The sequence below is a fragment of the Suricata suricatta genome, chromosome 16 (assembly GCF_006229205.1).
Source record: "Suricata suricatta isolate VVHF042 chromosome 16, meerkat_22Aug2017_6uvM2_HiC, whole genome shotgun sequence".
NCBI classification, from domain to species: domain Eukaryota; kingdom Metazoa; phylum Chordata; class Mammalia; order Carnivora; family Herpestidae; genus Suricata; species Suricata suricatta.
The window spans coordinates 16,696,935-16,841,113 of NC_043715.1; the positions used below are offsets into that span (position 1 = coordinate 16,696,935).

At 45.0% G+C, this 144,179-nt stretch overlaps 2 protein-coding genes, 2 long non-coding RNA genes and 1 pseudogene across 5 annotated transcripts in view; 1 reads left to right on the forward strand and 4 right to left on the reverse strand.

Annotated features, from left to right (window-relative positions):
- The window catches only part of CDH1 (cadherin 1), an 81,725-nt gene extending 78,648 nt beyond the window's left edge, over window positions 1-3,077 (reverse strand). Inside the window, exons 1-2 of the mRNA XM_029926164.1 lie at window positions 2,928-3,077; window positions 1,954-2,068 (exon numbers count right to left, since the gene is read on the reverse strand). Coding sequence (XP_029782024.1) covers window positions 1,954-2,068; window positions 2,928-2,975 — 163 coding nt within the window. The 5' untranslated portion in view covers window positions 2,976-3,077. The remainder of the gene's footprint in view (window positions 1-1,953; window positions 2,069-2,927) is intronic.
- A 9,058-nt stretch (window positions 3,078-12,135) lies between these two features.
- LOC115279711 lies at window positions 12,136-28,964 on the forward strand (annotated as a pseudogene).
- Window positions 28,965-34,578: 5,614 nt separating this feature from the next.
- On the reverse strand, window positions 34,579-79,098 carry CDH3 (cadherin 3). 2 transcript variants are annotated; one of them, XM_029925112.1, is made up of 16 exons: window positions 78,985-79,098; window positions 78,660-78,780; window positions 53,312-53,397; window positions 52,105-52,230; window positions 51,746-51,901; window positions 51,509-51,653; window positions 49,525-49,700; window positions 48,733-48,861; window positions 47,023-47,208; window positions 45,421-45,662; window positions 44,894-45,039; window positions 43,950-44,174; window positions 40,717-40,923; window positions 38,280-38,410; window positions 37,764-37,910; window positions 34,579-35,473 (listed from the first exon to the last, which is right to left on the reverse strand). In XM_029925112.1, the coding sequence occupies exons 1-16, from the start codon at window positions 79,042-79,044 to the stop codon at window positions 35,264-35,266; spliced, it is 2,493 nt and encodes an 830-aa protein (XP_029780972.1). In that variant the 5' UTR covers window positions 79,045-79,098; the 3' UTR covers window positions 34,579-35,263. The 2 variants fall into 2 exon arrangements, with proteins under 2 accessions (XP_029780972.1, XP_029780973.1); XM_029925113.1 differs by having other exon boundaries at window positions 35,392-35,473; window positions 37,700-37,910.
- A 1,141-nt stretch (window positions 79,099-80,239) lies between these two features.
- LOC115280755 lies at window positions 80,240-95,752 on the reverse strand. The gene is made up of 3 exons (XR_003903914.1): window positions 95,568-95,752; window positions 94,462-94,666; window positions 80,240-81,323 (listed from the first exon to the last, which is right to left on the reverse strand). It is a non-coding gene; the product is annotated as an uncharacterized LOC115280755 (long non-coding RNA).
- Window positions 95,753-137,805: 42,053 nt separating this feature from the next.
- Window positions 137,806-142,637, reverse strand: LOC115280557. The gene is made up of 2 exons (XR_003903838.1): window positions 142,294-142,637; window positions 137,806-140,162 (listed from the first exon to the last, which is right to left on the reverse strand). It is a non-coding gene; the product is annotated as an uncharacterized LOC115280557 (long non-coding RNA).
- Between the last annotated feature and the right edge of the window lie 1,542 nt (window positions 142,638-144,179).

A 144,179-nucleotide genomic window follows, 5' to 3' on the forward strand; every position in this document is an offset into this window, starting at 1 on the left:
CACCAACAGCAGAGAGCTGGATGGGAGGCTAGAACCCAAAAACTGGGGGCTCATGACCTGAGTCAAAGTCGGACGCCTAACGGACTGAGCCACCCAGGTGCCCCAGTTCTTGGGAATATTAAATGGGATAAAATGAAGCACTTGCCCCAGAGTCTGGTTCAAAAAGAATAGGCTACTATTAATAATAATGGTGTAAGGGCGCCTGGGTGGCTCACTCGGTTCAGTGTCTGACTTTGACTCAGGTCATGATCTCACTGTTCCTGAGTTCAAGCCCTGCATCAGTCTCTGTGCTGACAGCTTAGAGCATGGAGCCTGCTTCAATTCTGTGTCTCCCTCTCTGCCCCTTTTCCAGCTCACACTCTGTCTCAAAAATAAATAATCATTAAAAAATTGTTTTAAATAATAATGGTAATATTTATATTATTATACAACAGTATTTTTGGTCAGACCAAGAGCTTGGCTGGGGAAGGAAGGGTGCAGGAATGATAAAAGCCAGACTAACTCACACCGGGACTTACCAAATGCCTCAGTACAGGGAAACCAAGTGACCAGCGCTGGTCTTAGAACACCCCCATATACACAGGCACTCACACCCCCAATTTCTAACCCCTGCCCCAATCTTCAAGGCAGGATCAGCTTTGCCTCCTCCAAGAAGCCAGCCCTCACTGCCAACTGATACTCATCAAAACATCCCACACCACCCACATTCTTTGGCCCCTGAATGCCCATGTCCCACAGTGCCCTCTCAGTGCGTCCTGGGCATTCTCCATAATCTGCTGGAACGTGAAATACCAACAGCAGGCTGGAGTGCCCTCCCAGCTCTTCAATTCCTTCCTGAGTTGTCCAGCACAGAGCTGACCAGAACATCAACCATCAACTAATGGTGGACCCACTGCAAAATCGGACAAACACTTCCTTTTTCACTTCATAGAAAGCTCCACACAACACAGGCCTCAGAAAAGCAAGTATGTTTAATCAATGAAGCTGTAGTTTCTCTGTTTGGGGGGAAAAATTGCCTCCCACTATTGGAACAACTTCCAAAATTCAAACAATTTTCACACAACAGCGTGATTGCTTAAGTTTTCATGCGGCCAAAGACTGGAAGAATAAACGCAGTGAATTTCCTCAGGGGGATTGTGGGTGATTTCTCATTTTAAAAAGTGTTTCTTTTATAGTTATGATACTTGCCCAATCAACTAAAATCAACAGGAAGAAGTCGTTTGGTAGGAAATAAGCATCTGGGAATCAATGAAACCAGAAGAGAAACCAAGCTTCCATTGCGCTCTCACTTCTGGGCAACAGTGAAGTGAAATAAAGCAAACTCTAGAATCCTGATTATCACAGTGATAAGGCCCAGAAGGACATTGTGTGCGTTTTCATTCCTGGAGTCACAGCTACTGAGATTTTTGTGTTTTGGTTTTTTTTTTTTTTTTTTTTAATATTATTCCTTGGGGGGAATAGTAACTCTATCAGAATGCTTTCATCTCTGAGCAAATGCCACAACCCCCACACCACAGTCCTCCCAGAGATAGTGCTGAATGGGGCCTGGGAATCAACCTAGTTCAAATTCCTGCTACACCCAACCTAGGGCAAGTGGACTCCACCCTCTGAGCCTCCGCTTGCTCATCTGCAAAACGGGAACTACTGCCGCCCCTCCTACCCTTCATATGAGGTTTTAGCAGCCTGAAATGACAGACTCTCAAGTGGTCAGGGCAATTTGAGACACATTAAATGCCTCTAAATAAATGTCCCCCCCCCCACTCTAATTACCATACCATAGCCCTCTCAACCACAGTAAAAGTTTAGATCGTTACATCTGTGTAAATTGCAAAGGGGTGCCATTTGAGCCAAGAGAAGGGCCTGCGTAGTCCAGCCCACAGCCGCGGGAGCAATTTGTCGGACCCTTCCCACACCCAACGCACCCAGCTCAGGACCCCGGCGGTACGCCCTCACCTCTGCCCAGGACTCGGCCTCTCTCCAAATGTCGCCGGGGCACCGTGAACGTGTAGCTGTCGGCACCAAAGCCAGGACGGCAGGGCTCCGGCTCCTGGCAGAGCCCTGATGTGACCTGGAGTAGGGGAAAGGTATGGAACCAGGGTGACCTGGGGGGGGTCCCCTCCTGCCCCCACCGAAACCAGCCGCGCCGCCCCTCCCTTGCTCCCAGCGTCGGCCTGTAGGAGGGATCCACCCTCACCCCCGAACCCCCAGGGCAGGCAGCCACGCCAAACTCTTTCATTCCGAAACTTGCTGCCGCCAAGCCTCCAGGTACTCCTCCAGGTACTCCCGGGAGAGGGGGGCTGCTGGGTCAACCTCCTCCCGACCAACTACCCCTTTCTTCTAATCTTCTTTTTAATTTCACTGGAGGCATCTTTACACTTCGCTTACCTTATACCGCGGTCACCCACACTCCTAAGTCTAGTTCCTCACACCGAGGGGCGCTCCGACCCCTTTTGAACCCTTTATTAACCCACGGCGCCCCCATACCCGTTTACTACCCTTTCTTTACAGGCAGGTGCCTTTATTTCGATTGATTTCCCTTTCCTTACCTCAGAGGTCGTCTCCACTGCTCCTGGGTACCCCCGGACTTGCAGCAGGACACCTCATTTCTATACCCCGGCCCCCACCCTGCTGCACGCCCCCCACAGTCCGCCCCTAGCCTGTACCGCCGCCAGCGCGGAGTCCCCAGCGCCCGCAGCGAGGCTCGCCCCCCACCTCTGGTATTTGCGCCGGGGAGTGGGTAAAGCCACTCTCTGCACCCGCTCCCTCTCCCTCCTCCGTGGAGCCCAGAGCGCGGCGCAGCTTCCAGGCGATTCCTGGACCTAAACTTTCTTGGAAGAAGAATGGACGGGAGGAGAGAGGAAGGGGGCCGGGGCTCGTAATGGTGGGGCCGGAAGGCGTCCCCCGCAAAACCCAGGGACGCGACGTACCTGTAGCAGCAGCAGGAGCGCAGAGACATTACGGGACGGAGGGCCCATGGCGGGCCAGGCAGAAGTCGGGTCGAGTTGGGTTGGGTTGGGTCCTGCGGCGCTTGGCCGGGCTAGAGGACTGCAGGACTTCCGCGAACTCACAGGTGCTCCGCAGTTCCCGATGCCACTGAGCCCGGCACCGTCGCGGCCGCCAGGTGAGCCTGGAAGGCACCGCCCCCGGCACCGCTGATTGGCTAAGGGCACACCTGCGAGCCGCAGCCAATGAGCGGCAGGCCTCGGTCTCAGCTTCTTCCGCGGGCTGGGGGCGGTCGGCCCGCCCCTGACCCCGCCTCGCAGCCTCCAGCCGACTGGCAGACTGGCTGGCCGGCGATTCCTCGTCTGGGTAGAGAATAGGGGTTCCCGGAGTCCTATTCCCAAGTTCCCGCCCAGCTGCACGGTGGCTCACTAACACCTGGGGGCAGAAAGGACTTTTCTCTTTATCTGGTCCTGTCTTAACTGCAGGGCTCCACAGGTTCTTGAGTGTACAAATCAATCCATTGGTCAGGACCCACCTTTGAAGTCTCAGTTTCTCCACCCTCTAAATGGGAATAATAATGATAAAATCCTCTCTATGTTGTTGTGAAGTCGCCAACCAATTAATAAGACCAATGTTTTGGGGCACCTGGCTGGCTCCCTCGGTAGAACATTTTGATCTCAAGGGTGTGAGCCTTGGGCATGGAGCCTACTTAAAAAAAAATAAATGAATGAAAATAAATAACGGGCGCCTGGGTAGCTCAGTCGGTTAAGCGACCGACTCTTGTTTTGGGCTCAGATCATGATCTCACAGTTTTGTGAATTTCAGCTCCACGTGGGGCTCTGCACTGACTGTGCAGACACTGGTTGGGATTTTCTCTATCTCCCTCTCTCTCCCCCTGCCCAACTCGAGCTATCTCTGTCTCTCTCAACTAACTAAACAAACAAATAAAACCAATGCTTCCTGTGCCATAAAAGCTCTATACAGATGTGAAGGACAAAGATAATAATAGCAACACTAGGTGCAGAGCATTGAAAAGTACTGTGCCAGGCTCTATGCTAAGCATTTAACATTGACCCTCTCACTTAATCTCATCTCCAAAACAACCTGAGAGCTTTTATTATTCTCATTTGTTAGGCAACCGAGACATAAAGATTTGGAGGCCAGTAGGAAGTGAGGGAGGTCCTCTAATTCCATGACCCTTCTTTCTTTAGCTTTCTTTCTATTAGCTTCACTGCATGTAGACCCCAGATTGTCTTGGAGCTGGAGCTGTAGTTTTCAATCTGTCCTTTTTTAAAAAATGTTTATTTATTTTGAAAGAGGTAGAGAAAGAGAGAGTGTAAGCGGGAGAAGGGGCAGAAAGAGAGAGAGAATCCTAAGCAGGCTCTGAACTGTCAGCATATAGCCCTATGTGCTCTCACAAAGCTGGGGCTCATGACCTAAACCCAAATCAAGAGTCGGACACCTAACCAAGTGAGCCACTCAGGTGCCCCTCAATCTATCTTTTAATGTTGACCTGGAAAAGACCCTTTAAAGATCATCCAAACCTGTTATTTGCAAATAACTTTTTTTTAATGTTTATTTTTGAGAGAGAGACAGAGGAACTGGAGAGGGGAGACACAGAATCCAAAGCAGGCTCCAGGCTCAGAGCTGTCAGCACAAAGCCCGACACGGAACTCCAGCTCGTGAACTGCAAGATCATGACTTGAGCCCGAGTCTGACACTTAACCGACTGAGCTACCCAGGCGCCTCTGCAAATAACTTTCAATGTCCCATAGCAAGTCAACATCAAAGCCAAGACTAGAACCTGAGATCTCTTGATTCCCAGACTAGGGCTTTTAACACCACACTCTTGCCACCACTGCCTTCTCTATAGAGAATTCTGTCCTTAGTGAAATTATTTTAGAGTAAAAAAAGGAACAGACATGCAAATGTTAGGTCAGATAGCTTCCCTGTCTGACTGCCAGAGGCCAGCCGCATCTGTGTGTGTCCCCTGTTGGGTACCCTGACAAGGACACTGTTTCTCTTCACCCTCCTAAGCATGGTCAGAACTACAAAACTGTGGAGTCAGCCACTCACCAGCTGTAGGACCTTGGGCAACTCTATGCTCTCATCTCTATAAATGGGTTGATGGAAGCTATGCAGGAAAATCACAAAACAGAATACTTGGCACCAGGTAGCAACTGCTCAGTCAATGTTTAGTGTGGTGGTTGTTCTTTAGAAAGAATCACCCCCTGTCCCCCTTCCTCTTGGGGAGGCCCTGTTTACAATACCTCACCCAGACCTAAAGGTGAATCTGAGCTCACTGAGGCTACTCTCTCAACCCAGAGGAGAGGTGTTGTTGCAAACCACGATGCTGTTTGGAATCAGCCCAGCCCCCTCCCCCACCTGTCCCCTCAGATGTAATGGGTTTCCCCACCTGTCCCCTCAGTTGTAATGTGTTTCTGAGCACACGCCCAGGCCATTTGGATTTCTGCATCTTGGCTCTCTCTGCCTCTTAACCCACCAGGAGGCTCCTAGGAAAAGGCTCCAGTATTTCCTTTCCCACTGAGGCTCCTGCCCGACTGTGCATTAAACAAGATAATGGAAATACGGAAAGAGGCGTTTTCCCCATGGGGCAGCTTGTCCGTTTATTTTTTTTCTCCCAGTTATGTAAAAATACATATTTTATATCATTGCTCAGCCCAGGGAGGCTTTGGGGCTTTGCTTTTCTCCACCCAGAAGGCCCTGGCCTTGTAACTCTGAAGCGACTCTCATCGACTCTTCCATTACACTCTGATAATTCAATAAAAAGGATTTTAGAAAACAATTAGGGGCAGTGAAGACAGGTCAGCATGATGCTGTCTTCAGACCTCTCAGCAAGTCCTTCCAGCTTCAGGGAACAGTAGTGAAGGCTGCCTGCTCTCAACTTTCCGGAGTGACGAGGGATCACTGAGGGGCTGTGGCCCTCAGTGAATTGCCTGTTTCCTCTTCCATCAGAAACAGGGCACCTCATTGTGAGGATGTTGGGCTATGCTGATGGCCTTTGATCTCAGGGTGATAGAGACCTCAAACTCCCCCTCTGTCACTAGCTACGTCGGAGCATGTCACCTGATCTTTCCCAGGCTCAGTTTCCTTATCCATAAAATGGGGATGCTGATAGCACTTAATTCACAAGTGAATTAATTCACATTCTTGTAAGTGCTCTATAAAGTTAGCTATTAGCACTCGTGGCTTACTACATTCCCTTCCCAGTTCGAGGCAAAATTGAGAGCCCCTAAGCAGCCTCCCCACCCCACCATTAAAATCTCTTATGCTATCTCTGCCTAAACTTGGAAAAACTTTTCAAACAGGCAGGTCATTTCAACCATCCCAGAGGTCATTTGCATTTTAAAGAGGGCTCTTGGGTGAGCGTCTTTCAAAGGAATGAGAACTTTGGACGCAGTAAACTCTGTCCAGGGTTCTTAAACTGATGTCTGTGGATGGGCTTCTGGGAGGTCCATGTACCCTCTGAGATTATATCCAACCTTGTCAGTGCAGGTGGTAGGGTCCACTGCATTCATTAGCATCTCAACTCAGGGGAAGAAAAATCAAAACCTTGCAGTTAGATCTCTCTGAAAGCCAGTCCACTGTTAATAGTAGAATTTCAGATACCTACAGTGAAAAGAAAGGTTGGCCAGAGGCCTTGCTGGAGCCACTCTGGGTGGATGACAGACCCTACTGCTGGTCCTTCCTGGGCATCCATCACTGGAATGCCAACTTCCGGTTTCCTCATTGCAGGGTGTGACTCTGATAAACTGTCATTTCCTGGGCATCCTTGCCAATGATCAGCCAGGAGGCTAATGATTAATTCCTCAGGCAGTCCAGTCCTAGTCCCTTTCTCTCCTGGCAAAGAGGTGGTAATACTGGTACTGGTACTCAGACTGAGAGGGGCACTCCCTCCCCAAGCCTGACTGGAGAGAGATCCCAGGGAAAGTGAAATTGCTGGGAATTGCAGCCACATCAAGCGTCCAACGCTGTGGGGAGGGGAGGCTTTGTCCTGGGGGCTCCTGGACCCGCCAGCAGCCAGCACACAGAAGGAGGGAGGATGGTGGGTGAGGGGGGGACTGATATCCAGTTATCAGCCTCCTGTTAAAATAATGGTAACTGGTAGAGGTGTCATCCTTTGCAGTTCAACCACTCATGTCTGCAAAAATCATTTTTATTTCAAACACAAAGAAGGTAGTATACTGCATACCCTGTAGAGTATAATGAAACACCATATAACTATCATCTAGCTTCAATAATTATTTTTTGCAATTTTCATAATAGTCCAATTTTCTAATATTCTAATAATATTCCAAAACCAAATCTTCTTTCATCTTTCACTGCTGCTTTGTTTTAAAAATTAGCCTATATTTTATAGCAATTTTTTAAATAATTTTTTAAAAATTTTAATATTTGTTTATTTTTGAGAGAGAGAATGAACACGAAAAGGGAGAAGGGGAGGACCCGAGAGAAAGGGATAGAGGACCTGAAGTGGGCTCCATACTGACAGCAGAGAGCTCCATATGGGGCTTGAACTCACAAACCGTAAAATCATAACCTGAGCGGAAGTCAGATGCTTAACTAACTGAGCCACTGAGGTGCCCCTACAGCAGTGTTATGTTTACAGAAGGAACAGAGGAAGGTACAGAGCTTTCCCAAATATCCCTTGACTCCACACATCCATAGCCTCTCCAACAGCCCCGCACCAGAGTGGTACATTTGTTACAGCTGATGAGCCTACATTGACACTTATAATCACTCAAACGTTACAATTCTGAGTTTGAACAAGTGTCTAATGACATGTATCCTCCATTATAGTGTCACAAAGAGTCACTTCCCTGCCCTAAAAATCCCCTGTGCTCAAAACCAACCAACCAAACAAAATCCTCTGTGTTCTGCCTGCCTGTTCATCCTGCCTCCCTGCTAACTCCTGTCAACCACTGATCTTTTTACTGTCTCCATAATTTTGCCTTTTCCAGAGTATCATAAAAGTGTTTGGGGGCACAAGTCAGCTCCCTCCCCGAATATGCCATTTTGACATATTGATTATTTTGAATTATTTAAGAAATAGCCAGTGCAAAAAAGACACTCTGACCCACCTTGGTCTGCCTGAAAGTAGGAGATCAATCTCCCATGTGGAAGGTACCCTCTCCGTACCAGGAGGTAGACAGACACCCATATGGGAAGACACGGAGAAGTGAGGGCCCAGGAAGCTTATGTAGATAAACCTTGTTAGTTGTACTCATTTACTGCCCCAGCCCAAATTCTGTTTAGAATTCCTTACTAAATGGAGCTCCAACCTACATTTTCTGTATCCTGTCAATTCCTCACAGATTATATTTCTTCATCTAAAATGTATAAAAGCTCCATGGGGGATGATTGGCTGGATCAGTCAGAAGAGTTTGATAAGCATTAAAAATTAAAAATTAAAAAAAATAAGTAAAGGGGCACCTGGGTGGCTCAATTGGTTAAGTGGCCGACATCAGCTAAGATCTCATGATCTGTGAGTTCGAGCCCCACATCAGGCTCTGTGCTGACAGCTCAGAGCCTGGAGTTTGCTTCAGATTCTGTGTCTCCTCTCTCTGCCCCTTCCCTGCTCACTCTGTCTCTCAAAAATAAATAAACATTAAAAATAAAAAATTTAAAAAGAAGAGCTTGAACTCTGGAAGTTCAAGCTCCATGTTGGTTGTAAAGATTGCCTAAAATAAATAAATAAAAATTTAAAAGGGGCACCTACGTGACTCAGTGGGTTAAGCGTTCAACTTTGGCTCAGGTCACAATCTCATGGTTTACAAGTTTGAGCCCTACCTCGGGTTCTCTGCTGTCAGCACAGAGTCTGCTTCTGATCTTCTCTCACCCTCTCTCTCCACCCCTCCCCACCCCTCTGTGCTCTCTCTCAAAAAAAATTTTTTTAATTAAAAAAAACCTTAGAACATAAAGTATGGAAGTTCCTCAAAAGATTGAAAATAGAATCTGGGCTCCTGGGTGACTCAATTAAGCATCTGACTCTTGATTTCACCGCAGGTCATGACTTCCTGGTCTCCTGATTGTGAGGTCAAGCTCCATATCAGACTCAGAGCTGAGCATGGAGCCTGTTTGGGATTTTCTCTCTCCCTCTCTCTCTCTCTCTCTGTCAAAATAAATAAGTAAACATTTTAAAAAGTAAAAATAAAAATAGAATCACCATATGATGCAGCAATTCCAGTACGGGGTATTTACCCAAAGAAATAGATATATGCTCTGCTATGTTTATTGCAGCATTGTCTACAATAACCAAATTATGGAAGCATTCCAAGTGTCCATTGGTGGATAAGTGGATAAAGAAGATGTGGTGTATATATACAATAGAATATTACCCAGCCATTAAAAAAATGAAATATTTTCATTTGCAACAACATAGATGGATCTAGAGGGTATAATGCTAAATGGAATAAATCAGAGAAAGACAAATACCTTATAATTTCACTCATAAGTGAAATTTAAGAAACAAGACATATGAACAAAGGAAAAAAAGACACAAACAAAAAACCAGACTCTTAACTACAGAGAACAAACTAGTGGTTGCCAGAGGGGAAGGAGGAGGGAAGATGCATGAAATACGTGAAGGGGATTAAGAGTACACTTACTATGATGAGCACTGAGTAACGTATAGAATTGTTGAGTCACCATCTTGTACACCTGAAAACTAATATAACATTGTATGTTAATTATATTGGAATTAAAAAATTTAAATCCATAAAAGCTGCATGCCTTGATCATTTCTTTGGGTCTCAATTTTATGATTGGGCCTCTGTGTGCATGTAATTAAGCTTTTTTTCCTTTTGTTCATCAGACTCATGTCAATTTTACTCTTAAACCACCTAGAAGAATTTTGAAGGATAGAGAAAAAGCTTCTCTCCCCAACTGCTAGAATCATAAGATCTATAGACTTTTCAGATTGGCTTCTTTAATTTTTATTATATTTTGGCTTCTTTTATTAATATACATTTAAGATTTCTCCATGGCTTTTTCTGGCATTAAATATATATATATATATATATATATATATATATATATATATACACACATATATATGTGTGTGTGTGTGTGTTTGTATATATATGTATATATATATAAGCACTGAATAATATCCTACTGTCTGGATGTACCATAATCTATCTACCCACTCGCCCTGAAGGACATTTAAGTTGCTTCCAAGTTTTGGCAATTATGAATAAAACTGCTATAACCATTCATGCACAGGTTTCTGTGTAGATATAAGTTTTCAAGCCCTTTGGGTAAATACCAAGGAGCCTAGTTCCTGGAATGTATGGTAAGAGTATGTTTAGTTTTGTAAGAAGTTGCCAAACTGGCTTTCAAAGTGGCCTATCATTCTGCATCCCTCCAGCGCGGAGCATCTCCTGCTCCAAGGTGTCACCAGCATGTGGTGTTGTCATTTGGCCATTCTAACAGAAATGTACCTCTGCATTTTATTAATTTTATAAGTTTATTTATTTACTTTGAGAGAGAGAGCAGGGAGAGAGAGCATCCTAAGCAGGCTCTTATGTTGTCAGCGTGGATCCCTGTGCGGGGCTCAAAGTCATGACCTATGAGATCATGACCTGAGCCAAAACCAAGAGTCATACACTTAACTAATGGAGCCCCCCAGGTGCCCCTACTTTTGCATTTAAATTTTTATTTTTGCAAAATATTTTTTAAAATCCCAGATAACATGTCATTTCTTCTATAAATATTTCAGTCTATATCTCAAAGAAAGACATTTTAAAAACACGACCATCATCCCATTATGTAATGGTGCCTAATAAAATTCACAATTCCTCTATATCGTGATAGGCTAGGCCATATTTTTAAAAATATCATTTTTACACAGGGCACCTGGGTGGCTCAGTTAGTTAGGCATCCACCTTCGGCTCAGGTCATGATCTTGCGGTCCATGAGTTTGAGCCCTACATCAGGCTCTGAGCTGCCAGCACAGATTCTGTGGAGCCTTTTCCAGATTCTGTGTTTCCCTCTCTCTCTCGGCCTCTCCCCTGTCTCTCTCTCAAAAATAAACAATATTAAAAATAAATATCTTTTTACAATTAGTTTATGCAGTCAGGATCCTGGCAAGAATCACAGTTCACACTGGGCTGTTATGTTCCATAAGTCTCTGTAACACTCTCCCCACCTCTTTCTGTTTAGCTTTTTGAAATATAACTGCACATATTTAAAGTATACAATTTGATGAGTTCTGGCATATGCATATCCTGTGAAACCATCAACACAATCAAGATAATGAGCAGATCTTTTTTCTAATTTGATATAATCCCATTCTGTTTTAATTTTTTAAAGTTTTTTTCTTTTTCTTTTACTTTTCTTTTTTTAATTTTTTTAATGTTTTTTATTTTTGAGAGACAGAGAGAGGCAGCGCGAACAGGGGAGGGTCAGAGAGAGAGGGAGACACAGAATCTGAAGCAGGCTCCAGGTCCTGAGTTAGCTGTCAGCACAGAGCCTGATGTGGGGCTTGAACCCATGAACCGTGAGATCATGACTTGAGCGGAAGCCAGATGCTTAACAGACTGAGCCACCCAGGCACCGTTTTTTTTCTTTTTAAAGACATTGGATTTTTTTATCCTATTGGATGTCCTATGTTTTGTATTTGGTCAAATGCATCCTCACCGTGCCATGTAATGTGTCCCTCTATCCTATATGTCACACAAACTGGTCCTCAGATCTAGAAGCTTGATTTGATTCAGATTCAATTTTTTAGGCAAAATATTTCATACGTGATACTGAGTATTTCCCACAACATCATATCTGGAAGCAAGAGATTGTCTGGTCAGCTCTATTAGAACACTAAGATTCAGCTAGTGTAGGTGATCCCTCATTATCAAATTCCCCATCAGCCTCTCACTTTGTGGTTTTAGCACCATAGGTGATGGCTGTCTGAATCCATAGCAAATGACAAACATTTATTAAGCACTCCCATGTGCCAGACACTCTGCTTAGCACTGGGGACACAGAAATAAACAAAATATGTTTCCTGCCCTCGGGGTGCCCGGCTGGCTCAGTTGGTAGAGCACGCAACTCTTGATCTTGGGGTTGTGAGTTGAAGCCCCATGTGTGGGGTAGAGATTACTTAAAAAAATCAAGGTGTCTTTTTCCTGACTGGCCTTTGGTGTGTTCTGTCTCACAGCTGCTGACAGCAAGATGTCTTGAGGAAATGCCAAAATTGGGCATCCTGCTCCAACTTCAAAGCCATGACTGTTATGCCAGATGGCCACTTCAAAGACATCAGTCTATCCGACTACAAAGGAAAATACATTGCATTCTTTTACCCTCTTGAATTCACCTTTGTGTGCCCCATGGAAATCACTGCTTTCAGTGACAGGGCGGGAGAATGTAAGACACCTGATTGCCAAGTGATTGGTGCTTCTGTGGACTCTCATTTCTGTGAGCTGAAGTGGGTCCACGTACCCAGGGAACAAGGAGGACTGGGACCCACGAAATTCCCTTGGAATCAGACCCCAGGTGCACCATCGCTCAGGACTATGGAGTCTTAAAGGCTGATGAAGGCATCTCGTTTAGGGGCCTCTTTATCACTGATGTTGAAGGTTTCCTCGGGCAGATCACTGTGAATGACCTTCAGCCGTTCTGTGACGAGACTCTGAGAGCAGTTCCAGCCTCCAGTCTCTGGACAAGCATGAGGAGGTACGCCCAGCTGGCTCAGAGCCTGGCAGTGATACCATCAAGCCTGATGTCCAGAAAAGCAAAAATATTTCTCTAAGCAGAAGTCAGCACTGGGCCATTTGAGTGCCGGTTGCAGTGAGTGGCCATGAAAACAGAATCTCTTTTGTATTATTGTCATGCTTAAAACACAAGACTTCAGATTCAGAGCAGATGTCGTATGAAACAGGCCAGGCCTTTCCTGCAGGGGCCGAGGGGCCTAGCCTTTCTTCCTGCGGAGAGAATGGCCTGAGCTCTGCTTCAAGGGCAGCCCAGCTGATCTGCACGGTAGTGGGACATCACTTTTGATCTTCTGTCATTTCTATTAAACTTGAGCTGAGATGATGATAACAATAATAATTTTTTTAAACATGTCCTGCCCTTAAGAAGCTCAGAGGTAGTGAGGGATGCAGACAGGTAAACATGACCCATTTATTTATTAAATATTTACAATGCTGACTAGGTACCAGGCATTGTGCTAACTGCCCATAATTGCAATATAAGGTATTGATAAAAAAAATAGCTGCCATGGTTTAGAGCTCAGATACTCTATAGGCTTTCCCTCACTGGTCCTCACATATCCCATTGGCTACTACCACTCTATTCATTTCGCCGATTTGGAAGCAGAAGCCCAGAGTAGTGACAAGATTTGTCCAGGCTCACAGGGTAGAAGTAACAGAACTGGAATTTGAACCCAGGGCCACTGGCCTCCAACGTCTCTGTGACTGCTAAGGTCAGGGCAGGCTTTTATTTATAGGTACCATTTTAACTGAGAGGCAAACCTTGCTTACTTGAACAAGGATTGATCTGTCAAAGTGACCTGAAAGCCAGAACCCTGGGGCAGCCCAGAGAAGGTGGGAAGGGCATAGCTTGAGCTGGGGACTGCTCAGCCAGGCTGGAGCTTTAGTACATCAAGGGGTGGGATGGGGGTAATGATGAGAGCTGAAACCAGAGGGGCGGGCCCTGGGGGGGGGTGACATGTGATTCTCCAACCTGCCTACAGAACATCTTATACCCATTTTCCAGATGAGGTGACTGAGGCCCAGAAAGAGGAACAGCCAGGTCATAGCAGAGGTAGGCTGGTGCTCCAGCTCCAACACCAGTACAACAAAATGGTTCCCAGCATGGAACTGGCATGGATAGGTGCTCACTACCTGGGCCCGAATCCTGCTCTTCTTCCGGCTAGTTAGAAGCCTTTGAAGGAGTCCGTTAAACTCTTTGGTCCGCAATTTTCTCATCTGTACAAACGGGGATACCAGCAGCAACTACCGGGTTGGGTGGTCATGAGAATTGGGTGAAATAAACTAAGTAAATGTGGCCGATACGGAAGTGCTAAAAGAATGTTAACTATTACAATTTCCACCTTTCACGATGCTCAGGGTTTCCCGCAGTGCAGCCTATGGGCAGCAGGCTCCCTCCAGCCTCTCACTCTCTCCCACGGCCTGTTGAAAGAGGGGGAGCTTCATAGCTGGCTGGGAGCCCTGTCTTTGCACAGACGTCTTTGTACCCGGTAACTCAGGAATCACAGATAAGGTGCTGCAGAATTGTTGTCCAGGCCGGGCCCCACAGACCTGTGCTTCCTGTCTCCCACCTTCCCGCAGAAAAGGCCTCACGCCTCCTCTCAGAGCCAAGGACACTATCCACAGTATCCACTTTTTTTTTTTTTAATTCTTAATGTCTATTTATTGTTGAAAGAGAGAGAGAATGAGTGGGGAAGGAGCAGAGAGAGGGAGACACAGAATCGGAAGCAGGCTCCAGGCTCTGAGCGGTCAGCACAGAGCCGGAGGCGGGGCTCTAGCTCACAGACGGTGAGATCAGGACCTGAGCCAAAGTCAGACGCTTAACTGACTGAGCCACCCAGGTGCCCTAAGCCACTCCTACTCTTACCTTCACTTTCAACAAGGCCACCTTCCAGGCTCTGCCAATGAAATCTTGTCTCTAAAATGACTCAGTTGGCCTGGAAGGATTCTTTCATTTTCTTCTGCCTCTAAAAACTATGACTTTGGCGCACCTGGGTGCCTCAGTCGGTTTAGCATCTAACTTCAGCTCAGGTCATGATCTCATGGTTTATGAGTTTGAGCCCCACATCAGGCTCTGTGCTAATAGAGCCCAGAGCCTGCAGCATGCTTCAGATTCTGTATCTCCCTCTCTCTGTGCCCCTTCCCTGCTTGTGTTTTGTCTCTCTCTCTCTCTCAAAAATAAACAAACATTAAAACAATTACAAATATTAAAAAATAAAATAAAATCTGAGCAGGGCATGCCTGGGTGGTTCAGTCAGTTAAACAACCAACTCTTGGTTTCAGCTCAGGTTATGATCTCACGGTTTGTGAGTCTGAGCCTCACCGCGGGCTCTCCACTGATGGCACAGAGCCTGCTTGGAATTCTCTGTCTCCCTCTCCCTCTACCCTTCCCTCTTTCTTTCAAAACTAAATTTTAAAAGTTCTTAAAAGAATAGGTAAAATAAAAAAATTTTAAAGCAATAAGGGCAAAGGAAAATTTAAGATATAATGATTAAGAGAAAAGGACTACATATAGCAAAAATACAAAATTATTTGGTCTCTGCCTCCATGAGCTCAAACCTGTTCTGACGAGCCGAGTGTCTAACCCTTTCTAGATACATCTGAAATGGACTGAAGGAGGGGGTGGGGAGGCGGCAACGAAAAGGAACGAAGGTCTGATACACACTACAACATGGATGAAACATGGCGCTCCGAGAAAGCAGCCACATATTTTATGGTTCCACTTTTATGAAATGTCCAGAATAGGCCACGCTATGGAGACAGAGAATAGATGAGTAGTTGCCTGGGCAGGACTGGGGGCAGGAGAGAATTGGGAGCGACTGCTGATGGGTATGGGGCTTCTTTCAGAGAGGGAAGTGTATGTTCTAAACTTAGGTGTGGTAATGATGGCACAACCTTGTGAACACACTAAAAACCACTGAACTGAGTGCTTGAAATGGGTGAATTGTGTGGTTTATGAATTTTATCAGAATAAAGCTGCTTTCTTTTTTAAGTGGGGAGGAGAATCTTGCTAAGAGCAAGCTTAGTAGAGGGGTGACTTTTGTAGCCCTATACCTCCAGTGTTTTTTGTTTCACAAATGGAAAAATCCAGAAACCTTTCATCCATGTACATATATAATTGCAACAACAATAATAATGGCCCTCGTTTACGTAATTCCAGCACCAGGCACCTTCAGTATTACTGACACATGCCTGTCTCTGAGGAAGATACTATGCTGTCCCCTCTTGAGGAGGCCAAGAGGTGAAGCAATTTTCCGTGGTTCGTAAGTGGCAAACCCACCATCTGCCTGGTCCTGGGCAACACAGAAGTCCATCCTAAAGGCCATCACCCCTCCATTGTCCATGAAGAATGACTCAACCAACCCAGTGCTAGAGAGATCAATCATCCCTGTTTGCCACGGATAGTGGACGTTCCTCTGTGTTAAAACCAGAGAAGTCCAGCAGCACCTGGGTAGCTCAGTTGGTTGAGTGCCCAACTCTTTGGTTTTTTTTTTTAACATTTATTTATTTTTTAGAGAGAGAGAGAGAGAGCAGGGAAGGGGCAGAGAGACAGGGGGACAGAGGATCCAAAGCAGGCTCAAATTCACAAACCATGAGATCATGACCTGAGCCAAAGTCAGACGCTTAACCAACTGAGTTACTGAAGCACCCAAAGTGCCCAACTCTTGATTTGGGCTCAGGTCATAATCCCAGGGTCATGGAATTGAGCCCTGCATCAAGCTCCATGCTCAGCATGGAGCCTGCTTAAGATTCTCTCTCCCTCTGCCCATGCGTTCTCTCTCTCTCTCTCTCTCTCTCGCACTCTGCCTCAAAAATCATAAAACAAGGGGTGCCTGGGTGGCTCAGTCGGTTAAGCATCCGGCTTTGGCTCAGGTTATGATATCACAGTTGGTAAGTTTGAACCTCACGTCAGGCTCTGTGCTGACAGCTCAGAGCCTGGAGCCTGCTTCAGATTCTGTGTCTCCCTCTCTCTGACCTTCCCCTGCTCGCACTGTCTCTCTCTGTCTCTCAAAAATAAATAAAAAACGGGGTGCCTGGGTGACTCAGTTGGCTAAGACTCCGATTTCGGCTCAGGTCAGATCTCACGTTCGTGGGTTTGAGCCCCGCATCAGGCTCTGTGCTGACAGCTAGCTCAGAGCCTGGAGCCTGCTTCGGATTCTGTGTCTCCTTCTCTCTCTCTGTCCCTCTCCCTCTCATGCTCTGTCTCTCTCTGTATCAAAAATAAATAAAACATTAAAAATTTAAAAAAAATAAAATTATAAAAAAATAAATAAAAATAAATAAAAAACATTTAAAAATTTTTTAAAAAGAAAAAAACATAAAATGAGGAAGATCTGGGATAAACCAGGCCCAGTTAGTCACCTTACCACAGTCAGCCAGCTTGTTGACTGTCCCCGCCTGTCCATGTGTGTGTTTGCCTGTGTATATGGACACATGTGTGCTTGTCTACTCATGGGCTCACGAAAAAAAGGGATCCATCTTGGCCAGCAGTTCTTAGTGAACGTCCGTGTTTTGTACACGGAACGGAAGGTGAAGCTGAGAAAGACTGTGGCGGGTGGAGAGAGCCTCCTGCAGGGGCGGAGACCAGACCAGCACAGCGATAAAACCTGGGCAAAGAGCAAGGTCTCCACGGCAGGAAGGAACTCCAGAGTCCAGACAGAAGATGAGGGGCCTGCAATTTTCCAGCGTGACTCTCCAACTTTTCAGGCTGCATTCATTCACTCACTCATCCATCCCTTCATTTGGTAAGCACACATCAGGCACTTAGCAGGTGCCACGAGTTTTGCTGGTGAGGGGGATGGCTTCCTGCCTTCAAGGAGCTTTTGGTCTGGTGGAATAAACAGACGACTTAAATAGGTATTTACAATCCAGGCCAGTAAGCAAGAATAACATTAGTAATATTTAACAACCGGTAAACCTGGGCACCACTCAAAATAATAAACACAAGCCCTTAACACCAGAGCAGGGGCCCCAGGCCCTTTACCCTTTTGATTACTGGGTGGTAGGGAGGTTTGGGGGCCACCAGGGCAGGCAGCAGGGGTGGGGAGGACTTGAGGGCCTCAGGGAAGCAGCTAATTACGAACTGATAGAAAAATTTCAATAGAGTATCTTAGCAACTAGAATAGCCATATCAGTGACCCTAGTGGGAGCATGTGACTCTTGATCTTGTGGTCTGGAGTCTAAGCCTCATGTTGGATGTAGAGAATACAAAAGACAAACACACACACTTTAAATATATCTATAATTAAAAAGTAACTTTTTGAGATGCCTGGTTGGCTGTCAGTAGAGCATGAAACTCTTGATCTCAGGGTTGTGAGTCTGAGCCCCACGTCGGGTGTACAGATTACTTAAGGTTACTTTTTAAGTAAAAAAATCTTAAAAAAATAAGTAACTCTTCCTCTCTGGTCCCCTAGCCACTCTGTTCCTCTCCCCAGGGGCAAGACTGTTCTAATTTTTAATGTATCCTTCAGGAATAAACTACCTAATTCTACCTGTTCATAAAGTACCGTGTGTCTTACTCAACAGCAGTTCATGAGCAGCCTATCACATCAACAAATACAGATTCCAAGTAGCATTTTAATGGCTGTATAATTTTTCACTGTTAGATGCCTATAATTTCTTTTTTAATATTTATTTTGAGAGAGAGAGAACACATGTGCAAGTGTGTGAGTGGAGGAGGGGCTGAGAGAGAGACAGAAAGAGAGAGAGAGAGAAGGAATCCCAAGTAGGCTCCCTGCCATCAGCTCAGATCCCAATACAGGGCTCAATCTCATGTACAGTGAGATCATGACCTGAGCCAAAATCAAGAGTCAGACACTTAACGACAGAGCCACCCAGATGCCCCGATGTTTATAATTCATTAAACTAATTCCTTTTCTGGTAGACCTGGGGGTTTTTCCAGTGTTCATTCTTATAAACAATGTTATGAGGAACTCCTTTATATATACACCTTTGATGAATCGTATGGATAGGTCTTTAAGATAAATTTTCCAAGGGGAGTTACTGAGTCAAAGACAATGTGCATATTTCAGGGGATTGAACCATATGTTGTGCCCAGCAGCAAGGAGAGGGTATTGTCTTTAAGAGGTCTGGCAGCGACCTGGTATTGCAAGGTCTTTTGTTACTACAGCTGCTTTAGAGGTTATTCATCAGTAAAGCAATGTTAACCATTCCCAGGACCTCCCTGTGGGGTAGCAGGAAATGGGGTGGCTTCTCTGGCAGAGGAAAACAACGTCTTTATTAAAATTCTATTCACCAAGAACGCTTCATCAGTACGGATCTTGGCCTTGCATTTGGGCAACTCCCTGGAGTCTGGAATGGGACTATGTCTCCCGGGAGAAGATGAGCAGGCGTTCAGAGTGTGCCAGGCTCCTTACCGGCAACCCTACTTCCATCCATCACTACGTAGTTAATATCGTGTGGTATCATGCACTGGAGCCAGAACGCCTGGATTAAAATCCTTGTTCCTCCACTTTCTGGCTGTGTGACTTTGGGCAAGTTTAGAATCTCTCTAGCTTCAGTTTGCCTTTCTGGAAAATGAGGCTAATGATACCCACATCTTGGGGTTGTTCTGGCATTTAAGTGAGTTAGTATACAGGGTCCCAGGCTGGCTCAGTCAGTAGAACAAGTGACTCTTAATCTTGGGGTGGTGAGTTTGAGCCTGACATTGGGAGTAGAATGTAATTTATTTAAAAAAAATTTTTTTAGGGGTGCCTGGTTGGCTCAGTCAGCTAAGCATCCAACTTCAGCTCAGGTCATGATCTCATGGTTGGTGGGTTCTGAGCTGTCAGCACAGAGCCTGGAGCCTCTCTTTGGATTCTGTATCTCCCTCTCTTTCTGACCCTCCTCTGCTCGTGTTGTCTCTTTCTCTCAAAAATAAATATTTTAATTTTTAATGTTTATTTATTTTTGAGAGAGCGAGTGCACGTACAAGCCAGGGAGGGGCAGAGAGAAAGAGGGAGACACAGAATCTGAAGCAGTCTCAAGGCTCTGAGTTGTCAGCATAGAGCCCAACATGGGACTTGAATTCAGGAACTGAGAGATACATGAGCCCAAGTGAGATGATCAACCAACTGAGCCACTTAGATGCCCTGGGGTAGAGAATACTTTAAAATAATTGTTTTGAGTATGTGTATAGTGTGTACATAAAGTGCTCAGGACACACTGGGCATGCTGAAAATGCTCTGTAATTATGAACTATCACCAGGTACCTGCCCTGGGCTAGACCCTAGTCCCTACCCTCAAGGTGTCCTCAGACTAGTGGAAGAGAGTCAGGTGAAGAGGCATTTATAGTTCAGGGTGATAAGTGCCAGTGCAGGTGCTAAGGAAACACTCATGTTAGGGAGACTTCAAATTCGGAAGACTTCCTGGAAGAAGTGGACATTATGGCAGGAACCAAGTCACTTGTAGGCTAAAGGGGGGACAAAATGGTATTGAGAGTTGAGAGGCCAGCCATTAATTAACTCCCTTTACTGGAAACATGAAGATGGGATTCAGAGAAGGTTTTCAGTCTTGGATTCAGTTCAGCATTTCTTAGCGCCTACCTAAGTCCCAGACACAGTGTGGGTGCTGCAGTACGAGTGCGGGCTGGAGGGATGCCTGGCGGGCTCCGTCAGTGGAGCGGGCTACTCTCTACATCAGGGTTTTAAGTCTGAGCCCTGTGTTGGGTATTGAGGTTACTAAAACATAAGTAAAAATCTTATTTAAGAAAAAGGATGTGGTCTGGGAATATTAAGGCAGAGAGCCCAAGACATAAAGGAGGAAATAGACACAAAACACATAAGAGTTAGACTCTCATGGGGTGCCTGGGTGGTTAAGCCTCAGACTCTTGGCTTCAGCTCAGGGCATGATCTCACTGTTTGTGAATTTGAGCCCCACGTTGGGCTCTGCACTGACAGTGCAGAGCTTGCTTGGGATTCTCTTTCTCTTCCCCTCTCTCTGCCCTTCCCGTTTTCTCTCTCCCTTTCTCTCTCAAAATAAATAAATTTTTAAAAACTTAAAGGGGCACATGGGTGGCTCAGTCAGTTAAGTGTCTGACTTCAGCTCAGGTCATGATCCCATGGTCTGTGGGTTCGAGCCCTGCATGGGGCTCTGTGCTGACAGCTCAGAGCCTGGAGCCTGCTTCAGATTCTGTGTCTCCCTCTCTTGCTCACACTCTGTGTGTGTCTCTCTCAGAGACAAATAAACATTAAAAAAATTAAAATAAAATAAAATAAGACAAAAAACTTAAAAAAAAAAAAAACAAGAGACTCTCATGAGCTCTACTAGGGTAAGGAACAAAATGTCAAGGGAGTACCTGATTCTGACTCTCCTGGGATTATATGGAAGGCTTTGCTTGTAGGAGTTTATCAGATTCAGGGACGATGTGGTGAGAAGGAAAGACTCTCAGGTAGGGGACAGCACAAAGGAAAAGCCATAGGAAAGCTTATGTTCCAGAAGAGTGAGTTGCCCAGTGTGGCTTGTGGGGCCTGTACCTGGGGAGAGGTGATGAGTGGGCAGGACTTAGGGCTGTAAGGTCAGTTTAGGCCAGAGTTTTGAGAGGACTTCATATGACATGCTACTTGTACTTCATCTAGTAGGTCATGGGAACGGAACCGAAGTGATTAAGCAAAGAAGAGACATGATGAGATCGATGTTCTGAGAAGGTCACTCTGGCACATTCCTGGGGAGGCAGTGAAACTGAAAAGCCACAGTATTTGTTTTAGGCAAGAAGCCTGGTGGGCACAGAGGACGGGTACAGTGTTTGTAAGCAGCCCTCTGAAACACTTGAAATGAAAAACCTGAAGTTATTCCCTGGTGGCTCATGAGTCAAGATGTCTAATATCCCTGGAAAAATAAACTTGCTCCTGACCCCAGCCAGCGGGAGCAAGAGCAACCTGATATACTTGTTGATTAGCATTAGGGAAACTTTCCCTCTTTAATTGCGGGTCAACTGAATTACTAGGGGAAATAAAAAAGAGTGACGTATAAGAATGAAATGACTTGATTTTATTGCTTTTTCCTTAATGGAAACAATATATGAGATCCACATTTAAAATATTCCTCAAGGATCATAAAGTACATTCCACCAAAAACAATCTTGACTTCATTTCCATTGAGACATAGAGAAGGAGGGAGGAGAGGGGCGGAAGGGTGGAGAGGTATTGGAGGGGGAACACTGGCCAAAGGCCATCATCAGAGGGAGGGAGAAAATGCCAGGCAAGGGAGGATGATGCGTTGGGCCTAGAAGTGGACTCAGCTTAAGCAAATGAGTTAGGAAATCCTGAGTTCAGATCTTAGCTGTTTCCCTACCTACTTATCCCCATTTTCTTTTTATTTTTTACCTATTTTTTTGAAGATTTTTATTTTCATTTTTTTAGATGTGTTTCTTTTTTAATTTTTATTTACAGTAAAGCCTTGGTTTGGGAGCATAATTTGTTCTGGAAACATGCTTGTAATCCAAAACACTTGTATATCAGTTAACTGACTGAGCCACCCAGGCACCCTAAAGCACTTGTATATCAAAGCAAATTTCCCCCATAAGAAGTAATGGAAACTCAGATGATTCATTCTACAACCCAAAAATATTCATATAAAAATGATTACAATACTGTAATATAATACTAAATAATAAAGAAAATACAAGATATAAAGAAAAATAAACAAATGAACCTGCACTTACCTTTGAACCCCTTCGTGGCTGGTGAGCGAGGAGGGTTACTGGGTAGGACAGACTTTCACTATCACCAACGGAATCACTGCTGCCCAGTGGCTCAATGGAATCTTCTTCTGCATGGGGAGCACTGTATATGCTCACATATATGTTGACTACAGCACAGTATTAATAAACTCTTGTCATAGACTGTATTTAGCGTAACTGCCAACAGGGCACAGAGGAAAGTGTCTCTATCTGCAGGCAGCCTGACGTAGAAGGAAGCACAGCATTCCTAAGCTTACTCTTGTTTGGAAAAGCAAAGGACTGTCCCGAGGTGCGCTGAAGTGACAAAAAATACACTAGTGTCAGTTGTGGACACCTCCCAATGTTCTGAAAAATCACTGATTTCTGCCAAACACTACGGCTGAGGTGGAGCATCCGAGCATGGGAGACAACCACCCACAATCTCACAGAGAAAGAGAAGAACCATCGGCTCAGTTGTGATCCTGTGACGTTCGGTATCACACACTACTCCTACTGCAAGATATCGCCATTTATCAAGTTAAAATTAATTAGAAATATTTGCTGGTCTTGCAGAACCAGCAGAACCAGCAGAACAAGCTACTCCCAATCCAAGGTTTTACTGTATTTACTTTTTTATATTTATTTACTTACTTATTTAAATGTTTACTTATTTTTGAGAGAGAGCATAAGCAAGGGAGGGGCAGAGAGAGGAGGGCAGAGGATCTGAAGCAGGCGCTGTGCTGACAGTAGCAAGCCTGAGGTGGGGCTTGAATTCACAAACTGTGAGAGATCGTGACCTAAGCTGAAGCCGGAAGCTCAACCGACTGATCCACCCAGGCACCCCTGTATTTACTTTTTTAGAGAGAGCATGAGTGAGGGAGGGGCAAAGGGAGGGAGAGAGATGGGGAGAGAGAGAAAGAAAGAGAGTCTTAAGCAGGCCTCATACATAACGCAGAGCCCGACAAGGGGCTTGATCTTATGACCCTGGGATCATGACCTGAGCAAAAATCAAGAGTCAGATATTCAACCAACCGAGCCGGCCAGGTGCCCCTCACCATTTTCTTACTTGTCAAATGGGGGTCATAATATCCAGCTCATATAGCACAATGAATGTTATTAGATCTATATCTTAAAAAGATTAGATTGCTCTGGCCACCTGACTGGAACATGTTAAAGGAAAAAAAGTACTGTACAGACTGCTTGGCTTTTTTTTTTTTTTTTTACAAGTTTTCTTAAGCTCTTGAGACAAGGAGGTTATTATTATTATCACAGCTTTACTTATTATCATTTCCTTTTGAAGTTCTCATTGGCTACTTGTTATTCAGCTTTTCAGCTGCTCTGGTTGAAACTTTCATAGACTCATTGATTCATGGGATCATCCAGGATGGGGGTGCTCTCTTAGATTTTCAGTACTGGGGTTGGCCCAGTGACCTCCCCCTTCCCCCCTCCCCAGGCTTTCTCACTGCCAGGCCTGCCAGGAAGCACAGGGTAGACTGTTCCTCTTACTGTTCCTCTTATTGCCCCTGCCTCCCAGCTGCAGGGTCCCTGAAGCTGTCTCTCCTTCATGCCCTGTACTTGGGTCCTGTCCCCCCCCTTGCCTCTATCCCCAGGAAACCACTCTACAGAAATGAGAATTATGACATAAAGGACTCGAAGGGATTCCCCACTTCTCCTTTACTCTTCTTCTTCCTTCCTCTCTAATGGTGGCCACTTCCTTCATCCATCTCTAGTGGGAAGCAGGATGGACGCTGTGGGAAGCTAGCACCAACGAGCCGCCCTCCCCAGGTCCCCTGCCCGTGTGCAGCCCAGGCCTCTCTCTGCAGCCTGATTTTCACACAACTGTACTGCATCGGAGCATTTGCACTGACCCATCCTGCAGGCATCCCAGATTGTTCAAAAGACAGGCATGTCCCAAACCAAATTCATCATTGCCCTTTTCCAACCTGTTCCTGTAATTTTCTTTTTCATTTCAGAAAACGGCACCATTGTCAGCCAGTTGCCTAGACCAGAAACTTGAACAGCTAATCTGTAGAACCTTTCTTTTTACTTTTTTCTTTTCCTTTTTTTTTTAAATTTATAGTGTTTTATTTATTTTTGATAGAGAGACAGAGCATGAGAGGGGGAGGGGCAGAGAGAGGAGACACAGAACCAGAAGCAGGCTCCAGGCTCTGAGCTAGCGGTCAGCACAGAACCTGACGCGGGGCTTGAACCCACAAATGTGAGATCTGACCTGAGCCGAAGTCGGAGGCCCAACCAACTGAGCCACCCAGGCGCCCCTCTTTTCTTTTTTTTCAACATTTTAATTTATTTTTGAGAGACAAAGAGAGACAGAGCACAAACAGGGGAGGGGCAGAGAGAGAGGGGGACACAGAATCCGAAGCAGGCTCCAGGCTCTGAGCTGTCAGCATAGCTTGAACCCACCAATTGTGAGATCATGACCTGAGCTGAAGTCGGATGCTTAACTGACTGAGCCACATAGGCATGCCTCCTTTTTGGTTTTTGTTTTTTTGTTTTTTTTGTTTTTTTTGAGTAGAATCTACCTCCCATGCGGGGCTCCAACTCACAGCCCCAAGACTGAGAATCACATGCTCTACTGACTGAGCCAAACTGGTGCCCCTGTAACTCCATCCTTGATCAGTCCATACATGATCAGCTATCCAATATTCTCAAATATCCCTAAATCCACCCACGCTGTCTACTCCCAACACCACTCTTGTCCCGCCCGTCATCACCCCTACTTGGATCACAGCAATGTTTCCTGTGTGGGTGAATTCCCCTTTCCACATGTGGCTATTTAAAGTTTATTTATAAAGTTTATTTATTTTCTTATTTTCAAGTAATCTCTACACCAATGTGGGGCTTGAATTCACGACCCCACGATCAAGAGTTGCATGCTCTTCTGACTGAGCCAGCCAGGCATCCCTCCGCACATGGCCATTTAGATTTAAATTTAATAACTAGGTAAATTAAATGAAAAAACATTCAGTTCCTCAGTCACACTGGCTACATTTCAAGTGCCATGTGTGGCTAGCGGCTACAGTGTTGGTCAGCACAAATAGAAAACATTTCCATCATCATAAAAAAATTCTATTGGATGGCTATTCTATTCTATCCTAGAGTTTCTCTTTGCATGTTTGAGTAGAAAAAATAATAAAAACAAAATTCAGACTCTCATTTTCCTTTTTTTTTTTTTTTTTTTTTTTACAAAAAGTAGCACACCTTACACATTGTGCTCTAACTTGCTTCTCACCTGGCAGATACCTTAGAGCTCTTTCAACGTCAGTAATAAAGAGCTTCCTCCTTCTTTGCTTTCAGTTGCAGAATATCCATCCCAAGCCAAGAATGTGGCAGTCTATTTAAGCAGGCCCCACGGATAGACTAAGTGTTGTTACCAATCTTGTGTTCTTATAGACAATGCAACAACCACGTTGAATGGTGTTGTCCATGTGGAATTTGCATATATGCTAGTGTATCTGGGATGCGTGCTAGAGGAATCATTCTAGAGCACCAGTTCAGTCATGCCCCTCTCCCTGCTGAGCACACGCTGTTTTTCCTGATCCTCTCTAGCTCCTGACAAACTTCCACACAGCCCTCAGGCTCAGCTCAGGGTCTTCTTTTCTGGGCAGCCCTCCCCGGCTCCACACCAGGTCAGGCTAGGTTCCTCCCTGTCTCCTCCCTCAGTCTGGAGCTTTAGGAGGGAGGCATGGGGTGGGGCTTTCTTGTTTTTCCATGTATCCCCAGGGCCTGGCACTTGGTAGGGGCTCAATAAATATTTGCTGAATGATGAGGCAAATACCAGGCACCAGATACCAGGTTCTAGCGGCTGTTCTTTCCAGTATTCCATGGGCTTCCACACCTCATGGAGCTGGAAAGGAGAAGCCCCGGAGAGCAGGTGATTCAGATGGGAAACTGAGGCACAGAAGTGGCAGCCTTTTCATCAGCATCCTTTTTTTAAAAATACATTTTAAGGTGTTTGTTTGGGGAGCCTGGGTGGCTCAGTTGGTTAAGTGTCCGGCTTCACCTCAGGTCATGATCTCACAGTTCGTGGGTTCGAGCCCCGCATCGGGCTCTGTGCTGATCTCTAGCTCAGAGCCTGGAGCCTGCCTCAGATTCTGTGTCTCTCTCTCTCTCTCTAACCCTCCCCTGCTTCCTGCTTGCATTGTCTCTCTCTGTCTCTCAAAAATAAATTTAAAAACATTTAAAAAAATTTAAATAATAAAAAAAATACAGTGTTTGTTTATTTTCGAAAGGGAGGGGAGACGGAGAGAGAGAATGAGTAGGGGAGGGGCAGAGAGAGAGGGAGACAGAGGATCCAAACTGGGCTCTGTGCTCACCACAGAGAGACTAACACGGGGCTCAGACTCACAAACCGTGAGATCATGACCTGAGCCGAAGTCAGATGCTCAACTGACCGAGCCACCCAGGTGCCCCAATACATTTTTTTAAAGTTTATTTATTTAAGAGAAAGTGAGAGCAAGGGAGGGAAAGAGAGAGACAGAGAGAGAGAGAGAGAGAATCCCAGGCAGGCTCCACACTGTCAGCTCAGACCCAATGTGAGGCCTAAACTCACGAACTGATAGATCATGACATGAGCCGAAATCAAGAGCCAGACACTCAACTGACTGAGCCACCCATGTGCCCCTAGGCCTGCGTTCTGTTGTTAGGAGAGAGAACCATAAGTCTTAAGTCATTAGACTTGCATAGCACAAAAAAGGGGGACTCTTTCCTTGATGCAATCAGGATTGCAAGAAAATTGAAAATAGAGTAACGTTCCCTCTCTGTGAGTTGGTATCATTTAATACTTTCATACCTGCCTGGTATATTGGTCAACATCACCTCAAATCCACCACAGACAGGAAGCTCTCATTCCACAAAATGATGGCTTGGTCAGGACAGAACTAGCTTCATCTCTCACCTGTGCCACTCTCCAGTCTCCGTTTGCTCCTCTGTAAAATGGGATGATCATAACTGCTCCTGGGACCACTGTCAGGATTAAATGAGATGCCACACGTGCTGCTCCTGGATGCTCTTAGCTCTGCTGCTTGTCATCTGTACATGACCCTAGGTGACTTGCCCTGCCTCCCTGGGCCTCAGTTTCCTCATTTCTGAAAAGGAATTTATAAAACCTGCCTTGAGAGTTGCAAAGCACCTTTATTCGACAAATATTTTCTGAATGCCTGCTATGTACCTATCACTATTTTGTGGGTTGAGGATGTAACAGCGGAGAAAGGGGATAAAAATCCCTGCCCCCACAGAGTTAACCTTCAAAGGGTATGGGGAGGAGAAAAACTAAATAGGACAATAAAATATACAGGGAAACAAGAAACGCTACAAAAAAATAAGCTATGGTGAGGGGCAGTGTTGCCAGATCTAAACTGGGTAATCCAGGGATTGAGTCTCTGACAGGTCGACATCTGGGTGATGTCTGAAGGCGATGGGAAAGTACTGAGCTATCTGTGGGATGGCATACCAGGCAGAGGGCACAGCAAATGCAAAAGCCCAGAGGTGGGAGCCAGCTTAGAATTTTTCAAGACAAATAGGAGGCTGATGTAGTCATAACAACAGAGTGAGTGAAGAAAAGGAGCAGTAGGAGGTGAGGCCCCACAGACAAAGGGGTCAGATCCTAGAGACATTGTCCAACCCTGTGAAACTTTAGCATATCGCCTGGTGCATGGTCAGTGCCCAATGCAGAGGAGCTTTAGTGATAATAATTCTTGTAATCACTTAGCACTGTCTCCCCACAATACCTTGGTTGTCAGGTTCCAGGGTGACCCACAGAGGCCTGCCCTGCCCTATCAGTGGCCCTGGTTTACTGGAAGGCAGGGGGCACAGAGTGGATGGAACCCAGCCCAAGCATTCCTGACCCACCCATCCCCTCTCAGATTCCTCCCGGCCCGCCACACCCCTGCAGCTTGCTGGGCAGTGGGCACAGGAATGCTGAGGCAGCTGAGGGTTGGGCCTAACTTGGAGGAGGCCGGATAACAAGCAGCAGCAACAATAACAGCAGTGACCACTTGCTGAACGCTAACTGCACATGAGGCGGAGCGCTGAGGGCTTCTCAAGTGTTACCTCCCGGCAGCCTCTTCTCAGCCCTTTGAGAGAGGGGCGGTCTTAGGAACCCGAGTCACACCCTCAGGTGACTCTCACCCATTCTGTGCCCTCTAGGGGCTCCAGTCTTCCCCAGGACTCTGCCCCACCGGACTTCGGGGACCCCTTCGGACAGGCGGCCACCGCCCCGCCCCCCTTAAGAATCTTGCAGCTCCTGCCCGCCAGCTCCGCAGCTGCCCGCAGGCCTGGACAGGTCCCCGCTGCTGCCTCCTCAGTGGCTGCGGATGGAGCAGAGGAGGAATCAGGTTACGCCAGCTCTGGGAGAGAACGCAGGTTGCTGAGTCAGGCCTTTTTCCAGGGCTTCTTAGGCTCCGCCTCCAGCCCTCACATACTGGACACGCCCTCTCGCTCTTGCTCTGCTCCAGGCACACTGCCTCCCTGCTGAATCCCACCCAGCACACTCCTGCCTCAGGGCTATTACACTCGTTCCTTTTGTCCAAACACATCTGCATACTTGCTCCCCAGTATCTTCCACTCTGCTCAAGTGCTCCCTTCTCAGTGAGTCCTTCCCTGAGTACGAGAACTGAGCCCCGTCCCCAGCCCCACCCTTCCTGCACCCCATCCCAGCTTTATCTTCTATAGCTTCACCTTTCACTGTGCCATGTATTTTACTGACTTATCTTCTTTATGGTCTGTGTCCCACTGAATGTTAGCAGGATTGCCCTTACACTGGGCAGGAAGGGCCTCTGTATTGTGCTCTAGAAGGCCCTGCTCTGGCCCTCCTGCTGCTCCCAGGAGGCCAAGGAGTTGTGACTGTTAGCACCTGGGTCCACCTCCCTGCCATCTGGACCTTTCCCTGCCCTAATGACCACAGGCCCTCCCCAGGTCTGATCATCAGCCAGCATAGCCCAGGGGATGGAAGGCTGTCTGAGGGGATCAGTGGACAATGCTTGGATGTGTGGGCTTGGGTGTACACACAGGAATGTCACGGTGTGGATGGAGCATGAGGTGGGTATAAAGTGGATTGGCCTTCGCTGCTGGGCTGGGGGCTAACTGCCTGTGCAGCCACATTCTGGGCCAGGACTCTGGATGTCTGAGGATCCAGGAAGCCTGGCCTTCCAGATAGCTGTGAAGACACCCTTGTTCCAGCAGGAAGATAGAATATCTTATATTTAACAGTTCAGTCAACTCATACGGTATGTAGGCCCTACACATAATTTTGCCCAGAGTCCCCAGGATATTAGGGCTGGGATTGTGAATATTTTCTGCATTTCTGTATCCTGTGCCTGGCACAGAACACATGCTTAATAAATAGTTGTTAAGTGAATGAATGAAAAAGCCCTGGGGTGATGCCCCACATAATCATACTCAAGGGGACCCCAGAAGTGGTTGGAAATGCTGTGGCTTTTCAGTGTCAGGGCCTCAGAGCCTCAGGGTTAGGTAGGACCAACTCTGCCTTGCATGGCGGACCCTAGGCCATATATGAAGACCCTCTCCCACCACCCGTCTGCACCCACACCCCCATTACAGCTGGAATTTTTATTCCCTTTTTTTTTAAAATTAAGATTTTAAGGGCACCTGAGTGGCTCAGTCAGTTACACATTGGACTCTTCATTTCCGCTCAGGTCATGATCTCACGGTTCTTGAGATTAAGCCTTGCTTTGGGCTCTGTGCTTGACAGCATGCAGCCTGCTTGGGAGTTTCTTTCCTTCTTGTTCTGCTCCTTCCCAGCTTGCATCTGAGCTCTCTCTCAAAATAAATCAACATTAAAAAAAAAGATTTTATTTTTCAGTAATCTCTACATCCAACATAGGGCCTGAACTTACAACCCCAATATCAAAACTTGCAAGCATCAGGGGCGCCTGGGTGGCTCAGTCGGTTGAGTGTCCAGGTTCGGCTCAGGTCATGATCTCATGATTCGTGAGTTCGAGCCCCGCATTGGGCTCTGTGCTGACAGCTAGCTCAGAGCCTGGAGCCTGCTTCAGATTCTATGTCTTCCTCTCTCTTGGACCTTTCTCTGCTCACACTGTTTCTGTCTCACCAAAAAAAAAAAAAAAAAAACCATAAAAAAATTTTTTAACGTCTGATTTCATCTCATGTCATGTTCTCCCAGTTCCCGAGTTAGGGCCCACATTGGGCTCGGGGCAGACAGCTCTGAGCCTGGAGCCTGCTTCTGATTCTGGGTCTCCCTTTCCTCTGCCCTACCCCTTCTCATTCTCTGATTCTCTTAAAAATAAAGACATCTAAAAAATAAAAAAAATGCTTTTGAAAGTTGCAAGCTCCACCAACTGAGCCAGACAGGTGCCCCTGGAGTTTTTATTCTTAATAATAAAAAGAGCTCATCAAGGAATCAAGGAAATCTGTACCCCAAAACTGTCTCTGTCATTTACTGTATGTGGCCTTTACCCTCTTTACTCTCAATTTCCTCCTAAAAAGGAAAGCATAAAACTTGTCATGGCCGTTGATGGAAGAATATAGGTAACTGACTCCACCCACGTGAAGGGTACAGCCAGTATTGCCCAATATTGGCTGCCGACGCCACCGCCTCTACTGCCGTCACCAAAATGTTCAAGGCAGTTCCTGGCACACAGCAGACTCCCGTGCAAGGTGCATGCCAGCCAGGGATAATGTTCAGCCCCCAGATTCCCTTCCAGTAGACCTTGCCCTCAGTCGCCAGAGTGGAAGGCGCACAGGACACTCTGCGGCTCTGAATAGTGCCCTCTGCTGGGCATGTGAGGAAGGGCTTGCGGGGAAATCACGGCTTCGTTCACTATATGCAGACAGAGAATATCTCTCTCCAGATGGAAGTGCAGTTTCCACTGGGCCTGTGGGTGTGGAGATAAAGGAGCAGGAACTGGCTCTGTCAGTCTGGCAACAATCTCCACAGTAGAGATAACACTTATGCAGCTTTGTAGGCAAGGCACCCTTGTAAACACTTTACAGATACTCAGTTACTAGGACCATTTTACAGATGAGAAAAGTGAAGCACAGACAGGTTAAATGATTTGTCTAAGGCACATACGCTGGAAGTGCTGGGATTTTTGAATCTGTGCCCTGAACCAGGCCTTCTTAGTGGAAGGTGGGAAGTAGGTCTACCTTTAGCCAAAGACTTGGCCCTGTGGAGTTCCCAAGTGAGTTTGGAACTGGACATACAGGGTGTGGGCTGAAAAAGGGGCTTTCCAGGGACTGCCCCACCCACTCAATGGCAGGCCACCGAGCTGACCTCAGGGCCCCCTCCAGACTGGCCATCCCTCAGCATTTCCTTGCCTGGACCTTACTGCAGTACCCTTGTGTGGGCCTGTGGTTCAGGAAGGCCCATGTCTTGCAATGGGGGCCATGAATTTGAGGCCTCAGCTACTTGCCCACCTTCCAGGGATGATAGTTATTTTCCTCAGGCCCCCCTCAAAGGCCTGGACAAGCTCACCGGGGGAGATGGGTCCTATCTGCAACCTCTCAAGTCAGGTCAGCAGCAAAGGAAAATGCACCATGTGGAGTGAGGCCTGGCGCTGCCCATCTCGGCCCTGCTGGACGATCTTCAGGGAAGTGCTTGCTTTTGGAACCTCTATCTTTTCCCATCTGAAAAATGACAGGGGTGGAATAGGGGCAACTTTCAAAGTACTCTGCATCTGGGGGGTTTTAAGGAGAAACACTGGGAAGATGAGCCCAAACAGGCAGGTCTCATGGCCATCTAAACTCTATTTCCAACAATTTAATTTTGGGAAGATTTTGTTTTAAACAATTGCTATACACAACACAGGGCTTTAACTTATAACGTGGAGATCAGGAGTCCCATGCTCCAACAACCGAGCCAGCCAGGGGCCCCTCCAACAATTTCATATTTTTTTGGATTAGGGATCTAGGACTTTGGCTTTTAAGTCTGGATAAGGGTGGAGGGGGAATCACTTAAAAGAATGAGCCCAAGGTCATTCTTGACAGCACCAAGCTGTCATCCTTGACCGAACCCTCCACTTCAAAACAAGCAGCCTTGATCCCAAACAGGGCAATAGGCCCCTCTCACCCTAGACTCATCCCTAGTCACGGGACGGCTGGCTTTGAAGTTATCTGCAGAGATGGGTGCTCCAGGGCATCTATTTCATTATTAAGGGCAAAAAACTAGACTCATTCATGTCCACGGATGGTGGGGAGATATTGTAAATGCTGACATCCAAACTGGGTATGTCGTACACAGTAAGGCAGCCTCCTAGGCCCCGTTATGAAAAGGTAGAATGCAAAATGTGAGTGTAATGCATGGTGGGAAAAGATCAGAAAGACATGTACCAGGCTGTTGCACCACAAAACATGAAAGATTAACATTTAGGTGGTCCCCACTCGTATGACCAAGCACACGGGTTATGCTAAGTTCTGGAGTAGTTAGCACTGGGACCTTACCATATTTGGACTCCTAAAGACCAGAGTCCTAAAATCCATTTTGCAGATGAGAAGCAGGCCCAGAGTGAGAAAGGGATGTTACATATCCATCCCCAGCCCAGAGCCCAGCCTTGTTTTCTCCAACTCACTCAGAGGCTGGGGACTATTTCCATTGTCAGGGGAATCTAGATCCATCCACAAAGACCAGGCTTGGCTAGAAAAGGCCACTTTTTCTCATCAACACCCTCCAGAAATCCCAGGGGAGGAAGGCCAGGCTGCAGAGTGGCTGTTTGGTTTTATTATTAGTTTCAGCTGAAGATAGGGTTTCAGGCTTTATTTAGGCTTTTCAGAGAGGAGTTTAAGATAAGGGGCAGCAGGTGTTTGCTGGCTGAGACACCGAATCTTCTCACCTTATCGGCACAAGCAGCAGGGCCCTGGTAGAGGGAAATCTGAGGCCACAGGAGCCAGAGGCTGCAGCCTGAGGGAGAGCCAGCAGGTGGCCCTGACCGGCGGGTGAAGGAGCTGTGGAACAAGGATGGATGAGAAGGTTTCCCGCACAACTTTGTTCCCCTTTGATTTCCTATCCACGATCTGGGGTGTCAGGACACCCTCAGTCACATCCTTCAGAGCCTTGGTGGCAAACTTGACTGGACATCAGAATTGCCTGAAGGCCCGTGAAAGCAGATTGCAGGGTCCCACCTAGAGTTTCGAATTCGGCAGCTGATGCAGGTGCTGGCAGTCCAGGAATGGCACTCTGAGTCCCACCGCTTTAAAGAACTCGTCCCTCTTGTGTAAAGAAAGCTGTTAATTCAACTTCAGCAATCCCTACGGCTTCACTTGGGATTCTTTTCTCTTGGTTCATCATAAAGAAAATCTTGAACTTTGCTTTAACAAAGGAACACACAGACTAGTTCTTTCCCTGCTGTCTCTTCATCCTTATTCCTGCATCCACGTATTGTTAGGAATGCTCCAATTTCACGCACATCCTGGCTGAGTTCTCTAATTTTCTGTCTGGCTTGATTTTGATGATGATCAGGTGTCATTTAAAAAAAAGGTACAATGAAGCCATTCTTTCAAGGAGGAAAATCCCCTCAGAGAGTGATTGTGAGGATTTGTTTAAAGGAAATAGTGGAAGTGTTATTTGGCCCTAAAATGTATTAAATAAATGGTAGCTATTACCAGTGAACACAAATTGCAGTACAATGTGCCAGATATTAAGTCATCCAGTCTCCATAAAAATTCCCTCAAAAATCCATAAAAATGTGAGGCAAACAGAGGTTAAATTAACTTGCTAGGAAGAAGCAGTATCAGATCCTCCCCATCCCCTCCTGCTTTCTGATATAGAGTCTACCAAACAGAAGAGAAAATGCTTGCCCTCCTTGGCAGCAGTCGCTGTTCCAGAAAAGACATTGCCTGTAGTCCTGGCAGGGCTCAGCCTGGGGTTAAGGGAGCTAATGGTTCTGTCACACAGAAGAGCAGCTCAGAATTTGTAGAGAGAGGGGCACCTGGCCGGCCTCATTGATGAGCATGTGACTCTTGATCTCAGGGTCCTGAGTGTGAGCACCACATTGGGTGTACAGTTTACTCAAAGAATGTAGAGAGAGAGGACAGGCCCCCCTCGTCAGGCCTACCTGGACATGTATACAAATACTGAGCATCCTCTCTCATCAGGACAAAGCTGGGTGAAGCCAAGAAGGTTAGAAGTGCTCACTCCCCTTATACAACTCTGAACATTCTAAAAACCACTGAATTGGACACCAAGGTGGGTGAATGGTATGGTATGGGACTCACAGGACTATACAAAGGCAATTAAAAAAAGCTCACTCCCCAGGCACCTCTGCGAAAAATTCCTTTAATAAAAAAAAGTTGTAGTACATTTACACGATTGTCATTACCCTTTATCTACAGCACTCAATAGGGAAAATAAAAAATAAAGGACAACCTAGTCGCGCTCAATATAAAAACGCAGTGATTCTTTCCAACAGGAGGCCTTGTTGCCTGGAGAAGAGACACAAATGCATGAGGACATATAAGCCAAGCAGCTGAGGTCTGGGCTTCTGATGGAATCCAGGGGACGGCTGAGGACCCGCCTTTAACGTTTTGAAGATAGTATTTAAAAAAAAAAAAAATCCAGGTTGCAGTAAGAGGCCTCATTCTAAGAAGGGTCCATTCCAGAGAAAACATCCTCACTGGGGGACAGAGGGGATGGTCAGAGTCTGTCCAGCCTCAGGACACGGAGAAAGACATTTTATGGCAGGTTATAGACTCCTGGAAATTTAGCCTTAGAAGCACCCCTGGCCCAGTCTGAGAGGTTTTCAGAGGTGAAATCAAACTGCCCGTGGCCCTCTACTCTGAAAGGCTTAGAAACCAACCCTTAATGTCAGACTTGATGCTTCTCTCCTCCAAGTTGCTAAGGCCACTCTTGACAAGCTCCCAAGTTCTTGGCTGAAGAGAGGACTCCGGCTCCTTGGAGATGCCACTGCGGCTGTCTTCAGCCCAGGTCCTGCTGGAAGGCGGCCTAGTCATCCTGGCCCCCACCATACATGTCCGCCAGCTTCTTGAAGCGACTGCCCCACTCGTTCAGATAGTCATAGTCTTGGTCCTGGCCAGAGGCTGAGGATGTGAGGGAGCTCAGGGATGCAGCCTCAGAGCCGCTGCCCTCGTAGTCAAACACCAGCAGGGAGTCGTAGGGCGGGGCCGTGGGGTCTGTGTTCGCCGCCTTCAGGTTCTGTGGCGACAAGAGCAGGTGGTTAGGAGCAGCGGTCACACACTCAGCACCTGTGGGAGCTCGGGCAGGGTTCACCCTGCGGAGCCCGCGCTTCCTCATCTGTGAAGACATCTCTCTCCTCCATTCAGGTTTGAAGGGTGAATTGAAATAATGCGCATAGATACTTAGCACTGAGCCCAGCATACAGCAAGTGCTCAGTGTGGCAGGTCAAGAGCAGGGAGGAACTCTGAAACCAGACAGCTTGAGTGAGAACTCAGACTTCCAGTACTAGTTTTGTGACCTTGGGCGAACTAACCCTTAATTTCTATGTGTTGTTTTGACTGGTCTTGGCAACGGGAGACTTCAAATAGTTTTAGAGGAGTACACTAATACATGCAAATATATGCAAAGTGCTTATTAGAATAGTACCTGGCACATAGGGGGACATGATTTTCCTCATTTGTAAAATGAGGATAACACTAGGATTCCTTCCCTGAAGTCAGTGTGGGGATTGAATGACTCGGTATTTGCAAACTATCTGACACAGAGAGATTCTGGAAATGGTCTTCATCTAATTGGTGGGGAAAGTTCCAGGTATTTAGCTCCAAGGCATCTTCTCAAACCATCTGCTCGGAGCAACTTTCCCCAGACGCTTTTGTTTTTTGCATAGCACTCTCAAATATGCTCAGGCTAAACAACAGAGTCTAACCGCCAGGCTACTTCTAGAAGGCAAGAAGGGGAAGCAGAAAGGTTCAGGCCAGGGTGAGGAATGAGGCCCTCTGGCCCATCACTGCTTCCTCACACTCCCTAAAACCTGTTCATCTGTCTTTCCTCCCTTCCTCCCATCCTTCCTTCCTTCTTCCCCGCCTCTTACTGAGTGCCTTTATTTTAAAATGGGGCATCGGACTGGCTCAATCAGTAGAGCATGCAACTCTTGATCTAGGGGTCGTGAGTTCAAGCCCCATGTTGGGTGCAGAGCTTACTTAAGAAAAAAAAAAAAGAAAAACCTTCATTTACTGTTAATGAGGTACCAGGCTTGCTAGGCTCCTATCATTTATCTCCTGTGTACCTAGTTCAGTGGTCTCACAAGCCTGCCTGTATATTTGATTTTAAGCTTGGGGAGCTTAAAAAAATCTTGAAGTCTAAAAAATAAACGAATCCCTGGATTCCAGGAATTGTTATTTATCAAAATCCCACAGATAATCAAATGTGTGATCAGAGTTAAGAACACTGGAGACACTCCGCTAATCAACAATAACTATTACTGCCTAATAAATACTGCATGCCAGGGGTGCCTGGGTGATTCAGTTGTTTAAATGTCTGACCTTGGCTCAGGTCATGATCTCACAGTTTGTGAGTTTGAGCCCCATGTCGGGCTTGTTGACAGCACAGAGCCTGGAGCCTGCTTCCAGTTCCGTTGTCTCCCTTTCTCTCTGCTCCTCCCCAGTTCACGTTCTGCCTTTCTCTCAAAAATGAATAAATATCAAAAAAATTTTTTTAATAAAATAAAAATAAATGCTACACACCAGGGCAGTGGTTCCTAGACACAAATGACTTGGGAACCTTTCTAAAATTCTGAAGCCTAGGCCATATCCAGATCAATTAAATCACAATCTCCATGGGGAGTCAGAAATGTCAGTAGCTTTTTAAGTTCCCCAGGAGATTTCAATGTTTGGGAACCATTGTTCTAGGTGCTTACTTATCTGACCCTTAAACTGACCTCTAACTCGGCTCCACACTGGGATCACCTGGGATCTTTATTTTTATTTATTTATTTTTTAAAAAGAAGCCAAGTTTTTCATCTATTTATTTATTTATTTATTCATTCATTCATTCTACACTTCTTTGTTTTAAGAGACAGAGCATAAACAGGGGAGGGGCAGAGAGAGAAGGAGACACAGAATCTGAAGCAGGCTCCAGGCTCTGAGCTAGCGGTCAGCACAGAGCCCAACGTGAGACTCAAACCCACAAACTGTGAGATCATGACCTGACCCAAAGCCACACGCTCAACCGACTGAGCCACCCAGGCGCCCCCACCTGGGACCTTTTAAAACTCAAACCCAGATTTTCAAGCAACTGTTACGTATGTTGAATAATTGAATAAATTATTCCCAACCTACTGTTAACCACTCTGCAACTTAGGGTTTTAGAGAGGAGAAAACAGAAGCCCAAAAGTTAGGTAAACCCCATAGCTGATTGGTGAGGGAGGCAAGATTTGAACCCAGTGCCAAGACAGCAAGCACATACTTTTTCTCCCCTGCTGCTGGTGCTTGAATCACAGGCTTCCCCTGGCTGGCCCCCTACACCTCACCTCGATGATGAAGTTCCCAATCTCATCTGGGTTCGCTGGACGTGGACGGTACATGGGTGTGGGGATAAAGGATGGCGCCACATCATTGCGGAGAACCACCTCTGGACGGGCTTCCAGACCCCGGTGGAGTTGGGTGATGTCATAGTCCTTCATGAAAGTCAAGGAGAGCATGGGATTGAAAAGTGAACTCCCCCACTATTTGTACTTCATCCCATTTCCCTGACACTTGCATGTTCTGGTTCATGGCTAGGTCTTAAAAGATATCTTTGTTAGATATTTCTGAAAGTCCTTATTCCCACAGCCCCTCCTCCAAAATTAAGCACAGGCTCAAGGTCAATTTACCTGGGGCCAAAGGGACCAGACACCCTCTCAGAAGAGAAGAGGTATCAATCTTACGTGAAGACTGCAAGAGTCTGGTCAATGTAGCTAACGTGGTTAGTTGGTTAACCCAACCATCCCCGCCAGTGGCTCTGGAGGCATCCATTTCCCAACCCTTAGACCTTCCCAGTTCCTCACCTGGTCCTCTTCACCACCTCCCTCTTCGCCGTAGTAGAAGACATTGTCACGGGTGTCGTCTTCTGGGAGCAGAAGGGGCTCCTTGACCTTCCTCTTCTTTCTCACCAACAAGAGGAGGACCAGCAGCAGGACTGGAAGAGTTAGGAAGTGTAAATATTCACCCCCCCACAACCACAGAGCTGGCCAATATCCCCAAACCCTTAGAGCTCCATCTAACTTTAGACCCCTCTACTCAGCAGCCAGAATTGAAAACACTTCAATGACTCCCCTGCAGCTAGGAAAACCCCAACTCCTTATCAAAGTATATTGGATCGGCCCCTGCCTTTCTGCACACATATACACCCCCATGCGGGTTTGGTCACATTTGTCTCCTTGGGGTTCCTCGAATAACAGCTAGCAGTTTACCACTTTAGGAGCTTCATGTGGGCTTTTCTCATCTGGAACATTCTGCACGCATGGCTCTCACCCTTCAGGCCTCAGTCTGTGACCCCCTCCTCCTAGTAGCAAAATGACTTCATTCCCCCACCAATAATTCTCTACCATTAATGGTCAGTCTTCCCTTATAGGTGAAACCAGTCCTCAAGGAAATCCTCCTCTGTGGGGATGGGAATCTCCTAGCAGATGTTAGTTTTCAACAAGACTATTTTTCAGTGACCCCTACATTAGCCATAGATTTTAAGTTAAAAAGTAAGACAGTGCAACTCTGATATGGTGCCAAAATTTGAGCTTCGGTGCAAATACTATTTTAGTATTTCAAGAGAGGAACTGGCTTTAGTAATATGGTTTGAAAGGTTGGCAGGTCTCCCTAATGCCAGGACTACCCCCAGTTAATCCCATATAAAGAAGGGACCCCAGGGCCCTCTCTGTGGCTGTCCAGTGTGAGAGGATACAGCCACAATTTAGCTTCAGCACTTTTTTTTTTTTGGTGGCCTGTTTACACAATTCTTGTCTATCTCTGGTCAAACAAAACAGACCTAGTGTTCTTGGGGAGTCTGTGGGTTATCAGCATGCGCACCCTATGTGGGCTATCCTGTGATCTTTGCCTCCCCTTTTCTGCCTGAGTCTGGGGAAAGGCAGGAAGGAGGTGAACTGGACTTCTCACCTGCATCAAAGCTTATGTGTCTGTCTACTGGTATCTCCATTTGGACTACCTAGCAATTCTCTTCCCATGATCCTTTCCAAACTGGTTAATGGAAACTCCAATTTCTATTTGTTTGGCTATTAGAATCATTGATGGTTCTTTTCCTCATACCACATATGAATCTGAATAGATTCTGCCTTGAAAAACGATCACCTCTCACCACCTCACTCCTAGAATATGGCAATAGCTTCTTAATGGTTTCCCTGTTTCCACCCTTACCCCTGCACAGCTGTTTAGTAGGAATCCTGTAAAATTCAAGCCAAATCACATCAATGCTTTGCTCTAAATCTTCTGATGACTTCTCATTTCATCAGATCCTCACAATAGCCTACAAGGCCCAACAGGATGCTCTGCCACACCCGTCACCTCTCTGACTTCATCTCCTTTTGTCCCTTTTGTTTTCACTTCAGCCATTTGTTGTTTCCACACACCAAGCACAGTGGTGCCTGTGGGCCTTTGCACTTGCTGGTCCTGAGATATCTGCATGATTTGCTTCCTCCCCTTTTTCAGGTCTTTAATTGAATATACCTTCTCAGCAAAGCCTTTCTTACCCATCCTACTTAGGACAGCAGACCTCCTCCCTCTGCTTCTTTTTCTCCACACCAACACCGACTTCTCTGCCAGATGACTTACGGTCTACTCTCTGCACCGCAAATAAACTCCATGAGGGCAGAGAGTGGTCTGTTTTATAAAATGCTACACCCACAGTGCTGGAAACAGTGCTAGATGCATGGTATGTGGATTTATTAAAGCTTGCCCTTGTTGAATTCGCACCTGATTGGATGTGTTTCTGTGTAAGGAGAGTGAAGAAACAAATATGATAGGTTCTACCTTTAGAGTAAAAAACTTAGCTTGCAACTAAACCCTTCTGCCCACTAAACTCCTGATTTTCAAACTCTAGCATACATCAGAACCCCGAGGGCGTGTCAAACACAGATTACTGGGTCTTACCCCTAAAGTTTCTGAACCAATGGATCAGGAGTGGGCCTGAGAACTGGTCTCTTTAACAAGTTCCTGGGGAATGCGAATGCCATTGGTCTGGAGACCACACTTTCAGAACCACTGCTCTAGCCTCTAGATGACAGGACAGCTGCACTGAGTCTGTTCACCACTGTATCCCCACAGCCTGGCACATTCCAGAAGCTCCATCAACATCTATCCACCAAATGACACTCCTAGAACTAAGTATCGGGAACAGACAGGCAATGTTGAGGATGTCTTATTCCCAGCAGTTCAGGGTAGAATTGGGTCTTGTAACTACCCCATTCTGTGAGGGGAGAGAGCACCGGTACTCACGCAGCAGAGCCAGGACAGCCCCCAGGACTGGGAGGAGGAAGCCCCCCTTCCAGGGTATGGGACAGGCCTCCACATGGCCGTGGCAGTCACACACAGTGGCACTGATCACCGTCAGCTGTTCCTTGTTGCCATGGTCAGACAGAGAAAGGTACACATTGTATGTGTCTTGCTTCAGGAACTTCTTCAGGGACAAGGCCACTGTGTTTCCTGCAGTGGACAGATAACATTCATCCTGTTAGATCAGAAGTGGAACCGAGTAGATCATGCTGGAGGTGTGAGGAGATAGCCTCTACATTTGGGCAAATATCCCCAAAGCACACTTATGCCAAGGGTTAAACACTAATGTTTGACCAAAGCCAAATATGCACCATCATGGAGAGGATCGTTGGGTTGGAAAAATATGTTCACTGGGGTACCTGGGTGCTTCAGTCAGTTAAGCATCTGACTCTCGATTTTAGCAAAAGTCATGAGCTCGCAGTCCGTGGTGTAAGCCCTGTGTCAGGCTCTGTGCTGACAGCATGGAGCCTGCTTGGGATTCTCCCTCTTTCTCTGCCCTTCCTCTCTCTCAAAATAAACCTGAAACAGTTTTTTTTTTTTAATGTTTTATTTATTTTTGATACAGAAGAGACAGAGCATGAGAGGGGGAGGGTCAGAGAGAGAAGGAGACACAGAATCTGAAACAGGCTCCAGGCTCTGAGCTAGCTGTCAGCACAGAGCCTGATGCGGGGCTCGAACCCACGAACACGAGATCTGACCTGAGCCGAAGTCGGAGGCTTAACCGACTGAGCCACCCAGGCGCCCCAGTTTTTTTTTTTTAATAAAGGAAAAGAAAGTAATCATTTTCCCCATTAAAATCAATAGTCACAGTATTTTTAAAATAATGAAGTTTTGAAAAAGTACTGTCATGCAAGGCCAATAATTAGCACCATTAGCTGCTAGACTGGCCTCTGCCTCAAAAAAGAATACACTGGATTACGTTCTTCCTGAGAGAGAACTAACTCGAGAACCACAAGATCATGACCTGAGCCGATGGAGGTTCCACCGACTCAGCCACCCAGGTGCCTCTCAAGCCACTTTTAGTTCAGAGTTTCTGCAGACTCTCTGGCCTCCTCTTAGCAAGATGGCCAGAGGGAGAATTCGCCCTGTTCCCATTCAGGCTGAATATGTAGCCCATCACGCAGAGGTCAATGTGGGGCGTTTCACCAAAACATCCCTACCACCACCCTGTCTCCATGCTGGATGGTGGTTTCTCACGTGCTGATGACAGCGGTGGTGCCACTGACTAAGTGGCATTGACAGGGTGCATGCCCTATTCTTCTCCACTACCACTTTAAGAGGCAGGTATTATTTGAAAGTTTGTTTATTTTTGAGAGAGCAAGCAGGGGAGGGGCAGAAAGAGAGGGACAGAGGATGATCCAAAATAGACATCACACTAACAGCAGAGAACCTGATTCGAGGCTCAGACTCATGGATCATGAGATAACAACCCGAACTGAAGTCTGACACTTAACCCACTGAACCACCCAGGCGCCCCAAGAGGCAGGTTTTCTTTTTTATTTTCTTTTTACAAATGCAAAATTGAAGCTCAGGGAGGTCAAGTAACTAACATGAGGTCATACTGGGGTAGGGGTTGAATTAACTCCTCTGATAACAAATGGGTCTTTTAAAAAAGATTTTTTTTTTTAATTTTTTTTAAAATTTATTTTTGAGAGACAGAGAGAGACAGCTGGAGCAGGGGAGGGTCAGAGAGAGAGGGAGACACAGAATCCGAAACAGGCTCCAGGCTCTGAGCTAGCTGTCAGCACAGAGCCTGATGTGGGGCTCGAACCCACGAACTGTGAGATCTGACCTGAGCCGAAGCCGGATGCCTAACCGACTGAGCCACCCAGGCGCCCCATAAAAAAGATTTTTTTTTTAATGTTTTATTTATTTTTGACACAGAGAGAGACAGAGCATGAGAGGGGGAGGGGCAGAGAGAGAAGGAGACACAGAACCAGAAACAGGCTCCAGGCTCTGAGCTGTCAGCACAGAGCCTGACGCGGGGCTCGAACCCACGAACGTGAGATCTGACCTGAGCCGAAGTCGGAGGCTTAACCGACTGAGCCACCCAGGCGCCCCAACAAATGGGTCTTAAATTAAGGCATTCTGGTTCCAGAGTCCATGCTCTATAAATGATAAGGTCAGGGATGGGGGGAAAAATGGTTTCTAGGCCACAGGGGATAATAGGAGACCAACCTGGGCTCCTCAAAGGAAAGGTGCTGGCCATCCATACCCAAATCACAGGAATCATAAAATTGAGACAGTGTGGGTGTCTGAAGCAGGCCTCCTGAGTCCTGTCAGGGCTGGGCTCAGCAGGAGTAATAGACACTGGACATTTGGATCATTTGGGGCAGGATCTATATATACTGGTACCCCATTTCCTTCTTGAGGGACCTAGCCCCAAGAGGAAGGGGGGAAACATTTTAAACCAAAGTGGACAGTGTCTCTCCAAGGCCTTCCTGGCACTTGGGGCTGGATCCACCTTTCTCATATATCCCTGGTCCATACCCACTTGATGCCAAGTCAGACCCCTTTTCAGTCCTGTGACAACTAAAATACCATGACAGACTGAGAACCTCTGGGTGGATGGGGAGAGAGGACAGGGAGGCAGATTGGAGTAGGGGTGTGGGAGAAAGGATTGTGGCTTCAACTTCTGCTCCGTAGTTACCCACTTTGTGCCCCTGGGCATGCTATTTAACCTCTCTGAGTTTTACTCTCATAAATAGGTATAAAACAGGGCGCCCGGGTGGCTCAGTCAGTTACGCATTCAGCTTCGGCTTAGGTCATGATCTCACAGTTCATGGGTTTGAGCCCCACATAGGGCTCTGTACGGACAGCTAGCTCAGAGCCTGGAGCCTGTCTTCGGATTCCGTATTTCCCTCTCTCTCTGACCCTCCCCTGCTGGCGCTGTCTCTCTCTGTTTCTCAAAAATAAATAAAAAACATTAAAAAAAAAAGTTAGATGTTTAGAGGCACATCTGAGTGGACTCGCCTTTCCCCGCTCTGTTTGCTCCCTGCCAAACGGTGCATTCTCTCTCTCTCTCTCTCTCAAACTTAAAAGAAGTATGATGCTTAACAACTGGCCACCCAGGGACCTCTTGGTTGATATTCTCAACTCAGTGACACATAAGATGCTGGGAAGAGGGGCCTATTATGGGGCAGAAACCCACCTACCACCCACCACCACTCAATTACCTTTCTCATTGACCTCTGCTGTCCAGTAGATATCCGAGTCATGTGTGAGCTGGGCCTGGAACGGGGAGGTGTGAGGGGACAGGTCCTTGTCTGTGATGTTCAGCACCTGGGGCACAGGGCTTTGGTTGCAGATAATGATCTGACGGGGCTCGGGGACCGGGCCATGGTCATTGATGTCCATAAGCGTTAGCAGGAGGGTCCCAGTGCCAGTGGTGGGAGGGCTCCCTGTTCATAATTACACATAGCATCCCTTTGAGTATCTGCCCTTGGTTGGGGTGATGCCTATGACCTACCCAATCAGCCCAGGGATGTTCCTATTTACTGCCCAGCTGTAACTTTCCAAGACCTTCCATGCCCTGCCCTGGTCTCATCACAGAGCAAACCTGTGATGGCAAATCCATGGCAGTCATGCCAACTTTCTCATAGCAGACATTCTCAGTGATCATAGCATCGTTACAGACACTGCATCCATATGGCCACTACCAGTCTATCACAGAGGAAACCCACTGGCCATCTCAAGACTGATGCAGTGTTTGCTGATGAGGTTTAGGGATGCTTCCCTTCACAGTCCTGCAGTGACCTCTCATCTGCTTCCAGGCTTGCTTCACTGTGTCAAGCAGAGATGTCAAATCACATCATAACCCCCAATCCTGTCATGGTATGACATTACTAACCAATCATGGCACTTTCAATCAATCACATGGCCAATTCTGGGCTTAGTGAACCACACACTTGGGCTGAAAGAAGTCATTCTCCTAACACTTGGGTCTTAGGGAAACCATAGCCAGCCAATCCTGGTCTCGGAAGACTCCTCTGAAAGTCCCCTTTGATCCCCCAGATTGGTTTGCTGACATCCTTTCCTGACACTGCACTCTGTGGAGGGGATGTGCTATGTCATGAGCTCCAAAGGTACCCAAGGGGAGGGACTGGGAGGAAGCTCTCACCATCATCTGTGGCCAAGACCATGACTTTATAGACGTTGTTTTTCACAAACTGTTCATCCTCACGGTCTAAGACCCCTGTAGCAGTGACCTGTCCGCTGTCTGGGTCCATTGCTAGCCACCCTGCTGGGTCTCTCAGGATGTGGTAGCTAGAGTAGAAAAGTTGAGAAGAGTCATATCCAGAATACTCAGAATCCCAAAGCCTACTCATTCCAACCAGCAGGTGTTGTTCCGGGTCTCGGGGCTCCTTAGCAGGGTCACATGAAGAATGCATCTCACCCCTAAATAGGAGCCTAAGCAGCAGATAGAGGGCACAGGAGGGACACATGAGAGAGAGTGGGAATACCTGTCCCTTAGTCCTCTGTTCAGAGACTTCAGCCTTGGGGAGGGGAGGAAGGGAAGGCCCCATGCAGCGGTGATATTCAAAATATTTAGCAATCTTTCTGGTGAGACCAAATGCCAGCCATAAAAAATAACCCGTCTAATACTACTAATGCTGTTGGATGCATCTGAGCCCAGCTCTTATGTACCTGATCTTCTGATTCCCCTTGTCAGGGTCCTGCGCAGTGTAGGTGCAGACATACTCCCCGACAGAGATGCCTTCCTGGACCTCGATGACTTTGGAGGGTGGGACAAACACAGGTGCCTCGTTCACATCCTCCACATGGACCACTATGGTGGCCGTGGAGGTTGGGAGCTTCACCACAAAGGGAGTCTCATTAGTCACTTCAATGTACAGCGTGTGCTGGCTTTTGGCCTCGAAGTCCAAGCCCTGAGAGAGAAGAGGAAGGAGAACCTGAGCCACGAATTTGTGAGAAGGCCTCATGCAGTGCTTTGAGGTCAGAAGGGAAGGGCCCACAGTGAGGGGCTCAAGATGTCCCAGGAACAACACCCCTACCCTTCCTATAAAGGCTCCTGCACTTTGAGTGGAGAGCCAGTGGGGTCTCTCAGACCACCCCTAGACCAGTAAGCCCCACAAGTGGTTCCCAATGGGGTGGTGGCCCCCAACGGGGTGTTGGAGAAACTTGGGGAGGCCTTCCTGTTATAGTAATGATAGGGGATGCCGCTGGCATTTATAGGCTGGGACAGGGATACAAAGAACTGTCCCATAGGCTGTGTGACTTGCCAGTATCCCCTTGGACATTTATGTATTCATGGGTGTGACAACTATTTATAATTATAGTCTAGAACACATTTTATATATAAATTAAGGGTTTGGTGTGGTTTTAATATATATGGACTTTTCTAGGAATGCAAGCTTCTGAGGGGAGCTTATAATTTGACTTGTTCAGACCCTTCCCAAAAGCTGTTTATATGCTGTCCTGTAAAGACACCAGTATGACTTGTGGCGTGTATGAGCCGCCAGAGTGACACACAATATCCACTACAGCTGGATGATTCTACAAAGAGATACAAGTAACTGACCACTTCATTATGTGTTCTGGTATGTGCAAAAGCTTACATACAGAAATAGCTTATTATCAGTAACTTTTCCTGTAAAATTCTTTATTTCAGTTGGGGCAATCTATTTTTCTAGAACTTATATAAGTTAGGTAAGTTTCATTATAAATGAAATTCATTTCACAATGTAAAAAGGGCATTACAAAGTTTCTGTTGAAAGAAGGGGATAGTTTTTAAAGTATTATATAAAACTCTCCTTCTCAAACTAGACTGTTCTAAAAGCACTGATTTTATTCAAAGCGTTTTGGAGAGGCAACCATATCTCTAAGTACTAAGTAACATAAAGCATTTTACTATGCAAAAACCTAGATGTGTGTTATGCAAAATTTGCAAGCATTCCAATACAGCAGAGCCCCTGTGTGTAAGAAGACTGACTGGGGACAGCCACTGGACACCAGGATCTGGGAGGAGGGGCGCCACTGCTCTGCCTTAATCACATCAGTGACTCTCACATGTTTTAGGAATGGAGCCCCTGGCTAGGATTTAGTTTACACAAAGCAATACACTGACACAAGAGGGATGGGAAAGGGCGAGAAGCTACCGGGCTGGTGCCCTCCCTTGATGAATGGTTCAAAGTAGGAATCCTGAGGCAGAGGGTACCTCCTCCACTCCAAGGCTGCAGGCCTGACTGCCCCAGGTGTGACCCTTGTTCAAAACCCAAACCGACTCACCTCCCTGGTTGTCAGAACACCCTGGTTGCTCTCGGGGTCAGTGGTGATGGTAAAATGGTCCCCATCATCACCTTCCAAGATGCGGTAGGTGGTGCGCCACGCCGATGAGTTGGGGGCATCCAGATCAGTCACCGTCAGCCTCTGCACCTCATGGCCCACCATGTTCTCAGGCACCTGGGCCTCGTACTGTTGGTGTGGGGAGCACAGCACATTTAGATCAGAGACTGACCACCCGAAGACTGTTCTACTCTTCCCCAGCTATGAATCTTCCATGCAGTTCCATGGGAGCTCCCTGCTGCTCACTCTTTCTGGGACACTCAACCCACACACCAGGGTTTCTGGGTACACACAGATGCAGAATGTCCTGAGGGTCAGCTTCCCAACTTCTGGGACAGACCACAGGGATGTTGGGCCTGCTTTTCCTACATCCAGGGGCCTAATGCTCCGGTAATCTCACTGGTCTGGGTGCCCTAAACCCTGCCAAGTGTAGCCACCCATCTAGCTGAGATCAGAAAGGTATGAAGAAGGTGGCAAGAAGGACTACCTGTCTGATTGCTTTACGGCACTGACCAGGAACTTTTTTGGAAGTTCTGGAATAAGTGGTAAATGCTGAGAACTTAGCTGCTCAGAACACATTTTTAGTCAAGCCTAAAATAATACTTAGTAGCCAGAGTTATCTAAAGATGGAAGGGGGGTGGTGTCATCTTGATTGGCAATGAGTCCTCTGTCACTGGAGGTGTACAAAGCATTCCCTGGGTGGAAGTGGACAGGTATAGTGTGAGGCAAATTACAAGTTTTCTTTTTTTTAATTAAAAAATTTTTTTTAACATTTTATTAATTTTTGAGAGACAGAGAGAGACAGTGTGATCAGGGGAGGGGCAGAGAGAGAGGGAGACACAGAATCTGAAGCAGGCTCCAGGTTCTGAGATGTCAGCACAGAGCCGGATGCGGGGTTCAAACCTACAAACTGTGAGATCATGACCTGAGCCGAAGCTGGACGCTTAACCGACTGAGCCACCAAGGCGCCCCTACAAGTTTTCATATCAACTGGATTTTCTTCTTTTCTTCCTGCCTTCCTTCCTCCATTCATTCTCTCTGCCCCTCCCTCTCTCTCTTACTTTGTAAAGCAACCTCACCTCTACTTCCAATGTGGGGCTCACACTCATGATGCTAAGACCAAGAGTCACATGCTCCCCCAACTGAGCCAGCCAGGGGCCCCTCAACAAGGATTTTCATATTGAGCACTTATGTACCAGGAATTGTGTTATGAACTGTACATAGATTATTTCATTCAAAACTCAGAACAATCAGCAGGTATTACTATTATCTCCATTTCACAGATTAGGAAATGGGGCACAAAGAGGTTAGGCAGTTTGTCTCTGGTCCCACATCTAGTAAGTGGTGGGACAGCCTGGAAACAATGTGGATGATTTCCAGAGTTTCATGAGAAAGGAAAACCTCAGGGTAGTCTGGATGGCTCAGTCAGTGAAGTGGCTGACTCTTGATTTTGGCTCAAGTCATGATCTCATAGTTCAGGAGTCTAAGCCCTGCATGGGGCTCTGAGCTGACAGTGTGGAGCCTGCTTAGGATTCTCTGCCCCTCCCCTGCTCGTGTGCACACACTCTTTCTCTCAAAATAAAAAAACTTAGAAAAGAAAGAAAATGTCAGTCCTTCATCATTGGATGAGGAAAGGACTGAAATGACATTTACCTTCTGAGGCTCGAACACGGGAGCATTGTCATTGGCATCGAGGATTTCCACCATGGCCACTGCTGTGGTGGCAGAACCATTCCCATCCATGTCTGTTGCCTGGATGGTCAGTGTGTACTCAGGGACCCTCTGGGGAGGAAAGCAAAGTTCAGGCTGAGGGGTCCCTCTGCCTGGGCTCGCAGAGGCACAGCCCTGGGTGTATGTGAAGGAAGGGGAATGTTTCCCCCTCTCCCAGGGCTCTCTTGAATCCCTGCCCCATTGCTCACCCACTGCAGAAAAGAACAGAAGCAAAGGGTGGACGGGGAGAGGAAACACAGAACCAAATGGTTCTCCTGGGCCAATTGCAGGGTGGAGACTGGGCATTACCCCCTGACCCTGGGCTGATACAGAGTGGGAGCTTTGCGTGGGGATTTGGGTGAAGGTATTAATTAGGAAATAGTAGGCGACTTTAATATCCATGGAGCTAATTCTACTTTGTAGCACACAAGGGACAAATCTGGGCAATGTGCATGCTAAGTAAGCCATTCCGAGAGGAAATGAGAAAAGCAACAGAAAATATCAACGCTTGCATTTTACAGCTGCCTCCTCAGCCTTAACGAGATCACTTGGCAGCATGCCACTGGCCCGAGAGAGCTGTGGGGCATCAACATGGGAACAGCAGCAGCCTTTCCCCGCTGACTTGGATTCTCACGGTGCTGCCTTGGGCTTTGGGGGCGCGGCTTCTGCTCTTGAGCATCAGGCCCCAGCCTGAGCAAGCCTGGGTAGGTGGCATTTTCCCTAAGGGCCACTCACCTCCCGGTCCAGGCCACTGGAGATGACACTGATGGTACCCGTGCTCCGGTGGACGGTGAACATGAGGTCATGCGGGTCCTTTGGCTCTTGGCTATGGATAGAGTAAGCAACCACCCCATTGTAGGTGCTGATAGCATCATCCTCATCTGTGGCTGTCACCTGCATCACAGAAGTGCCTAAAGGGGAGAAGGAATGAGTGAGCACCCTTCTCTGCCAGCTCTGATGCCAGCCTTGCCTACTTCTAAAACCCTGAGAGGGTCTCCACCCTGCTCATCAGCTTGGACCCATCCTCTGCTTTGTGGCCGATTGCAAGGCGGTGTCCATTTTCCTTTCTCTGCTTCCTTCTTAGAAACAAACTCATTATCATTTTAAGCTGACCACAAAGCCTACCTGGAACAAATACTATTTCCCATCCCTTCTTTAGCTAGCTGTGGCCTTGAGATTAAACTCTGACAAATGGGATATACGACTTTGGGGGAAGTGTTTTTCTCAATGTGGGGCTTGTTCTTCCCATCTCCTTCCAGGTGTAATGGTTGGAGGTCCAGCAGCAACCACAAGGTGATCTTGGAAATAAAGCCCAAAGAGCAGAGCAGTGTGAGAGAAGGAGCCTTGATCTCCAACACTGCAAAGCGCCATTATAGTTTTGACTGACTACCTCTGGACCTCCTGAATATAAGGAGAAAATAAGGTTCCATCTCATTTAAGGTACTCTTTTTCTTTGGGGGATTTCTGTATTGGCAGCTTAACCAATTCACACTTCTCGAATTCTCCACAACTCAGAGAGGAAGGAAGAGGAGAACCCACCAGCACTGGTCTTTGAGGTCATTATGTGCTATATCTAATCTTCACATTTCTTTATGAGCGATATAATTCCCATTTTTAGATGTGAAGAATGAGGCTCAGAGGTCAAGAACTTGCCCAAGGTCACAGCAAAAGAGGTCACAAGTCAAGAGGCAAATCAAGATTCAAATCTAGATCTTTGTAGCTTAAAGCTAGTGGTTCCCAAACCTGAAGCTTCTGGGAAACTTTTAAACATACAGATTGCAAAATTAAGATCATCCTTATTTAGGGATCTTGGGATGGAATAGGGGAATCTGAATTTTTAAAGATTTTTATTTTTGTTTTTAAATTTTATTTTTTGAGAGAGAATATGTGCAAGTGGGGGAGAGTGTCAGAGGGGAGGGGAGAGAGGGAGAGGAAGAGAGAGAGAGAGAGAGAAATATATATATATTTTTTACATTTCTTCAATTTTGAGAGACAGGGAGAGACAGAGCACGAGAGGGGGAGGGGCAGAGAGAGAGGGAGACACAGAACGTGAAGCAGGCTCCAGGCTCCGAGCTGTCAGCACAGAGCCCGACGCGGGGCTCGAACCCACGAACTACGAGATCATGACCCCAGCTGAAGTCGGACGCTTAACCGACTGAGCCACTCAGGTGCCCTGAGAGAGAGAGAATCTTAAGCAGGCTCCATGCTCAGTCAGAGACAGGGCTCAATCCCACAACCCTGGGATCATGACCTGCGCTGAAATCAGGAGTGGGAGGCCCAACTACTGAGCCTCCCAAGCACCCTGGGAATCTGAATTAAAAAAAAAATTTTTTTTTAACATTTATTTTATTTTTGAGAGACAGAGAGACATATCATGAGCAGAGGAGGGGCAGAGAGAGAGGGACACAGAATCAGAAGCTGGCTCCAGGCTCTGAGCTGCCAGCACCGATCCCTACATGGGGCTTGTACCCATGAACTGTGAAATCATGACCTGAGCTGAAGTCAGGCGCTTAACTGACTGAGCCACCCAGGTGCCCTGGGAATCTGAATTTTTAAGATTATCCCAGGTGATTTGATGTATAGCCAAGGAAATCAGGTATGAAGGGTTTTTTCAGACTTCAAGGGTCTGGGCTGACCTCTAGATGGTTCTAGAAGTTGTGCCAAGGCAATGTCTGGGCCCAGCACACCTCTCTTCCTGCCCCCTCTCCAGTCCTCTTACCGGGTAGTACCCCTTCCAAGACACTCCCTCTGAAAACATCCTGGGTGAACTTGGGCTTGTGGTCGTTCTGGTCGGTTACAATGATGGAGATGTTCATGGGGTCTTCCACAGAGGCACCGTTCTCTGATACAGCATGGCCGAAGAGCTGTGGGTGCACAGGTCCAGGGTCAGCCCGGCCCCACCCTCACCGCCTGGGCATGGGGCCCTGCTTCTTGTTGGGTGCTCCAGGTTACCTACCTCATACTTCGCAATCTTCTCCCGGTCCAGCGGCTTATTCAATAACAACCAGCCTGTTTCCTTCTCTATGGTGAAGACACCCTCAGGGGGGCTGTCTGCTCCAGGCCCTGTGATGCTGTAGAAAATCTTGGTGCCTCTGTCCTTACTAGATTTGAGCTGGAAGCACAAGAAAATAGCAGCTGACAAAGGGACAAATCCCTCACGACTGCAACAAAAGTGGGGAGGGGTGAAGAGATGCTGCCTTGTCAGAAACTGTTCCCAGTACAGAGGCTTTCAGAAGCAAGAAACCTTAGAGTCAGGGCTTTGGATGAGGGTCCCTGCAGCCACCAGTGCCTCCCTAGGAGAAAGCACAGTCACACCTGATTCAGCTTCTGGGGGAAGGGACCCTTGCCATTCTCAGGGATAGATATCGGTGGAACCACCCATTCTCTCTTGTGTCTTCGCAAGGTACGGTAGGACGGGGAGATCTTCGATGCTTTCTTCTCCTGCAAGGAGAGAAGACGCCTTAACCCAGACCCGCAAATAGCTGGAAGATACGCAATATCCTCTCACTTACAAAAGTTAAGGGTAGGAAGACCTAAATAGATTTATTGCAAAAGTCACACTGAAAAGAATCCTATTTATTTATAAAGAACCGGTTAAATACACTAGAATATAACTATCTAGTGGAATTACTATACAACTCTAAACATTAGGAATGAATAAAAAAGAACAAGGTATACTATACTACAGTATAGTTTAGTATTTAATAACTTACATAATTATTATGTACCAACTTTTGTGTAAAAGTGTAGGAAAATAAGGCCATGTATTCATAATGGCTTACATATAAACAAAACCTATTTTTAAATGCAGAAAGAAGGTAAATACATGTGAATAGTATATTCTTTTGCATCAAAGAGAGGAGAAAAAAAGTATTTTTATATCTGCAAATATATAAAATGCACAATATATAATATAAATAAATATAGAATATAGAAATAAACTTCAGAAGGAAAACAACTGATAACAGTGATTATCTGTGTATTCTCCTGGAAAGGACATTAGATGGTAGATGCAAAGACACAAAGGGAGTTTATTCACTGTGTAACTGTTTACTATTTTAAAATTGTTGAAACACGTGGTTATATTAGTTATTCAAAAAATTAAAAGAAACAAAGAAATGTGGCTGAGTGCCTCAGGTCTGTCTTCCCAGAGGCTCATGGGATTGGTAGCCCTGTGTTGGATTCACTTTCCCTTGGGGTTTAGCAAGATGATACGGGAAAGAAGAAAAGGGTGGCGGGAAAGGGAATGGGACCAGCAAAATGAACCAGGCCATTGCTCACAAGGCAGTTCTTTGCCCCACTGGCCTGACTCTCTGTCGCCCCTAGTGGAAGGGCGCAGGCATTACTCTGCTTAAACCAGCAGCCACGCCCATAGGTGTGGGCAAACTGAGGGCTAACACAGCATCTTCTGAAGGGGTAACATGGTTCATAACCCAGCAACCTCGAACTTCTGGCCAGCAGCAAGCTGGGCATGCATAGATAATATCTTTCTTCTGCGTGGCAGGTGCACAGGGTGTTTTACCTGGATTGTTCTATCATTCAGCACAGCAAAGTCACCGTCAGTGCTAAGCAGGGCTGACTCTTGCCCAGGGCAGTCGTCGAAAATCACTGTGGGGAAGAGAGAAGCAGAGTATCATGAATAAGGGGGCTTCTGCGACCCTAGTGAAGACAACAGCCTCCTAGATCAAAGATGGTTTCAAGCCACTGCAGGAGACCTGGCTTGGTCTCCACTGTAATCAAGTATGAGTTTCAGATAGGGCTTCCAAAGTTGATCTCAAGAGGGAGGACCACATTGTGGTTTGTTGGCCAAACTCCTTTCTTTGTTCATGAGACCAAAGAATCAAGATCATATGCGTTCAGCAACATCAGCCCCAGGTGGCCTCAGGAGACATAGGGTTGACAGAAGGTCATGGTTGGAGGCAAGAAATATTCAGCATTTCAGAAGACCATGAGTCTACCTACATGCAATACGCATCCTGCTACACTGCTGCCCACACAGATCATTCTGGACAATCTATAGCTGTTTCAGTTTGTGATGAATCCTCCCTGCTTAGCCACCTTTTAAGTAAGTACTCTGAGGTGATAACTACCACTCACTAAGCCAGAGATTGGGCCCATTTCATCCTTACAAATACTTAACTAAGGTAGGTATTAGCTCCTTTTCAAAGATAAGAAAACTGAGGTTCAAAAGTCATAAGAGCCCAACTCCAAAGCATTCACTAGAGAGTACTTAAAACCAATGTTCTTACCCACCCTTCCTTGTGGCCAAGGCATGAGAAGAGGGTACCTGCTGAGGGCACACCCGGGCCCATCAGCACCTGCTCCAGCCCAGACACGGGTCTGTATTGTTTTCCTAGGCTGCAGCACAAGGACCACAGGGACAGTGCCATGCCACAGAGATGTCCACCTGAGGCCTCCCAACTGTCCTTTTTTGAAAAGTTGTCCTTTAGTCTCAGATGATGATGATGATTGTTTTTTTCTCCTCCTGCCTCCACCACTCCCTCCTTTATTTTTAAAATTTATTTATTTGGAGAGAGAGCGAGAGCATGCATGAGTGGGGACTGGGGCACAGAGAGAGAGAAAGAGAGAGAAAGAGAGAGAGAATCCCAAGCAGGCTCTGTACTGTAAGCATGGAGCTCAGTGTGGGGCTCGAACTCACAAACTATTAGATCAAGTGTCAGTCATTAACCCACTGAGCCACCTATGATGACTGTTTAAAAAAAAAATCCATCCTTGTGATACCTGGGTGGCTTGGTCGATTAAGCCTTCAACTTTGGCTCAGGTCATGATCTCAGGTTCCTGAGCTTGAGGCTCTATGCTAACAGCTCAGAGTCGCCTTCAGATCCTCTGTCCCCTTCTCTCTCTCTGCCCCTCTTCTACCCATTCTCTCTCTCTCTTGATCTCTCTCTTCGTTGGGGGCCTGGCTCTGGCTGGCTTAGTCTGTAGCACATGAGACACTTCATCTCAGGGCTGTGATTTTGAGCCCCACATTGTTTGTTGAGAGTACTTAAAAAAATCTGGGGTGTCTGGCTGGTTCAGTCAGTAGAGCATGTGACTCTTGAACATTTGGCATAAAAATTACTACATTTGGGGTAGAGATTACTTAGATAAGATCTGTTTAAGAAACCTTCCATAAAATAAGAAAAGGTAACAGATGAGTTTAACTACAAAACTAATGTGAACATGACAGTGTATTTAAACAGTATATAATATAAAAAAGAATTCTAAATTACAAGTATCCAGAATATAAAAACTCTAAAACTCAACAACAAACATTCCAAATAAAAAAAAAAAAAAAGAAAGAAGAAAAGAAAAGAAAAATGGGGGACAAAACATAAGAGTTTTAAATACAGAGAACAAACCGAGGGTTGCTGGAGGGGTTGTGGGTAGGGGTGATCTGCTAAACGGGTAAGAGGCATTCGGAGAGACTCTTGTTGGGATGAGCACTGGGCGTTACACACATGGGATGAGTCACTGTAATATATTTGTGAAATCATTACAGCATTATATGCTAACTAACTTGGGAGGTAAATTAAAAAATAAATAAGTAAATAAATTAAAGAAAAAAAGAAAAAAAGCAAAGGACCTGAAAAGACATTGGTCTAAAGAAGATATACAAAGAGCCAATAAGCATATGAAAAGATGCTCGGTATCACTAGTCATTAGGGAAATGTAAATCAGAATCACATTGTGGTACCACTTCACACCTGCCAGGAAAACAATTTTATTTTATTAAAAAGTTTTTTTTCATGTTTTATTTTTGAGGGAGGGAGAGAGAGAGAGAGAGAGAGAGAGAGAGAGAGACAGGGAGCGCATGCACGCGCGTGCAAGCAAGCAGGGGAGATACAAGGAGGAGGGGGACAGAGGATCCAAAACAGGCTCTGGGCTGACAGTAGAGAGCCTGATACGGGGCTCGAACCCACCAATGGTGAGTTGATGACCTGAGCTGAAGTTGGATACCCAGACACCCCTAGGAAAACTTTTTTTTTTTTTTAAAGGAAAAATAACAAGTACTGGCAGGGTGGGAAGAAAATGGAACCCTCCTGGATTAGGAATATGAAATGGTGTGATAACATTTGGTGGTTCCTCACAAGGTAAACAGAATTCCCGCAGGGTCCAGCAGTTCTACTATAACTGAAAGCAGGAGCACACACAGAAACTGTACACTAATTTCACAGCATCATTTTTCACAATAGCTGAAAGGTGCAAACCACCCAAGACGCCATTAAAATATGAAGAGATAAACAAAATGTGTTATATATACATGCAATGGAATGCTATTCAGCTTTCAAAAGTAATACAGTTCTGACACACGTACAATATGGATGAACCTTGCCAACATTAACCTAGGTGAAATAAGCCAGTCCCCAAAGGACAAATACTGTAGGATTCCATGTATATGAGGTATCTAGAATAGTTAACAGAGATAGAAAATTGCCCCTGGAGAAAGAGGCAAATGGGGAGTTACTGTTCAATGGTACAGAGCTTCTGTTGGAGATAATGAAAAAGTTCCGGAGATGGATTATGATGCCGGTTGCACAACACTGTGAATGTGCTTTAACGCCATTGAATTGTTTACTTTAAAATGGTTAAAACGGCCAATTTTAGGTAATGGATATTTTACCTCAACAAGAAAAAACAGCTGAAGTCTGATGTGGGAGTGTAAAACGGAACAGTATTTTGGAGAACTGTTGGGTGGTATTTACCGACGCTAAACATACACATTCCCCAGACCTGGCAATTCCCTTTTGCGGTAGAGACCCAACAAAAACACAGTCATCGGAAGGCATGTGTTACAATGTTCACAGCAGCACTGTTTCTAATAGTGAAAAACTGGAAACAGCCCAAAGGTCCATCAAGGGAGAACGGACAGAAACACTATGGTATATTCACATAATGAAATCAACCACAAGGACAGACAACAACATGGGTGAATCTTATAATGCTGAATAACAGAGGCTAGATGCAAGAGTGGACATAGGTATGATCACATTGACATGAGGTTCAAAGACAGGCACAACCAACTGAGGTGAAAGAAGTTAAGACATTGGTCATCTTTTGGAGCGAGGAGTCAGTGAATGGAAGGGAGAAGAGGGGAGGCTTAGAGGCGTACTGAGGTGCCTCCAGCTCCCCAGAGCCCAGTGCGAGCTTCCTAGAACCCAAGAGTCCATAGAGAGAGGCAGGATTCAGTTGGGGAAGGCTGGAATGTGCCTGTGACACAGAGAGAGATATTTAAAAATCAGACTTTCCCATTGACAAGGTCCCCCCTGAGGAGTGGTGGGCTGTGTGTGATATGCTTGGCCAGTAGGAGGAGAAAGTGGCATCTAGGCCTGAGTCAGCTCCAGAGGGCCCTGGAAACCATGAGACTCTCAAATCACCTTTTAGGATGACCCTGACCTTTGCCTCCTACAAACAGGGTAGTAGTGTCATCATCTGAGGAATTTGCTCTAGGGCTAAAAGGACCAGGAATGAGATGTGGCAAAGGTTAAATCACCTTAATATAGAGTAACAGTTACTCCATGGATTATTTATCCAACTATGCAAAATGGTATTTATCGTACAGTTTTAAAGTTATCTAGGGAAGTTCTTATGCTATGAAGTGAAAATAAGTAAGCAGAATATAGAAAGACCAATATAATATATGCAACTATGCACATTTTAAAAGTTTCGAAAGGGACACCTGGGTGGCTCAGTCAATTAAGTCTCCAACTTTGGTTCAGGTCGTGATCTCACAGTTCACGAGTTTGAGCCCCATATCAGGCTCTCTGCTGTCAGCGCAGAACCCGCTTCAGATCCTGACTCCCTCTCTCTCTCTCTCTCTGCCCCTCCCCCACTCGCACTCTCACTTTCAAAACATTAATATTTTTTAAAATAATAAAATAAAATAAAATACTGGAAGGAGGGACACCTGGCTGGCTCATTCAGTAGAGCACGTGACTTTTTTTAAAATTTGTTTTTGAGAAAGAGACACACAGTGTGAGCAGGGGAGGGGCAGAGAGAGGGAGACACAGAATCTGAAGCAAACTCTAGGCTCAAAGTCACTAATCTCAGGATCATGACCTGAGCCAAAGCCCAACACTTAACCAACTGAGCCACCCACGTGCCCCAAGCATGTGACTCTTGATCTTGAGATTGTGAGTTCAAGACCCTTGTTGGGTATAGAGATTACTTAAAACCAGTATGACTACTGTCCTTATAGGAGAAGGGAATATGAACACAGATACAGAGAGAAGACCCTGTAAAGACAAAGAAGATAGCCATCTACAAGCTAAAGAGAGAGGCCTCAAACAAAACCGACCTGGCTGACACCTTGCTTTGTGTTGTTTAAGCCTCCCAACCTGGGTTACTTTGTTACAGCACCCATAGCAAATGAATACAATATACACCATTCTTAGGACTCAAAAATCCCTCTGTTCCTGAATTACTACTAAAAGTTGACATTTAAATCTTTTTAATTTAAAATTCTATTTTAAGTAATCTCTACATCCAACGTGGGGCTCAAACTCACAACCCTGAGATCAAGAATCGCATGCTCCACCAGCCAAGCCAGCCAGGCACCCCAACCACTCATATTTTTAAAAAAAAAATTTTTAAGAGGAAAAAAAAGTGCTAAGTGTGAAGCCTGACACAGGGTTTGATCCCACAACTCCGGGATCATTCACTACCAGAGCCAAAATCAAAAGTCGGATGCCCAACCAACTGAGCCACTCAGGCACACCTATTTAATCTTCACCAAGCACCCTATGAAGTAGATTTAATGTCCATCTTCTAGAATGGAAAACTGAGAGGTTAAATGAATTCACTAAAGTTACATAGCTAGGAAACAGAGAAGCTAAAGGTGGTGTCCACATCTGTCACAGCCCAAGTCATTTTCTTAACCTCTAAGGTTTATCCTTCTGATACACCTAAGACTTAGCATCTTTTCCCACCTCCCATTACCACTTCTCCTTCTCCAACTACTGAAATAGCAGCCTGATTTTTGGATGCCCAATGAGGCACTGTGAAGTTTGGAGAAAAGCACTACACTTGGAGGAAGTAATAATACTTCTCTTACAGGACTGATGTGAGGACTGAATGGGAATACAAGTAATGGTCTGACAGAATGGGTCAGGGTCTGCTGTTGATGTAGTTATTGGACACAGAGACCCTTGTAAGTACTGACATAACTTGCTTGGAGCTCCTGGGTAAGGCACTTGAATTCTCTGGGTCCCAGAATCAATTGTTTGCTGAAGCTTTGGGCCTGAGGCCAGGGTTCCCCTGGTTTGAAAGGAGAAATGCATATGCTACTAGAGAGTTATTCAAGAGGAGTACTGGGGTGGCTGGGTTGGTTAAGTATCTGACTCGACTATGGCTCAGGTCATGATCTCAGAGTATTGCAATCAAGCCCCATGTCTGGCTCTGCACTGACAGCATGGAGCATACTTAGGATTCTTTTTGTCTCTGTCTCTGTCTCTCTCTCACTCAAAATAAATAAACTTAAAAAAAAAAAAAAAAAAGAGCAGTAGGACCAAACACACTTGACCTTGATGTAATGAGAGTAAGAAAAGCTTAAAAGGAATACCTAAAACTCCTCTGGTGATTCAGCACTCCCGCCTGCCTGATGTGTTACAGATGCATACAAAGATCCCACAAAACTCTCAGTTGGAAACATCAAGATATTGATGCATCCGTTGAAACAACTTATTAGGAATTTAGGTTCTGTCATTTGGAAGATGGAAATTAGACTTTACAGAGCCATTTATAACACCAAACTTAGGGCACCTGGGTGGCTCAGTAGGTTAAGCAACTGACTTTGGCTCATGTCATCAAGGCTCATGAGTTTGAGACCCACACCATTCTCTCTGCTGTCAGCATGGAGCCTGCTTTGCATCCTCTGTCTCCCCCGCCCCCAAGTTTGCACTGTCTTAAATAAATGTTTTAAATAAACATTTAAGATAAAAGTCTAAACTACAAATTTGTGAACGCCAAGAGCTTACATGGATTCTTATACCACATGAGGAAACGGAGGTTCAGAGCGGAGGTGACAGCCCAAGGTTATGCAGCTAGTGAGCGGCAGTGGAGTTAGAATCCAGGAGAGTCCAATTCTAAAGCTAGGTCCCTCTTGTTCATTCAAGAGCTAGCTGAGTGCTTCCTATGTGCCCAATTTTCTTCTAGAAACTAGGGATGGGGGCACCTGGGTGGCTCAGCTGGTTAAGCCTCCAACTTCAGCTCAGGTCAGATCTCACGCTCGTGGGTTCGAGCCCCGCGTCAGGCTCTGTGCTGACAGCCAGCTCAGAGCCTGGAGCCAGCTTCCAGTTCTGTGTCTCCTTCTCTCTGCCCCTCCCCCTCTCATGCTTTGTCTCTCTCTGTATCAAAAATAAACAAAACATTAAAAAAATTAAAAAAAAGAAACTAGGAACGCATCGGGAAACAAGTTGTCCTCAAGTACCTTGATTTTTTAAAAAAATTTTTTACATGTCTATTTGAGAGAGCAAGAAAGCAAGCATGAGTGGGGGAAGGGGCAGAGAGAGAGAGAGACAGACGGACAGAAAATCCCAAGCAGGCTCTGTGCTATTAGTGCAGAGCTCGACTCAGGGCTCAATCAAACAAACGTGAGATCCTGGCCTGAGCTGAAATCAAGAGTTGGACACTTAATCGACTGAGCCACCCAGGCACCCCTCAAGTACCTTTAAGTATAGGATACTGCTTCCTGTCCAAAAATCACCTTTCTTCAGCTAAAGTAATCAACAATGTATTGATTATAATAGCAAACTCGATACAATCCAAATGTCCACCAATAAGAGATTAACTTTATGTTATCACAACTATACAAGAGAACACTATGCAGCAACAAAAAAGCTATATATGAGGAGGCATTTCCTACATATTGATATGGAAAGCTTTCTAAGACATATAATTAATTTTAAAAGAGAGATATACAGATCAATACAGTTTTTGCTAACATAAGTATTTTTAACTGTGTTTGGAAAAAAAAAAAACCTTTGGAAGGAGACCCCTAAACTGGGCTTACAGGGGGAAAAAACTAACAGATAGGGAAGAGGGATGAGACTTTTAACTGTACCCTCTTCTGAATTCTGACCTGCATGAATGCATTATTCACCGCTGATAGAAAAAAAAAAAAGAAAAATTAAGTCACTTTTCCTATACATTTTTCAAATATTTATTTTTGAGAGAGAGACAGAGTCGAGCATCAGTGGGGCGGGAAGGAGGGAGAGAGAGAGAGATCGAGATAGAGATCAAGATCGAGATCCAAAGCAGGCTCCAGGCTCTTGCGCTGTCATCACAGAGCCAGATGCAGGGCTTGAACTCATGGACTGTGAGATTATGACCTGAGGCAAAGTCAGACACTTAACTGACTGAGCCGCCCAGGTACCCCTTCTATTCATTTAAAAAAAATTTTTTTTTTTGAGAGAGTGCACGTGCTTGTACAAAAGGGATAGGGGCAGAGAGAGAGGAGGACAGAGGATCTAAAGTGGTCTATACTGACAGCAGGGAGCCTGATGTGGGGCTTGAACTCATGAATCGTGAGATCATAACCTGAGCCAAAGTCGGAGCTTAACCTACTGAGCCACCCAGGCGCCCTACACTTTTCCCATTCTTAAAACAGCCTTCTTCCTAAGGTTAGGTCTTCAGCTGGCAGAGGGCTGGCCAGGTACGTCTGCCAGCTGGTCCCCTTAACCACAGTCTAGGAGCTTTCCAATCCTCTCCTACCAGGTTACCCAGCCAGAGGCTAATGGATTCACTCCCCTATAAGAAGCCTTAATCCCCCAAACTCTACAAGGTGCCAGGAACACAGAAACCCTCTCCCTATTTTCTGCAAAATCTGCCCTGCCCCCAAAAATGTACAAAACACTTCAGTGTTTGCTGGCACATTTCCATTATCATATATTTCTGCTTATTTATAGTTGGGCTGTCCATCTATTCTTAGACAGGACAGTGACAACAATCAAGGAGAAGTCAGCAGCCATGCACTCAGAGCGTACGTGCCTCCCAGTCAGGCTGCATACTTCAGTTGCATCAGAGGGCCCGGCCCGATTGGCTCTAACCTGCATTCAGTTAGACACAGAGCACAACCAACGGGCAGGAGTCAGGCAAGCAGGAGCAAGCTTCAACCCACTCTGCCCGAGACACCCGGCTAAGTGTTTTCTTATCCAAATCCTCAGAAAATAACCTGCAAAGTGGCTATTACTGCCCCCATTCTGACAAGTCAGGAAACCAGAGGCTGCCTGGAATTGAAGGGCCTTAGGAAGAGGCTTCAGAAGTAAAGTATCCGAGGCCCCACAAGTAGGAAGCAGTAGGACCAGATTTCAAACCCTAAAGGCAAGTAAATGATGAAGAGCATGGGACTTCAAGTCCGAAAGACTTGGGCTCAAATTCATATTGTGAGTATATGGAACCGGTTTCTTCATCTAAAAATGGAAATACTACTACTTAACTTGTAAGGTTTGGGGGAGGATTAAGTAAGATAATGTTTGTAAAGCACTAAGCACGATGTCTGGCCCACAGGAAGCACTCAGTACACCTCTAACTTACTCACAGCTAATCTACATTTCTGATTCCAACTCTGGGCCTCTCCCCACACCAGACAGAAACCACTAGCTACAGCCAAATGCTATACCTGAGGAACGGAGCACCAAAGCAAGGAGGGGATACCAGGACCAGAGAGCCTCAGAGGGAGCTGGCTCAGTCTGCATTTGGAGAGGACTGTGTTGGAGGGGTGTCCATGATTTATTGGGGACCTCACAGACAAGCTCAACTGCCCAGTAAACTTGCGCAGGCACCTGTGGGAACACGAACAGTGTTTTTCTGCAAGTCATGAGTCACAGAGAGGCTGGTAAATGGTAAGCCCTAGGGTAAATCATTACAACTTCCTCCCAAATGTTTCCTGGCACCACTGGCTTGTATTACTGGTTTCAAAATGGAATTGATCTGAAACCAGGTCTCATCATCACTCATCCCCTTCTACCCCACCTTGTAACAGCTCGTGAAGTAAGCGGATTGCCATTCCTGACTGCAGCCTAGCTTCACAAGGCCACACGTCTTGGCCAAGTCATGGGGGCATGAACGGACTTGTGTCCGGCTCTCTCTGGGGCAAGCTGGTGAGCACTGAGGAGCACACGGGGCAACAGTTCAGATCCCAATACTGGAAAAGACACCTCAACACAGCTCTTCCGCACCCACCCGGGACCTTAAAGTCATTTGACCGTGTTAGACGCAAGGGCTTCTGAATCACAAAGTCAATGAACCTGATGGGGAGTTCAGTATTTCTACCAATATAAATTGATAGCTTTCAGCCCTGAGCTTAAGTACACAAATCCTAGAATATTGTTGGGGAAGGGAGTTACAAACTTGAGACTGCTTCCAGAGAAATAACTAAAAAATCAAGAGCTCTGTGTATCTACACTATATAGAAAGACATCCAAGGGAACCAGGAGTCCGTGGCCTGTGCTCAAAACTCCTCTCTCAAGACCATCCTGCCAAGCCCGGCCTCAGATTCTGAACTGGCACCTCTATACACATTGGGCAAGAAGAGTAGAGTCCCTTGGGGTAAAAGAATTGTTGAAAAGGTAAAGTTTTTTTTTTGTAATATTTATTTTTTAATGTAATTTTTTAAATGTTTATTTCTGAGAGAGAGAGAGAGACATAGTGCAAGCAAGGGAGGGGCAGAGAAAGAGGGAGACACAGAATCCAAAGGAGGCTCCAGCCTCTGAGCTGTCAGCACAGAGTCCAATGTGGGGCTTGAGCCCACGAACCACAAGAACATGACCTGAGCTGCAGTCGGACACTTAAAAGACTGAGCCACCCAGGTGAGCCAAAAGAAAGCCTTTTAAATAGACTTATAGGACCTGATGGATACAGGGCTAAGAATCCATTCCAGGCCAGCTTTCAGGTTGGAATTGCCTAGACACCTCCAAACTGCCAAGGGAACACCTGGAAGGGCAGAAGCTGGTCTTCTCGGCCATGACTTGCAGGCACTCTGCAGTCCCAAAGTCCGACCTTCCCGTGTGTCCACAAAATAAAACCACCCATCTCTCAGGGAATATGCCCTTCAGGTGATCAATCTTAACCAGTTTCCCTGCTGATCTTTGGGCATTTTGACTAGTTTTAAAGAATTGCAGCCCAAAGGAAGCTTGTGGGGGATGGAAGAGAGATAATCAAGTATCCACTCTGGCTTGGCTTAGGGACAGATTTAGTTCATAAAGCAAACAAACATGTGCTCATGGCTGTCACCGCTTTCTGAGGTTAAGTATGCAAAACTGCCTTGAAAAAAAGATTCTGGCATTTTCCTGAGTAAAATTACATATAGGAAAAAAGTTCACTAAGAAATACAAATAAAAAGAAGAGGTGCTGTGGAATACTTTGGAAACAAGTGCTGCTATATACTATGAGAGGGTAGGGGAGTGTAAATTGGCACAACCTTTTCGTCAATTAAGAAGCTTTAAACAAGCCTTTTGACCCAGGAATTGTGCCAAAAATCACCCCAGACAGGACAAAGCCATACCTGCAATTATGTCCATAACTGTTGCTCAAATTGTGTAAAAAAAAAAAATGGGGGCACCTGGGTGGCTCAGTTGGGTGTCAGACTTCAGCTCAGTTCATGATCTTGCAGTTCATGGGTTTGAGTCCTGGGGTCGGCTTTGTGTGGACAGCTCAGAGATTGCAGCCTGTTTCAGATTCTGTGTCTCCCTCTCTCTCTCTGCCCCTCCCCTGATCATGCTCTCTCTCTTTCTCCCTCTCAGAAATAAACATTTAAAAAAATTGTAAAAAAAAAAAGTCAGCCTCAACAACTTAACGTTAAACACAATTGTGTACCACTGTCACTCAAAGGTCTCATCTACAGCATTGAATGTCATAAAAGAAAACCTATGGTGGTGGTGGTGGGATGCCTGGTGGCTCAGTCAGTTAAACTTTGGACTCTGGCTGGGGTCATGATCTCACAGTTTATGAGTTCGAGCCCAGCAGAGGGCTCACTGCTGTCAGCACAGAGCCTGCTTCAGATCCTCTCCCTCCCCCCCAACCCCTGATCTGCAATCTCAGTCTCTCAAAGTAAATAAACATTTTTTTAAGTTAAAAAAAAAAAAGGGGGGGGTGCCTGGGTGGCTCTGTCAGTTAAGCATCCAACTTCGGCTCAGGTCATGATCTCACAGTTCATGAGTTCAAGCCCTGCGTTGGATTCTGTGCTGACAGCTCAGAGGCTGGAGACTGTCTTTGGATTCTGTGTCTCCCTCTCTCTCTGACCCTCCCCTGCTCACCCTGTCTCTCCAAAATAAATAAAAAACATTAAAAAAAAAAAAAAGAAAAAAGAAAACCTATAGGGTACCTGGCTGGCTCAGTAGGAAGCAGGTGTAACTCTTGACCTTGCGCTCTTGAGTTTGAGCCCCACACTGGGTGTAGAGATTACCCCAATGAATAAATAAATAAAAACTACAAAAAAAAAAAAAGAATATCTATTAAGGAAAAACACTGCTCTGCTCAAGAGAAAAAACCAAAAACCAGTCTCAAAACAGCTATCTATTTATTTATTTTTAGTAATCTCTACACCCAACACAGGGTCAAACTCACAACCCAGAGATTTAGAGTCCCAGGCTTTTCCAAATTGGCCAGCCAGGTACATACAAGCAGCCATTCATATTTTGACAATCATAACATAAAATATTAGTATTTTTATACTTGTAAAAGAGACAGGGAAATGGGGGAAGAAAAGACACAGGAAGAGAATGGGGCTGAGCCTTGGCACCAGCAAGGTGGCCTAGCCCTCCCCAGAACCAATGATCCCAGAAGCAAAAGAAACCAAGATGGTGGAGGGCCAAGATGGTGGACACGCCAAAAAGTCCAGCACTGTGCTAGAATGGAAGTGCTTGGTGAAAGGCATTTGAATGTGGTTGTGAGTGCAGCAGAGGCGTTACACGGCCAGCCAGTTCCTGGACGACAGCATGGCCCTGACAGAGTGTCGCCACATCTGGCAGAGAGCCCCCTCAATGCACCACTCATCCTGGACCTGGATCTTCCAGCAGATGGGGCTGATGGAGCTTTAAAGGCCTCAGCATGGAGCCCTTCCCCCACCCTCCCAAGAGGAAGAGGAAGAAGAAGAGGAAGCTGGATTGTTAGGGAAGCAGGGCTGGAGGGCAGCCAAGGAGTGGAACTCGGGCCCTCTCTCAGATCAGACATTAGTGAACACTGGGTTAGGAAAACCGACCTGGAAGATCTATTGACAATGTGCATTTGAAACAACAAAGGTCCTTTATGGATGTGGGGCTTCCATTTCCGTTATCTTACAGTTTTTCCATAGTTACACGTTTTTGATTTGCTATGAGAATGAGATGTCCTGATTGTCCCCTCCTCTGACTAGAAAAGCTGTATAATAACCCCATATTGTTGAGGAGAAAACATTTATTTCTAGGGAAGTTCCCTTTGCCTTTCTGTTGAAAAGTCTGCAAAGAGCTGCATTACTCAGGCTCCTCCTGACCCTTGGGAGTGGGGCGGGAGAGGGGCGTGCGGGGGTGGGGGTGTCCTCCCTTAAAATCTGCAGAGGGAAACTCAAGCTGGGCTGTACTCCACAGCACCCTGGAGATTGGAACAGGGCTGACTCAAAATTCAGCATGGGGTGTGCTGTCTGGCTTACTGATTCCCACCCTCAATGACCACACCAGAACAGAGATCCTGGTGATCACTTTGGGATATCTGGGATAGCAATGACGGGTCTGGTGGCTAAAAGCATTGGTTCCCAAACATAGCTGAATGGTTCCCCTGGAGAATTTTTTAAATATCCAGATCCCCGACTTCCAGTCCAGCCATTACTTCTTCTGAATCAGTTTCTGGAGGTAATCTTGGGAAGACAGGTTATTGGCTTTAAAAAGTTTCTGGACCACCTGGGTGGCTCAGTCAGTTAAACATCTGGCTTGGCTCAGGTCATGATCTCGCAGTCTGTGAGTTCAAGCCCTGTGTCAGGCTCTGTGCTGATAGCTCAATGCCTGGAGCCTGCTTCATAATCTGTGTCTCCCTCTCTCTCTGCCCGTACCCTGCTCTCACCTCTCTCACTCTCTCAAAGGCAAATAAACATTTTTAAAAAATTTTTAAAAGTTCCTAATTGTCTCATTTATTTCTCTGAAATAGGTCAATTGGAATGTCTTTTTGAGGGCATTTCAAAAGATGTGATCTAGATTTCAAATATCCAGATCCTTCCTCTTAACAACACATGTATCTGTTTATTCAGTATCTCCCCCTGGATGTTTTAAAGGTGTCTTGAAATCAATGTGTCAAAATGCAAATCCATGATTCTTACTCATGGCCCAAATATGGTTATTTTCCATGGTCTCCCAGAGAAATAACATATCATGCCTGTAAGCACTCAAATCCAAAATCTGGGTCTCAGAAGCAGCTCGGTCTGGGTCTAGAGTACCTGGGCTCAAATTTTGGCTCCACCACCAACTGTGGGCAAATTTGTTTCCTCATCTATAAAATTGGATGATGCTAACAATATCTATGTCAGTTACATGAGTTAATACTTAGCACAGTGCCTGGCATATGGTTAGCTGAATGATCGTCTTCCATGATCATTTCTCCTTCAGACTTTCCTTCCAAGTCAATCACCAAGACTCAGTATGCTCTTCATCTCTACTCATGCTATGTTAGTATAGACTGCATCATATTTAGCCTAAATGAGTGCAAAAATCTCCATTTTTAAAGAAAGGATCTTTTAAAAATGCAACAAATGATACATTTGGGAAAATGAAATAAGATCACTTCCTTGTTTGAAACTCATGAATGGTGTGCCATTGTTCTTAGGATAAAAAAAAATTTAGTGTGCTCACATTCTGTTTCCACTGTCTAGCCACATTAGTAGTCTCCTTAAATGCAGCATAACCCCCTTATCACAGGACCTTTGCACATGCTGCCCCCCCACTGCCTAGAACAGTGTCTCCCTACACTCTCACTCAAGTTTATTCAGTTAATTCCCAACATCTTTCAGATCCCAAAGCGGATTACTTTCTCAGGGAAGTTCTATGTAACTTTCTGCCATATAATTCATTACAACTGTAATTATATGTTTACTTGTTATCTAATTGCCTATCTCCCTTAATACTCTCAATATATGACCACAGGCAAATGACTATGTTAGAATTTGCTTATCTCTGTATCTCAACACTTAGCTCAGGGCCTGGTACAAAAGTAGGTGTTCAGTAATTGTGAAATGAACTATCAAAGTCCTTTGACCTAGCAATTTTGCTTCCAAGAATGCATTCTATTTTTTTTTAAATTAACGTTTACTTATTTTTGAGAAAGAGAGAGAGCATAAGCAGGGGAGGAGCAGAAAGAGAGGTGGGAAGAGGATCCAAAGCAGGCTTCGTGTGGTCAGCAGAGAGCCACCCAGGGGCCCCTAAGAATGTATTCTAACTACTGGAATATGTATCAACTGTTCCATAATACTGCTATTATTACCACTGCTAACACCTAGACATTTATTTACTAAATGTTTCTTCATATGCTAATTCATTTAATCCTTACTAGAGCCTTATCAAATCCTCATCATTATCCCTATTTTACAGGTAAGCAAACTGAGGCATAGACTAGTTAGTAGCTAGTATGTAGATTAACAGATTTAACCCAGGCACTGTACACTACACATTATAATACTGTTATATTTTATGCAAACTTCAACTGCAGAAATTTGAAATGATACCATAAATATCTGTCTGACTTTGTATGCAAAATTTGAAAAAATGCAAATCTCTCAAATTAAGAAACAGTATAGGGGCGTCTGGGTGGCTCAGTCGGTTAAGCCTCGGACTTCAGCTCAGGTCATGATCTCGTGGTTCATGAGTTTGAGCCCCGCTTTGGGCTCTGTGCTGACAGCTCAGAGCCTGGAGCCTGCTTCGGATCTGTGTCTTCCCCTCGCTCTGCCCCTCCCCTGCTCACACTCTGTCTCTCTCTCTCTCAAAAATAAACATTAAAAATTAAAAAACAAAACCAAAAACAAATAAACCAGTGTATAGTCACACAATTTCAGAACTGGAGAGACTAATGAACTCTAAGAACCCCCCGTAGGTCCCCTATCCCACACACATACACTTCACATATGTTCATATGAGAACCAAAGGCTTCAATCATGGGAGTTATGAATTACTTGAGGTTTTCAAGAATGCATCTTTTACAGCCTGCAACTGCCTGTTCGAGGGTGTTCATTGCACCAGTATTTAGGTTTAAGAAAAAACCCATAAGCACCTCTTGGGGGAAAATGAGGTCATAAATGAGTATCCTCTTTATTTTTTATTTATTCAAAACAATTCAAAAAATTTTAATGTTTATTTATTTTGAGAGAGAGAGAGAGCATGCAAGCAGGGGAGGGGCAGAGAGAGAGGGAGGGAGAGGGTGAGAGAGAGAGAATCCCAAGCAGGCTTTGTGCTGTCAGCATAGCATACACTTAACCCGACGAGCCACCCAGGCGTCCAAACATCCTCTTTAAGGAGAGAAATCAACTTTTACTCAGCAAAATGCTGGCTAACTAGATTTTGAAATCTAAAGGAAAACAAGAAAAATTTCATTTTTGTTTTGACTGAATGACGCATTAAAAATAATTTTTTTAATGTTTATTATTTATTTTTGAGAGACAGAGCATGAGCAGGGTTGGGGCAGAAAGAGGGGGAGACACAGAATCCGAAGCAGGCTCCAGGCTCTGAGCTGTCAGCACAGACACAGGGCTCAAACCCACAAGCCATGAGATCATGACCTGAGCCGAAGTCATATGTCCAACCGACTGAGCCACCCAGGGGGCTCTGAATGCCACATTTTCAAGCTCTCAACACCCAAGGAAAATAATGCAAGTGCTAAGAGATCTGACAGTTTACTTCTGAATTAAGCAGTTTACATTTTTTAAATTTTTGATGATTTGAAACATTCAGATAATTAAGTCATCAAACAATAGTGTGAAAACTAATGATTTTCAAATGGCATAGTAACCTTACTAAGCTTACTGTGAAGTCTGTCTTAAAGGTATTATTCAAACATAAAAGCTTAATTTATCTGAATGGGGTTAAGATGAACAATTCATGTGATCACCCTTCTATAGCAGTCTTTCCTAATAAGGTGATTCCTGAAAATCCAAACACTTTACAACTTTTATGTTAACTCCTCCCCACTTGCACATCTGCAAAAGATAAAACTGGGGGTTAGCTAAATAAATCATGGTATATCCACTACGTAGAAGACTACGGAGCTGTTAAAGACAAGATAAATGTGTATTTAACAGTCTGCAGAGATGCCTGTGATTAAGTTACAAAAGCAAGTTGCAGGGGCGCCTGGGTGGCTCAGTCAGTTAAGCCTCTGACTCCTGGTTTCGGCTCAGGTCATGATCTCATAGTTTGTGAGTTCAAGCCCTGAGTCAGACTCTGCCATTAAGCTGGCAGTGTGGAGACACTCAACTGAGTGAGCCACCCGGGAGCCTCTCCCTCCCAATTCTTGTTTTAAAAATTCCTGAATGCACACAGAAGTTTCCCCTCAAGAGGAAAGGTCTACAAGGATTCACATTAAACCATTGGATGTGCTCGTCCTTAGGCAGAAGAACTGAGGAAGCGAAGAACTTTCATGAGTTTATTTCTGATTCACTTCTATTGAGAGGCAATGGCATTCAGTTGTTAAAGCTTGGGCTGGTTATATTTGAATCCAAGCTCTGCTATTTATCACTTGCATGATCTTGGTTGCTCAACCTCTCTGGCCTCAGTTTCCTCATCTGTAAAATGGGGATAATAACACTACCTACTCCCAAAGATGTTATGGTGATTAAAGCTATACACACACACACACAATTATATAAGATGGTAAGAGCTGTACCTGTCACATACTAAGTGCTGCATATTTTATTGAAAAACATGGTCTTTACAGTAAACATACATTTCAGGTATTAATGTAAAATTCCAACCAACCAGCCCAACCCTAATAAACAATATGAAATGGCACATATGGAGGGGGATGTGATAAAAATAAAAAGATCCTGAGGCAATTCTGATACTCAGCCAAGCTTGCAAACTACTGACTCAGGGGCCAAAGACACACTGGTAAACCGGCTGGAGTGTGGTTGAGTCCCAGCTGGGGAATGCAGCAGAATTCTGGAAGCGGAAAAAGACCATAAAAGACAAGAAAAGAGCAGGTCAGGCAGCCTGGTGGGAAGCTCTGGCTGGGGCCGACTCCACAGAGAGAGGGCAGGGTGTGGGTCTGGCATCCTGTTCTGGCTTGTGAATGAGGAACCCACAGTAGCTGCCTTTTGTCTCTGCCTGAAGCTACAAGATGGGACTTGTTAGAAGGAGGCAGCCAGCCTGAAGAAGACACTCAGCACAGAAGCACAGCACTCCAGTCCTGGCCCCTCAGTGACCAGCCAGCAGCCCGCCTCCTCGTAGCTCCAGGGACGTGAAGGCACTTCTCACACACAGGACAGCTAGAGCCTCAAGGCCGAGGAGCTGGGACCAGAGTTACTTGCCTCAGACCACATAGCCTGGGATAGGAAACCAGGCTGAAAACCCCATTTTCCCCTGCCTGTGCCCAGACGCTCACCATCAGGTCTGTCCCCACCACCGGGTTTGACAAGACTCTGAAGAACTGAACAGACTGGGCTGGGGGCTTTTGTGGGGACAGTGCAGAATATGCTAGGTTTCCCAGATTTAGCGGGGGCGGTGGGGGATTCTTCTCAGAAAAATATACACACAGTCTTGGACAATGAATTTCAGGGGAGCAAAGACTTCCTAAAGCTAATGTGAGACCCTGAGGTCAGAACTCTGGGCAAGATCAACCTACTTCTAGCTCCCACGTGGGTTTAATGTTTCTTGGTAAGAGAGACAGAACACTGAACTAATCTTTCGTGCTCTTAAGCAAAAGTTAGGATCCTGAGACTGAGAGGGAAGAGGAAACCTTGGAATTGTGCCTCCTTGGCTCTATCTCCTCCTCCAGCCCTTGAGATGCCAGAGGGTCCCGAGGGGAGAACAGCTCTCTCCTCCCTGGAGTTCTGTGTAGCCTAGAGAGGCGCTGCTGAAGCCACCAACTCACCTACCTCTTGGCTGTGGGGCCCTGGCTCTGAGGCATCTCCTCAGATGTCAGGCAACAACAGAGTTGCACGTTCAAAGATAGGAAGGGGAGAAAGGAAGATGTCTGTCTGTCTTTCTTTCCAGAAGAAGGCAGTGTGGCTTACTACTGAAAGCGCAGCAGGCTGCCAGCACCCCAGACGTGGCTACTGTAGCCTGGAGGGGATTCTGTCAGCTCCAGGAATTTGCAGACCACTGATCCTCTAGTGACCCAGAACCGCCAGGGTGCCTAGATTTGGCTGGGGGAGGGGGAGAGAGGCAGAATGTATCAAGCTCCTCCACTCAGAGCAGGGTGGGGGGTGCCGGGGAGTGGGGGGAAATGTAGGGGTGGGGTGAGGAGAGGCAGAAGATAACCAGCCAGAAGCAGATTCTCTGCTGAGGACTGTCAGAGAAAGTGCTTGCTATCAGGCCTGGTATCTGAACCTGCCCTATCCTCTCACATCCTAGAGGAGGCCAGGGGTCCTGGCCAGAAGTACCCCCGCCCCCCAACTCCGGCTCCTGGTGATTAACAAGAGGCCTGTGGAGGGAAGAGGAATTCAAAGTCCTTGGGTCAGAAGTTAACTATTTCCAATCTTCCTTTAGCTTGGCGGAAGCCAGAGGACTCACAACCTCTTCCCTTCTCTCATGATTAGGGAGACGGAACAGGGTTCAAACCCTACCTCCACAACTCACTAGCGGGGGGACCTTGGATAGATTACAAAGTTACAAGCCTAGGTTTCCTATCCAGTTAAGTGGGGCCAATTCCACCCCTCCCCCAATGGGGCTTTTAGGAGGATTAAAAGGGCTTATTACATAAAGTACATAGTGTAGTTTCTGGAACTCAGTAAGCTCTTGGTAAATGGTATTTAGGCTGCGCTTTTTCTTTCTTTTTTTTTTTTTTTTTAATTTTGTTTTGTTTTGAAGCCCTTCCTTGACGGGTAGCCCTGCCTGGCAATGACAGGTAACTAAATGAAATGAGGAAGAAAATTTGACTGAGACTTACAACATCCTGAGGTCTGAGAAAAGCCAGGAAGGGGAGTCAGGAAAGGATGCTGGAAGTGGGGTCCATCCTGGTTCCAAAGGAGACTTCAGAGACCCTGGCCTCCGTGAGACATAATTGGGACTTCAGCCACACTGGCCTTTCCCAAACCCTTGCTGCCTCCCTGATGGGGTGGGTGACAGTCTAAACTGGACTGGGCCCTGCCTACTTCCCTCTTTAGCTTCTGCCCACCTGACAAGCCATGGTCCAGCCAGACTACGTGTATTTAAGTTCCTGGCCCCACTGCTATTCCCTTGCCAGGAACACTCCCTGCCACCTCTCAGGGCCCAACTCCCCTGCAGAATTCTTCCTCAGCCTTCAGTGTGGACATCACTTCCTGCAGGTCCCCCAAGAACATGTCAAGAGCCCTTCGTATCAGACATCTGACTCCATATTTTTTCTCCTTCACCTCCTGCTTAATCAGATGTATATACAACATATATATATACGTATATATATCCAAACATATATATGTGTGTGTGTGTGTATATACACATATATATATAGTGTATGCATGTATGTATAAACTTATTGTGTCTGTCTTCCTCCACTAGCAGGTAAATGGCCCCAAAAGCGTGGGTTTTGTGCATGTTTTGCTCACTAATAGAACCCTAGCACTTAAAACAGTAAAATCTGGTACTTAGTAGGTGCTCAATAAATACTTGTTGTAGGTCAGATTCATAATTAAAATTGCCTGGTGGCTGATCTGCTTCCTCCTCTAACTGGGGAGCTCATTGACGTCAAGGAGCTATGGGTCTTTTTCACTCTGTACATCTAACATTGGTTGGCTGAATGACCGCTCAGTTTGGCCTTGGGTCTCAGACATTTCACTGCCTCTTAATGAGGCAGGAGCTAGATTTAACCACCTCATCCATGTGAGGAAGCTGTTGCCCACTCAGACGCTGTCCAGGAAGCCCTCACCTAAAAAAACTCAGGGCCATTTCCAGATTCCATTTATATTTTGGGGGGAAATAACAGGCATTGGCTTAAGGACAAATAAAGGGAAGGACTTCTCCCTCAACACAAAGAATGTGACCGAAGATATAATAAAGACTTACTGTCTCTTGGCAGAGTGCTAAAGGAGAATCAAGAATCCAGAAAGGATGGGACTCCTGGGTGGCTCAGTCAGTTAAGCATTGGACTCTTGGTTTAGGCTCAGGTCATGATCTCACAGTTCGGGGTTTGAGCTCCGCGTTGACAGCGTGGAGCCTGGAGCCTGCCTCAGATTGTGTCTCCCTCTTTCTCTGCCCTTCTCCCACTCGTGCTCTGTATCTCTCTCTCCCTTTCAAAACTAAAAGCTGACTTCTGAGTATAACAGCTACAGCACGGAGATCCTCAGGTAATCCTCAGTTAACCTAGCAATTATGTGCCTTAAAGAGAGTGAACACGGAGACTGGCACAGTAATGTTCCCAACAGCACCAGTCTTAACAGCCCAAACCCAGAAACTCCAGTCAAAGTGTCAATTGTCCCATAATGGAATACTATAGGACAGTGAGAATCACCTACGACCACCTCCAGAACTATGGAATCATCTCACAAAATGTGCAATACCCAAGAGAATAGTCTGTATGGTTCTTTTACATAAAATTCAAATACAGGCAAGCTAACCTATTGTATTTGAAGTCAAGACTGTGATTTTCTTGGTGGGCAGGGTAGAGAACAGAAAGGAAGGGGAATCTGAGGTGCTGGCAATGCTGTTTCTTGATCTTGGTACACGGGCGTTTTAAATGTGACATTATTGAGCTGTACACTTATCATTTGGGCACTTTCCTCCATTTATGTTATTATTCAATAACAGTGATTATCTGAATGGAGACAGTTCAGCTTGAGAACCAAAGCCTCAGCTTATTTGGACAGGGGAGGCCCTTCTCTCCCTCCCCCTCCTCCAGCATCCTCCAAATGCTTTGCAGAACTATAGTTTCCAGCCTTAGAGCCCACTGCTTCATGTAAGCAATGCCTTCCTCATCACACAGCACGAAGGTGAGGGCACCCCGCACTGGGTAACCTAGGAACAGAGTGCCATGTGAGGAGGTGAAAAGGGAGATTAGAGGTTTGGGACCTGCTCCCCAGGCACAAACTAACAGTGATGTGCAACAGGCTTTAGCAACCTGCTGCTGAGCCAGGAAGGCGGCCAGCCAGGCTCAAAGCCCCATTTCCCAAATCATTCATTCCTGAGGCAGATTTATTTGGCCCTGTGAAATCCCACTGGATTTAAAATCCTGGACTTACTGCTGACTGCCCCAGTGACCTCACACCAAGTTGCTTACACTGCTTTTACAGCAAGTGAGTTACTACCACCTGCTTTGTAAGACAATCATAAGCATAAAAAAATATTAAACTATAAGCTCTTCAAGGGCAGGAGCCTGGTTTTGTTCATTGCTTTAGCTGTAGTTCTAGAATCCTACCTGATTCATGCAGATATTAAATATGTTTATTGAAAGAATAAAATATAAACAAAGGACATGGCCCAGGCTGGAGGCTCCAAAACAAAAGGCAATTTTTACACAAGTTCTAATAGCCAAACCATCTTGAAGTGAATTCATGCTCAGTCAGATTCATTACTGAACTTTGAAGTTTCCTACCAAGGCTAATGAGGGTTAGCTTTAATCTTACTCAAACACTGACTAAGGGTGAGTTGAACCTGCAGAGGGACCATAATGAAGTACTGGATTTCTTTCACTGTCATTAAGCTGCCTCTCTCAACTGTTTGCCATTAATGATGTATAGACCAGGGTTAGGTCAATCACTTTTAATTACTGTACTAATACCATGTAAATTCCTTCCTCCCACCTCTTCCCAGACCACACCTGAAGGCAGCCCCCCCAGACTGTGAGGCAGGGGTGGTAGGGGGGAACATTCTAGCTCTTCTTCCAGATTAACCTTTTGCTCTTGGTCTAGGCACCCAAGTCCCATTATTAGGACACTCAGAGACTGTCTCTAAGCCAGTTTCCCTATAGGAACATTTCTGGAAAAACCTTACGAGAAGACCAAACAAATGATTAATTGCTCTTAGGACAGGGGGGTTGTAATTGGTGTCTTTGAGATCTGGCACTCCAACATTCCACTTCATTTCATCCACCTCCCACTTTCTGGTAGTAAAAAATGGACTGAACTTAGGATTCAGAAACTTCCATGTGAGTCACTGCAGCAATGACTTTCGTTAAGCCACAACCACTTAGGTTTCATTTATAAAATAGGCAGACCTTCACCAGATCGTCATGATTCATGTGAACACCTACTGGGCATCCTGTGAAGTATTAGGTCCTAGGAATAAATCTAAAGGTAAAAGTCATGTTTGTGACCCTCAAGGAAGCTCATGAGCTGTCAGCCTAGCAAACTGAATCCATTAAGCTGTTCCTGTTTCTCCACCTTTAAACCCTCCAGCAGGGCTAGGCTACACAGGCTTTCTGAAGTACCAACTCTGAGATTAAGAGCTCAAGCTGTTTAATAGTTACTTTACCAGCTTCAAGAGAATGTCAGGAGGACAAAGCAAGCTCAGAGCTGTGGAAGTGCTTTGAAGAGGAAAGTGCACATGCAAACAAGGTATTAATTATATCAGATAATTTCTCTGAGCTTGACTTCATAGACACCTGTGATATTCATAACCCAGGGGCGAACAACAGAGACAATTGTTCCTTGGCAATAAGGAAACTCGTCTGCTTGGCCAAACTTGAGAGTTTGTATGTACCCTCAGGACAACCCTTTCAACGTGGCTGGATCCATCCTAAGCACTGAAGACAGAGAGCCTGGGGGAAGTGGTGGGGGTAGAAAGATGTCAGCAACTGAGGACTAAGGAAAGAAATACCCCTATTTTTTGTTGATGTGTCTCAATGAGTTGAGACCAACTGGACAGAGAAACTTGCTTTTACTGAAAATAAAAGGCAGCAGTCTATTTCACGGAAAACTACTCTAAGAACCAGTCATGTTGCAGGGAGGCTCAAGGTTAGCCAAACACATGAGCCCCTCCCCCCCTTTTTTATAACCCAGGTGTGCTCCTGGCATGAACCCACCATTTTCACAACCATAAATCAGACATCCACGAAAGCAGAATTGTTTCAAAAGGTTTAAAATGCCTGACGTCACAGGGAAACACTTGCCAGCCAACCGGACCATGAAATCGAAAACCTGATCACCGCTTCCCCTCAACAACCTCAAGCTTAGTCAAGTGACAGTTAATCTGATATTTCTTGCTTCACTAAGAAAGATAAGGCACAGTCAACACTCAAAAGCCACGAGATTGTAGTCAGAGAACTTGACAATGAGGGGGAGTACGGATCTGACAGAGGTCTGGTTAGCAATAAAGCTTCCTCAGGGAGCCGGAATTGGATTTGGGGCCCTGCCCAAGTTAACATTTTTACAGGTTGGCAGAGTTGCAGTTTGTTAGCCAGTCAGTAATAAACCCATGTGCAAGAATTTAAAGTTTATGAGGCATGGCCTCTTAATGCCTCTGCTTGGCTCCCTGCAGCCAAGAGTTTAAGGAGCCTGGCCTAGCCAGGGTGTTAATTGTTTTGTCGATCTGCAGGGTTATTTGGGAAAAGAAGGGGGAGAAAAAAGGCCCCCACAAACTCCAGACCCCAGTCCTCTTTTGAAGAAACAAAGGAAAGCCATCGCCTAGACACTGACACCCCAACATTCAAACTAGGGAAATTTGTATGTGGGATGAAGGGTATGCTGATGAGGGCATTAGAGAAATGCTAGGTGGCAACCGTTTTTAGTTGTTTTGACAGCCAGCTAAACTGTAGATCCCCTCTCAGGGAAAATGCATACACAAATTCTTAAACAATTTCTCAGGTTAGGGATCCTCTGGAACCCCACCCACCAAAGATTCTGGGTTATAGCTCTCTTTAAGAACTTGGGTTTGATCCGTGGAGAAACCCCCACTGTCCTGGATGGAGGGAGACAGGCCCGCTTCAGCGGGCTGCTCTCCGGGTCTCCTAACACCCTGGTTCTCCTAACACCAAAGTGACTCCCCACTCACAAGTTTTTGAACTTGGGGGAAGGAGAGGGAGACACAAGTAAACTGGGTGATCAAAAACGTGCTTTGATCTCCCATCCACCTCCCCCTCAGCTCAAGACCTTCCGGTTTGGGACCCCTCCACTCTCCTAAGTGCCCTAACATTCCAGTCTCAAGGAGGGGGGTAGGGTGGGGGTGGGGCGGGGTTTCTCCCAAGTGCGTGATGGCCCCAGCCCAGGTGTGCCAAGCCCAGTTTCCAGGCTGGCTGCAGGGGCTCCGGCCCTCCGGGAAGGGCAGGGTTAAGAGTGCATTCCAGCAGCCCGGGAAGAAGGGGGGCGGAGGAGGGGAGCGCGAAGAAGAGAAACAGACCCGGTCTGTCTGTCGGAGACACAAAGCATGGTACACAAAGGGGGCCCGAGAGGGGCGAAGGGGGCTGCCCGGGGCACGGCTCATCCCCACACCTGCGCGGGGGTTGGGGAGGAATGTGGACCGCGCATTCCTTTGCTGGGGCCAGTGGGGGAGAGCTTCCCACGTCCCGGCTGCGCGAGGCACGCAGGCGCCCCGCACCCCGAAGGAGATGAAGGTAAGCGGCCGCAGAGGGGCAAAGAGGGGTTGGATGTCCGAGGGCTCTAGGCGCTCGGTCCTCCTGGGTCCAACATCCACCCGCGCGCTACCCCCGAGAGGCTTCTTGGCCTTCTCCATACCTGAGGCGGAGCCAGAAGTCCCCCGCCCCAACCTGGACACCCCTCGCGCGGACCACACCGGAGCGGACCACGTGCGCGCCCCCCGCCCTGCGGTTCCGCGGGGCTGCCTCCCGGAGGGTCTTACCTCTCCTCAGCGCCTGGCGGGGCTCTAGCTCCGCGCCTCCCGACTCCAAAGTCACTTCAGCTTCCCCGAAGCCCGCCAGGCACGGCTCGGAGGCCACGCAAGGCAGCCAGCAAACCTGCGCCTGGGGGAAGAGGAGGGGGAAAAGGGAGGCTGGGTCACAGGCATGCCCGGTTCTGTACACCCATCCCGAGATTGCTTACGGGGCCGTCCGGGCCACCTTGACCCCAAAGAGCCCAGCGCCGCGCTCTCCCCGACGCCACCGCCGCGAGCGGACCCCAAGCAGTCAGAACTGCCCGGCCGGGGCTAGGGCAAGACAGAGGAGTACCTGAAGGAGGAGGACGAGGCGGAGGAGGAGGGACGCGAGAAGCCCGTTAGGGAGCCCCATGGCTGGAGAGAGAACGAAGAAGCTGCCGCGACAGCGGGCTGGCGTTCGGCTACGCTTTCAGCGCCCCTTTGAGAGCAGCAGCCCGCGGGAGCGAGAGGGAGGGGGCCAGGTGAGTGCAGGTGGTTGCTGATTGGTCCGGCGCCGCAGGGTCCCGCCCCCTCGCAGGTGGGGCCGTGGCTGGCGTGGTCAAGGCACCAGCGAACGCCCTCCAGTCCTCTTTGATGCTTTCTTGCCTTCCCTCGGCTTTTCTGGAGCTGCTCCCGGCAGGCACCCAGGCCCTGTCTCACAGATTCCGGGTTCGAGGTAAAAAAAAAAAAACAACAACAAAAAACAAACAAAAACCCACCCCGTTCCTCAGCCTCTGCAGCACGCGAAGAAAAATGTTTTGTGTCTTGCGGCTACAGTGGAAAAAACAGTGGAGATGCATCTGAACACGACTGGAAACAGGGGCACCCCATTCATACTCCCCCGAGGCATTCGGTTATCCAAAGCTTTGATGGAGGCCGGGTGTGGCCGTCCCACAACCGGCTACAGCGGGGGCTGCCCCCATCCTCTTTCCACCTCCCACGCCAGCCGGCACAGAGTAAGGTTTAAAACTGGCCGTGAGGTGCAACTCAGTACACCAAACAAATGGAGGCTGGAGAGAAGGGCCCAGTTTGGGACAGTTGGGAGGTTGTCGTGGCGTCCAACTGGGCAAGGTAGAGGGGTGGTTATTAGCACCATCATCTCCAGCAACCCCTTCCCCCCATTAAATATGACACTTTCTCAACTTGAGGTTTTATTTATTTTTTAGAGAGAGAGAGAGAGAGCAAGAGAGACAGCATGAGCAGGGAGGGGAGGGGCAGAAGGGAAGACAGAATCCAAAGCAGGCTGCAGGCCCTGAGTGATCAGCACAGTCCCAGGCAGGGCTGGAACCCACCAACTGTGAGATCATGACCTGAACCAAAGTCAGGTGCTTAATGGACTGAACCACCCAGGCGCCCCAACGTTAGGTAACATTTAAATAAAAACTTAAAAAAAAGACATTTACCTGCTCCTGAGTGGCTCAGTCAGTTGGACCTCAGACTCTTGATTTTGCTTAGGTCTTGGTCTCATGGTTTGTGGGATTGAGCCTGCTTGGCCCCCTTCCTCTCTCTGGTCCCTACCTCCCCCGACCTCAAAATAAAAAATAAAGACTTTTTTTTTAAATGCAGCTGTTTTTATTGATCTGAAATACGGATACAATCTAAGTGGAAAGTTCTATATGCAAGCGGCCTTCCAGTGAGTCTCTTTTGGCACCGCTCTCCTGTCACGCTTCTCTCACCAAACCTCCTGGAGAAACACTGAAACATCTGGCGGGGCTGGGATTTGCTCCTCTACTTTAGACCTGAAGTGCTTTCCCCTTCAAGACACACAAGTGGGGCCCAGACAGAGGAACCGTCCTGGGACCAAGTTGCTCCACTCTGCCCGCCCTCTCCCAACCAAGCTGAGTTTTCCCAACTCCCCATTCCCTAGGCCTCTCCACCTGCTTTAGCTGCCCTGAGATCCTACTCGTCCCTCCCCTCCTTCCCCAGCTCAGATTCAGAGGTTTGAAGAGGGGACTAGAGTATCTAATTAGATACTCTTTGGCCCTCAAGGGCTAACCTGGTAGCCTGCCTGGCTTTCCAACCACCAGGCCTGTGGCTGTGAGGATAACACTTGCCATGCGACTGGGGTCCTCTCTGGAGCTGAGCATCAGCTCTGGAGCCCCACCGCCTGAGTTCAAACCCGTGTTCCACCATGATTAGTGCCACAGCCTAGGGCAAGGGAAATCTCTCTTTGAGGCTCAATTCTGCATGCATCAAATGGGGCTTTTAAGACATCTGCCCCGCAAAATACTAGGATTAAGGGAGTTAATATATATAAATAAGGATTAAATTAATACGTTTAAAATGCACATCTCAGTACCTGGCACAGAACAAGTGCCCAAATGTTGCCTGGTATTATTGCTTTAGGATCTGGCTCATTTGTCCTCTGCCTGTGAATGGTTTCTCTCCTCCTTAGCACCCTCACAGTCCCCAAACTAAGAAATGAGAAACACTGCAACCCTTCAATTTCACGGCTGATGGTAAAAGCAAGCAATTGGCATCTGGTATTATGGGAGAGCTTGTTTATCTGGCCTGTGGTCCCAGCAGCTGTGGGTTGGGCGTGGATAACGTGCAGGAATAGCCTGAGGCGGCCTGCTGAGCTCCAAGCCTGCCTTGCTTGCCATGCTCTCCCGCAGGGGTTGCTTCCCCAGCCCTCCGCCCGGGTGGCTTTCCCTGCAGGAGAGAAGGTTAGATGTCAGTGCTGGTGCGCATGGTGGCAGCGAAGACCCCAAAGGGTACCCGGTGACTCCACCTATCTTCGCCTCGCAGGTTCCGTTGAGCCGGCCTGGAAGCAGATGAAGCCATTAGGTGGTCGGTTAAACACAGACGAGCCTCGAGATACAGGCCCTAATTAAGTAAACACCCGGCTAGTGGGCTGTAGAGCCCGCTCATTTCCGCCTCCTTCCAGGGCACTCAGCATTCCGCGAGAGGGCGGGGAGAAGAGAAATTGAGAGTCAGCTCATCCGCCTGCAACTTGGACCTCGGCTCCTGTCTTCTCTGTAGCTCCCCCTTGTTGGTCGTTTATTCATTCATTTATTGAATGAATATTTGCTGGTAGCTTGCTATGTGCTAAGCACTGTAGATACAATAGTGAACAAAACAGACAACTCTGCACCCTTGGACCTTCCATCCCCAAGTGTGGGGGTGGGTGGGAGTGGGGGTAATAGAGGAAAATAACCAAATAAGTAAATACATGTTGGATAATACATGCTGTGTAGATGAACAAGGACTAAGTGGGAAGTGCCAATTCCTGAGACATAAGGTAGTGTTGGAAATTGTACATAAAGTGATCTGGAAGGGGTTTCAGTCAGGTCCAGCAGAAGACAGAATCCAGGTCTGGTGAAACAGGCAGAGGTTCAGAGAATCAAGAGGGATGTTGTGGCCCCAGGGACCAACAAGAGCAGAAAGGCCTTAGAACTTCGGAGCCCGAAGGGCAAAGGGAAGAAATGGTATCACTGAGCTTGGGAGTTGGGGAGAGCTGCAGAGTGGGGACTACCCTTCCCCGATGCAGCTGCTGTCCAGGTGGACACAGCCACTGCCCCGAGCAAGGAGGATGTGGGGAAACTCCAACTTCTCTCCCTGTTTGCCATTCATCTCCTGGCAGTGCCTCCCATGGACTAAAGCCACCCAGAAGCCTAAGGGCAAGAAAGCCCATGTAGTGGAGTGTCTAGGGGTCCTCCCCAGTCACAGGGCAGGATGGGAAAGACAGACAGAAAATTAATGAGGGGTGGGTGAGCAAGGGGGAAGTCCAGAGGCCTCACTGAGATCTGGACATTTGAACAGTACCTGAAGGAAGTGAAGAAGCACGTTACGCAAGGATTCTGAAGAAAGAGTATGCCAGGCAGAGAAATCTGAGCAAAGACCCTGAGGCAGTAGTTTACTTGGGACAGAGAAAAAAAGAAAAAAAAAAAAAGAGCCAGACTGACTGGAGTAGAGTGAGCAAGTTGGAAATGAGTCAGAGTTGGAAGGGTGGGGACTAAATCATACGCCACTGTCAGAACTTGGATTTTACTGAGTGGGAAGGAAGGAAGGCACTGGAGGCCTTGAGCAGACAGGTAGTGTTGAGACCACAGAGGATGAGGGTAGAAGCAGGGAGGTCAGGGGCACCTGGGTGGCTCACTCGGTTGGGCATCCGGCTTCAGCTCAGGTCATGATCTCAGTTTGTGGGTTCCAGCCCCGCATCGGGCTCTGTGCTGACGGCTCGGAGCCTGGAGTCTGCTTTGGATTTGGTGTCTCCCTCTCTCCCTGACCCTCCCCTGCTCACACAGTCTCTCTCTGTCTCTCAAAAATAAATTAAAAAACATTAAAAAAAAAAAAGCAGGGAGGTCAGCTGGGATCCTACTGCAATAAAACTGAAAAGGCTTGGTTTAGGGTAGACATTGTAGAAGGGATAAGAAAGTATCAGATTTTAAAAAAACAGAAAATAACAGCTGTTGGCGAGGAAATGGAAAAATTGGAATGTGCACTGTTGATGAGAATGTAAAATGGTGCAGTCAGTATGGAAAACAGTGGAAAACAGAAAAGCAGTTACTAAAAAATTTAAAAATAGAATTGCCATGGGGTCTAGAAATTCCACTTCTGGATACATACTCAAAAGAATTGAAAGCATGGATATATTTGAATATCCATGTTCATAGCAGCATTATTTGCAATAGCCAATCATTGTTACTGCCAATGTTCAACAGGTACAGAGTTTAAATTTTTTTAAATTTATTTTTGAGAGAGAGAAAGCATGAGCAGGGGAGGGTCAGAGAGAGAGGGAGACACAGAATTGAAAACAGGCTCCAGGCCCTGAACTAGCTGTCATCACAGTGCCAGATGCAGGGCTCAAACCCACAAACCGTAAGATCATGACCTGACCTGAAGTCTGATGCTTAATGGACTGAGCCACCCAGGCGCCCCAACAGTACAGAGTTTAGTTTTGTTTTTGTTTTAAATTTTTTAACATTTATTTATTTTTGAGAGACAGAGATACAGATCATGAGCAGGGGAGAGGCAGAGAGAGAGGGACCACAGAATCGGAAGCAGGCTCCAGGCTCTGAGCTGTCAACACAGAGCCTGACGCAGGGCTCGAACCCACAAACTGAGATCATGATCTGAAACAAAGTTGGACACTCAACAGACTGAGCCACCCAGGCTCCCTGGTTTTGCATGATGAAAAGAGGTTTATGGAAGGATGGTGGTAATGGTTGCACAACAATGTGAATGTACTTAATGCCACTGAACTGTATGTTACATGAATTCTATCATGATTTTTAAGAAGTTACTTTTAAAAAGTGATTAGGCCCTGAGTATATTTTAAAGATCTATTCAGGACACCTGCCTGGCTCAGTCAGGAGAGCAAGGGACTCTTGATCTCCTGATCATGAAATCCAGTCCCACGTTGGGTGTAGAGATTACTTACAAAATTTTTTTTCAGTAAAGGTTTTTGCCAACAGCAAGATTGGCTAAAGGATTGGATATGAGTGTGGTAGAAAGAGTAGGTCAAGAATGACTCCAGAGTTTGAGGCCTGCGCAACCAGCAGGATGGCAACACCATTTCTTGAGTTGGGGAAGGTGTGTGTAGTAGAAAATGTCAGGGTACCACTCAGATTCTCCCTGGGATCCCTTTGATGGTTTCAGAGCTTCCCTGTCTTGGCTTCTGTGTGCTGATGCTTCTAGCAGCCTGCACATGTGATTCTCTTCAGAGATCTGCCATCTGCTACTGGGGTCCTTTGCTCTTGCAAGAAAGTGCCCAGGAGCTCACTTCCCCAGCTCTTAGCCAATAACCAACCTGTACAGGAGTACGGAAGCCCAGGTTCCTTTCCCCTAGCCAGCCAAATCCCGAGAGGTAACTGACATCTAGCATCCTCTGTGGGATGAGGCTGAAGATACTCTCTGAGGACTTGGTCTGAAATCACAATCCTGTTCAGCCTTCCTCTCCCTCGTTCCTCCCCCTCCTGCTGCTCCTCCCCCTGCTCCTCACACTCCTCCTCCTCTCCTTCTTCTCTTTTTCCTCTTTCTCTTTCTCCTTCTTCTTCCTCTTCCCCTTCCCCTCCTTCTCCTCCTCCTTTTTTAAGTTTATTTTTTTAGAAATCTTAAACCCAACATGGGCTCCAACACACGATCCTGAGATCAAGTCACATTCTCTTCTGACTGAGCAAGCCATATGCCTCACCTCTTGCCTTTTTTGCCCTGTTTCTCCCACTCCTTTACTTGCTCCTCCTGGGATCCCTTCCTTAGTTAGTCATCTGGGCACATGAATCCCTGTCTCACAGTAGGCTTCTTGGAATCCCACTGCAGGTGGAGCAAGTTTGGAAATGGGGGAAGACGGAGCTTCAAATTGGGGAATGTTTAGAGATGCCTGGTAGTGGCATGTTGAGGAGGCTGTGGCCGGAGACACCAGGTCAGGGGAGATGTCTGGCCTGGGGATATACATTTGTCACAGTGGGAAAGCATCAGCTCTGGGGACAATCTGCAGAAAAAGACCTGCCTGGGTAGAATTCTGAGCCTCTGGGGCCTTCCCATCTCTCACAGTGTGGCCTTCAGCAGTCAGAATGTCTGTACTGTCCAGGACACCCTCCACATACACAGAGCCGGGAGTTTTTCACTGTGCTTTTTGAAAAGAAGTATACAAAGTGAGAGAGAGAGGGAGAGAGAGAGAGAGAGGGAGGGAGGGAGATGGAGAGAAGAAAAGAAACATAAGAAAAGTAAACTTTTCTCTGATTCAAGAAACAAGAGTTGCACTTTTCCTGAGCTTCCTGTCTGCATTTAAACTCCTGCTCAGTGGGGCCCGGGTGGCTCAGTCAGTTAAACATGTGACTTGATTTTGGCAGTCATGATCTCATAGTCAGGTCTTGAGATCGACCCGGGTGTCAGCTCCCACTGGGCATGGAGCCTGCTTAAGATTCTCTCTCTCTCTCTCTCTCTCTCTCTCTCTCTGTCTGTCTCTCTGTCTCTCTCTCTCTGTGTACCTCTGCCCCGAGCATACTCTCACGTATTCGCTCTCTAAATAAATAAATAATAACCTCATGCTACTTACTGTGGTGTGGAGTCTGGCATTATTACTTTCCTCTGTCTTTCTACCTCACTCTCTAGCACCTCTTTTCTGCCTCGTTGGGAGCTCCTTGGGGCCGGGACCAGAATATAACTTCTCCAGATTCCCCCACAGCACCCAACCAGGGAAAGGCCTGTGTCTTTGAAATTAGGGTTGACAGACACAAGTCTGAATCTTGCCCCCAAAGACTGCCTAGGTGACCTGGGTGAGTTATTTAATCCCTCAAAGCCTCTGGAATTAGTCGCTCCTATTTGATGGGTGATGGTGAGAATTACCCCACACTGAACTCCCGACCTCCCCTACAAACCTGCTCCTCTCACAATTTGTCCGCCTCAGCGAAAGCAATTGCTTTCCAGCCTGAGGTGTCTTTCACACCCTGACTCATCTTGTACTCGCTCACTCTGCTTTCCCAGCACTCCCCTCCTTGCTGTTCTCAGAACACACCAGGGTGGGCCGCCTCCAGCCTCTGCACCCGTGCCCCCTCGGCCGGACTGCCCTTCCCAAAGATGTCCACCTGCCTCTCTCCCTCGCTCTTTCAGGCCTCTGCTCAGGTGTTGCTCCTTCGAGAGGCCTTCCCTGACCACCAGGCATAGATAGCATTCTCTCATCATCCTCTCTTGCCCTTCACCCTGCTGTACTTTTTCATAGCACTTATCACACATTAATTTATTAGTACATATATTAATTTTTTTTCCTTTGGGCGGCAACACACAGTAATGATTAAGAGCAAGGACTCCAGGGGCACCTGGGTAGCTTAGTCGGTTAAGTGTCTGACTCTTCAGTTTGGCTCAAGACATGATCTCATGGCTCATGGAATCGAGCTGTGTGTGGGGCTTTGTGCTGGGTGTGGAGCCTGCTTAAGATTCTCTCTTTCCCTCTCCCTCTGCCGCTCTCCCCTGTGTGCTTGCTTGTGTGAGTTCTCTCTCCCTCCCTCACTCTCTCTAAAAAAATATATAAAAAGAAAAAAGAGCAAGAACTCCAAAGCCACACTGTCTGGCTTTGAATCCTGAATCTAGCTCTTCTGATCTATGAGACCTTAGGTAGGTGATTTTTAACTCCTTTGTTCTCCAGTATTCTCTAGGGATTTCTGGCTGGCTCAGCTGGTAGAGTGTGAGACTTGTGATTGACTCCCTTGTGCTCCAGTATTCTCATCTAGAAAATGGGATAAGCATAATAATACCTTCCCCATAGGTTATAATTTACTATTTGTAAAGCATTTTAGTACATAATAAACAAGTGCTTATTAAATTGTATTTATTATCAGTCTCTCTCATTGGGTGTATCCTCTATGAAAGATAGGTATTTTTTTTTAAGTTTATTTATTTATTTATTTTGGGAGAGAGGTAGGGGAGGAGGGAGAGAGACAGCTGGAGAAGTACAGGGATAGAGGGAGAGAGAATCCCAAGCAGGCTCCATGCTGTCAGTGCAGAGCTTGATGTTGGGCCCGAATTTATGAACTATGAGATCATGACCTGAACCAAAACCACAGATGCTTAACCGACTGAGCCACCTAGGCACCCCTGATAGGTCTTTCTGTCTGCTGTTCACTTTTGTATCCTCGGAACCTAGAATGGCCTAGCATAAAATACTCAAGTATTTATTGAATGGATGAAATCAATAAGATCTAAGTGATGAGATCCAGTGAGCTAATATAGGAATAAGCGGTTTGCAAAGTGACATACAAATGAAACATGTCACAATAGAATGAACTACTACCATTTCCTGAGCACACACTGGATAGATTCTGTACTAATTACTTTTATGCATGAGCTCATCCAAATCCTCACAACTTGACACAGTAGTTCATATTGTTCCCTTTTCACAGACAAGCTGGGGGTAAGCCCCTTGCCCAAGACCACACAGCAAAGGCAGATGCAGAGCCGCAGTGTAACCCGGTCCCGCCTCGCTCCAAAATTCATTGCCTGAACCAGTTGCCAAGCTGCTATCCGTCAATATTTGCTGGAAGAATGAAGTTGTGAAGCAGGTTTTTGGTATATTAGGAAGAATTCTACAATATCCAATCCTTTCTCTTAAAAACCTCTAAAAATAAACATATTTGCCCCTGGTTCAAGGTTAAATTCTGGGTCCTCCAAGAAACATTTAGAAAGAGCTTTTCTGCCCATTTTTGGTAGCAAAATTCCCAGATCCCCACACCCACACATTTATGGGGATGTGTCCCAAAGACAAGTGGGTATTTTGCAGTCTTTTCTAGGAAGTAGCCTTAAAACTGGGTGAGGTTCTATTTCCTGTCCCTCCTCTCCACTGCCCAGTGCTCAGAACCAATGATTCCATAGTCTTACTTCTTATAAATGTTTGTGATTTTTCTGGGACCCTCCTTTTTGTCTGGTGATGTCAATGGTCAGTTCCTTCCATCTATCACTTCTGAATCCTTCAAGGTGCTGAGGCAGCTGATCCCCAGCAAGAAACCTGATCCCTATGCCTTCTCTTTCTTTGAGTCTTGGGAGGGGCTATGATGCCTTTGTGAATTTTTGCTAAGGCCTGAGCTGTCAGTTTCTAGAGATCAGAGGCCAAGCATTTATGTATGTGTGTACACTGAGCACACAGAATCAATTAATCGATAAGCACTCACAAAGCCCTGAAGACTTGTGGTTGGCCAAGGTCTAGAGACTTTGAGAACTGTATGGCCAAAAAGGGCCTTAAAGAAAATCATCATCATCATCATCATCATCATCATCATCATCATCATCATCATCATCTATCCTCCAAACCATTCTTTATCCTTCCTCTAAGTTGCAGGTAACCTGCAAATTAGGCTTCCCAGGCTCACTTGAGAGATGACTTCTTGTTGGGGTCAGGTTGGGGTCAGACAATGGGAAGGAGCACTGGAGGGAGACTAGAGGGTTGGACAATGGAAAGGCCAGGGTACTTTTTCTCTTACAGTAATGTCTTGGCAATGGCTATGTCACAGCTCCTGCTGTGGTTCCGGGTTCTGCCAAACCCTGGGCTCCAGTAACACCACGGTTTCCCTCTCTTCTTCCTGCTCAGTGGTGGATGACTTCTTGCTGCCTAATCTGTAGGTCGTATCACTGTCCTCTATTTGATTTCTCAGCCTCTTCATCACTTCTGCATTAAGTTCCTTTGCTTTAAAGACTCTCAGTGGTTCCTGCCTTCCCTACTGGACCTTGACTAATAGAAGAGTTAAAACTGGAACAGTACAGGGGCACCTGGGTAGCTCAATCAGTTGGGCATCTGACTCAGGCCATGATCTTGAGGTTTTTGAGTTCAAGCTCCACATCAAGCACAGAGCCCAGTTCAGATCCTCTGGCTCCCTCTTTCTCTGCCCCTCTCCTGTCTGTGCTGTCTCTCAAAAATGAATAAACATTAAAAAATAAAGAAAACTTATGAAGTACTTACCATGCGCCAGTGTTATAAGCATATTATGTAAATTAAGTTTCTCAATTCTACCATCTGAGGAATGATTACATTTTACAGATCATATTTACATCTTACAAAACTGAGGCACAGAGAGTTTGATCTACTCTGGTAACATCCCAAATCTGGATGCATATCAGAAATTTGCTCAGGAGGCAAATTAAAAATCGAGGAGGTGATGGATGCCATCCTATTCCTACTGCATCAGACTCGTTGGTCTATGGGGCCCAGGAATCTGGACATTTCAAAGCTTGCCAGGTGATTCTTATGCTGCTAACCCAGCAGCCCTCCATGAACTGGTATTCAGGAAACCCTGACCTTGTTCTGGTGATGAAGGCGCCTAGATCCAGATCAGGAAGGTGACCAACCCCAGCGGTACAGCAAGCTCTGTTGCAGACAACACACTGCCAAGGACAGGACATCACTTTCTGCTACCTTCACTGTCTTCTTCTTCAAGGTCACATGGCTGGTTTTGATGTTTGGACTTGCTTTCCCTAGGAGGCATCTGAAGCCACTTCTTATTAGAACTGTTTTGGAAAATTCAGTGTATAAACAGACATTTACGCAGGATTTCTGAGTGGCTGATCAGTGTTTGGATAAGAAAAAAGAAGGCAGTTTAATCCACATAATCTCTACTTTTCGGTCCTTTCTGAATAACTTCAAGGAACTAGTTAATCCTCCATTCTATTGTCCCCGTTCTGACCAAGACTATGGTTGGGTGAAGAATCTGTGCTTTTTAACAGGAGCTCATGGTGATTGGACAATCTGGAAAAGATGAGCAAAATCCAAAAAGCCCACAATCTTTTTTTTTTTCTTTAGTTTTTATTTATTTATTTTTGAGAGACAGAGAGAGACAGTACAAGCAGGGAAGGGTCATAGAGAGAGGGAGGTACAGAATCTGAAGCTGGCTCCAGGCTCTAAGCTAACTGTCAGCACAGAGCCCGACCCAGGGCTCGAACCCACGAACTGTGAGATCATGATCTGAGCTGAAGTCAGATGCTCAACCGACTGAGCCACCCAGGCACCCCAAAGCCCACAATCTAAATGGACGTTGTAACAACCAGCCCCATAAGGACTGGATATTTGTTTCCTCTCTGCACGCCATTGCTATAATCCCAGCACCAATAGCAGTGCCTGGCACACTGCAGGTGCTTAATAAATATTTATTTAATGAAATAATAATAGTAATACTTTTTATTGCATTTAAAAAATATCAGGTTATTCCATGATCCCCACAATGGACAGGGTAGATATCAGAGTCTTCATTTTACAGAAGATGAAACTGAGGTCAGAAAGGTCACACAGCTAAGGAGAAGTTTTGGAAGCTCTCTCCGTGCAATTCTCCCCTCCCAGCCGATGGTGATGAGAGAAACACAAGTGGGAAGATGCACATATGAATGAAGAATAAACTGTCAGAATACAGTTCAAATGACTTGACAAGGGAAGAAATTTTAGCCTTTCACCAGAGGAGGAGACTGGAGACTCAAAAACTCCAGAGGATACACAAATTTCTCTCCCTCTCTCTGAACTCAGAACGTTACATCGTCATTAGCTCAAGGAGCCCTTGCTTGCCTGCTTTATTGGGAATAGTAACTCCCCCTTTTCCTTATCACCAAATGCTAAATGCTTTGTGCATCTTATCCTATCATCTCTCTTCTGGACGGTTACAATAGCCTTCCTGAATTCCGCTCCAGTCTGTTTTCCCCACTAATGTCAGACTAATCATTTAAAACTGCCTAAAAAGGGGCGCCTGGGTGGCTCAGTCAGTTGACTGTCTGACTATTGATTTTGGTTCAGGTCATGATCTCATGGTTTGTGAGTTTGAGCCCCTTATCGGGCTCTGCGCTGACAGCATGGAGCCCGCTTGGGATTCGCTTTCTCTTTCTCTCTCTCTCACTCTCTCTCTGCCCCTCCCCTGCTTGTGCTCTCTCTCTTTCTCAAAAATAAACATTTAAAAATAAAACTGCCTAAATAAGTAAACAAGCAAAACATTAATAAACAAAGCATAAGTAAATAAATAGTCTGATTACTTTGTCTCTCTGATTAAAATTCCTGAAGGCCTCTGCACTATGCTCAGTCAAGGTTCTGCCCCATCTGGTCCACACCTACCTCTCCATTTATTACATTCAAGAAATACTCATTGAGGGCCTACCATGTGTCAGATGCTATTTGGGGCATTGAGGATGCAGCAGGAAATCAAATAAACAAGGTCCTTCCATGGAATTTATAAGAAAAAAAAAGTAGAGAAGTTAACAAACAGGATAATTAGAGGCTACTGAAAGTGCTAAAGTAGAAATAAAGTAACAAGATAATCTCTAGGGAAGCCCATTTATTGATAGAATGGTCAGGGTAGATGCTCTGAGGAGGCAACACTGAAGCTAAGACCTGAAGGGTGAGAAGGAACCAGTCATGGAAAAGTTGGGAGAAATTATTCCAGGCAGAAGGAACAGAATATGGCAATATTCCTCCTTTGCTTGAGGTAAGCAGATTCTGCAAACCAGGAACAAAGGAAAACTCAGTGTGGCTGAAGCAGAATGAGTCAGAGAGAGAGAGAGAGAGAGAGAGAGAGAGAGAGAGAGAGAGAGAGAGAGAGATGAGGTAAGATCAGAGAAACAGGTGTGCACCAGATCATATAGGGCTTCATAGCCACAGAAAGAAGTCTTTTATTCCAGAATAAAAGAAAACCACTGAAGAATTTTAAGCAAAGGAGGAATATTGCCAGATTTATATTTTCTAACAATCCTTCTCCCTGTTGTGCAAAAATGAACTGGAGGCAGGAGGCATAAATGAAGGACAAGAGAAAGCTGGTGCTGGGTCCAGACAGGAGGTGATGGGCTTTCCTGGGACCATAAGAGGAGATGGGGTAGAGTGGTCAGATTCCTGACAGAGCTTTGGGGTGAAACTAACAAACAGGATGATAGACTGATTTTGAGGATGAAGGAAAAGAGGAGATGGTGCTATTTATGGAGACAGAATCAAGTGCAGGAGGAATCAAGAGTTCCATTTGGATTGTGAAGTTGGAGCTAGTCAGGTGCAGATGTCAAGTTCACCATGGGCTACTGGCTGGGTTGGATATATCAACATGGGTATCTCCAAATAGATGATACCTACACGCATTGGATTAGCCCTGTTGGCCTCTGGCATTTGAAGACTGGGCAGGGAAGGAGGGACTAAGAGAGGTAAAAGGAGAACCAGAAGATTGAAGTCCACAAATGAAAAGGTTTCAGAAAAGAGGAAGTGGTCAGTTGGGTCAAAGCTGCTGGGAAACCATGAAAGATGTGGTCAGAGATATGTCCATTGAATACGTCCAACTCCATCGAGTTGCTGGGAGAATCGTTTTACCAAGAAACCAATCCAGAAACAAGCTTGGATTAGACAGAAGAGTAAATTAGAGGTGAGGGGAAAATGTATAGATAATTCTTTTCAAGTTTCCTTCAACTGAAAGTGTAACTGCAGGTGTGTGTGGAGCTAAATGTGGGTTTGTTTTTCTAGATCACATTCACTAGAACCATGTTCTCCAAACTTCAGTCATGGAAGAACAGTCTTTGGGGGCACCTGGGTGGCTCAGTCGTTTGAGCACCTGCCTTTTGACCTTGGCTCAGGTCATAATCCCAGGGTCGTGGGATCACTCTCTCTCTTCCTCTGCCCTTCTCCCCTGACTCGCATGCTCACTCTCTCTCTCTCTTCCTCTGCCCCTCTCCCCTGACTCCCATGCTCACTCTCTCTCTCTCTTCCTCTGCCCCTCTCCCCTGACTCCCATGCTCACTCTCTCTCTCTCTCTCTCTCAAATAAAAAAATAAAAAACAACTTGTTAAATAAAAAAAAAAGAAAAGGAATCATTTTAGTTTCTGTACCATCCATATACCACAGGTATCCTATATGTAAAATTAGTCTTAAAATCAACTCACTTTTAATTTAAATTTGCTGGAAACATTTACTCTAAAAAAAGCAACATTACTACATCAAATGGGAAACCTACACCACTTGCCATAAATAGCAAATCAGTTCAATAAAAATAAAACAATGTCACTTAATTCCAGCTGGAGACTATTGCCTGCTGGGGGCTGAGCCCAGGAGCAGCTCTGTTTCAAAAGGGAAATCACTACATGTTAGTTGTTGAAGACCCGTGGACATCAAAGTGGGGCTTTCTTCTTCAAGAACTGAAAGAGAATTTAAAGGATGTTTTTGGAGGGGTAGGGTGGTCTATGTGATTTAAAATCACCCAATAGTAGGGCTATCCTCTGAGAAATACTTCTTAGAACATTTTTTTTCTTGACAAATAACTTACACTTGGTTGAGTGTGCAAATCCTAAATGTGGAGCTTGAATAACTTTTACATACGTAAATACTAGTGAAACTAGCACCCAGCTCAAGCTCTAGAATTTCCCGGCAAGTAGGCCAGGGCCAGCCTCTAAACAAACCTGGGGCGCCTGGGCGGCTCAGTCAATTGAGCAACCGACCGACTTCAGCTCCGGCCATGATCTCGAGGTTTGCAGATTCGGGCCCTGAGTCAGGCTCTGTGCTGACAGCTCAGAGCCCGGAGCTTGCTTCAGACTCTGTGTCTCCTTCTCTCTCTGCCCATTCGTGCTCTCTCAATGATAAATAAATGTAAAAAAAAATATTTTTTAAACGACAAAGGGTGTGTCTTCATGGAATTGACAGTTTGCTCCCCATGAGATCCCTAGCGCCTAGCATAGTGCTAGTATATAGTAGGTGCTCTCTTTCTTCCCTTTTAGCTTATCTGTATGTTTTTTTCCTATTAGATTTTTACAGAGAGTGCATGTTATTTGTGAGTTAAAAACCAGTCTTATGCAGGACACCTGGCTGGATCATTTGGTAGAGTATTCGATTCTTGGTCTTGGGGTTGTAAGTTCGAGCCTGATGTTAGGTGCAGAGATTACTTAAAAATAAAATCTTAAAAAAACAAAAACAACCAGTCTTACCCAAACTCCAATTTTCCAGAAAGTCTAATCCAGAACTTATTAATGAAAACCAGAAAGAACATCAGGATCTCCCTGTGGATATAAAATCTTGGACTGAGAAGCGAGAAGTGTCCAAACAGAAGAATATAGAAGCAAGTCTCCAGATTCCAAGCCTCTCCCTCACTCACGCATCTGTATTTTGTAGGTCTCTGCAGCGGTCTTTGCTCTCACACCCTTACACACAATAGTTAAGGACACCAGAACCGATTTGTCTGCCCTCCTCGTTAAAACGGGGACAGCAGGACAAAACATCACCAACAAGTCTTTAAAAATTTAAAGAGCCCAATAAAGTTCTTCATTTGGCATCTGCCACGGACGGAAATCGCTTCTGGCATGTGTGTCAGCTGTGTTCCCCCCTCCCCAGACACCTTTTGAACAAACACCCCTCACCAAGGCTTACCTGCAGCTGCTTGTAGGAGGGTGTCAGGGCCCCTTGCAGTGGAGGGTGGGGAAAGCCCTTATATTCAGACAGTGAAGCTAATGAGTTGATATTCTTCAAGCACGTTGAGGATCAAAGTGTGAGATCTGAAACTCTGGCAATAATACAGCCACCTGTGGGCATGGGTGGGCCCACGCAGGGGGGTCCTGGAGAGCAGTGCCAGGTGCTGCGTGCGACAAGACAGGTGTCAGGGCTGACTGGAGAAGGCTAGGTCCCCAAGCGGCATACAGGAAGAAAGAATTCAGAACAACTGTAATTAAATTAATTACAGGAATTTGGGATGTTGGAGAGGGGTGGAACTAAAGGACAAGAAAGAAGAAAACATTCCCACCAAACCAAATTAATAAATGGTAGAGTTTGAGCTTTAGTTTGTTTCCAAAATGATGCAACCAGTGTACTTTGTGTATACTAAGAAATAAGAATATTGCAATTCAAGTAAAAATACTTGATTTCTACTTAGAAATCCATTCCCATCTTTCCTTCAAAGATGCAAACACTCTGAAATGGTTTATGTGCTCCTCCCTGAATCTAAAAAATACTTTTACATAATTGTAATAGCCCAACAACTTACTTTTTCCAGTAAGTCATATATTTGTAAGAATTTTCCAAGTTGATATACACGAATTTACTCCTTTATCACCTCTGGCACATGCATGGACCACATTTTGTTGGTGGCCATGTAATACCAATAGCAACACTTAACAGCATTCCTCTCTCCTGAAAAAGTTTCCAAGTCTTCTCTGTACATTAACCCCTTTAATTCTCACAAGGACCTAGCAAGGCATAGGGATAAATCAAATTTCTCATCATCACACAGCTGGTAAGTTATCAGGGTATGATTTGGGGCCCAAGTCTGGGGCCAAAGTTAGGTTCTTACCCACTGCACCATCCAGCCTGCACTTGGTTTGCTTCCCAAGTTTTGACCTTTAAGGCAAGTTGTCCCAGTATTGTATCAATTAGCTATTACTGGGTAACAAACCATCCCCCAAATGTAGTGGCTTAAAACAATAATAGTTTGTTATTTCTCATGATTCTGTGGGGTGACAAGATGATTCTTCTGATCTTACCTGGACTCACTTAGCAGCTGTGGTCAGCTGGCAACTTAATTAATTGGCTTATGGTGGCCTCAATGACATGTCTGGAGCCTCAGCTGCGATTTCTGGCTGTCTCTTTCCAGCTGGACTTCTTCAGAAAATGGTGGCAATGTTCCAAGAGAGTGAGAGCAGAAGCTGCAAGGTCTCAGCAATATTGGTTTCAGAAAGTCACAGGGGCGCCTGGGTGGCTCAGTCGATTGAGCATCCAACTTCGGCTCAGGTCATGGTCTCACTGCTCATGGGTTTGAACTCCGCATCGGGCTCTGTGCTGACAGCTCAAAGCTTGGAGCCTGTTTTGGATTCTGTCTGTCTGTCTCTCTCTCTCTCTGCGCCTCCCCAACTCACACTCTGTTTCTCTCTCAAAAATAAACAAAGAAAGAAAGAAAGAAGAAGAGAAAAAAGTCACAAGCCCAGCTCAGATTCAAAAAGTGGGAAAATAGATCCCTCTTTTGATGGAGAGAAAGCAAAGAATTTGTGGCCACCTTGAATCTACTAAAGTAACCATTCTTGGGGTGCCTGGGTGGCTCAGTCTGTTAAGTGTCCGGCTTCAGCTCAGGACATGATCTCATGGTTCATGAGTTTGCGCCCTGCGTCAGGCTCTGTGCTGACAGCTACCTCAGAGGCTGGAGGCTGCTTCAGATTCTGTATCTCCCTCTCTCTCTCTCTCTCTCTCTCTCACCTTCCCCTGCTTGCCCTCTGTCTCTCAAAAATAAAAAAAAATTTTTAAAAACGCTAAAGTAACCATCCTTAATATCCCTGGTGTATGGGAAGTGTGTGTGTTTCTAAAGTGTACCAAAACTAGAATTTCTGGAAATGGATTTTCTAACGTCATATTTTTTTATTGAAATGTAATTCACATACCATAAAACTCAGCATTTTATTTATTTATTTATTTTAAGGTTTATTTTTGACAGAGAGAGCACAAGCAAGCGCCTGGGTGGCTCAGTTGGTTAAGCGTCTGACTTCAGCTCAGGTCATGATATCATGGTTCATGAGTTCAAGCCCTGTGTCAGGCTCTGTGCCGACAGCTCAGAGCCTGGAGCCTGCTTCGGATTCTGTTTCCCTCTCTCTCTCTAATCCTCCTCCATTCATGATCATGCTATCTCTCCCTGTCTCTCAAAAATAAATAAAAAACATAATAAAAAATTTTTTAAATCAAGAGGAATTTAAAAAAATTCTCTCTCAAAAATTGATAAACATTAAAAATTAAAAAATATGTAAAAAATAAAGTGGTGAATTCAAGAGTTTTTAGGCTGTGAAACTATCACTATTATCTAATTCTGGAACATTTTTATTAACCCCAAAAGAAATCCCTAACTCATTAGTAGAAAATCTCCATTTCCCTCCTCCTCAGCCCTTGGAAAGCACCTATATATTTAACTACTCTGGACATTTCATATAAATGGAATCAGACAATACATGGTATGTGGTCTCTTGTATCTGGCTGCTTAGCCTTAGGATAATATTTTCAAGTTCATCTACATTTGTAGCATGAATCAGTACTTCATTCTTTTATATAGCTGAGTACTATTCCACTGATGGTGGTTGAATACATATCAGTTTATGGACATTCATGTTGTTTCTGCTTTTTGGCTACTATGAATAATGCTTCTATGAATATGCATAAACTTTTGTACAAACACACATTTGCAATTCTCTTGGATATATATCTCAGAGTAGAATTGTTGGGTTGTATGGTAACTCTATTTTAACCTTTTGAGGAACTGCCAAACTGGTTTAGATAGTGGTTTTATAATTTTATATAAAGCCTCATTTTATAATTTCTACCATCAATTCACAAAGTTTCTGATTTCCCCCACATCTTTGCCAATACTTGTTATCTTCTATTTAAAAAAGTACAGCAATGGGTCACATGGCTGGCTCATTTGGTGAGTATGCAACTCTTGATCTCAGGGTTGTGAGTTTGAGCCCCATATTGGATGTAGAGATTACTTAAAAATAAAATCTTAAAGAAAACCAAGAGGGGGGCACCTGGGTGGCTCAGTTGGTTGAGTATCCAGCTTCAGCTTAGGTTATGATCTCACAGTTCGTGGGTTCGAGCCCCGCATCAGGCTCTGTGCTGACAGCTCCGAGCCTGGAGCCTGCTTCGGATTCTGTGTCTCCCTCTCTCTCTGACCTTCCCCTGATTGCACTCTCTCTCTCTCTGTCTCTCAAAAATAAGTAAAAAACATAATAATTTTTTTTTAATCAAGAGGAATTTTAAAAATTATGGCCATTCTAATGGGTGTAAAGAGCTATTTCATTGTGATTTAGATTTCCATTTCTCTAATGACTAATGATTTCCAGCATTTTTTCATGTGTTTATTGGCCAGTTGCATGACTTCTTCAGTAAAATGTCTATTGAAATCCTTTAAGTTTTTATTTATTTTAGGAATCTCCACACCCAACATGGTCTCGAACTCATGACCCCAAGATCAAGAGTCACATGCTCTTCTGATTGAGCCCACCAGGCACCTCCTGTGGGAAGCGGCAGCACGGGAGGAATGACCGGTCGAGCTATAGCTCCTTAGAAGGAAGTTCCCCTTCTTGTCAAGGGGAAGCACCTCCTATAGTAGAGCAACAAGTTCTCGGGACTCTTCCGTGCACCCTGCACACGTGCCCCTGATGTGTTTAAGTGCCCAAGGTATGGTTAGTACCTGATCTTTAAAAACAAGGTTCTACCACAATTCCTCCACCTTACTCCTTGAGAGATCTCACCCTTCCGTGGGGCCATAGGGAAGAATGCTGCAGCAAGCAGGAACATGAGGGAAACAGTCTGGTAAACAAGGAACTTGGCCTGTTTTTATGTTCTGCTTAGTTGACAGTAGCTCCTGTTGTTATTGTATAAAAGCTGCAAACTGCCAATAAAACATAACACTTTTGGTGCAATGGCTCTGAGTGTTCCTCCCGTCCCCTGACTCTCTGTCTCCTCTTTCTTCCTCATTCCCTGGCCTCAGGTCCCTTTTCGGATTGTCACGGAGGGCCGCAACAGCCTCCAATGCTTTGTCGATTTTTATTTTTATTAAAAAAAAATTTTTTTTACCATTTATTTATTTTTGAGAGACAGGAAGAGACAGAGCATAAGCAGGGGAGAGGTAGAGAAAGAGAGAGAGACACAGAATCTGAAATAGGCTAAGCTGTCAGAACAGAGCCTGATGTGGAGTTTGAACTTACAAAATGTGAGATCATAACATGAGCAGAAGTCAGACACTTTACCACTGAGCCACCCAAGCACCCCTCCTTTGTCCATTTTTTAAAATGGATTTTCTTTTTATTGTTGAGTTGTAAGAATTCTTTATATATTCTGGAAATAGACCCTAATAAAATATATGATGTCCAAATATTTTTTCCCATTCTGTGGGTTGTCTTTTCACTTTCTCAATAGTGTCCTTTAAAAAAAACACAAGTTTTGGGGCACCTGGGTGGCTCAGTTGGTTGAGCATCTGACTTCAGCTCAGGTCATGATCTCTCCGTTGGTGAGTTTGAGCTAATGTCAGGCTCTGTGTGGACAGCTCGGATCCTGGAGCCTGCTTCGGATTCTGTGTCTCCTTCTCTTTCTCTGCCCCTCCCCTGCTCATGTTCCATCTCTCTCTTTGTCAAAAATAAATAAGCCTTAAAAAAAAAGACACAGAAGTTATGGGGCGCCTGGGTGGCTCAGTCAATTGAACATACAACTCTTGATATCTACTCAGGTCATGATCTCATGATTGTGGGTTCAAGCCCTGCGTCAGGCTCCGTGCTGAGCATGGGGCTTGTTTGGGATTCTCTCTCTGCTCCTCCCCAACATGTGCTCTCTTCCTCTCAAAATAAATAAACATTAAAAAAATAAAACACACAAATTTTTATTTCTATGAAGTCCAGTTTATCTATTTTTTCTTTGGTTGCTCATGCTTTTTGTGTTATATTGAAGAAATCATTGCCTAATCCCAGGTTTTGGCAATTTACACTTATGTTTTCTTCGAAAAGTTTTACAGTTTTAGCTCTTGCATGTAGAGCGAAATTCATTTTAATCCAGTTTTTAGTTCATTCTTGTATATGGTATGAGGTAAGGGTCCACCTTCATTCATTTGGGTATCCAGTACCATTTGCTAGAAAGATTATTCTTTCCCTGTTGGGTAGTTTTGGGATCATTGTTGAAAATCAGTTGGCTACTATTACAGTATCAAATAGTAAGAATAATAGCCAGCATCCTTGCCTTGTTCCTAGTTTGGAAATAGTTCTATTGTTTCATCATTATGTATGCCATTTGACACGTATGTCAGGAACAGGACTTTCTCTTTAATTCTGGTTTACTAATGTTTAATCATAAATGAGTATTGGATTTTAGCACCTACTTTTTCCTGCAGTTATTGAGATGATCACATTTTCTCCCTTAGTGGTATATGTATTACATTAATGGGTTTTCTGTTGTTGAAATGCCTCTGCATTCCTGGGGTAACCAACTGCAATTATTTTCTATTCTGAGTTTCCTTTATAGCTCCCTGTCTCAGCTTAGGCTTTGGAGGGTCAATGTTGTTTCATGTTCTGGATCCTCATCATAAGTTCCAGTTTCTTAGTTGGAAATTTCTCCTAGAAGCTCCCGGAAGCTCGGACTTGCTCATTAGTGAGGCGGTGGATGTGGTAAGAGGCTCCTAGGGCAGAGCCCAGTGCTTTAGGCTATGTGAGTATTTGCCGCAGTGGAGCTAGATGAAAGCCAGGTGCAGAGCACGTAGCAGGCTTCCAAAGTCATTTCTTTGGTCTTGAAACAACCTGTCTGTAAAGTTTATTCTGTCTCATAAACATTTTTCTGGTAAAAAGTATAACTTTTATGTTATGTTTTGAGCACTTCCTATATGCCAGGCACTGTGCTCAGCATTTACACACATTATTAATCATGATGCTAGCTACCACTTACTGATTCTTCACCTAGTTGTAGGCACTGTGCTAATTGCTCTACAGTAGTATTTCACTTAATCCCCTTAACCTCCCTACAGGGCAGGTATTACCATCTCTAATTTACACATGAGGAAACTGAGGCCAAGAGAGGTTAACTTGCCAGTGGTCATCACACAGAGAGCCAAGGTTCAAAATTAGGTTTGTTCATTGTAGAGCCTGTGCCCGTAGCCACTGCTATATATGCAATGTGTAATTAGCTTCGTCAGCCCAAGTTCCCGTGATTGGTATTAAGTACCAACAGCTCCGTGTGACCAGAGCGTGACCAACCATCACCAAGTGCGATTGGCTGGAGTCATTTGTGGTCTGATTGGTCTCAGTGTCCGGTCGTGACACATGCTCACATGAGGGTTCTGCAGTAACAGCCCCCTTAGGGAAACTGGGCTCTGTGTTTTTCTTTTAAGCTTTTAAGAAATAAGAGCTTTATCTGTGATATAACTAATCTACCATACAGTTCCCCAATTTAAAGTGCACAATTCACGATTTTTTTTGTACATTCACAGACTTGAACGACCATCCCCATAATCAATCTTATTTCCATCACTCCTAAAAAGCAGCTCTGTGCCCCTTAGCAGTTCTCATTTCCTCCCAGACTCCTCACCACCAATTTGTTCCTATCTCTGTAGACATGCCTTTTCTGGATATTTCATCTAAATGGAATTGTACAGTATGTGGTCTTTACTGACTGGCTTTTTTTCACTTTAAATAATGTTCAGCTCAGGTCATGATCTCATGGTTTGTGAGTTCGAGGCCCATAATGGGCTCTAAGCTGACAGTCCAGAGCCTAGAGCTTGCTTCAGATTCTGTGTTTCCATCAGTCTCTGCCCCTGCCCTGCTCCCACTCTGTCTCAGTCTCTCTCAAAAATAAACAAACATTAAAAAAAAAAAACTAACAGTAACGAAGAAATGAAGAATACCTTTGATGGCTTATTAGTAGATTGGACACAGCTGAGGAAAGAATCGCTGAGCTTGAAGATATTTCAGTAGTAACTTCAAAAACTAAAAAGAAAAAAGAAAAAGAGTGGGAAAACCCCTCCTAATATCCAAGAACTGTGAGACAACTACAAAAGGTGTTACAGACATGTAAACGGGAATGCCAGAAGGAGAAGAAAAGAAGGAACAAAAGAAATCTTTGAAACAATAATGCCTGAGAATTTCCCCTAAATTAGTGTCAGATACCAAACCACAGAACCAGGAAGCTCAGAGAACACCACATAGAATAAATGCCCCCAGAGAGCTACACCAAGGAAGATCATCTTCCAACTATAGACAGTCAAAGATAAAGAATAAAAAGTAGAAAGTAAGAAGGTGAATCCTAAAAGAAGACAGAGAAAAAAATACCTTGAGGATCAAAGTTAGGTTTCTCCTCAGAAACCATTCAAACAAGAAGAGAGTGGAGTGAAATATTGACAGTGTTGAGAGAAAAACTCCACCAATTTAGAATTCTGTATGCAGTGAAATTATCCTTCAAAAGTGAAAAAGAAATGGGGGCACCTGGGTGGCTCAGTCAATGGAGCATCCAACTTCAGCTCAGGTCATGATCCCATGGTTGTTGTCAATGCAAAGCCTGCTTCTGATCCTCTGTTCCCCTCTTTCTGCCCCTCCTCTGCTTGTGCTCTCTCTCAAAAAGAAAAAAAAAAGTACAGGAGAAATAAGGTTTTTCTCAGACAAACAAAAATTGAGAATTCGCTGCCAGGAGACCTGCCTTGCAAGGAATGTTAAAAGAGTTTCTTTAGAGAGAAGGAAATTTATATAGGTCAGAAGCGCAGATCTGCATAAATAAAGAAAGAGCATTCGGGCTCCTGGATGGCTCAGTCAGTTAAGCATCAGACTCTTGATTTCGGCTGAGGTCATGATTTTGCAGTTGATGAGATGGAACCCCACATTGGGCTCTGCACTGACAGTGTGGAACCTGCTTGGCATTCTCTCTCTCTCTCAAAATGAATAAACATTTTAAAAAGAGAACATCAAAGCAGCAATAAGTGAAGATATAAACTCCACCATTTGAAACATTGCTAGCCTATAAAAATGGGTTTATATAAGAACAACAACAAAAAGAAATAGATAGACCCAGCAGTCAGAAAATAAGTCAGTACACAGTTGAACTCAACATTACCATCAGTCAACTGATATAATGGATATCTATAGACTACTTCATCCAACAACAGCAGAATGCACATCTTCTCAAGCTCACATGGAATATTCACCAAGATGGGCCACATTCTGAGCCATAAAATACGCCTTAATACATTTAAAATCATAGAAACAATACTATGTCTGCTATCAGACCACATGAAATTAAAATGAGATATCAATAACAGAGAGATAGCTGTAAAATCCCCCAAAACTTAGAGATGAGTCAAAGAAGAAATCTCAAGGTAAATTTTAAAATATTTTGAACTGGGCACCTGAGTGGCTCAATTGATTAAGCATCCGACTTTGGCTCAGGTCATGATCTTACAGTTGGTGGGTTCGAGCTCCATGTCAGGCTCTGGGCTGACAGCTTCAGATTCTGTGTCTCCTCCTCTCTCTGACCCTCCCTGCTCATTCTCTGTCTCACTCAATCTCTCAAAAAAGAAATAAATGTAAAAAGGAAAAATACATAAGCAAATAAATTATTTTGAACTAAAAAAGTGAAAACAACATATCAAAATTTGTGGGATACAGCAAAAGTAGTACTTAAAGGGAAACTTATAGTATTGAATCATATATTGAAAAGAAGAGAGATTTAAAATCAATCATCTAAATTTCCACCTTAAGAAAGTAGAAAAATAAGGGGCGCCTGGGTGGCTCAGTTGGTTGAGCCTCCGACTTCAGCTCAGGTCATGATCTCACATTCATGGGTTCATGCCCCGCATCGGGCTCTGTGTTGACAGCTCAGGGACTAGAACCTGCTTCTGATTCTGTGTCTCCCTCTCTCTCTGCCCCTCCCCGCTCATGCTCTGTCTCAAAAATAAATCGAACATTTAAAAAATTAAAAAAAGAAGAAAGTAGAAAAATAAAAGAAAATACTAAATCCAAAATAAGGAGAAGAAATAATAAAAATCAGAGCAGAAATCACTGAAATTAAAAACAGGAAATCAAAGAGAAAATCAATAAAACCAAAGTTGGTTCTTTGAAAAGATCAAAAAAATCAATAGGCCTATAGCCAGGCTAAGAAAAGAGGAGAGAGTACAGATTGCTCATAATAGAAGTGAATGAGGGGACATTACTACAGATCCTGTGGATATTAATCAAGGAAACCTGTAAACAAGCCTATGTCCACAAATATGATAACTAAATGAAATTAACCAATTCCCTGAAAGGCACCTACTAAAACTCATCTGAATAGCTCTATATCAATTTTTAAAAATGGAACCAGGGGCACCTGGGTGGCTCAGTCAGTTGAGTGTCCGACTTCAGCTCAGGTCATGATCTCACAGTTCGTGGGTTCGAGCCCCGTTTTGGGCTCTGTGCTGACAGCTAGCTCAGAGCCTGGAGCCTGCTTCTAATTCTGTGTGTCCCTCTCTCTCTGCCCCTCCCCTGCTCATGATCTGTGTCTCCTTGTCTCTCAAAAATAAACAAATGTTAAAAAAATTATGTAAAAAATGGAATCAATAGTCAATAACCTTTCAGAACAGAAAACATCATACTCAGATGTGTTCCCTAGTGAATACTATCCAACATTTAAGGAAGAAATTATACCAACTCACCACAATCTTTTCCAGAAGACAGAAGCAAAGGGAATACTTCTGAACTCATTCTATGAGGCCAATATTACTTTAATACCAAAACTAGACGAAGACATTACAAGAAAACTAAAGACAGATATCTCTCATGGACATATTTGTAATATCAACAAAATATTTGCAAGTCAAATCCACCAATGTATAAGAATTGTATATAATGAAATTTATCCCAGGTATGCAAAGCTGGTTCAACAATCAAAAATCAGTTAATGTGGGGCACCTGGATGGCTCTGTCACTTGAGCATCTGACTTCAGCTCAGCTCATGATCTCATAGTTTGTGGGTTTGAGCCCCATGTCAGGCTCTATGCTGACAGCTCAGAGCCTGGAGCCTGGTATTCTGTGTCTCCCTCTCCCTCTGCCCCTCCCTCCCTCACTCATGCTCGCTCTTGCTCTCTCTCTCTCTCTCTCTCTCTCAAATGAATAAACATTAAAAAAATGTTCTTGCAAGATTGGGTGTCTGATGGACAGACACAGTCAGAGAGTCACAGCCTACAATTTATCTCCTGGCATGAATGGGCTCAGTACTACGGAGGCTACAGCCTTACCCAGACGTGGCCTATGCCTATGTAAGGCAAAAAGTAATCTTATTGGACATTCCCTGAGGTGACTCAGACTTTCAGTCCCTCCTCCCTTGGTTCTTTGGTGCATGCTCATTTCAAGGCCCACAAAAATAAGCCCATGAAAGGGAGAGGGGAAGAATCAGGAAGTGAAGTGTCTAAGGGTTTTGGACTCCATTGTGTGAGGGGAGTGGGTTTCATACATATTTCCAATAGGTTAAAAACCTGTTACTTAGATAGCACAGCTTTTATTTGGGATTTCTGAGAATGAATCATCTCTCTTCTCACAAAAAAGACCTAGAATGGTTAACACAATGTTGAAGAAGAACAAAGTTGGAGCACTGATACTACACAACTTCAAGTCTTAATATTAACCTACAATAATCAAGACAGTGTGGTATTAGCAAAAGCACAGACAAGTAGATCAATACAACAGAATGGAGAGCCCAGAAATAGACCCACATAAATATAGTCAATTGATCTTTGAAAAGGAGCAAAGGCAACACAAGGGAGAAGAGTCTTTTCAGCAAATGGTGCTGGGACAAGTGGACATCCACATGGGAAAGGAAGGAAGGGAGGGAGGGAGGGAGGAAGGAAGGAAGGAAGGAAGGAAGGAAGGAAGGAAGGAAGGAACAAAGAAAGAAATACAGACCTTACACCCTTCACAAAAATTGACTCAAAATCCATCATAGACATAAGGGTAAAATGTAAAACTATAAATCCTTCTTAGAAGATCACATAGGAGGAAATCTGGATGCCCTCGACTTTGGCAATGACTTCTCTCTCTCTCTCTCTCAGTAAACTCTACCCCTAAGGTGGAGCTTGAACACATGACCTCAAGATTAAGAGTAGCATGCTCCACTGACTGAGCCAGCCAGGCACCCCAGTAATGACCTTCTACATACAATACCAAAGGCATAATCTATGAAAGAAAGAATTGATAAGCTAGGCATCATTAAAATTTTAAATGTCTGGGGCACCTGGGTGGCTCAGTTGGTTGAGTGTCCGACTTCAGCTCAGGTCATGATCTCACAGTTCATGGGTTCGAACCCCACGTCAGACTCTGTGCTGACAGCTAGCTCAGAGCCTGGAGCCTGTCTTCGGATTCTGTGTCTCCCTCTCTCTCTCTGATGCTCCTCTGCTCACAGTCTCCCCCCCTCTCTCTCAAAAGTAAATAAAACATGTAAAAAACATTTTTAATAAAAAATTAATTTAAAAATATCTGTTCTGTGAAAGACTCCTTGAAGATAAGGAAAAGTCAAAGACTGCATCTGCAAAAGACATACCTGATAAAGAACTATGATCCAAAATACATAAAAACTCTTAAAATTCAATGAGAAAACAAATGGCCCAATTAAGAAATAGGCAAAAGACTTGAAAAGGTATACAGCTGGAAAATAAGCATTTGAAAAGATGCATTACATCCCGTCTTCAGCGAAATACAAATAAAAAAAATTTTTAATGCTTATTTATTTTTAAGAGAGAAAGAGAAAGAGAGCATGAGAAGGGGCAGAGAGAGAGGGAGACATAGAATCTGAAGCAGGCTTCAGGGTCTGAGCTGTCAGCACAGAGCCCGATGCACAGCTTGCACTCACAAGCTGAGCTGTGAGCTCATGACCTGAGCTGAAGTCAGAAGCTAAACCAACTGAACCACCCAAGTGCCCCAGGGAAATACAAATTAAAACCACGAGATAGGACTACACACCTAGTAGAAGAGCCAGCAGGCAGAACACGAAGAACACTAAATGCAGACGGATTGGAGCATCAGAGGTCTTATTCATTGAGAATGGAACCCTCACTGCAAGGGAGTATGGGAAGTGTAGCGGTTAGCTTCCCTCCCTCTCCAGCTAGAAGAGGGTGGAACGAATCAATCTGAGAGAGCCAATCCACTACACCTTCCCGAGAGGTGACACCAGACTACACTCCCTCCAACACGGAACTTACCAACTCTTTGAGCTTTGCTAATCTAATACATGAAAAGCAGTACCTTATTGTTTGAATTGGCATTTCTCTTATTATGGAGAAGTTGAGCATCCTCTCTTACCACCACAATGTGCATCTCGGTGCACAAAAATTCAGTATTCAGTGTGAATGCTGCCCCCTGGAGTTGTACAATACGGTGACCATGTAATATGGTTACATACCACTTGAATTTCCTTTTGTGAATTCTTTATGTACTTTGCTCACATGCTGGCTTTCTTTTTTCATGATATACTCAACTGGAAATACATGGATCCTGAGAATATGGCATCTCCAGTCCCACAGTTTAAGATTTAGTTTAAACCTAACCCTTACCTAGTGTGATGGTTAACTAAGTTTATTTTTATTTATTTTGAGAGACAGAAAGAGAGCATGTGTACCAGCAGGGGAGGGGCAGAGAGAGAGGGAGAGAAAATCCCAAGCAGGCTACCCACTCTCAGCGCAGAGCCCGGCTCAGGGCTTGATCCCATGAACCACGAGATCCTGACATAAGCTAAGATCAAGACTCAGATACTCAACCTGACTGAGCCACCCAGGTGTCCCGATGGTTAATTTTGTGTCAGCCTGACCTGGCTAAGGAATGCCCACATAGCTGGTTAAATATTATTTCTAAATGTGTCTCTGAGGGTGTTTCTGGAAGAGATTAGCATTTGAGTCAGTAGACTGAGCAAGGAAGACTGTCCTCACCAAGGCTGGCGGACATCATCGAGTTCACTGAGGGCCTGAATGGAACACAAAGGCAGAGAAAGGGTGACTCTGCTTTCTGTTGGAGCTGGAGACATCCATCGTCTGCTGTCAGATATCTGTGCTCCTGGTTCTCAATCCCCTGGACTTGTCAGACTGGGACTTACATCACTGCCCTTCCCCCACTTCTCAGGACTTTGGGTTTGGACTAGAACGACATCACCAGCTTTCCGGGGCCCCAGCCTGAGGACAGCAGACTGTGGGACTTCTCAGCCTCTACAAATGCATGAGCCAATCCCTCATAATAAATCTTGTTCTATATATATCTATCTTATCAGTTATGTTTCTCTAGAGAACTCTAACTAATAGACCCAGTGACCCAACCTTTTTTGCCCCTTTGGGTCATCTCCCTCCCAAAGGATGGTCCCAGGGAGGGATGGAGAGAAACAGCCTCAACTCTGAATGCCACAAGCATTTCAAGGTCTGGAGTTCTAGAACTTTGAGATTAATTGTTGTCAAAGTGCTTCCCCAACACCAGTTTACACAAAATTCCAGTTTGCCTCCTGCCTGCCACAGATTTAATTATGAATCATGCTGGATGGACAGATGAGGACACAGTGTGCCCAGCGAGCTGGGCAGCCATTCCTGTCTGCTGGGCTTGTGTTCTTGTGGTTTATAATGTCTTCGTGGGTGAATAATAACCTTGCGTTCAAGCCAGGCCTTTGGGTCTTTGCTGATGACCTATAGAGGCTGGAAGCCTGAGATCTCAAATTCCACAGCAGGCCTTTTAAGCCTGGTCAATCAATCAGGCCACATGGAGGCACAGAAAGTACAATCTGCTGATGCAGAAGGACCCAAGTACCCAGAGGAACATACCACTTACCTGGAAGTATGGGGTTGAATTTTTTTTTCTCTTGAAAATGTCCAGTTGCTAGGGGACTTCTGGTGCTCAATGGCAGGGCCAGCTAGTAAGAAGTCTGCTTAGGGACTTTCCTCTGAGTCCTGATGTGATGCACCAAGTTCCATCACTGGATATTCATTCCTTAGGCTTACACCTTCCCCTAATAACTGAGTACTCCCTCCTGTCTTACTGATCATTTCCCACTCGGTCAGGCTCAAAATGTCCCAGTCATTTTTAATCCCTTCCTCTCTTCTTCCCCTCTTCCCCCCGCCCCCTCTAATTAATCATGAAGTCTCTTTGATTATTCCTTCAGAGTATCTCTACGGAAAACCCAGTGAAGTGATAAGAATACTGGTTGTGTGGTCTTGAGCAAGGGATTAAAACTCTCTCTGAGCCTTAGTTTCTTTACTGGTAAAGTGAAGCTAACAACATCCTCCCTCACAGGGTTTTTGTACAGATGAAAAGTACATGGTCTTATTTTAAAAAACACACATCCACCCACACCATTTCCTCTGAAGCCTCTTTGACTATTGTCAAGCTTAGAGATTTATAAGATGCTTTGTACATATTATATTTTAAAAAATACACACAAATAATACATGGTTTTATAAAAGTGAGATCATATTCTGTATTTTGACAAAAACAATGTGGCCCAAGCTGGTCCTCTCCTCTCTGTTCCCTCCTCCACTACCCTAATTTAGGTCCTTATTCAATTCTGGAACAGCTTAACTTCTGAACCAGCCCCCGTGCCCCCACCCGCACCCCAGCCTGCAGTTTTCCCCTTTCCAAACATCCTCCTCCTCACTGCTGCTGCTCAGTTAATTTTTCTCAAACACTTTTCAGATTATGACCTTCTCATGCTCAAAAACCTTCTATGGCTCCCATCACCTTTGAGTATTAAGTCCTGACTCCTGGTAATGAAGGCTCGCCTAAACTGGCCCAAACCTAGTCCAGTTCAACAGGCATTTCCTGAGTGCCCGCTGTGTGCCAGCCACAGGCTTGGTGCAGTGATGGATTCTGCAAGAGTAAGATGTGGCCTCCTCCACCATCTAGTGGGGAGTCAGAGAGATGAACAGACATTTTCTAGAATACATAGTAAACAGCAGGATAAAGGTAATCCCAAGGAGCTACAAGATCTTCAGGAAGCATCTACCTTTCTGGTCATGTCCTTATCCCCTATGATCCAAATCCTCCCTATTCTGCATCTCAAACATATCATGGCAGCTCTATCTTTCCCCCCAGGTGGGTAGGGCCTGGTGACTCAGATAACAACACCTGCTGCACATTATCCATTCATTTGTTGGGCTGCTGCCAAGACTGCACACTCTTCAAGGGCATCGACAGTAGAATGGATAAATCAACTGATGCAGTCACTCAGTGGAATACTGCACAGCAATGAGATGAATGGGCTACAGCAACATGAAGTAACATGGATGAATCTCAGACATAACATGGAGTGAAAGAATCCAGACACAGGAGGGTACATGGCATTATGATTCCATTTACATAAATCCAAGTATAGGCAAAACTAATCTATGGTGTTAGAAGTCAGAATACCCAAGTTTCATGAAACAACGCGTACTCAAGTGTTCTATTGTTTCTTTTTTGTTCTATTTCTTTCTTTCCTTTTTAAGTGCTAGTCATTGCTCATTAAATTGGCCTGATAAAGGATAAAACCCACTGATTGAAAAACACACTACTCTAGGGACTCCTGGGTGCCTCAACTGATTAAGTGACCAACTCTTGATTGGTCAGGTTATGATCTCACGGTTTGTGAGATGGAGCCCCACATTGGGCTCTGCACTGACAGCATGGAGCCTGCTTGGGATTCTCTCCCTCTCTCTCTGTCCCTTCCCTGTCATGCTCGCTCACTCTCTCTCTCTCTCTCTCTCTCTCTCTCTCTCTCTCTCTCAAAATTAACAATCATTTAGGCAAACTAAGTAGTCCTCCTTCAACCCCACTTTTTCTTGAGCTCCTACTTCATAGCATGCTTCCCCTTCACAAAAGAGCTTCTGCCCACGCTGCGGTCCCTCTCTCCTCCTTCCTCAGCCTGCACGGGCTAACTTGGACTTCTCTGTTGCATTAAATCCATGCTAGCAGCCAACAGCTTCCAAGTCTCCAGTCGAGAGGTCACTCCTCTGCTAGCTCTGACCGTGCTTCTCACTGGCATTAACCTCTCTCGGCGTAATTTTTGGCGTAATTCTCTTGGCGTTAATTTTATGAGTCAACTTCTAGGCCAGTGGTGCCCAGATTTGACCTAACATTATTCTGGATGTTTCTGAGATGGTGTTTTTGAATGAGGTTTACATTTAACTCAGTGGACTTTGAGTAAAGCAGACTATTCTACATAATTTGGGTGGTCCACATCCCATCAGCTGAAGGCCTGAACAAAACAAATGGCTGACGTCCCCTGAGCAAAAGGAAAATTCTGCCATCAGACTGCCCTTGGATTTCCTCTGCAACACTGGCTCTTCCGGGTTTGCCAGCAGACTGCCTTTGGACTTGAACTGCCAATCTTTCCTGTGTCTCCAGCAAACTGGTTTCCCCAGCAGATTTTTGACTCCCCAAGCCTTTGCTATTGTGTAAGCCAATTCCTTAAGAGAAATTTCTTTCTATATATATTCACATTCTATTGGTTCCATTTCCCTGGAGAACCTTGACTAATACAGTATCTAACATTGTGCCCCCTGGTCTACTTTTTATTCACTGGCCTCTGCGGAGATTTTTATTTATGTAATAAATATAAATAAGGTTTAAAACATATACAACATTGAGGCACCTGGGTGTTTCAGTTAGTTGAGCCTCTGACTAGGGCTCAGGTCATGATCTCACGGCTTGTGGGTCCAAGCCCCACGTTGGGCTCTGTGCTAAACGCTTGCTCAGAACCTGGAGTCTGCTTCAGATTCTGTGTCTCCTTCTCTCTCTGCCCCTCCCTCTCACACTCTCTAACACTCTGTCTCTCAAAAATAAATGAAAAGAAAATTTTAAAACATATACAATATTTATAAATTGAATTACCATCATCATTCTCCCTTTAAAGAACCCGTTTCCTCAAAGTACTACCCCTCTGGCTCAGTGGGGAAATGCCTCTATCATCAGGTTTCTGAACGCCCATCTTCTGCCTCCAGTAGGTTCACAAGGGGGCTTTCTGGACTCTACTTTCTACATCTTATTAAGTGACTGAATGCCTTCCATTTCCCAGCTGTGAGATCCTGAGCAAATTATTTACCTCTCTGCCTCAGTCCCTTCATTTATAGAATGGGAAAAATAGAAGAACCTCCCCCATAATGTTGTTGTGAGAATTAAATTAAAATGCTCAGCACGCAGCAAGCATTAAATAGATGTTTGCTAAGTGCGGTCTTTCATTGGAACACTGGGGTCATCCCAACGGCTCCCACCTTGTCCCCTCTCTAAAGGGCTGTATTGGTTAGCTATTACTGTATAATAAACCATCCCAAAACTCGGTGGCTTGAAACAATTCCTTGCAAATCTGCGGCCCAGCTGGACAGTTCTGCTGATCTGAGTGGGCTTGTCTCATCTCTACTGAGTCCATTCATGTATTACAGTCAGCCAGCAAGCAGGCTGCCACCGGCTCGTGGGTCTAGGCCGGCCTCATTCACACGTCTGGCTTTTGGCCAGGCAGCAAGAGTGGCTGGGTCATGATGCTCAGCAGTCTAGCCTGGGCTTGTTTTCATAGAAGAGGCAAGGTACCAAGAGAAAAAGCAGGAGGACGCAAGGTTTCTTGGGGCCCACATGTGGCACACCATCACTACCACGGCATTCTAAGGTGGGTCTGGATTCAAAGGCTACAGAAATAGACCCTACCTTTTAGAGGGAGGAGGTGCAAAGTCATATTATAAAGGGTAAGGACACCTGGAAAGGTCAGGATGGCCAGTTTTTATATCAAACTACCACCAGAACATTGGTGCCCAGTGTGGGGAGTTCAGAATATACATGTCACTTGAGGTGGCAAGAGAATTACCTCCCAGTTTTGAAGCCAGATCAAACTGGGTTTAAACACCAGGTCCATAAGCTGCCTTGCAAAATCTTTGGGTGATTTACTGTACCTCCCCTAGCCTCAGTTTCTTCACAGGTTGTTGTGAGGATTACACAGGTTATGCAGGGAAGAAGCAGAGTACACGCAGTGTGCCCAGCACACACAGAGCAAATATTCAACAGAGAGGTCATATCATTCTTAGAGCACAGGCCCATCCTGGGCTATGCCGAAACTGCCCTCCTCTTCCCACACTGAGGAGATGGAAACCAGGCTAAGCAGGACCGTGATTTCAGATGGGCAACCATGAAAAGGCAATTACAGAGTCAGAGCTTAATTACAGTTCTTTGCGAGGGAAAAGTGAGGAATGCAATCTGGTGGGCAGAGAGAAGGGGGATGGGGCGGGTTAGTGGAGGGGAGAGAGAAAGGGAGGCCTGAAAACAGAAAAACTGAGACATTGGAAAGGCATCTCCCCTCATCCTCTAAAAAATATTAATGATATATTTTTTAACTTTTTAAATGTTTTTTATAAAATTTATTTTTGAAAGAGAGAGAAAGCATGAACAGGGAGGGTCAGAGAGAGAGGGAAACACAGAATCCGAAGACAGGCTCCAGGCTCTGAGCTGTCAGCACAGAGCCCAACGCAAGGCTCGAACACACAGATTGTGAGATCATGACCTGAGCCAAAGTCAGATGCTTAACTGACTGAGCCACTCAGGTGCCCCTATTAATGATATTTTTTATGTCACATTTTGTTGCTCTGATTACAAAATTACTCCAGGGTACCTGGCTAGCTCAGTCGGTTTGGCGTCGGACTTTGGCTTGGATCCTTTGAGTCATGTATCAGGCTCGCTGCTGTCAGTGCAGGGCCAGCTTCAGATCCTCTGTCCCTCTCTCTCTCTCTGCCCCTCCACCCTTTTTCTCTCTCTCTCTCAAAAATGAATAAATATTTAAAAATTAAAAAATAAAATTGGGGCCCCTAAGTGGCTTGGTCGGTTAAGCATCTAACTTTGGCTCAGGTCATGATCTCGCAGAGCCTCGAGCCTTCTTCGGATTCTGTCTCTCTCTCTCTCTCTCTCTCTCTCTCTCTCTGCCACTCCCCCGCTCATGCTTTGTCTCTTTCTCTCTCAAAAATAAATAAACATTAAAAACTTTTTAAATAAAATAAAACAAAAACAAAATTACTGTGTGATCATGTTATGGAGTTTAAAAAACACACAGTCTGAGGGCATTTTGCTAAGTCAAATAAGTCAGAGAATGACAAATTCTGTATGATCTCACCAATAATGTGGAATCTAAAAAAAAAAACCCCAAAAAACCCAAAATCAAACTCATAGACATTGAGTAAAAATAGGTGGTTGCCAGAGGCAGGGTGGGCAAAATGGGTGAAGACACAAACTTTCAGTTAGAAGGTAAGTAAGTCTTGGGGCTGTAATGTACTATACATATGATGACTATAGTTAATACTGTATTATATATTTGAAAGTTGCTAAGGAAGGAGATCTTAAAAGTTCTCATCACAAGAAAAAGAACTGTAACTATGTATCATGATGGATGTCGGCTGGACTTTGGTGATCATTTCACAGTATGTACAAATACTGAATTATTATGTTGTACACCTGAAACTAATATATTTCAATTAAGAAGTACATAAACTATTTCGCCCATAACCAATCTTAGTGGCTAATACCTACATGAGCCTCGGAACAAGAGTCCACACTCACAAATGCTTTCTACTCCAATGACTCGTGCGGCTACCCCAAATTGCTATCCCCATGACATTGGGGAGGGGCGGAAATAGGGACACAGAGAGTGTAACTCACCCAGGGTGTCACATCTAGTAAACAGCGGAGTGTGGCTTCAATCCAAGCTACCTAGTGCCAGAGGCCTTGCTTGTGACCACTGGGTCACAGTACCACCTGGACACAGCTGGTGCTTGGTATACTGCCCTCCCTCTTCTTTCACTTTCAGGAAAGAGTACCAGTGTTTCATCACTTTTAAAAGAGATTCTTGAATACAGAAAAGGAACTGAGGGCGGAAGGGGAAAGGGGAAGGGGGCGATGGTCATGGAGGAGGGCACTTGTGAGGAAGAGCACTGGGTGTTATATGGAAACCAATTTGATGATAAACTACATATAAAAACTTAAAAAAAAGAAAGACTATTTGAAAAAACTTATCTTTCTCCTATTTTATTTCTTTAGTACTATTCCCAGAAGAGTATTAGTTCCTGTACTGTCCTCCTCCCTTCCTTTTTTGGTAATTTATAATTTTGATATAATTTCAAACTTGCAGAAAAGGTGCAAGAATAGTGCAAATAACTTCCAGAAACTCTTTACTTATATTAACCAGTTGTTTACCCTTTGCTTTTCATTTTCTCTCTCCATATAAATATTTATATGGGCATGTGCATTTTTCTGATCAATCTGGGATTAAATTGGAGACATCATGGCCTTTAACCCCTAAATACGTCAGTGTGTGTTTCCTAAGAGATGTCCATCCATAACCACAGACCAATTGGCAAACTTAGGCCATTTAATATTGCAACAGTACTATTATTAACGGTACTAATCTACAGTCCATATTTAAACCAATCAATCAGCTTTGTGTGTGTGTGTGTGTGTGTATATTATATCATATATATATTATATATATATATATATACAGAATTCTTTCCCAATCCAGTATCTAAACTCGGATCTTGCTTTGCCTATAGTTGTCATAATATTTTAGCCTCCTTTAAAAGGGACTAGTTGGGGCGCCTGGGTGGCTCAGTCAGTTGGGCCTCCGACTTCGGCTCAGGTCAGATTTCACGTTCGTGGGTTCGGGCCCCGCATGGGGCTGTGTGCTGACAGCTAGCTCAAAGCCTGGAGCCTGTTTCGGATTCTGTGTCTCCTTCTCTCTCTACCCCTCCCCCTTTCATGCTCTGTCTCTCTCTGTATCAAAAATAAATAAAACACTAAAAAAAAATAATAAATTAAAAAAATAAATAAAACGGACTAGTGTCTCAGCCTTTGTCTTTTTTGACCTTGACATACAGCCCAATTAGTTTACAAAATGTTCCTCAATTTGGTTCCCTCCAGTCTTTTTTCTATGCAAATATATACATACATATTTTAAAAATTCGTATCACATAGTCATGTTATGTTTTAAAATTTTCATTTAAACAGAAAAGTGAACAGAGCATAAGTGAACACATATGTCACCAACACCCAGAATAAGGGACGAAACACGACCTGCCCCAGAAACACCTTGTGCCCTCTGTCAGTCCCTGACCACCCTCCAATCCAAGAGTAACCACTAACTTGACCTTTAAAACAGAGGTTAATTTTGCCTGATTTTGTGCTTTATATAAATTGACTTGTATAGTGAGTAATACTATTTTTGAACCTGGACTTTTCACTTAAAATTGTTGTGAACACTTTTATACCATTGAAAGTTCGCCCCAGTCTCATATTTAATGATTTCAGAGTATCTCTTCCAGGAAGTATACCATGATTTATCTGGTCTGCGTCCTGTTTTGGGGCATGTAACTTGTTTTCCATTTTTCCATATTATAAGTCATAACGCAGGATCATCCTCCCAAGCAAGGAGCAGCACAGGGTGCCAGCTAACGCACAGCCCTCAAAGCTGTCCTGCCTGGCTATGAACCCTGGATCTAACACTTGCTATGTGACTTTAGGCAAACTGCTTCATGGCTTGGTGCCTCAGTTTTCCCATATGTAAAATGGGGGAGATGAAAATGGCATCAATGTCCTCTCATGTTGTTAAGGATCTAAATGCATTAATGGAAGCTTAAAATAATGCTGGGCACAAATAAAATGCTCAATAAATGTTAATCACTATTCTCAGTCATTGGGAATATTTTCTAGAAGAAAAAAAGCATATTAAGTTGATCTTAAAAGGCATTCAGTTTTTTTTTCTTTTTGTATAGTATTTGCTGGTAAAGACACTGAGTGGAATTTACATCACAATACTATGAAGTGAGAAAGCCCCAGACTGCAGGGAACAAAACCCTGAGTCTCAGCATTGCTTGCTAGTTTAGGAGCTGCTGTGTGATCTTTGAAAAGGCCTTTGATGTCTCTGATCTATTTCCTCATATGAAGAAGTGGGACAAGCATTGCATACTGTGCAGTGTAAGGTTAGGCAGGCTGGCTTTGGGCTCATACAAAACTGAGCTTCAATTCTTACTCTGCCACTTATTCTAAAACGTTGGGCAAGTTATTTAACTTTCTTAAACCCACTCACAAGGCTGCTGTGAGGACATAAAGATACTCAGGAAAGCCTTGCAGAGGGCCACACACATGTAAGTTCGCTATTGCTGCCCTTTTTTTTTTTTAAGTAGGCTCCACACCCAGCCTCAAGCCCAGTGAAGGACTTGAACTCACGCAGGGTCACTCAGGTCAAGACCTGAGCTGAAATCAAGAATCAGAGGCTTAGCCAACTGCGCCACATAGGTGCCCCTATTGTTGCTATTATTAATGTTACCAATCCTAGCCCCAAATTAAAGAAAAAATTATAAACTTTCAAGTGTTTTTATTGAATAGGTTAGGAGCATGAGTTCTGTTGGCAGACTGGCAAGTCAGGGTGAAACAGCAAACAATGGAAGTTCTAACTTTTGTGAGGAAAGGTATAAATAAGAAGCAAAACAATTTCAAGTTGGGCCAGCCTTATTTCCCAAACTTGCCTGATTATAGGACTCACTTGGAGAGTTTTTCAAACTATAGATTCTGATCAATGAGTCTAAAGGGCCCCAGAATCTTTATTTTTAACAGATGCTCCAGATAATTCTTATGATCACACAGGTTCTGAGCAGAGTGGAAGCCGTGGACTCACTCCCTGGGGCAGCTGGGAGGGGTCAGGTAACTCTACATGGAAATCATCATGTACCAAGCACCTACTGGTGCCGTGTACAAAGCTCACTATGTTCCTACAATATTAATCATTACAACAGATCTAAGAGAGAGTATTGTCCCAGTTTTACAGACGGGCAGCCTAGGGATCAAAGAGTTCAATGACTTGCCTGAGGTCATAGATGGCAAGATATCCAGGTGTCTCTGATTTCAAAAGTCTTAAGAACTGCACTAAACTGACTGGTCATAACACTCAGCTCTGTCCATTAGGATAGATCATCTACTATGCATGTGAATATCACTGTGTCTATCACTTTACAGTTTTCAGAGAACTTAAAACATTTTTCTAAATGTTTGTTTATATTTTGAGACACAGAGAGAGACAGAGCATGAGCAGGGGAAGGGCAGAGAGGAAGACACAGAATCTGAAGCAGGCTCCAGGCACTGAGCTGTCAGCACAGAGCCCAACGTGGTGCTCGAACCCACGAACCGCAAGATCATGAAACAAAGTCGGATGTTCAACTGACTGAGCCACCCAGACTCCCCTTAGAGCACTTTTTTTTAAGTTTATTTATTTATTTTGAGAGAGTGTGTGCAAGTGCTCAGGGGAGGGGCAGAGAGAGAGAGAGAGAGAGAGAGAGAGAGAGAGGGAGACAAAAAGAGAGAGAATCCCAAGTAGGCTCCATCAGAGCCGGAGGTAGGGCTTGAATCTATGAACGGTGGATCATGACCTGAGATGAAACCAAGAGTTGGATGCTTGACTGATTAGATACCCAGGTGCCCCCAGAGCAGTTTTAGAAAACAGCCTTATTAAGGTATGATTTACATATAAAATTCATCCTGGTTAAGCATGCAATATGATGGGTTTTTCTTATGAAAAATTTTTCTAAAGTTTATGTATTGAAAGAGAGAGAGTGAGAAAGAGCACAAGAAGGGTAGGGGCAGAGAGAGACAGAGAGAGAGAATCCCAAGCAGGCTCCACACTGTCAGCACAGAGCCCAGGGAGGGGCTGGATCCCACAAACCGTGAAATTATGACCCGAGCTGAAATCAAGAATTGGAGGTTTAATTGATAGACCCACCCAGGCACCCCAATTCTCTGGTTTTTAATTTATTTACTGAGTTGGGTAACTGTTACCATGACTAACTTTAGAACATCACCCCAAACAGAAACCTCGTGTCCATTTGCAGTCAGTCCCATCCCTGCCCCAGGCCCTGGCAACGACTAATCTATTTTCTGTCCCCATGGATTTGCCTATTGTGGACGTTTCATATAAACGCGATCACATAATATGTGACCTTTTTGTGTCTGGCTTCCTCCCCTTAACATAACGATTCTAGGTGTGTCAGTGGCAGGACTTCATGACTTTCTATGGCAGAATAATACTCTATTGTGGGAAAACGCCACATTTTATTTTTCTTCATCAGTTGATGGACATTTGGGTCCTTTCTACTCTTTGGCTATTCTGAATAATGCTGCTGTGAACGTTTGTGTACAAGCTTTTGTGTGGACGCACACGTTCATTTCTCTTGAATACACACCTAGCAGTGGGAGTGCTGGGCCATACGGTGACTCCACGTTTAGTCACGTGAGGAGCCATCGAACGTCTTCCCAAGCAGCTGTGCCATCTTGCCTTTCCATGGGCAGTGTAGGGCGGTTCCTTTCAGAACATCTTCATACGTACAAACTTGGTTCATCTCCATAACAACCCCAGAGGTAGGTATCCTTACTCACATCTCCCTGAAGAAGACACTGAGGGGCAGAGAGGGGACGTGACTTCTCAGAAGACACCAGCTATGAGGGCTGGGCTCCAGCTCTGGCACTGCCCTCTTCCCTTCAAGAGGCCTGTTTTGGGGGGCCAATTCAGTGGGTTCTGGGTCTTTAAGAGGTGATGGGTGATGAGCAGAGAGAAGGAATCTGTGGTGCAAAGGCCTCGGAGTGGGGAGAGAAGCTTCCGGTTTTTAGGATGGAGCCATCAAAGCCACTTCTGTTTGTGTTTTAATAGGCGACAGCTGGAGCCAGGTTCTGACTAATTAATGATGATCAAAGTGCTCTGACAAGGCGGAGAGCTCTGCAAACGCCAGCCATGAATTATTCACAGCCAGTCTTCCTAGCCATAGGGAGTAGAACAAGAGGCCCTCACTTCCCCCTTATTTTGCATGAGCCTGAGCCTTCCCACAGGACTCAGTTTCTCAGTCCAGAAAATGGGGCCAGCTGCAAGCTCTCATTCCTTTATGCTCCAAACCAGGACCTGGCAGAGAGAGGCTGGAGACCTGAGTCCTGTTCCCATCAAGGCAGAACATACCCGAGCTGCCTCCACCAAACAATAAATAATTAATAATAATGACACCAACATATAGTTGACGGGTTGGCAAATACTTTCTATAAAAGGCAAGGTGGTGGGGGCACCTGGGTTGAGCATCCGACTCTTGATTTTGGCTCATGATCCCAGGGTCATAGAATCAATCCCTGAGCTCCACACTCGGTATGGAGCCTACTTGAGATTCTGTCTCTCCTCTCTCTATACCTCTCCCTTACTCACACTCTCTCTCTTTCTCAAGAAAGACAGACCAGAAGGTAAATATCTTAGGCTTTGCAGCCCTGTCACACAACTCAGCTCTACCACTACAGCTTAAAGCATCACAAACAATACGTGAGTGAATCATGCAACTGTCCGACGAAACTTTAGTAGTGGCCACTGATATTTGACTTCTATGTGATTTTCACATGTTACAAAATATCATTCCCTTTTTAATTTTTCTCAATCATTTAAAAACATAAAAACAACCACTCTTAGCACTTGGACTGTATAAAAAAAAACAGGTGTCACCTCAAAGTGTGAAACATAAGGGCACCTCAGTGGCTCAGTTGGTTAAGTGTCTGACTCTTGACCTCAGCTCAGGTCTTGATCTCAGGATTGTGAGTTCAAGCCTCGCTTTGGGCTCCATGCTGGGTGTGCAGCCTACTTAAAAAAAAAAAAAGTGTGGAACGTAATTACTCTTTTATCCAGTGACTCCACTCCTATCTCCAAAGGAAATGAAAACATATGTCCATGTCAAATGTATACGTCCAAGTATATCCACACTACTCACGATAGCCAAAAAATAGAAGAAAAAAACTACGTGTCCATCAGTTAATGAACAGAGAAACAAAATGTGACATACCCATACAACGAAATATTGCTCACTATAAAAGGGAATGGGTTTTATGTATGCGATGACATGGAGGAGGCTTAAAAACATGCTAGCGGGGCGCCTGGGTGCCTCAGTCAGTTAAGCATCTGGCTTCGGCTCAGGTCATGATCTCACAGTTTGTGGGTTTGAGCCCCACATTGGGCTCTGTGCTGACAGCTAGCTCAGAGCCTGGAGCCTGCTTCAGATTCTGTATCTCCCTCTCTCTCTGACCCTCCCCTGTTCACGCTCTCTCTGTCTCTCAAAAATAAATGAAAAACATTAAGAAAAAAAACATGCTAGCTAAGTGAAGAACCAAGAGGGCATGCTGTGTGACCACATGGAGAGGAAATGTCAGAAGAGACAGAAAGTGTAGGAGTTGTTGTCTGGTCCTGAGGGGGAGAGGGGTCTGGGGTCATGGCTGAGGGGTATGTACAGGAAACAGGGTTTCCTCTAGGGTGAGAAAATGTTCTAAAATTGATCGTGGTGATGGTAGCACAGTCTGTGAATGTACTAAAATCCACTGAAGTGCACACTTTAAATGGGTGAGTGTGTGGTAACTGAGTTAGGTCTCAGTAAAGTGGGCAAAGGAAGGACAGGAGGTGCTGTGTAGTTTGCGGAGCCCTGACAGAGCGTGTACTTGTTTAGCTTTTCAAGAAGCACCTTTCCTCATGCTGTCACAAACAGCCAGGCATTACCACCTTTAACGTGGAAGAAAGCCAAGGCTCTAGAAGGAACAGACTTGCTCTAAGACACAGGTAACCAACAGTGAGGTGTGAACACAACTCGGGTCTTTAGACTCCCTCTCCAGTGCACACTGCAGTGCAGACCTTCCCAGAGTTACAGAGTCTAGGTAGTCCCTCCTCCAAGCCCCAGGGGAGAGGAGATGACTAAGGCAGACCCCTCCCTAGAACTGTCTGTCCCAGCTTCTCCCTCCTCTGCTTCTCCCCGACCCCCACCTTTCCTTCCCAGCACTACAGAGCAAGGCTTTCCCTCCTGAGGCCTCACTCAGGGAGCTGGGAAGGGACTGAGGGAGAAAGAAAGGCTTCTCCAGAAACTCGGTCCATATGGCATATCTGGAAGATGGCTCAGGAGGCATAAGGAGTGGGTCCAAGGTTGTAGAGCTAATATCTGACCTTTGATTTCCTTGATATGAAAAGAGAGAGGCTTTGGGGCTGGGGTAGGATCTGAGGTAAGCATACCTCCATCCTATTCCTGATTCTTTCCCCACGCTCCCCACCCCAGCATCTCCTGACTTTGCCATTTCCAAAGGCATCAACCACTATAAGGGGGCAAAGGTGGAGAATCTTCTTTAAAAATTAATTGTAGAAAAATCAGGAAATAAAGATAAAGTAAGTAAGAATCACCTTGGTCTCGCTTCCCAGGAGTAAATATTCCTTGGGGAATATTTTGTGGTGACTCCGGGTCCAGCGTCTGGGTTCAAATCCTGGGCTCATCACTTACGGTCTGTGGGACCTTGGGCAGCTCATTTCACGTCTCTTGGCCTCAGTTTCATCATCTATTAAATGGGAATAACAATAGCACCTATGCAAAGAGAATTAAGTGAGGCTGTAAAATACTAAAAACAGTGCATGGCCCTTAGCAGTACATTATTGCATTTTCCCAGCATTTTCTCACATATATATTTTCTTTACAAAAATGAGATCATTCTGTATCCACTATTTTATAACATGGATCTCTCCCCCCATCTTAAGGGAATTACTAAAATGTTTCCATTAGCACTAGAAATCCTACAGAATATCTTTCTTTTTGTTTAATATTTTTTTAAGGTTTCTTTATTTTTGAGAGAGACAGCACAAGTGGAAGAGGGGCAGAGAGAGAGAGACAGAAAATCTGAAACAGATTCTGGACTGACAGTAGAGAGCCTGCTGCAGGGTTCCAACTCATGAACTGCGAGATCTTGACCTGAGCCAAAATCAGACACTTAATCAACTGAACCCCCCAGGTGCCCCTAGAATATATTTTTTAATAGTTTATTTATTTTTGGGGTGCCTGGGTGGCTCAGTTGGTTAAGCATCCGGCTTTGGCTCAGGTCATGATCTCACGGTTCGTGGGTTCAAACCCTGCATTGGGCTCCAGGCTGATAGCTAGCTCAGAGCTTGGAGCCTATCTTTGGATTCTGTGTCTCCTACTCTCTCTGACCCTCCCTGGCTCATGCAATCTCTCTCTCTCTCTCTCTCTCTCAAAAATAAATAAAACATAAAAAAATTTTTTTAAATAGTTTATTTTTGAGACAGAGTATGAGTTGGGGAGGGGCAGAGAGAGACTGAGACACAGAATCTGAAATAGGCTCCAGCCTCTGAGCTGTCAGCACAGAACCTAATACGGGGCTTGAACCCATGGACTCTGAGATCATGACCTGAGCCAAAGTCAGATGCTTAACAGACTGAGCCACCCAGCCAGGCTTCCCTAGAGTATTTTTCTTTTTCTTTTTTAAAAAATTTTTAAAAATGTCTTTTATTTATTTTTGAGAGACAGAGAGAAACAGCACATGCAGGGGCGGGTCAGAGAGAGAGGGAGATACAGAATCTGAAGACAGGCTCCAGGCTCTGAGCTAGCTGTCAGCACAGAGCCTGATGTGGGGCTCGAACCCATGAACTGTGAAATCATGACCTGAGCTGAAGCCTGACGCTTAACTGACTGAGCCATCCAGGCGCCCCCAGAATATTTTTCTTAAGATAGCACATATAGTGCAGCAAAGGTGGTCATAAGAGGGAAGTATACAGCAATCCAGGCCTTCCTAAAAAGGAAGCAAGATCTCAGATACAAAACCTAACCTTACAGCTTAAAGAGCTGGAAAAAGAACAGCAATAAAACCCAAAACCAGCAGGAGACAAGAAATAAAGATTAGAGCAGAAATCACTGCTATTGAAACAAACAAACAAACAAAAGAAACCAGTAGAACAGATCAATGAAACCGGGAGCTGGTTCTTTGAAAGAATTAACAAAATTGATAAAGCCCTAGCCAGTTTGATCACAAAAAAAAAAAGGAAAGGACCCAGGTAAATAAAATAAAAAATGAAAGAGGAGCGATCACAAGCAACATAGAAGAAATACAAACAATAATAAGAGAATATTATGAGCAATTGTATGCCAATAAAATGAGCAATCTGGAAGAAATGGACAAATTTCTAGAAACATATAAACTACAAAAACTGAAAGAGGAAGAAATAAAATTTGAACAGACACATAACCAGTAAAGAAATTGAATTAGCAACAAAAAATCTTCCAAAACACAAGAGTCCAAGAGTCAAGGGCCAGATGGTTTTCCAGGGGGAATTCTTTGAAACATTTAAAGAAGAGTTAACACCTATTCTCTTGAAGCTGTTCCAAAAAACAGAAATGGAAAGAGAACTTCTAAACTCCTTCTATGAAGCCAGCATTGCCTTGATTCCAAAACCAAAGACTCACTAAAAAGGAGAATGATAGACCAATATCCCTGATGAATGTGGATGCAAAAATCCTCAACAAGATACTAGACAACCAGATCCACCAATACATTAAAAGAATTATTGACCATGACCAAGTGGGATTTATACCTGGGATGCAGGGCTGGTTCAATGTCTACAAAACAATCAATGTGATCCATCACATCAATAAAAGAAAGGTCAAGAACCACATGATCCTCTCAATAGATGCAGAGAAAGTATTTGACAAAATACAGCATCCTTTCTTGTCAAAAACCTTCATGAAAGTAGGATAGAAAGATCATACCTCAAGATCATAAAAGCCATATATGAAAGGCCCACCGGTAATATCATCCTCAATGGGGAGAAATTGTGAGCTTTCCCCTAAGATCAGGAACACAACAGGCTGTCCATTCTCCCACTGTTATTCAACATAGGATTGAAGTCTTAGCCTCAGCAATCAGACGACACAAAGGAAACAAGGCTCCAAATTGTCCAGGGGGAAGTCAAACTTTCACTCTTTGCAGATGACATGATATTTTATATGGAACACCCAAAAGATTCCACTAAAAAACTGCCAGAACTGGTCCATGAATTCAGCAAAGTCGCAGTATATAAAAATCAATGCACAGAAATCAGCTGTATTCCTGTACGCCAATAATGAAGCAACAGAAAGAGAAATCAAGGAGTTGATCCCATTTACAATTGCACCAAAACCTATAAAATATCTAGGAATAAATCTAACCAAAGAGGTGAAAAATCTGTACACTGAACACTATGGAAACTTTATGAAAGAAATTGAAGACACAAAAAATTGGAAAAATATTCCATACTCCTGGACAGGAAAAACAGATATTGTTAAAATGTTAGGGTGCCAGGGTGGCTCAGTAGGTTGAACATTAGACTTCAGCTCAGGTCATGATCTCACAGTTCATGGGTTCAATCCCCATATCGGGCTCTGTGCTGACAGACTGGAGCCTGGAGCCTGCTTCAGATTCTGTGTCTCCTTCTTTCTCTGCCCCTGCCTTGCTCACACTCTATCTCTGTCTCTCAAAAATAAATAAACATCAGGGGAAAAATCAGGGCTCCTGGGTGGCTCAGTCGGTTGAGCGTCTGACTTCAGTTCAGGTCATGATCTCAGGGTTCGTGGGTTTGAGCCCTGCATTGGGTTCTGTGCTGACCTCTAGTTCAGAGCCTGGAGCTTGCTTCAGATTCTGTGTCTCTTTCTCTCTCTGCCCCTCCCCTGTTCATTCTCTGTCTCTCAAAAATAAAATAAATGTAAAAAAATTGTTTTTAATAAATAAGCTTAAAAATTTTTTTTCAATAAAAAATAAAATGTCGGGACACCTGGGTGGCTCAGTCAGTTAAGCATCTGACTTCAGCTCAGGTCATGATCTCATGGTTTGGATCTCCCCTGCTGGTGCTGTCCCTCTCTGTCTCTCAAAAATAAATAAAAAACATTAAAAATTTTTAAATAAAATAAAATTAAATAAATGTCAATACTACCCAAAGCAATCTACATATTCAATGCAATCCCTATCACTAGCATTCTTCACAGAATTAGAACAAACAATCCTAAAATTTGCATGGAACCAGAAAAGACCCTGAATAGCCAAAGCAATCATGAATAAAGAAAAATAAAGGGGCGCATGGGTGGCTCAGTTGGGTGAGCCAGCGTCGGGCTCTGTGAGGACAGCTAGCTCAGAGCCTGGAGACTTTTCGGATTCTGTGTCTCCCTCTCTCTCTGACCTTCCCCTGCTAATTCTCTCTCTCTCTCTCTCTCTCTCTCTCTCTCTCTCAAAAATAAATAAAAATCATTCAAAAGAAAAAAAAGAAAAACTAAGCTGGAAGCATCACAATCCTGAACTTTAAGGTGTATTACAAAGCTGTAATCATCAAGACAGTATGGTACTGGCACAAAAACAGAGACTCAGATCAATGAAATAGAACAGAGAACTCAGAAATGGACCCACAAACGAATGGGCAACAAATGTTTGACAAAGCAGGAAAGAAAATCCAAAGGAATAAAGACAGTCTCTTCAGCAAATGGTGCTGGGAAAACTGGACAGTGACATGCAGAAGAATGAACCTGGACCACTTTCTTACACCAGACACAAAAATAAACTCAAAATGGATCAAAGACCTAAACGTAAGACAGGGAGCCATCAAAATCCTTAAGGAGAAAGCAGGCAAAAGCCTCTATGACCTCAGCCACAGCAACTTCTTACTCAGCACGTGTCCAGAGGGAAGGGAAACGAAAGCAAAACTGAACTATTGGAACCTCATCAAAATAAAAAGACCTCTGCACAGTGTAGGAAACAATTAGCAAAACTAAAAGGCAATGAGACCGAATGGGAGAAGATATTTCCAAATGACACATCAGATAAAGGGTTAGTATCCAAAATCTATAAAGAACTTATCAAACTCAAAACCCCAAAAAAGACATCCAAATGGCCAACCAACACATGAAAAAAATGCTCAACATCACTCATCATCATGGAAACACAAATCAAAACCAGACTGATACCACCTCACACCTGTCAGAATGGCTAACATTAACAACTCAGGCAACAACAGATGTTGACGAGGATGCGGAGCAAAGGCCTCTGGGCCAAATTTGACCTGTCACCTGTGTTTGTGCAGCTTGGCTCATGAGCTGAGAATGATTATTACATTTTTTAATGGTGGGGGAAAAAATCAAAACGATTTTTCTGACACATAAAAATTGTATGGAATTCAAATTTCGGGGGCTCCTGGGTGGCTCAGTCGGTTAAGCGGCCAACTTGGGCTCAGTCATGATCTTGCAGTTGGTGACTTTGAGCCCTGTGTTGGGCTCTGTACTGACAGCTCAGAGCCTGGAACCTGCTTCAGATTCTGTGTCTCCTTCTCTCTCTGCCTTTCCCCTGCTCATGCTCTGTCTCTCTGTCTCTCAGAAATAATAAGTAAACATTTAAAAAAGTTAGAAATTCAAATTTCAGCATCTATGAAGTTTTATTAGAACACGGCCACGCTCATTCATTTATGTCTTGTCTATGGCTGCTTTTGTACTACATCAGCAGACTTGAGTTGCTGCAACAGACATCATATGGCTTGCAAAGCCTAGAATATTTAAATGTAGCTCTTGACAGTAAAACTTCACTGACTCCTAAACTAGATAAACACAAAGAAACCTGAATGAATCCATAGACAATATAGCTAAATTTTAAAAAGTAAGTATCGGGGCGCCTGGGTGGCTCAGTCGGTTAAGCATACGGCTTCGGCTCAGGTCATGATCTCACAGTTCATGGGTTCGAGTCCCGTGTCAGGCTCTGTGCTGACAGCTAGCGCAGAGCCTGGAGCCTGCTTCAGATCCTGTGTCTCCCTCTCTCTCTGCCTCTCCCCTGCTCATGCTGTCTCTCTCTCTTTCAAAAATAAAAACATTAAAAAAAATTTTTTTTAAGTAAGTATCAGGCCACCTGGCTACCTCAGGTGGTAGAGCATGTGATTCTTTATCTCAGGGTGGTGAGCTCAGGCCCCACATTGGGTGTAGAGCTTGCTTAAAAAAATAAAAACTGAGGGGCATCTCAGTGGTTTCATCGGTTGAGCGTTCGACTTCGGCTCAGGTCATGATCTCACGGTTCATGGCTTCAAGCTCCGTGTCAGGCTCTATGCTGGCAGCTCAGAGCCTGGAGCCTGTTTCTGATTCTGTGTGTCCTTCTCTCTCTGCCCCTTCCCTACTCAGGATCTGTCTCTCTCTGTCTCTCAAAAATAAATAAATGTTAAAAAAATAATAATAATTTAAAAATACAAAGTAGGGCTTCTCAATCTCAGCCCTATAAAAGAATAAAAAATAAAAATAAAGAATGAAAGAGAACAATGACAAGAGAATAAGTATCAGTTTATCGATTCCTATGTGACAAATTACCCCAAATCCCAATGACTTAAAACAAGATAAACATTTATTGTCCTACATAGTTCCTGTGGGTCAGGAATTTGGGAATGTCTTGACTGAGGGGTTTTGGCTTGGGATCTATCTTGAGGATGCATTTAGGATGTTGTTGGGGTTGAGGTCATCTGAAGGTTCGACTAGGGTATGAGCATCACTCAAGACAGTTCACTTACATGGCTGGCACACTGGTGCTAACTGTTGGCAGGAGGCCTCAGTTCCTCTTAGACCTGTCCGTGGGTCCGTGGGTCCGTGGGTCTGCTTGAGTGTCTTCACAACGTGGCAGCTGGCTTCCCTTATGGTTGGTGATCTAAGAGACAGCAGGGAGGATGTTGCAATGTCTTTTATCACCCAGTCTTGGAAATCACACACTGTTACTCTCACAATATTCTATTTGTTGAGCAGGGTCAGCTCTGTTCAATGCAAGAAGGGACTGCTCAAAGACATGAATACCAGATTCACTGGGAACCATCTTGGGGGCTCACTACCACAGTAAGAAATAGAAGGTGATCTATATAGCCAAATACTTTTTAACTAAAAAATTAAATTCATATTTGCATGAAAAAACACTGTTTACTAGACAAAACTACATACAAATTAAAAGGTATTAGGGGCTCCTGGGTGGCTCTGTTGGTTGAGCGTCTGACTCTTAATTTCAGCTCAGGTCATGATGTCCCACATGATGGGACTGAGCCCCCTGCAGGGCTTTTGCTGACAGCACAGAGCCTGCTTGGGATTCTCTCTCTCTCTCTCTCTCTCGCTCTCACTCTCTGCCCCTCCCCGACTCACCTGTGCACATGCACTCCCACTCTTTCTCTCAAAATAAATAAATAATAATAATATTAATAATATATTTAACTATATACCTTAACAAACCGTGAGTTCACAACCTGAGCTGAAGTAGGGCACTTAACCAACTGAGCCACCCAGGTGTTCCAAAAATATTTTTTTTTAATTTTTTTTAATGTTTTATTTATTTTTGATACAGAGAGAGACAGAGCATGAGAGGGGGAGGGGCAGAGAGTGAAGTAGACACAGAATCTGAAGCAGGCTCCAGGCTCTGAGCTAGCTGTCAGCACAGAGCCCGATGCAGGGCTCGAACCCACGAATGTGAGATCTGACCTAGGCCGAAGCCGGAGGCTTAACCGACTGAGCCACCCAGGCGCCCCCCAAAAATATTTTTAAAAAGATATTTATTAAACAGTAGGGAAGGAGGGTAATGGAAGTGGAGGATAGGGATTAAAAAAAAATGAATGAGTGAATTAATAAAACCAGAAAGGAGTCCTGCACATTAATTCAACTCTCTTTACTCAAGTTCCCCCATCCCTGAAAAAAGAGGGAGAGAGATTGAGAAAACAGATTCCTTGTCCAAGATCACAAGAACCCAGCTTCGCTAACCAAGTTTGTCTCTCCCTGCCACACCCTCATTCGAGTCAGGCTTGACCTGCAGAGTCTTCAGAGAGCTCCCGGTTGGCTAAGTAGGGAAGCTTTGTGCCTGAGGGAAGCAGTGTGGGGGCCAGCAGAAGGGGCCTGGGAAGAAAAGGCTTAGTTATTACCCAAACAGTGGTTTTGGTAGATTGCTCACCCTCCCGCCAGGGATCTGCCTTCCCTAGAGACAAAGAACTCTCACAGCCCAGAGCCCTGTGAACACCCCCAGGTCCAGCCTGTCAGTGGTGCAAGAATTGAAACTCTCATTTCTTTAAAAATATACCCTGGGGCTCTAGGCCTTGTGACTTCTTTTATTTATTTCTTTTAATCTTCATAAGCTTGCCAGGTAAGCTTCATAAACTTCCAGATGCCTAGAGAAGTTGAATAGATTGTTTCTGTTTTACCTCCCTGTAAAGTCACTCACTCATCAATTCAGCAAATCCTTATTGAGCACCTACTATGTGCTAGTCCTGGAGATACAGCAATAGACAAAGCAGGCAAAGCCCCTGTCCTCATGAGGGGTGGGAGTAATTGGAAGAGACATTAGACAATAAACAAATAAATTTTTTAAAAGTAAAGATAAAATAAAAAGAAGTGAAGGAGAGGAAAGTTATTGTGTTATTAGCGAAGATTTGTATTTGAACAAGGTGAGAAAGAGTTGGCTCACCAGAATTGAAGGGAAATTTTACAGCAGATGTAAAGCCCTGAGGTGGGATTCAATGGGCTTGGTTTGTGGAGATTAGGGAGGCAGCAGGGCCCATATCAGACAGGCCCTTGTAGCCATTTGTCAAATGAGTTTGGAATTTATTCTGAGCATCAGATGGAACTCACTCCACCATCATTAGTTATATGACCTCAGACAAATTACTTCACTCTGCTAAGGCTCAGCTTACCTTTTTATAAAGCAGAGTTAATAATTATTTCATGGTAGTCCGCAGCCTCCAAAGTGCCCCTCACCAACCGTGCATCCTGGTATTCACACCCTGTGAATGTGGGCTGATTCACTTCTAACCAGTACAATATGGCAGAAGTGATGGCGTAATCCTTTTCTTCTCCTGCTGGAAAAAAATCACTACAAACTCAGTGGCTTAAAGCAGCATAAATCTCCTACCTTGCAGTTCTTGGAGGTCAGACATCTACATGGTCTTACTGGGCTAATATCAAGTTGTCAGAAGTCCCCAGGGAGTGTCCATTTCCCTGTCTTTTCCAGCTTGTAGAAGATGCCTGAATTCTTCTGCTCACGGCCCCTTCTCAATTTTCACAGGGCATCACTCCAGCCTCCTCTCCCATTGTCACCTCTCCTTTTTTGTCACCAACTGTCCCGCCTCCCTATTCCCCTTATGAGGACCCTGAGATTACACTGGGCCCATGTGGCCAGTGCAGGATTATCTCCCCCACTTGAACTAAATCCTTAACTTTATCTGTTAAATCCCCTTGCCAATGAGAGGTAACAAATTCCTAGGCTCTAGGATTAGGACTTGGACATCTCTGGGGACCATTATTTTGCCTGCCACAGATGGTAGGTCACTTATGTGATTAGGTAGGAAAAGACTGTGTCTTTTGTCTCAAGTTCTTTTGTCCCCTCCCTCCTTTATCATTTTCTTTCTTCTCCCTTCCTCCTTTCCACTCTCTCTCCTTTCCTCCTTTCTTTCTTTCTGCTCTCTCATCACTTTGGGGGAAGCCAGCCACCATGACATGAGGCAGACTTGTGGAGGGGTCCATGTGGCTAGGAACTGAAACTCCCAGCCAACAGCCAGTGAGGAGCCAAGCCTTACGATTGCTATAGCTCTGGCCAACACTTGACTGCATTCTCATGGGGAACTTGAGCTTGAACCTCCCAGCTAAGCAGTTCCTAGATTCATGACCCTCAGAAGCCATGTGAAAGAATCTTGATCTCAGGGTCATGAGTTCAAGCCCCACATTGAAGTCCTTACTGGGCATGGAGTCTACTTAAAAAATACATACACAGGCGACTGGGTGGCTCAGTCAGTTAAGTATCTGACTTTGGCTGAGATCATGATCTCGCAGTTCCTGGTTTCAAGACTTGCATCGGGGTCTGTGTTGACAGCTCAAAGCCTGGAGCTGCTTCGGATTCTGTGTTTCCCTCTCTCTCTGACCCTCCCTCATTCATGCTCTGTCTCTCCCTTTCTCAAAAATAAACATTTAAAAATATATTAAAAAATAAAAATTAAAAAAAAATACATACATACATAAAGTGCCTAGGTGGCTCAGTCACTTAGGTATCTCTTTTTCTTTTATTTTTTAAAATGTTTATTTAATTTTGAGAGAGAGAGAGAGAGAGAGAGAGAGAGAGCGAGCATAAGTGGGGAGGGGCAGAGACAGAGGTAGACACAGTATCCGAAGTAGGCCCCAGCCTCTGAGCTATCAGAACAGAGACTGACATGGGCCTTGAACTCACAAACCACGAGATCATGACCTTAGCCAAAGTTAAGCATTTTACTGACTGAGCCACCCAGGTGCCCCTAACTGTCTGCTCTTGATCTCAGCTCAGGTCTTGATCTCAGGGTCAGGAGTTCAAGCCCTACACTGGGCTTTACTCAAAGGAAGGAAGGAAGGAAGTAAAGAAGAAAAGAAGAAAAGAAGGAAGGAAGAAAGGAAAGAAGGAAGGAAGGAACCATATGAGACAATATTTGTGGTTTAAGCTGCTAAATTTTGGGATGATTTATAATGCAGTAAAAGATAAAAATACATTCATTTGCTGATTCAGCATATATGTATTAAGTACTACACTATGTGCCAAGTTGTTTGAGGTGCTGGGAATATAACAGTGAATAAAGGAGAGAAAAATCCCTGCTCTTATATGGAGTTCACATACTATCAAGGGGAGACGGACAGCAAACATAGTAAGTTATGTGATCTGTCAGAAAGTGACAATTGCTAGGAGGAAAAAGTAGAGCAGAATAAGGGAGATAGGCTAGTCAAAGAAGGCTTTGCTGGGAAGGTGCTCTTTGAGCAAAGACTTGAAGGAGGTGAGGGAGGAAACCATGCTCTTCATGGGGAAGAGTATTCCAGGTGGAGGGAACAGCAGGTGCAAAGGTCTTGTGGCAGGACAATACCGAACTCTTACAAAAAGGCAGTATGGAGACCAGCATAATTGAAATGAAGTGTACAAAGGGCAGAGTGGTGGAGATGATGAGAGAAATGAGGTGGGGATTAAAGTAGATAATGTATGTTAAGTTTTTTTAACCTAGTAGTTGCTCAGTAGTTAAAGCCTTTGTTTTCTTTAAGAAGCTACATTTTGGGCACCTGAGTGGCTCAGTTGGTTAAGTGTTCAATTTCAGCTCAGGTCATGATCTCACAGTTCATGGGTTCGAGCCTCACACTGGGCTCTGCTGACAGCTCAGAGCCTGGAGACTTGCTTCAGATTCTGGGCATCCCTCTCTCTGCTCCTCCCCCACTCACACTCTGACTCTCTCTGTCTCTCAAAAAATGAATAAATGTTTACAAAATTAAAAAAAAGAAGCTACATTTTATTTTATTTTGTAAAGTAATCTCTACCCCCAACGTGGGGCTCACACTCACAACCCCGATATCAGGAGTCACATGCTCCATAGACTGAGCCAGCCAGGTGCCCTGCTACACTTTATTTTTTTAATTTGTGAAATAATCTCAGAAGAACACAAAAAAGGAAAGGTAATAACATAATGAGCACCCATTTAACCATGACCTACTCTAAGAAATAAAACTCAACAGCTGTGACTGAAGCCTCGAATGTACCTTCCCGTAACCCAGTCCTCTCCCCCAAACATCACTCACTGAATATAGCATTATCATTCATAAACATGGCTTTATATGTTTACTATATACATGTATCCATAAACAATCTCTGGCACTGATTTTCAGGAAATAAATAAATAAATCTGATAAGGGATGAATATTCAGAATATACAGAGAACTCCTAAAATTCAACAACAACAAAAAGCCAAACAGCCTCAAAATGGGCAAAAGACTTGAATAGGTATTTCTCTGAAGAAGATAGGTGAACGGCCAATAAACACATGAAAAGATGTTCAACATCTTTAGGGAAATGCAAAATCAAAACTAAAAAGATACCACATCACACCCATTAAAATAGCTATTATTAAAAAACAGAAATAGGGGTTGCCTGGGTGGCTCAGTTGGTTAAGTTTCTGCCTTTAGCTCAGTTCCTAATTTCATGGTTCATGAGTTTGAGCCCCTTCAGCTCAGGTCATGATCTTATGATTCATGAGTTTGAGCCCTATAGTCTTGTCTTCCTCTCTCTGCTCCTCCCCTACTCTTGTGCTCATGCTCTCTTGTGTACTCTCTCTCTTAAAAATAAATAGACTTAAAAAAAAAAACCAGAAAACAAAACATATCGATGAGGATATGGAGAACTTGGAACCCTTGTGTACTGTTGGTGTAAATGTTAAATGGTAATACAGCCTCTGTTAAAAAACGGCATAGAGTTTCCTCAAAAAAAATTAAAAAATTGGGGCTCCTGGGTGGCTCAGCGAGTTAAGCATCCCAATTCTTGACTGCAGCTCAGGTCATGACCTCATAGTTCAGGGTTCAAGCCCCACTGAACTTTGAACTGACAGCACAGAGCCTGCTTCAGATTCTGTCTCCCTCTCTCTCTGCCTCTCCCGTTTGCTCTCTCTTTCTCAAAATAAATAAAAATAAATAAACCTTAAAAAATTAAAAAATAGAATTGCCACATGACCCAGCAATTCTACTTCTGAGTATACACTCAAAAGAAATGAAATAGAGTCTCAAAGAGGTGTTTGTACACCTATGTTCATAGCAGTATATTTACAAAAGCTAAAACATGGAAACAACCCAAGTGTCCATTGACCAATGAATGAATCACCGAAATGCGGTATATACAGCCCATGGATCATTATTTGCCTTTAAAAATGAAGGAGATTCTGCAATATGCTACAACATGGATGAAACTTGAGAACATTATGCTAAGTGAAATAAGTCAGTCACAGAAAGACAATACTAAATAATTCCACTTATATGAGGTCTAATTATATTATAAATATTATAAAATTATAAAGAAAGTATAGGGGCGCCTGGGTGGCTCAGTCGGTTGAATGTCCAACTTCAGCTCAGGTCGTGATCTCACAGCTTGTGAGTTTGGCCGGTTGGGCTCTGCGTTGATGGCTCAGAGCCTGCAGCCTGCTTCCGATTCTGTGTCTCCCATCTCTCTGCCCCTCCCTCACATATGCTCCATCTCTCTCTGTCTCTCAATAATAAATAAACGTTAAAAAGAAAGAAAGAAAAAAGTATAAGGGTAATTGCCAGGGGCTGGAGATAGGGGAGAACAGGGAGTTGTTCCTTAATAGGTACTGAGTTTCAGATTTCCAAGATAAAAAGCATTATGGGGATGGATGGTAGGTAATGGGTTGGATGGTGGGGAAAGCTACATGACAATGGGGATGTATTTAATATCACTGAACTACAAGCTTAAAAACTGTTAAGATGACCAATTTTATGTCATGTGTATTTTAACACAATAAAAAAGAGAGAGAAAAGCAAACCCAATATATCATATATATTATATTCTCTTTATAAGGATATCATTAGTATATAAATTGTATCACTGTATAATTTATTTTTTCCACTTAACATGTTATTCCTGAGATTTATCTAGCACCATAAATCTTTTTTCATTCTTTTTTGCTGTTGTATAATATTCAATTGCATGAATACATTATAATTTAATAGATTAAAATGTTTTGAAATAACCATGCCATTATCACACCCAAAAGAATCTCAATAATTTTTAAATATTATCTGTACTCAGTCCACATTAAAATTTCCCCCAATTATCTCAATGATGTCTTTTTAACATTTAGTTTTTTTCAAATCAGGATTCAAACAAGCTCTATCCAATATATGTGGCCATGTGTCTCTTCAATCTTTTATTCTAAAACAGCCTTTTTTTCTCCTACCCACCCATACCATTACATAGATGGTTAGGGAAACTGGGACATTTGTCATTTGTTTCACATCCTGGATTTAGCTAGTTGTTTGTTTTTGTTTTTTTTAAGTTTATTTATTTATTTTGAGAGAGGGAGAAAAAGCACACAAGTAAGGGAAGGGCAGAGAGAGAGGGAGAGAGAGAGAATCCTAAGCAGACTCCACATAGACAGCACAGAGCCCAACACAGGTTTGATCCCACGAACCAGGATATCATGACCTGAGCTGAAATCCAGAGTTGGATGCATAACTGACTGAGCTACCAGGCACCCCTTTTTTTTTTTTCAATTTTATTTATTTTGAAAGAGAGAGACAGCACAAGTGAGGGAGGAGCAGAGAGAGAGGGAGCGCCATCATATCAAGCAGGCTCTGTGCTGGGCTCAAACTCTTGAACTGTGAGATCCCGACCAGAGCCAAAATCAAGAGATGACCTGAAACTAAATCAAGAGTCAGACACTTATATGACTGAGCTACCCAGGCATCCTAGCTGGTTGCTTCTGATAGTGTCTTGATCAGATTCAATTTTGTTGGGGATAGAAAGGTAAGTAAGGAAACTCACAAGTAGCCCAGTGACCAACCCTAGTGTCACCAATACGCTACAAGTCTACAAGACGGGTTTTGTAATAATGATATAATGGGAAATAGATAAAAGGGCTATGTAGTGTTTTTATATAGTGTTTTACCAAAAGTGATATAACTTGGGGTGCCTGGAGGGCTCAGCTGGGGAAGTGTCTGACTCTTGGTTTGAGCTGAGGTTATGATCTCAGGGTTAGTGGGTTGGAGCTCTGCATCAGGCTCTGTGCCACCACTGCTGGTATGGGGCCTGCTTGGGATTCTCTTTCTCCTCTTCCTCTCTCTGCCCCTCTCCTGATTGAATTCTCTCTCTCAAAGTAAATAAGTAAACCTAAAAAAAAAAAAAGTGCGCCTGCATCTAACTATGAAGAATAAATATAGGACAAAGTCAGAATGTGGAATCTTCTACAACTTGTTTGGACTCTTCAAAAATGTCATGAAAGAAAAAATGAGATGAACATTGATCAGATCTTGGATCACAAACAAAATAAAACTCCAGCTATACAGGATATAACTGGACTTATTGGGAAATTTAAATGTAGAAATATATATATATTTAATATATCAATGTGGAGTTTCTTAGATGTGATAAGGGCATTGTGGCTATGTGGGAGAATGTCCTTGTTCTTAGGGTATACAGGCTTAAGTATTTAGGGGTAAAGTGTCAGAATGTCTAAAGTAACTGTCAAATGATTCGGCCAAAAGTAAAATATATGTGTGTATATAAATAATCTGGTAATGTTTGTTGACAGTTGATGAATACAGATGAAAGGTATAAAGATATTTACTCATTGCAGTTTTTAAAACATTTCTATTGGTTTGAAATTAAAAAAAAATTTTAATGTTTTTATTTATTTTTGAGAGACAGAGAGAGACAGTGCGAGCAGGGGAGGGTCAGAGAGAGAGGGAGACACAGAATCTGAAGACAGGCTCCAGGCTCTGGGCTAGCCACCAGCACAGAGCCCGACGCGGGGCTCGAACCCACGAACCGCGAGATCATGACCTGAGCTGAAGCCGGACACTTAACCGACTGAGCCACCCAGGTGCCCCAGTTTGAAATTTTTAAAAAGAAAACGTTGTGGGGGGGGGGGAAACCCCGCCTTTGCTCTCAGAGCAGCTGGGCACCCCCTGCAATTTTTACAAGGGGGCGCCCTGGATTTGCCGGTCTTCACCACAGCTGACATTCACGCCCATCTACTATATTGCCGAGCACTCCATCCCCCAACCCACTCCCTTTGCAGGATCCACGGTTAGAAGCCCCAAGAGCCCATATCTCCTCACTTGGACGCTGCTGAATTTCTTCTAAACAGTTGAGGAGGAAGAAAAGGAGACGAAGGCCCTGGCAGTTCCCTGGCACCCTCTGCGGTCCGGGACCGCCCCCTGGTGGCCGCTCGCGTGCACGCGGCGTAGGGGCTGGGAGGTGGGCACATCTCCCCACACCACAGGCCAGCGCCCTCACAATCCCAGCCTGTTCACCCTGGGACCGCACATTTTAAAGAACACCAACTATGAGCCCAGCAAGGTGCAAAGTGCTTAACAGAGGTTATCTCACTTAATCCTCACACCACAGGCCCTTACAGGTGTGAGTACAGCAGGCCCCATTTTAAGGACAAAGTGAGGTGCAGAGAGGAGAGGTGAGGGGCACAAAGACTGCAAGGCTAATGTCACATTTTTTAAAATTTATTTTTGAGAAAGAGAGCGAGTAAGCGAGGGGCAGAGAAAGAGGGGGAGAGAGAGAATCCCACGAGGCGCGGAGAGAGACAGAGGGAGAGTGCAGAGCCCAAAGCAGGACTGAGATCAAGACCTGAGCCAAGTCAGATGCTTAACCAACTGCGCCACCCAGGCCAGCTGCTGAGCAGGTCTTCTTAGGAAGGTTCCAGACTTGGGCCGCTGGTTCATTGCCAGAGATACACCACTTCCTTACCTGGGTGAGACCCCAGGGCAAAGGAGACCGGGTCCAGAGCCCACCGTGGGCTGCCGCTGGGACCGGAGCAGTCTCAGGACCAGCCCAGCACTGCCCCTCCCTGCCCACACATTTTTCTTTCCTTTCAGCTTATGTAGACATTAAAAAAAAAAAAAAAAAGAACACAAGGTTTTATCATTTTCATCTAAAAAACACTTTATTAAGGTATGATGGGCATACTTTAGCTGTACATAATGTTTACAACATGTTGAGTTTGAGTATCATTTTCTTTTTATTGAAGTATAATTAACATGCAATGTTTTATTAGTTTCAGGTGTACAGCGATGCAGTGCTCACCAGGACTAGTGGGGTCACCATGCAACATTATTACAGCATTACTGAATATATTCCTTAGGCTGTACTTTTCATTTCCCTGACTTATTTTATAACTGGAAGTTGTACCTCTTAATCCTCTTTATCTATTTTGCCCATTCCACCCCTCACCCTCTGGCAACCACAAATTTTTTCTCTGTATTTAAGAGCATGGAGTATCATTTTCATTCTTGCCATTCTTGTTACTATTTTGGTCTGTATCATCCATGAAATGTTTGGACATATTTGAGGAAGAGATAAGGCTGGAAAAATTGGCTAAGAGTTCAAATAAACCAGAGAAGGTTGTTTGAAAAACAAAACAAATAGACCTTTCCCTAAAATTAGCTGTAGTTTTGATAACCTAGATTAGCAGGGTTCAAAGTGTGGTCCCTGGACCAGCAGCGTCAGCAGCATCTGTGAACTTTCTCAATCTGCAAATGCTCTGGAAGAGATCCGCTGAATAGGAGAACAACAGGCTGGAGCCCAGAAATCTGTTTGAACCGGTGCTCCAAGAGATTCTGACGCATGTTCAAATTCGAAAACCGCTGTACTACACAATGACCAAATCTCCTGTGAATTCACTGATATTTAAAAAATGAATTTATATTTCCCTAGCCATAACAACACCCACTTTTATGTGAGACATTATGGAAAGAGGAGCCTGGGAAATGCCTGGTGTGGGAAGAGTCTTCCCACCCAGCATTTCTCCTTGAGGTAACAGGTAGTATGAATTAGAGGCACCCAGATGGGTTGGGCAATGTCAAGGGTGTGGTTCCTTAGTCCCCACCTCTCCCCAAAGTGTTTGTGTGATGAAACTGGAAAATAAAATGAAAGTGGAAAAGGACCAAAAAATGTCCTTCCTGAGCCTGGCTAAAGGCAGGCATGGATAGGCATGGGGAAGGGTTACTGGAGCTTGTGCAAGATCTCCCTTAAGTGAACCCTCTTGAGCTCCCAGAAGGGGTCCCCTGGGTGTTTTTCAGGCTCCCCACTCCTGTGTCACTTGTCTTCCTCTCTCCATCCCTCTCGGGTCTCCTTTTGATCACTCTGGGGCCCATTTTCCCCTGGCTCCATCTGTTTACTCCCCACCTGGTCCTGCATCTACCGCACACAACCTCCTGGGTCTCCAGCTGCTGCCTCTTCAGCACAGAAGTCATCACCTCTCCTTGATCCCTACATAACCCTTCGCAGACCTCAGGGGCAGAGGGCAGAGATAGTGCAGGTAGAGGAGGATGTGCAGAATCCCGCTGCGCCTGGATGGGGGGCGCCCTCTGGGGCCTGCAGGGGTTCATAAAGCTCTGCAGTGTGGAAGCTGCTTTTGTTCCATGGAAAGGCCCCAAAGCCACTATCTTTTGGAGAGGCTCACCACCACTGTCCTGCTGGGTCTTTGAGTCAGCGAAGTCACCCTCACCTCTAGCTGGATCCCTGAGCCAGGAAATGCCACTGACCTGGCAACCTTTGGGGAATGTCACACACTAAGAGGAAGGCAAATGAGGGCTCCTTTTCTCTCCCTGCCTCTGGCTGTTTCCTTGCTGGACTCCTGCACCTTTGCTCCCCACTCTTATGGACACAGGGACTATTTTTGGACAGAGGTGTGATAGGTGAAAGCCACGCCTTTCCAGAAGCTGCAGAATTTCTTCCGGGTCAAGTTGGGAATAGTGAGGCAGTGTGTCTGTGGCTGTGGCATTCTGGGATTTCTCTAGGCCAGAGCTGGCATCACAAGTTCTGGTTCAGGCCCAGGTGTCAGATGAAACTTCATCCATCCACTGACCCCCCACAAATTAAGTAAAATTGCCCACGGTGACTCCTCAGGTGGATTTGCAACACTTATGGATATTCAGAGGGTTCTTGACATGTTTTTTTCTCACCTTTTGAATTAAGGAAGTATTTTCATTTTGTTCTATCCATCAGCTTGTTAGATGCCTGTGGGGTTTAATTTTGTTTTGACCACTCTTTCAGTATTTACTCTTTAAAGGTAAAATGTCTTTAATTTTTTTGCTGTTTTTAATGTTTTCTAGTCTTTTATTTTTCAACCATTTTACAATTGTGTGACTAGGTATGGTCAACGGTCTCTGTGGGAGAGGAGGCACTAAGAATGTTGGACTTGCCTCAGCGAGCATCCCTTCTCTTTGGTACCTTGGATCCTTAGTTCCTGGTTGCTTTGGGAACTCTCCAATGCTGTCAAATATAAATATTTGTATTTTATCCAGCTCTTCTAGCTATAACTAGTAGACGTGTTAGTTTATGACATGCTATTCTGTTAATAGCTAGAAACGAAAGCATCACTGTCTTGGATTTTAATTCTGTATGTTTTTTTCTAAATGTTCACTTATTTTTGAGAGAGAGAGAGAGAGAGAGAGAGAGAGAGAGAGAGAGAGCGCGCATAAGTGGGCAGGGGGGGCAGAAAGAGAGTGGGACACAGGATCCCAAGCAGGCTCTACGCTGACAACAGAAAGCCCGATGTGGTACTTGAACTCATGAACCCTAAGATCATGACCTGAGCCGAAATCAGACACAACCAGCCGTGCCACCCAGGTGCCCCTAATTCTGTAGTGTTTGAAGATGTATAAATAATAGTGTTGTTTTATTCACTTATTTAGTTTATCCACATTTGACCGCTCTCTTTGGGTTTTATTCTTTCTTTTGTCTCTGACCATCCACCTGGGATTATTTTCCCTTTGTATGAAATACAGCCTTTACAATTTCCTTTAGCGAGAGTGTGCTCATGATGAAATTCCTGTTTTTAGTTGAATAAATGGGTCCCCATTTCTGAAAGACTTTTGTTATACACAGAGTTCTAATTAGGCATATATTTTAAGTACAATGAATATTTCACTCCAGTCATATGGCTTCCCTTAATGCTATTGGGAAGTCAGATGTTACTTCTCTGAAGTTACTTGATCTTTTTGTCTAATTGTTTTAAGATTTTATTTACCTTTTACATTCTATTATTTCACCATGATGCGTATAGTTGTGGACTTATTTTTATTTATACTCTTTGAGTTTCATTTGACTTCTTGAATCTGAAGCTTGGTAAGTCTTTCATCAGTTCTCAAAAATTCTTAGCAATTAACTCCAAATATTTTGTATTTTCCTCCTGGAATCTGATTAAACTTATGTTGGACTTTCCTACTCAAAAGTTTCATGTGTTTCACTTTGTCTTGTCTCTTTCTTTTCTCTCTTCATCTCACTGTCTCTGCTCACCAATTTCCAGACAATTTCTTCCTACCCATATTCCAGCAGATTCTCTTTTACATGTAATTTGCTGTTTAAAAAGTTGTTTTATTTTTAATTAGCTATTTTTTAATGTTGTTTGGTCACTTTTCCAAATGTGCTATGTCCATTTTTTTAAGCTTTCTTGGTTTTGCAGGTATTTCCTCGTTTGTTTTTTTAATCTCTTTAAAAATAGTAAAAAATTGCTCTTTTATACTCCTTCTCTGATAAATAATTCCAGTATTTGGAGGTTTTGTGTATTTGTTGTCTATTAATTCTGCAAGTTCTCTTTCATGATGTCTTATGTCCTTGTACATTTGGTTATCTTTGAGAATGTGCCGGAAGTTACTAAGAAAAGGGGTGTGTGTGAATACTCCGATGTTCGAAATGACAATACCTTTCTCCAAAGATCATTTTCATTTGCTTCTGTCAACACCTGGGCACAACTCTAGCCTGGTCGATATCAAAGGTTGAGGTTCCTTTACACCTCCAAGATAACCTGAATTTGGGAGACATGTCTGTGCCAGGGCCTGTTTATCTCAACATTTTTTGAGAGTACCTACATTTGGGGGTCCCTGTTTAAATGTGGGGTCATTATTCAGACTCCCAACTTCCAGCACTTTTACACGTGTACCCCTTATATTGCAAATCCACCAATCTTAAAGCTGGAATTCTCAGATGTCTCCTACCATCAGCAAATGCCTTCAAGCAAAGGCAGCTTGAGGGATGGGATAATGAGGTCGGTCTCCTGGAGTTTGATTCCTAATTCTTCACTCTCTTGTTAGCTTTTTTGCATGCTGTCGTTTTTCAACATTTCAAGCAGCTCAGGTCATTTTTTTTGTGGAAGAGTTGGTCCTAATTTACTGAGACTCCCTTTATTGGGAGTGTGGCCCTTCACGCAAGACTTCATTATTCTCCCTCCCGCCCGCACAGGAACGTTCCCATCCAGAGTTAGGGAGCAGAAAGGAGAGAGGAAGAGGGGATGGTGTCTCTCTTTTTACAACCTTGTTTGAGGGGAGCAGAAACTTACACTTCCTCAGGAAAAGCCACACTTTCTCAAAGAGATAAGATATGGTTACCTGGTTTCTCCACTTACCTGGAGAATCCCATATTGTTCAACTTATCCCCATTTTGTCAGGTAGGTCACATGATTGAAGATGGCAATGCCATCCGGGCGAAGCGCGGGGAGAAGGGGCGGGCCTGGCCTGGGGTGTTCTGGTCATGGGACTGCGGTGGCTGGTGGCGGCCACTATAAGAGGGTAGCCTGGCCCCGAGAGCAGGACGCTGGCCACAAGTCGCGGAAGCCCTTGCTCCTCTGCGCTCCGCACACACAGCAAATTGCCCATGCTGACGCGGACTGGAACTGGGCGTGCCGGTGTCAGCGGCGGATGACGTCAGACACGGAGACAGAAGCAGGCGGTCGCCAAGGCTTTCGGGGAATGTAGTCTCCAACAGCGCCACGAGTCTCGGGCAGTCGGAGGCCCGCTCTCGCTGCGCGCACCCACCCGGCTTTCCACCTAGCGCCCGTAAAATGTGGGGGGCCTCCTTTGACCTCTATAAAAGGGCACACCCAGCTTCTCTGTTATTCATTCGAAATTTGGTGGTTCAAACCCTTCTAACCGGCCTTCCACAGCCGCCACGCCGTCAAATCCCCTTTTAAGATGCCTTAACCTGAGGGAAAGCAAATTTGTGTTTACTAATGGATATTGAAACTTACAGTCTAGCCCTGTTTAAAACTCCAAACTCAGACCTTATTCTCAGATGGCTGGATGCCCTGCCTGCTCCGCCCATGGGTGAGGAGCTATTGAAGGAGGAAGATGCCCGTGTCGCAGGCCCTGCTTTGGGGCAGGTGGCTTGCCCTCACTGGGAGACGCGCAACTGTCCGGGGGCGGTATTCAACTTCACCCCAGTCCCAAGTGTTCATTCACAGCGGGGCAGTCTCTTATCTCTTTGGCCCCAAGCAGTTCATGCATTTTAACCCCTTGCCAGGTGGGTCATCCCCTAGTTTGGTGCAGCAGTCACTGGGACACAGCCTGATGCCTCCTGCCATCCTATCTTTCTTCCTTTTTCTGAAACTCCCAGGCACAGAGTAAAGGTTTGTCCCCGTTTTTGAGAGCCAACCCAGCTTCTTGTTTGGTTAGCTCCCCTTTCATTCTCAAGCGTCTTAGTTTCCGTAGTCAATTATATAGTCACCCTCTTCAGTGTCTAGTGAAATCCTGTCTTGCAATCTTTGTAGCAAAGAAAACAGATGGACTGGCCCAACCCTTGCTTCCTAGCCACAACACAAATTAGGATCCTTAGAGGGCTTCATGATCTGCTAGTCGGGGCTACTCTGGCAGCAGCCGCCCCTCCTTCAGAAATCGCGTTTAGCCCCTGCCTGTGTTTGGTTCCCCCCATCACCTTACCACCGGGTGCACACTCTTCAGAGGTACACAGCGAAGCTATCCCAAGACGGGGGCCTGTCGTTTGCTGGAGATGGAACCACCAAGCTTCAGGGATTTCTGATGTCCTCAGTATCTCTAGTTGTTCTCTTGGTGCGGGAGTCCTCCCACATCCTATAGAGAAGGCAGAGGCCTCATCCAGGGCTCTAAGGCCCCTCTCCTCTGGATCTGAACCTTGTTATAAGGTAACATGTCAGTGGAGGCCCAAGAGCAAGAGGTTGTGTGAATCTTAAGCCTCCTAGAGTCTCCTGTGGGACAGGGTGTCCAGGCCTTGTGGTACCCTTTAGGATGCAAAGAACATGAGATTTTGCTTTTTGTGGTTTTATCAGCAACTCCAACCCAACAGAAAAGTTCCTGTCAGAATTCTGTGATAACTTTTCTGAAAACAAGCACTAAAATTCAAGAACAATTGCTAATTGATAGTTTCTTAATGCATACAGTAAAACAAAAACCCCATTAATTACTATAATTAATACTTATCTGTTCGTAGTGCAGTAAAATACCATGTATACTTCAGGTCCAAATTTCTTAGTTCTTTTAT

Bases quoted from the DNA above. Each gene is read 5' to 3' on its own strand.
- CDH3 (XM_029925112.1), bottom strand. From the start codon at position 79,044: ATGGGGCTCCCTAACGGGCTTCTCGCGTCCCTCCTCCTCCGCCTCGTC. The intron at 52,231-53,311 runs GTAAAACACCCT...CTCTCCTTGCAG, and splicing joins TGAATGATAGAACAATCCAG to GAGAAGAAAGCATCGAAGAT. The intron at 37,911-38,279 runs GTGAGGAACTGG...ACTTTCATGAAG, and splicing joins GAGGTGGTGAAGAGGACCAG to GACTATGACATCACCCAACT.